This window comes from Haemaphysalis longicornis, unplaced genomic scaffold (genome assembly GCF_048455015.1).
Source record: "Haemaphysalis longicornis isolate Haplotype H1 unplaced genomic scaffold, Haemaphysalis longicornis Haplotype H1 scaffold_4, whole genome shotgun sequence".
Taxonomy (NCBI): domain Eukaryota; kingdom Metazoa; phylum Arthropoda; class Arachnida; order Ixodida; family Ixodidae; genus Haemaphysalis; species Haemaphysalis longicornis.
In genome coordinates this window covers 64,703,323-64,847,501 of record NW_027526361.1, presented here as the reverse complement: position 1 = coordinate 64,847,501, position 144,179 = coordinate 64,703,323, and the positions used below count along the sequence as shown (strand labels likewise).

Here is a 144,179-nt window from a genome sequence, read left to right as displayed (position 1 = left end):
AAGGGAAGGAAGTCCGGGGAGCTGATTTCTTGCGTCAGGTACTCTCGCGGCAGAGCCGCACAGCCACAAGAATTGCCTCTGGTGTTCTTTTCGGCGGTAGAAGATACAGCGAATGCTTTGTCATCGTGCCTGTTGTTACGTGCGTGAGTCCATGGAGAATCACCGCTGAGATAAACTTGTGGAAGAAAACGAGAAATACTGTTTTGATAAGGGAAGTCTCTAGGCACCTTTGGAAAGAGAGATGGTGGAATGGGAGGGTGGTTCTTGGAGGAGTGGGACCGTGTTATAGATATACTGCGGGTGTAGAAGAAGTCAGTACGGCTGTATTCGTGAATTTTGTTGGCGCTGTCCGGTTTTGTTTATGTCATGCATGGATGTATCCACATCCATGACATGAATCTGCGCCGGCTTGCCTGGCACTGCTAATGTGTGGACATTCTTTTCAGACTACTGAAGCCCCCGAGCTGATGCAGGCGAAAAGCGAAAATGTCCTTGTGTTGGAGATTTCGGCGTACGTTAAAGATCCTCAAGTGGTTCAAATTAATCCAGAGCCCTGCACTACGGCACACCTCATCGCCTGTGTACCATCGGCGCGTTAAACCCCATAATCGATGCAATCAAAAGCTCCCAAGCTATATTTTGGTCGTCCGAATTTAATAATCACTATTGATTTTTCCCTTGACGCACAAGTAAGAGATGCAACCAATTCACTAAATTCAACCTGCGGGCTCGTCAGGGTTTTAAACACCCGACATCACGAAATTCTGTGCGGATGAGTGTGGAAAGCAATACGGAACTCTAAAAGGCATGTTTCTTAGTAAACATGCGCGTAACCTAGCAGAAAATACTCAACCGATGTTTTACGAATTGTGGAACCGAAACGGGTCAGCCATAGTTCTGCAATGCTCATCACTCACTTCACCATCGCTTTCACCACGCCCATTGTTAGCGAAAAGATTTGCCAAGCGAATGTAACTAGGCTGATAGATGATATTGGGTTGATCCTGCTGTGCAACCCTTTGATTTACCCGTGAGAGTAGACGCATACAGCTACATACACTTTTAACCGAAATAAAACATACTTCATTGCCTAATGCACAAAATAAAATTCTGATGAATGCGGTGAACGCGTCTGGTATGCCAAATGACACCGCGGTGACCATTAACTTCACTATGAAAGACCGACCCATACCTGAGGTTGTAGGTCGCCACGATTTGAGAGAGAGAGAGAGAGAGAGAGAGAGAGAGAGAGAGAGAGAGAGAGAGAGAGAGAGAGAGAGAGAGAGAGAGAGAGAGAGAGAGAGAGAGAGAGAGAGAGAGAGAGAGGGCTTTTTAATGTGAACTGGTGAGGTAAGCCTTGCTAGGGCGAACGCTTACTACAAGTGGGAGCTAACTGCAATGATGAGCGGTGAAAGTTAGACATTAGGGCTACAGTAGGAAGAAGACAAAACAAGCAACGTTAAAAACGATAAATAAGGGAATGCTGCTAGTAAAGTCCGCATATCAAAATACAATTAGCAAGAAAATCATTAACGCAAACGCTGAAGCAAAATGCAACGTAAACGGCGAAAAAAAATATAGCAACACCAACCAAAGACAAATAAATAGATGAACACCACCGCGCGGAAGAGAAAGAGTACATATCATGAAACAGTTGCGCTGTGTATGATGTTGAGAGATTTGTCCAGCCATGATTTGAATGTTAACACATTCTCTATGGGAAGCGAGTGCATCCACGTGGTGGTCGCATTCGCCGCGTGCGTGACCTGATGCGGCTACGGCTGGCAAGGTGTATAAAGGAGGAAACATAGGGTTGCTTGCGAGGGGCACGTGACGCGTTCCCCGCTGCGGTAACTGTATCTGAAAATGCTACAGGATAGGCTTTAGCGACAGCCACTGGAAGAAAGCCCGGAGGCGCGCCGCGCTCGCAACCCGGTGCACAACTGAATAATAAATTGCGCTCGTTTATGTCTCTCCGTGCCTGCCCAGGTGGCTGCCCACGTGCCTGTGGGCGTGTATTCTCGCGCACGTATGTGTGTGTGCGTGTGTGCGTGCGTTCGTGCTGGAGCGCCTGGTATGGTACTCGGGTCACCATCCTGGGAAGAGGAAGAAAAAGTGGGGGGGGGTCGCAATACCCTCACGAAGCTTATTTCTCCCCGACCAGTCACGCAAAAAGGTGGAAAGGGATTAGAAATGAAGAGTTTTCCTCATTTCAGTCACCATTTCCAATGAAAGAAAAAAAAACTGTGGTTGATTCCCCTCTCATAGGAATCGGTAAAACACGAAAGGGAAATGTGCAGCGAAATCTGCAGCTGAGGATGATTTGCGGGTAGGCGGCTATCTTGTGGCTGTGCTTCGTGAGCGACGTCCTGATGCGGGTTGCTTCGGCAAAGGTCTACTGGCGTCATTTACGTGACGGATATCACGTCAGTACATATCTTGGTGTATCCCGGCATAAAACACTCTCGTGTTAAAATATAAAACCCGAAAACGGACAAAAATAAGCATGATGTACTCTTTAGTGCTGAAGGTTGCTTCCCCGCAAGAAGGCCCTGTGTGCAGGGGTGCACCCTTTGCAGGCCGCTTGTTTCGTTGTGCTGGCTTGTTTCGTTGTGCCAAAAAAAAAAATAATAATAAACTCGCGAAATTCCTCTACTACCTTCCCCAGACTTATACCTCAGAGAAATGCAAAGCCTTGACAATGTTACCAATGCCTTTAAATCGTGGAGGAAGTGCATTCGCAAAGGCAAATGCCATGGGACGAGAGGCAAATCTCGTAACGACCTAAAGGGCAAAGCACAGCACGGACTCTAAAGTACTGATGTGCTCTACACGCAAATAACTTCATTACTTCCATTCCTCATATTGATATTTAACTTTAAGTTATCGCTCCTTCTTTCCGTTACCCCTGCCTCACACTAACCATCAAGGATCTCAGAGACACTCAATTCCTCTTATGAGGTGTTATTCTGAAAGCAGAGATGTCCGATTGCGGTAAAGATTATGCGAGTACTGTAAGCGCCAACGTGCGTCACGCTGAGCGACATATTCCGTTTCCAAGTCAATGCAGGACGGACACTTCCGGTGCGATGCAAACGTTACCCGCTGTTTTTATAAATAATAACGCGTAGAGCTGGTCTAAGATATCATTTTCCCAATAAAAAAGGCTTGAAATAAATGAAGGCAGAATGTCTCAGGCGAGAACCCAGGATGCATATAATAGAATCCGCGATGCTATCCGCTATAGACGGCGCTAGGTGTTCCATCGCATAGACGGCGCTACCCGCTATAGACGCCGCTATAGACGGCTATAGACGGGCACATCCTATTGGATGTGCCCGTCCTGCTTTGACGTGGAAATGGAGTGTCGCTCGCGGCAAGCCCCATGGGTTGCAGCTGACTGCTGTGCCACTGGGTGAGGCAGCGACGTTATTTTGAGGCAGGAATACACTTCTGCGAGTATGGGCGGTCACGTCGCAGGTAATGGTAGGTTTGGGAGCCATTCGCTGCTCCAGACACCGAATTCCGAACGCCGGACACAGTATTTCTCACTTAATTGGCAATATTTGCTGCCCCATTAAAAAAAGAAGAGCATTGAAAGCTTCGCCGCCTCTCAATTTTAGAACACCCGTTAATCGACTGGCGCCAGACCTTTCATCTTCGCTATAATTTTAGCTATTTTGCGCATGGAAAGCTATATTTCCGGAAGTACCCTCGTCGGCCCAAACGTTTGATTGCTACGTTTCTGTTGGCGCGAAGTTAAGTATTGCACGGAAGAACTCCTACAGGCTGCATTTAAAAACCCGTCCGTTTGAATACCCGTAAATAGTCCCGCCGTCAATATTTAAGAGAAGTTGGAGCAGCGCATTCGGCGAGAGGCTTTCACCCGCACTTGAGCAAGTAATATCGTGCAAAGCGACAACCCGGTTTACCCTCGTCTTCGTTGATTGAACTGCAACTGCACGAGAGCAAAGCCAGAACCAGTATGTCAACCTTAGTTGAAATTGAAGTGGGTGTCCCAAAAGCAAATAAAATGAAAGGCGAGAGCCCACTTGAAGATTACACTACAGGGAAAGTGCGGGCAACCGGAAGTTATCTGTCAAAGCAAATGTGATGGGCTTTGAGTGGGTGCCGGCCATCTCGGAAGTTGGAAGCATCTACTTCCTATCCCCGTTTCCGGGCAGCGTCGATCGAGCTCCGCGACAAGCGAAATCTGCTTTCCCAGTTGTCCACGCGGCACCAGGAGCACTGAGCCGGAAGTATGTAGTTCGGACAGTGGCGCGCGCACGACTAATTGATTGCATCGGCCGCGTCCCTTCAACATCCCGCTGATGAAAGCCAAAGGGCCCGCTTTCTGGCGACGAGTGGAAGCACCGGTGGGAGAGGAGGGGGGGGAGGGAACAGCAAGCAATCAACGTTGTCTCCGCCACTACCAGCGTACAGGGAGCTCAAAGACCTGGATTTTGATGACTTATGAGTTGTGTTTTTTTTAGTTTAGAAGGAAGAGATATGAATTTCCCGAGAAGCGCACTAAGCCGAGTCAAGTGTGTTAGCAGAACCCCAGGAGACGCAGTCATGCGCAGTCGTCGCTGAAGAAAGCGAACCGCTCGTGCCAAACGGACCCGCTGTCTCAGCTCCCGGCGACGGGTTTTCTTCGCTCGCAAATTGGGTTTGACGCGATGGCGGTGAACGGCGTGCGCTTCGATTCAAGTTGCCGGAACACCGCTCGACAAAGTGCGAATAGTTCCATCTAAAAACGTACCGATGACAAAATGGAGGGGGAAAATTTTGAGAGCGTATCTTCCCAACTTTATCGACACAGCGACACAGCTTACCCCAACAAAACAAAGTAATCTAGAGACAAGCAAAGTGAAACACGAAATAAAGACTAAAAAACTTTCAGGCTGCCTTACTCGACGAAGTAACTGAGGGGTCCGGATTCACGCATCGAAATATATAGGCAAGATAGTTCAGGAACATGACCAGGAGAACAAAAAATTATCCGGGTATCTACGCAATGAACACTAGTAGAACAAAGTAACTTCACTCCTATTGTCCCTCTGCTTGTCGTTCCCCAACCTAAGCTGACGTAAACTAACATAGTCAAGCGACGAACCTATAACGTATACGTTATTTCGACCTCGCCGTTTGGTTTCTGCCCAGTGAGTTGTGATGTGCCTTCGATGATCAAGACGTGCCTTCGCGTGCTCACACCCTGCAACAACTGGCCGACTAACCAGGCGATGCAATTCGGCCGCATTGTTAGCCAATCAGTGATCCAAAATTTTATCAGAGGACAACACGGGTTCTCGTCATTGTCAGCATGATGGTGCATGTAATGGCAATTGATGGTGCCATAAAGTGTTGTGCAAGTGTTTTCTTTCACACGTGATTAGAAGTATTTTGGGTCCCTAACTTAAGCTCTGGAGAATATTAATTTAACTGATAGTCATTTTTATAGGCTCGTTTTACCCCCCAAAAACAGGTCTGAGGAGAAGTGCAATATCAGCAGTTAGTAAATGCCTTTTTTGTACTTACTGTGAAACTTTAATTTCTTATGTTGAAAGCCTTTCAGTTTGAGTTCGAGTGAAATGCAGCTATATTACTACTCCTAAAACATTGTTGTATGAGGAAGAACAGCTCGAAATATTCATTTCAGACCTTCGTAAATACATCAACTCATTGATGTTATTGTTGCTAAGACATCAGACTAATCCTGTTTCTGCAGAAACAAAAAAAGCCTCAATAGTCTTCATTTGAAAGCAGATTTCTCAGCTACCACGCTGTTCATTTGAACGCGTGAAAATTCCTATGATAAGGCTAAAGGAGCATGCCTCATATTAAGAGAGGCAAGTGGTAGTGCGTGTGTCAAACGTACCCTTGCAAGCAGCTTGGCTGTGTAAAATCAGGTGCATGACCGGCTGAATGTACAGTGTAGTTGTGTTGAGTGAGGTTTACCGAGGTGACAAACTCGTGCAAGGCACCCTCTTTTGAATTTAAAATATGTAAGGTGCCTCCAGAAAATTATTATATATCACCTGCCATTCAAAATATTCCACTACATATATGCTAGAATTTTCATCGATCAGAAGATTTGCAAGTTCATTAGGTTGATCACGAAATTAGTAGAAGTCATGGTTTGGCTACCAGTACCAAAATGACCCAATCAATAGCTTTATTGCGGTCTTTAGTGCGTATTACTACCCATACGCTCTCAGAATATATTTGAAATCTCTGCCACGAAAAGCATGCAGCCCTTATTTGGGGCAATGAGCAGACCGACTCCATGTTGAAAAGGAAGGAGATCGAAATATGATGCCCGTCGTACTATGGATGCTAAAAAAAATCAGCTGAACTTAAATGCTCCTTTAGCAACGGCTGTGTCATGAGCAGCACCTTTTACTCATTTGTTAATAAATTTCCAAACATTTTCTCGGATACCTTAGCACATCCCATGGGTTGGACAATCCGAAAGCATGAATGTCCAGTTTAATCGCTAAAACGTTTCTCTTTCACCTGGTGTTGTCGAAGCGCTTTGTAATTGTTCTATTGTCTATAACGCCACTATTGATAAAAATCTGTTGACTTCAATAGCATCAAGAGTCATGAAGAATACAAAATCTTTGCCTATGCCCTTGATATACTTGCAATGAAAACGGTTTTCGCAAGGACCTCACGATCTCAGAAATTCTTGCCGGACGGCGGAAAATATCTTCCGAGAGAGAGAGAGAGAGAGAGAGAGAGAGAGAGAGAGAGAGAGAGAGAGAGAGAGAGAGAGAGAGAGAGAGAAATCATTTATTTTCCAAGCAAGTGAGTTGGCTAGGAACGCGTGGTGGCTGTCAGCCGAAGGCTGGCGGCGACGGTGGCGTCTAGGTCAACCAGAAGTAGCTGCATCCCCGGTTTCGAGCTGCCCCGGCGCGTTCTCCCACTGCTCGACGCTGGAGATGGGGGGGGGGGGGGGATGGGTTAAGAAGACAAGCCCACATGGCGTGGGTTAGTGTGTCCACGGAGTCACAGAGGCGACAGTTGGGGGAAGAGAACTCAGAGGGATGGATCTTGTGGAGGAGAGACCGAGTGGCGAGGGAGTTGGTTCTGAAGGAGTCGCCATAGGCGCTCCTGATCGTTGGTGAGGAGGGATGTGTGGGCAGGGAGATAGCGGCGTCGGGAGAGGCGGTAATGCTCCGTGACTTCTTGGTACGAGAGCATTCGATCGCGGGCAGACCTAGCCCAGTGGTAGAGCGCAGGGTCCGAGTTTTCCTTGCGCTCCCATGGCGAAGTACTCCTGCGTGCGTGCAAGTTCACAGTTCACGCGCCCAGGAAAACGCGTTCCCCATCGATCGGTATAGTAAAAAAGTTACTTTACTCCAAGTTGTCAGGTGAAAGGGTTGGGTAGTCATTCTACGAAGGTCATTAACTCCGCTGCTAAAGATGGGGATGTGATCAGCTGATGCAGTGTATCAATATCTCAAACTACAACATAAGAGCGAAGAACCATCACGATTTTTTATCGTTACTGGTTAAAGTTTTGTCGTGACCCCCCCCCCCGGTTGTTTTAATGCTCTCGCCGTAAATCAGCCTAGACGACCACCTTAGCAGCACACATCGTATCCGCTTCCAGGAAGTACTGATTCTGCGCAATGTGTTCGCGCTAACCTGTATGCACAATCGTTTTGCTCCCTTTATGCTGTTGCCTTCGGCAACCTCTTTTATCCAGCGGAAGACATGAGGAAGGCCGCTACGGGGATGATAAAGTGGGGCAGGGCCATTAAGCACACGTGTTATATTCCCTCCCCTCCTTTTCTGTAGTGCTCTTGCTTTTCTTCAATATCTTTTAAATTTGGGTGGGCGCTCTGTGTTCGGCGGCCGCGTTTACCTGTTCTGGTGTTATTGATTTTTGTTAAACCTTAAAATAGCTCTGCCGCCACTAGCCGGGTACACAAAATGTATTATAGCGCGACACTGGAAGGAGTCGTATTTGTGCCTCGATGGACAAAGCGCTAGGACGCCGCGTTGTTCAACTGAAACACGAAAGTCGTGGAAGGAAGATTAAAACTTCCCGCGTAGTATTGCTGTTTGTCATAAGGATTAACAATTACGCGTGAAACTAATACAGTAACGGAAGCTAATGGTCGTTGTAAATGCGTCCTCATTCAAGAAAAGATACAGCGTTCTATAGCTTTATTTTGTTGGTGTGATAGGTAGTGAAGAGATGTTATTTTAGTTGGTCAGGAAATAAATGCAGTGATATACTTAGTCTATTTATTCGGGGAAAAAAGAACCCCACGCATCGCAAAATTCACAATTATTGATTCTCAATAAAATATTTGCTATGTCTTTATACTGAGCACCTCGTGGAAACCCATAATCTTATGAATTTATAATTACTGTTATCTTTTTGTGCAAGAACATACAGCAAGTTTTTTTTTATGTAGCGACACTTTGCTATCTGCCAATCTTAGAGTGTGAAATCGGCTTACGCTTAGAACTACTTTGTTTTGCTTTAAGAAACAAAAGCCTTCCGTCTAGAAGGTTGAGGGTCAAATTTTCCAGGTCATTGTTTGTCCCTCATTGAAGGCGGGTACTGGCCCGCCGGAAGCCGAGCAAGAGGTATTAACCGACACGGCCGGAAATCAGCTTAGGCTTCCCTTCGCCTAATATGCACGGGTGCACTTCTTACTGCCGCATACTCTTTATCCGGAATCTATTAGGGATTAGGAAACTTTTGCGAACCCCGTTGAAAGGTACACCCAACTTTTAAGCCAACACACATTCACATAAAAATTCATAACTTCGTGGAGGAACAAAATGGGTGGCGATTATGACAGTCACTAATACGATATTTGGGTGCAACAGCAGTGCGCTGAGGTAGCGCTCACTCGTGGGTTCTCGCGACGGCAGCGATGATAAGGCTCTGCGTCGGCGGCGCAAAGTACGTCTCAGGAAGGGACCGCGACCCGTGTGTTAGGCAGGAAACTCACGCCATCGTCACGTGCACGACCCCCCTCACGCTTTCGCCAGCGTCGCGCAGACGAGCACAGCATATTGCACCCTCCCCTACCCTACCCTCCCGTCCCTTCCCCTCTCCCACCACACACTTTCGGAGAGCGCTCGCGCTGTCACGGCGAACCGCCCTCCCAACACAATTTCGCCACACTCTCCTCCCTTGCTTTCTTTCACTATTCCGTTTTGCCATCGTTCACTCAGTTACGACGGCGACGCGGCTCGGCCCAGAGCTGGCCGCCAAAAGGCTGCGCCCTAAAACTCTAGTAAAACTCGCTCATCACTAAAGGTGCTATTTCCTCCCTTTAGCATGTATTGTCGCCATAAAGGGCAAAAAAAAAAAAAACGAGTGCCACGTCAATGCTTTACATGGTGAAAAAAATCATTGCTTCGGTGCTTCGAAAGCCACTGCCGCACTTTTATAGTTTTTCAAATAAAAAAACTCTTCTCTTTTTTTTTTTCGGAAATCTGGCTTGAGACACCTGTAAGGTATTTTTGCAGAGTAACTTACTTTACACGACCGAAATGTTACTCCGCCGGCTCAGCATCGTAACAAAACCTATTGAGGCGCCTAAGAAATTCTTGCGGTGCTTTAATGCGTAGCAATATTTGTGGCATTGTGGGTCGCTGAGGTAACCGTTGCGGGGAAATTCTGCTATGTTTAGCGCGCGCTTCTCGCTCTCGTAGCGACTGCTTGTCCTACTGTTTTGGTCACTGCATCGCTGCGTTCTGGCTTTAAGCCTGCCTATGTTTATGGCTTTAAAGAGACACTGAAGTGAATTTGTCAAGCTCCCGGTTTTGCTTGCACTGCGTAGACTTGCTCAAATTACCAAGCTTTTCACCTTATATCCGATTGATATGTCGGTAATTATTTTATAAAGCGGGAAAGACGAACAACTACCATGCGCGGTCTGCGGCGGCCGCAACAACTAAAGGCTGTGACGACCGGAGGAGATGCACCTTGATTGGAAAATGTCCAAGGTTAGCATTCAAACAAGTTTTGGTTTCGGTTCTGTAAGAGAGAGAGAGAGAAACAACCTTTATTAGAGCCTGCTGTGAAGACGCGGCTAGTACGTCGCAATAGCTGAGCCCCTGCCAGGCCTGATCACACAACCTCCGTGGAGGCGGCGCTTGCAGGCCGTTGGCGTTCGAGGCCAGCCATTGCCAGCTGGACAGCCTGGAGTTGGTCTTCGTAGTTTCCATTCTTCATGGCGTCCATGAAGCAACATGCCACCTGGCGATATGCTGCATTACGTTAAACGTGCTTGCGCTGTCGTTTTTAGTTTTCCTCCGTATTATTGTCTCCAACGTGTAATATGTATGTGGGCATATAGTCTCCGGCGGCAAAGGTGTGTATTTCTGGTTCTCCAACGTCGAGCTGCGTCGAAGTCTACAAGACAGTACCAAATTTTTCTGCCTCCCAGCCCTTAAAACATGCCACAAAACTACAAAAAAAAAACCTGATACGCAACTATCTTTTATCGATGTTGTCTCGTGGTCAAGAGTTTATGATCCGCTCTTAGTTTCAGCCTCACCTTGGTTTTGCCAAGAAACAAAAACCCAGAAATAGGATGGGTTTCAGCCCCAAACTTGAGAAATGGAACAAACAACCTTTTCCCGATCTGTGACTCGCAATGCATGGGCAGCGATTCGGGTGCTGAACCCACACGGGACACACGGCGACATACACGTGATAACTATGGGTGCCTGTCACTATTCAACATTTTTAAGGTTATAGTCAATATTTCCGATGTTGTATTCCCTTTCGCCCATAACTTCTGACTACTTTGTTCTGACAATTATTCTCAAAAGTTTTGGAGTTTTGACCCACCGAAGCTACAGCCTGACTGTGGGGCACGCCGTAGTGAAGGAATTCGGAATCATTTTGACCACCTAAACATTTTTAACGCCCGATAAGGTTTTGACACCCGGGAATTATTGCTTTTCGCCTCCATCATACAAACGTCCGCCGGGTAGGTGTTAACGAGCCTCCTACAGTAAATATTTGTTTTATAAACTGTGTCCCTTACTTCCTTCCAGTGTCAACTAATGTTACTCATGCAAGTATAAACTCAACGCCGACAAGTCTGACAAGAAAACCCCACACCTAGTGTTGGCCTCTGCTCCACTATAGTAATGCCAAAATAAAAATATACCTGGACGACTTTTTTGAACCCCACACAATTTAGATGAGCAACGCGATGTGTACCCAGATTCTGCTGACAACATAGGGCTAAGCGCATTTGCGTGTACGCAAAGAGGGCTCCCTACCCTTTCGTTCAAAGTGAAACAACACAAAGAAAACTCCAACAAATGATAATCGCCAGACACGCTTATGCAGTACGAGACCACGTCGTCTGGGGGAAGCGAAGCATTATTTGCGTCTAATTTACGAGATTGGTGCACCCGAGCCCTGTATGAAGAGAACATCGAACGTGGAATACGTGCGCGCTGTTACGGAACGTGCAGCGAGACCCGACCGGGCTGAGAAATTACCCAGGCAACGCAGTTTTTATAATTTTTCGATCCCCTATCGTGTTTCTTTCGAGAAGTACTTTTTATACAAACATAACGGCGATGCCGTGCACTGGGTATCCTGTTTTAACGCTGTGCAAGCATGACTGTCTCTGGTTGCATATGCCGCCAGCATGCTCTGTAGCATTTCGTTTGTCGCACGAGAGACTCTCAGACGGCCTTGAAGACTTTGTTTTATTTAAAAAGGGAACAGTAACATATATATATATAAATATATATATATATATATATATATATATATATATATATATATATATATATACATATATATATATATATATATATATATATATATGGAACGAGAGGGCTTTGAAGATGGTCACCAGATAGAAATAATATTTTGGAGAAGGTAGCGCCCTCAGACCTCTGCCAACGTTTCGACAAGGAAGTATCCTTGTCGAAACGTTGGCAGAGGTCTGAGGCCGCTACCTTCTCCAAAGTAATATTTGTATATATATATATATATTTATATATATATATATATATATATATATATATATATATATATAAATATATATATATATATATAAATATATATATATATATATATATATATATATATATATATATATATATATATATATATATATATATATATATATATATATATATATATATATAAAAGACAGAAATACGGGTTGACAGTCAAGAAAACTTCGGAAGGCAAAGGGGAGGATGTGGTAGGTAACTGAAACAGATAAGGAATTTGGAAAGAAACAAAGAAAGTGGAGAAAAAATGCCCGCAAGGTGGGATCCGTATCCACGACCTCCAGAATACCGGTCTTTCTTTCTTTCTTTCGAAATTCCTTATCTGTTTTAAGTTACCTACGACATCCTCCCCTTTGCTTTCCGAGGTTTTCTTGACTGCCAACCCTTATTTCTGTCTTATTTTCAACGAGCCCCTCATTTCCTATTCTGATTCGCTACATGCATAGCGAGGGCCTCTGTTCTGGCAGTCTTGGTGCCATAGGGAGCTTAAGAGGGTTCAACGCTCGTCGACCACTCTCGACATGCCGTAGACGCTCAAGTCACGTCCCGTGGGTTAAAAAGAAGGTCCCCTTCCCCCCGAGTAGCCCGAGTGGCGCTGGAAACCACCCCCAAGCGCAGGAAACAAAAATACCTAACATAAATACCCAGAAAGTGGAGGGGAAATATAGCCCCGCCGGTAGCGTACTGGATATCGCACCAAACCGGTATTCTGGAGGTCGTGGGTTCGGATCCCACCTGATGGGCATTTTTTCTCCCCTTTCTTTCTTTCTTTCCAAATTGCTTATCTGTTTCAGTTACCTACTACATCCTCCCCTTTGCTTTCCGAGGTTTTCTGGACTGCTAACCCTTATTTCTTTCTTATTTTCAACGAGCCCCTCATTTCCTATTCTGATTCGCTATATATATATATATATATATATATATATATATATATATATATATATATATATATATATAGGGAGGCCACCAGCTAATGGTTACTATTACATCACGTGGCGGCCTTTCAAGAAGAAATGTCCCTAAAGCTTTTCAGCCAAATGTAACACAGCTTGGAGAAACTAGGTCCGCCAGGCTACTCCATTTCACTGCCACCCAGTAACTTTACTGGGTGACAGTGACATCTTAACAGACCCACAAAAGGGTTAGGACTACAGTAGCAGAATAGCTAGTATCGTGTGCTTCTCTCTTCTGCCGACCCAGCTAGCCCTAGAGGCCAGGGGCCAGGACTTGTTGGTGACATATGGGTCCCGTGATTAGGGAACCACCCCCGTCTGGTGCCTGTGGGCACTACCAAATCTTTTGGGCTCAATAAATGTTGTTTCATCATCATCATCTCTTCTTAATGGGCCACTTGCGCTGTGGTTAAGACGCAAAAAAACTGTTGCCGATTTGCATGGCATATTCAATCGTAGAATACGTTGTAAGGCTGGGCTGGCTTGAAGCAAACGCTTGTCCGTGCGTGCGTCCTGGTGCATCCACGCCGTCGTTATTATTGTGAATTTCTCTTCATTCCACGAGTGGCGACACTCGTTGGGGACAAACATCATGTGTGTTCCTGCTCCTCGTAACAGGCAGTTGTTGGGAATACCGTCAAGCGCCGAGCGAGGAGTCAGGTTCCATGCCCCACCAAAGGCAGCAAACCTTTATGTTTATGGAGTAAAATAGACGCACCTGCCCTTCTTGAGTGGCGGGAGCGCAACCATTTTTTGCATTATTTGAAATTCTGCGTCATGAGTAGTGACCACATGACCGCATATCCTATGGTGACCAATTTCCTAAAAACAGTAATCACCCTGGTTTAACCAGTTTATTGATTGGAGAGGTCGCAAGCGAATGTCCGCCCGGCTACTCCATTTCACTAATAAAGGGTCATCACTCGGGTATACAAATCATCTGTTCACGACAATTTTCGTGAGTTCTAAGAGTTGTCTATAAAATGTCCTCCTGCGTTGGAGTTCATGGATTCACGTGAAAAAGCTAATACACCACCTAATACTTTGAAGCTAGTTCAGTCAAAGTATAAAACACATTCAACGCACGAACAGACTTATTTTAAAGACCCACATCAGGCCATGGTCCTAGTCAAATTGCTAAAAACAGACACGATGGTTATCTAATGGTAGTTTGTGGCGAGGTTGATGTCTTTGCGGGAAAATAATGGGCAGTCTAACATCACGTGGGAAACATCTTCCTCAGGCGCTCCGCATTCGCAGGATGGTGAGTTTGCACGGCTAATTTTGAGCAGAAAGGAATTTTTATAGGCAATGCCCAATTTCATACGATGGAACAGAGCTTCGACATTTCGGGGCAGCCACAAATTCAGTCTGAACTGTAGGGCGAACACCATTGCATGCGAACAGCAATGGTTTCATTGGGAACAGCGCTCATTGCGAACAGCAATGACCGCTTTGTGTATTCATCAAACCAAGCCTCTGCGGACCGTTCCTGACCCACTTTCCGTGTGATGAACTTAATGTCATCTGGCAGGAGAGGTACGGTCAGCTCCGCAATATTAAGTGCGAATGCACTTCTTAAGCGACCCTGAACCTGCGTCCACCGGCGATGTCCGCGCTCGTGCGAGCTGACATGGCACATACCCACGTGGGGGATTGGCCAGGAATCTCCTCGTCTTCCTTGGCAACGGGGCGAGATGGGCCCGCGCTGCCCGGCCGCTGACATGGCACATACCCACGTGGGGGATTGGCCAAGAATCGGGCGTGAGAAGGGCTAATGCACCCGCTTAAAGGAGTACTAACACGAAATTTCAAAGCTGAGATCCGCTCTAGCAATCAAGTACAACGACAACACAAATAGGTGTCTGTGAATAAGTGCATCTTTTTTTCTTTGTAGTTGTGTGTGTGTGTGTGATCTCTCTTTTGCGAACATTACCGAACCGCGCAAATTCAACTCCTGCATTCGCACTTTCACATTCTCCCCCTCGGGGAAATGCGGGGAATTTTTTTTTCTTGGTTTTGTTCCGCGACGTTTATGAGGGAGTAGGCATAACAGTCGCATTCGCGATCAACGGATAATTCCCGATACACAGATGTTTTGTCGGGCTGCGCTGGCCGTAAGGAAGCATGCATTGTAGAAAAGAGAAGCCCTCACTCTGAGAAAACTAAAAGACTAAACCGTCTGCCATTATAAAAAAAAATTGAAATTTAAAGAGACGGTGCCAGTAATGAAAAAACAGAGCCCCTCCACTGCGTTATGTAGCGCGAGGTAGTGGGTTTATCCTCGGCCGCATGGCGACGTTTTCCTCATTTCGGAAAAAAAAAAAAACACGTCGTTTTTTTGCACGACACTCCAGAGCAGGTTACAAAGTTTTAAGTGGGTTAGATTACTCTGTAGCCCTCCCCACCGGCATTTCTCATAGCCCTTAGCACTTCCCGTGGGCGCTTCCCCTCCTCCGCCAAATAAAAGAGGCATTCGCGGCCACACTTTTGACACCAGGCGCCTTTTTATGCAAGCATTAATATTTGCTTACTCCAAAATTTATTCCACCTTATTTTATTTTACCCCGGGAGGCTGACATATTGAGCCGGACTTAATTTTACCCCCTCCTTTTCCGCCCTACCATTGTTATAGGCCTCTGAGCCAGCCCTTTCCCTAATAAAGTTACATCTATCTATCTATTGTACCCCAATCTTTGCTCTCACTTGCCACGTGGTTCAAACCAGTTGTATTTTATGCAGACCCAATAGACTACTTATGCTTCGCGGAGTTCTACAGCAGATTAACCGTTTCTGCTTGGGAACACTGCGCCCGGCGCCGACCATGATAATGCATATATACGCCACAAATCGTATGTCACCAGTACACATGCAAGCAGATCATCCTATTGATGACAGCATTACAGGTTGTAGTCCGAGGGCAGCACTCCACAGGCCTAAGGTCACGAGAACCTGCCGGTGAAGGATAAGCCGACCGTCAAGCCCTCCTCACACGCCCTCTACACTCTAAGAAATGTGGGGAGTAGTTGAAGAATCAAACAGCATTCCTATTCCTGCCAGGGTCGTTTGACACCGTCCGCGCCACGCGTGGCGTTAGATGGCGTGTTCACTCTACTAGGAAACCAGAATAAAACTGCTGGCGAACTCTCCCCGCTCTTGATGGAGCTAAGCGGCGGTTGTACCCCTTTCGCGGGAGAGAATAGAACAGCGTACCGACTCTGTCTCGCATCGATGGAGTTCGTATATCCTCCGCGAGAGAGAATAGAACAGTATATCGACTCTATCAACTTCAGCTGCACGCTTTCAGGTGTGCAAAAAGGCAGACACCTCTATGGCGGACGCGAACTCTTTGAAATCGTATGAAAAGTAGTTACCTAAACAGCCACAGCACCGGGCCATGAAACAAAGCGTACTTAAAATAAAGTGCAGCGTATTCAAAAAAGCGTGCGAGGTAGTGTTACACGTGCTCTAGGAATGGGTCATTTGTGTGTTCTAACGCAACGGTGTCCGTCGGACTACTTGAGCGTTGTACCTTTGCGCGGTCTTTTCATCGCGGCAGGGCTGGCAGGCGGACGCGTCTCTCCGACGTCTCCGTCTCTTTTGTGGCATTGAAACCGCCGTAGTACTCCTGTACGTGTCTGTGAGGTGCGTTTTGGTGTCGGTGGCTGTGTTTGAAGTATACCTGACTGGTGGAATAACATCGTTTGGCTGCTGCGGCCGCCGCTGAAAACGTAAGTCACCATTTCAGTTTTTCTTGCGCAGTACGGGAGAGCTCGCGCTCGTTCCCGCCAGAACTTCAGCTTTATTTATAACAACTGGCGCTCGTGAGTGCTGCTTAGCCTTGTTGGTTCTTGCGAAGAATTAAGTGGTCACATACATGTGCTTTCATTTGTGTGACACCAGTTCTAGCTATCCTTTTTCCGGCTTTGTGTTTTTCGAACAAGCGGCCGTGCTCCCATCGCAGGTTCACGACGTTCAGCATGCGTTGAAACAAGACTCGTGTGCAGTATAAGAGTTGCGGATTTATTAAGCTGGCTTCTTTAGGCACTGGACACATGTACGATTGGTACACGCGATTCGCATGCGACTGATCGTTACGACTGTCGCCACGAGTAGCCGTACGCGTGAATTTGAGACACATGGCCCGATGCGCGCATGCGATGTGTCGTCGGCGTCGCTCCGCCCACTGTTTTTGCTTTATGGTCAACTACGACGATCGCTGAGCTGAATTTGTAGATTCCGCGCGTTTTTTCGCAAGAAATTGATAAAGCAAGCAATCTTGAAGCGTTTTCTGCCTTCGGGAACAGTCCGCGCTCACGCCGGCCGCGCCTGCCAGCTCGACACACTCAGCGGCTCGAACCGGCGCAGACCACGGTAGCAACCGCTTGTCGCTGCTCTCCCGAATCAATCTGTTCGCTAAGAAGAAGTTCCACATGCGAAAAAGTAGGTATTAATGTGGTGAAAAACTGTGCTAGGGATTGTTGTCAGGGCTTATTTTAAAAGCGGCGATCAGATATCTTCCGCTATGCAAGCCTGCGCTGACCGGGCGTGGATGCCGCGGCGCGCGGTGCGCCGAGCGGTCGAGAGATGGCGATACCTGCGCGGAAGCATCTAAACAGGCTACGCAGATGTCTTGGTCACTGATCGCTCAAACGGCAGTTATAGCCCAAATAAAGTTTCACATGCAAGAAAAAGGATGATAGTGTGGTGAAAAGTTGTGTTACGGATTGTCATCCGCAGTTGCACAGATAGCGGCGATCAAATGTCTGTTGCGGGCGGTTGGGGCTCAGCGGACTCTCGATCGCAAGTATGGCACGACTGCATCTGGCTTGCCAGTCGCACGTCGTGAGCCTCCTCGGACCAGCGAACGACCCAAAACGCCTAGGCCCTAACGATCAATCGTAACGATCAGTCGCATGCGAATCGCGTGTCCAGCGCTAGCTATAAATTAGGCTTTCGTTTCATTATCTTCTTGAGCAACGTAAATATATTGTCGAGCGACAAGGTAATTACACTGCCGCCGGGCTTATCCGTCGGTTCCGTTCCCATCTGGCGCGTCTGACGAGGCAGAAGTGAGCGACGGCGACAGCAACACCGTAACCAGCTGATTACCCAATCAGTTAGGTTGGTAGCGTCGCTTTATTTGGTTACCCCTTAAAATATAACGCAGTCAAAGGTCACAAGGTTTCAATTCAACCTCCAAGTTGGCATAGATGTCTTGCAAAAAAAAAAGAACGTGAACGTTTGTGCGTTCCGAACCCATTGTGTAGTACGTTGCCTTGTAGCCTCTGGTCCCGTGTTGTTAGAAAACAATACTTAACGCTAATAAAACGTTGACGGCAGGACATTTCATCGCGAATTATTGTTTATGTGGCTACAGTAGCCACAACAAAATTTCACGGAACCGCTGGCGTGTTGCTTTGTCTATTGGACTTTTTTCTTATTACCTTGCGCGACTGCAATAAGAGTGAAGCCCATTTTCGGTGAAATTCCGTACTGTTTTCTCAAGAAAGAGCCAAGTAACGGCTACCGTAAAACGTAGTATTGAAAAATGAATACTGCATTACGTTTTGTTTCATAGCGAGTGTTGACAAGCTAGAACTTTAGGCTGAATATTTTCACGCGGACATGTGGTAAAATTGGTGCTAGGTGCTGTATTTAGTAAGCAGCGTGCATTTAGCATTATAGTGAACTTTTTTTTTACTTATTACAGGCGCTACGACGTAAAGGTGTTTCCCGTGGATGTTTCCAGGGCTATTCTACAATAGTGCTGTTCAACAACATATTGTGATCGCCTGGCGTTCGGAAGCAGAAAGAGAGCAAAGATGCCTGATGCGGCCGACAGCTGTAAGTAATAAACACTTCATCTTTGGTCACTTTGCCATAGTCATCTGGCAAATAAAAATGTGTCTTTTAGCCTTCATGGTGTCATTTGCATACACTTTTGCTTTCTAGCATCGACTGACCTTAGTTGTGTTTTATTATTTAACCAACTTTCTGCTTGATTAAAAATGTGTCGCTTCCACTGCAGTGCATTAATGCTGTAGCTTTTTCAAACTGCCAAACACTGCAGTATTTTTTAACAAACTTATTTGGTCACGAGTAAGATTCGATGTGCAGCTTCAAGATTGATGGGGATTAGGAATGCGGTTGTGCGGCATTTATTTTCTGCTTGCCTCTTGTTACTCTCCATGATTCGGCCGTGTTACTGTTCACTGATCCCATGATTAATTCCAATAATGAGAGGCTGACAGTTTTGCTGTAATGTTGCTTGTCTTCAAGCCATCCTTTTTGATAACACCAAGTACTTGCAGGTTGGCCTGAGGTTGCAGGTTCTCTTGTTGGTCTGGCTGCTTTTTCTGAAAGTGGTTGGTTGGAAAAAAAGAGGAGGAGGACCTTGTTGGTTTAAAATTTGAATAGGGGATCAGGACCCCGATGCTTTAAATTAATCCGTGCTCTCGTTCTTCTCAGATGGCTTTTCAGTTGCACTGCTGGTGAAAGAAAAGCCAGCGGCCTTGCTCTCAAAGCTGGTATGCATATTTTTCTTCTGTATGTTGAGTAAGTGAAATCCATTGTAGTACTTGTGAATCAGGCTCAGCAATCACCATCACAGCAATTCAAATTTGCTAAAGGGAGCATTTTGCCTCATCAGTAGACAATTGTGAATGTCACATTGATGAATCGTTAGCGTAGTCACTAAATTGTTAGCTTTAAGTGTATAGACTACTAACTAGCGATTCGTTTTCCTGAGAATCGCTTTGTACAGTGGTTTGTCCACTGAGGAAGGAAGAGCAAAATACTGTTACTTGTGTTTCTTCTGGTACTTGCATTTGTGTGCTTTTTATGCAGGAGCCAGGAGAGACTTCCCTTTACCCCAGGATCTTGTTCTCGGGCCAAACTGCGGAGAAATCTGGAGCCGTGACCGCGCACTTCGAAGAGCTCCAGCTGACGGCTATGGACATAGTGGACGGGTTCGCTTTGCTTTTGGCGGTCTACTGGACCTTCAACATCCAGTATGCCCCAAAGACAAAGCGGACCTGTCTGCTTTTTGAGATGATGCTCGGCCTACCACCGACAGAGCAGATGGTTTCGGTCATAAAAGCAGCAACTGCAATGCAGGTGGAGCGACGTGTGTGAGGATGTCAAAATAAAGCATGAAATGCAGTGTGAAAACGATTTGTCTTTTTTTTTTTTTTGCTAAGCACAAACGACAGCTTTTTTTGTAAAGACGCCTTACTATGTTTACTTGTGAAGTAATTTTACTGTATTTCAGTTTGTAAGCATGAAGTAAAGAGGGCTGACACTAATGCTGTTGTGGATGCTAAAGTGTAGTCTTGTTAAAGGTAACATCGTGCTGCCTCTGAATAGTAGAGTTCGGCAACTCGAAGGTAGTGCATAGATCCTGCTTCAAAGGAATACATTAGTTCTGACAAAGAGTAAGCTAGCCCTCCTTGAGGAGGCATTATGGGACTCTGGTTGAAAGAATACAATGATTCTGAAAAGAGTACGCTAACCCTTCCTGGTGAAGTATTGCAAAATGCTGTTTGGTGGAATAAGGTAATTCTGAGGGGTGGCAGAGGTATAGCAAGATTCTGGTAAAGAATTGTATAACTCCCTGACTGGAGGAATTATTCGATCCGTGGTGAGGGAATTACCGGACGCGGTTCCCGCAACTCCTGTGAGAATACCTCGACTCCCTCTCCGCGAGAGGCCTGCGACTCCCTTGTGAAGGGTAAGGCTATTCTGCCAAAAAGGGAGTTGCCTGATGCTGGAAAAGGGAATCGTATATGGGACAAGGGTTTCTATTCCCTTTGGGAATTGGTGGGACTCCTTTAGTTCTTAGAGTGTAGCCTGCCTGCTGAATGGTCCTTGTTTATTAAAGATACCCTGCAACACTTTCGATGAGCGCTTTCGCACTTTCCTTCGCGCCTGGAACCACTGTGAAAACTATAGTTACCGCCAGCACGGAGCGGCACTGCGTGATTTTCTCGTCGCACCAGATGCACCTTCCCTGAAGCTTTTTTTTAAGTTGCTATCGAAAAGCGTTCATTGCTGTAACTGAAAGAAAACCGGCCAACAGCCGCTACATGGCCTTAGAGACGTTATTTGAGCCGTCGAAGAACGTCAAAACCGGGAAATAGAGAAAAATCTTTTGAGTGAGTTTCCAAGTTATCTGAAGAGCATAGAGCAGTAATTTCTTGGCTGAGGTACATTGTGACCCCCTAAGCTAAGTACTGGTTGTGTCGTGTGACTATGTTCTGCAAGTCTTAAAGATTTCATCAAAAGTTGAAAAAAGTGTAGCAGGGTCCCTTTAATATTTTTGGAACAGCTTCAACTTCATGGCGAGAAAAGGCACAGCCGCACTCACACGAGAACGCTGAGTTTTAGATTGAGGACGGAAACCTTTGTACCCATCGTAAACAGGCTATGACGATTTTACCTGCAGTCACCACACTTGTAGAACGTCAGTGCCTCAATGAAATGCCCCTTCTTGAGAGAAAGATGTTTTAAAGCGACTATTAAACAGTGTGGCACTGAATTCAAGCCAGCCGTCTGACTACAGACGCTGGCTCTTTGGTCATAACAGCGCAGCGTTTTAGGCTTGCTCACTGAGAAGTACCTGATTCAGTACTTATAGCCTCTTTCGTCTCCCCCGTTTTGTGCTGGAAGAATAAATCTGTAATTAAAAAAAGGGGGTTTGCGACCTTGTAATTCCTTGTCAGGGTGAATCTATGGCTAATGAGCGTGCTCTTCTCAAAGCGTATGGGAGCTGCGCGCTAGAAACCAAAAATGACAGCTACTCGACAAGTGACCGCACCGTACAAGGGGAACTGCGTAGGCGTTCCAGTTCTCTGCTCTTCACGACAAGATTTATGCGCATCGCGTGCTCCTGCAACTCTCAGTTGCCCGAGCTATGAATAAAAATGTTTCAGGACGGGGAACATAAGTGATGTTTGCTTTCCTTTTATTTTTCCTCTCACGAGTGTGCCTTTATAGCCACATCAGCCTGCCTGGCATGACGGTTTTACTGTGCCTATTCGTCAATACTGAAGTAAGCGTGACCCGCATTTTTTTTCTGCCTGTCTAGAACAGTCCTTTCTCCTTTGGAAATGACCTAGAAGCCCGCTTGGCTTCAAGTCATATTCTGATCCCGATACGAAAGTTTTTAGTGTGAACACTGCATTAGGGGCCGCCACATGAATACGCCGATTTATTTATTTATTGATTGTGGGGTTAAACACACCGAGGCAACGCAGGCGATTAGGCGCGCCGTATTGGAGGGCTCCAGATTAATTTTGATCACCTGGGGATCTCTAACGTGCGCCGAAATCTCGTACACACGGGCACTTTTGCTTTTCGCCTCCATCAGAAAAGCGGCCGCCGCGGCCGGGAATCGAACCCGCGACCTCGTGCTTAATACGCCAATTCATTGACCAGTTATTGGCTGCGGCTGAACACAAATACACAAGGGAATGCGGCGATCGTTCTGTTCATTCCAAATTCTTTTTTTTTCACTACGCAGACCGTAGTACAATGTCAAACTTTGCCCTCTATTGCGGTTTGCTGTCGCTGCCAGCTGTAAGGGTGGTGGGACTTCGTCAAGCGATTTCTTTTTTTTTCGCTTTTACTCCCACCTCCTATATCACTTGTATTATGGAATAATATGGAATAATGGGCCTACTTAAAGGAAAACTCTGACAATAAAATTCGCTTTCATTGTTTAGAAAAACAGTCAGGCTCCAGCTGCGAATTTCATTGCCAGCGGAAGTGCTGATAAACGCACAGGGTTTATCAGCACGGCTTTCGGAAGGTCGTATGTACAACCACGAGCTTGTTTAGACGGCACACAAAATTTGAAGTGTACTTGACCGGACCGGCTAAAATGACATTTTGTTTTTAGATTTATCTAGTCTTCGATAGAGTGCCTCATGGACAGCTACGTTTTAAAATCAAGGTGTACGGGGTTAACTTTGGGAATTATTTAGTGGATTGCTAAGTATTTAGCCGATGTAAAACATTTTGTGGAAACAGATCATTGTTCGTCCACTGCAATGTCTCTTCAGCGGTTACTTCAGGGGTTCCACAGGGGAGTGTTTTAGGTCCGCTGCTGTTAGTTCTTCGCGTTAATGATTTGGTGGATGCAGTGCTTGATGTATCCATAAGAATATTTGCGGATGATTGTTCAGGTTTTTTGAAACTTTATCCAAAAATGATGATTTGTTGTTTCACAAACGTCTTTTGTAATTCATGATAGGTGTATGCGTAGGGGTATGGCGCTGAATTCGTAGAAAACTGTAGTTTTACGTGTAACAAAGAAACAAATGTCCTAGTTATTTTTCTTATCTGCTCCATCTCCAGCCGGTCTTAGAAGTGTCCCAATACAAGTATAGTAGGTGTGACTCTATCTAATAAGCTTACGTGACCAGAGCATATATTCTATATTTCTTCATCAGCCGTGCAAAAGATGTGGTTCCTTAAAAGAAAACTTAAACATGCCCCGGTCAGTGCCAAAATGTTAGTTTACACTACATGTTTTAGGACAGATCTAGGGTGTGCTGCTGAAGTTTGGGATCCTCATTATAAGAAGGATATCATGCCATTTGAAAGAGTTCAAAGAAAGGCAGTAAGATTTATTTTTCGTAAATATAGAATGCACGATCCGGCGTCTTTATTGACGCATGAATACAATGTACCGGCAGTCGAGACTCACCTGAAAATTATTTGCCCTGGGTTTCTTCATTATTGTTTCGTAGGGAAAATGATAATAATACTCACTAGTTGCATAAAACGTACAACTGCAGGGACAACTAGACATAGCCTAGGCAGTAAGATTTATTTTTGATAAATATAGAATGCACGATCTGGCGTCTTTATTGACGCATGAATACAATGTACCTGCAGTCGAGACTCACCTGAAAATTATTTGCCCTGGGTTTCTTCATTTTGTTTTGTAGGGAAAACGAAAATAATACTCACTAGTTGCATAAAACGTACAACTGCAGGGACAACTAGACATAGCCTAGAATACTTTTTTGTCGCCAATTTTCGCAAGAACCAACGCACACAAGTACACTTCTTTCCCCCGAACAGTGTCCGAATGAAAATATTTGCTCCTAATACTTTTGAATCCGCCGATTGTAGAAAGAACTTGAGTATCACGTTGGCGACTTCGATGGCAGGACATAGCTATGCTCTTCCTGTTCTCTGTATTTCTATTGTTGATTTTCTTTATTTGTATCTCTCCTTGGTAGCCCCTCCTGCTATGGTCAAATTGTTGGGCTGTAGTATTGTAAATAAATAAATAAATATTGGAAGCATTCATTGATTGCACTCAAATTATTTTGTGTTTCTTTATTTTGAATACCCTCAAGGCAATTGCATTGAAGAGGGGAGTGGATAAAGACATCACAACAACATCACAGCGCGACTTCACCAAACGATTCGCTGGAAACCCGCTCGGTTTTGTTCGCATGGTTTGCGAGCGCCTGTGGTTTCATTCGGGTTTACGCAGTGCTCCGGCGCGTGCAATCCAGTGTCTAATGTTGATGCGTCTGACGGTGTCATATCGACGAAATAAAAATAGAGATGTGCAAGTACATATCGATGCAGAATAAACATTCAACTGATCCTGTGAAGGCACATTTCACTTTCGCATTTTACATATTCCTATAAAAGAGGTATCAACCACATTTTTCCCCTATTTTTTCATTCCCACTTTCAGGATAGAAAACAATGCTCTAGCCATGTTAAAATTCCTGCTTTCCTTTTACCTGTTTTCTTCCGGGTGTTTTTTTTTCTCCTTCATTGTCTAAAGTTAAGTTTGCACACCAAGTGATCTCTAGGGCTCCAACGTGCAAATTCGGGACAACCCCAGCGTAACATACAGCAACGACCCTGCTGTGAGTCCTAACCGAGCCCACAAAAATACAACTGCTGGATAGCTGCGGCTAGGCTTCCAAAGCATTCCCCGATGGTTGACAGTCGTAATAAAGACGCACAACGACAGAAGTAGCTTTTTAATTAAACTTGCTCTGGATAGGTGCGACGTACCTGGAATGTTCTTTCTGGGGCTCCCTGTTGGCCTTGGGCGCACCGTAACTCTAGCGTGATTGACCGTGTTTCAGGCGGCGTGGGAGGTGAGGCTAACTTGATTGCGGTGCCAGCCCAAGCTCCGTGAGGCCCATTGGCAGGGGTCGTTTCAAGTTCGCTGCTCATATCGCGCGCTGATTGTATCAGGCTATTCCACGAAGCTGCTATGCTCAATTTTTACACCTCTGAGAGTGTTTTCTCCTCGTTGGTTGCTTTTTTACACCCTTTTGGAAAGCATTAGCTAGATATGAGGAAGATGGGAAATGAAGCTAGAAAAATTAAACTAGAGTAAAACAAATCGAGCGACAAAGAGTTGTGTGGCACACCCAGGAACATTATGCTTTTATTGTGAAATTATCTCGGGGAAAAGAACTGACGAGACTTTCTATGTTGTGTTTCTTACACCGTTCTTTTCACCCGTTGGCGTGCTTTGTTCATCGACCATTCCAGGACCACTGTAACTTGTGCCGACACTGGTTCACTAAAAACGTTCGGTTCACCCACCGGTTCAGCCTCTCCGGTACTCCTGTTTGACACTCATTTCCACTGACACCTATCGCTAACTTTCTTTTTAGGTTGGTTGCGCAAAACCACCAACATTTCTCGTCACCACGTCTACATGGTCACCAGTGCAGGTGATACCACCAAACATACGGTCCCGCAAAGAGTCCCCAACGGCAGTGTCTTCAGTCCTATGTTTTTTAGTTTATGCTGCATACGCCTTCTAACAATCTTTCCGATAGCTGTCAACATTTCACAGTACGCCGATGACATTTGTATCTTGGCCTCAGGCGTAAACCACCGAAAGATTCGCGCAACACCCAGAAGTAGTTCTGGAATGCGGAAATATCTCAAAAGATGTGGTATGATTGTTTTTTCAAAGTAGTTTGTAGCGATTACGGTCACTCCCTGTGACGTCCAACGTTATGCACACACCATGGAAGGCACACGGATACCCCTTGTCAAAGCACACTAATTTGTTGGTACCACGTTGGAGCGCTCGATGTATATTTGCTATGGTTCCTGACGTGTCCCGTGCACGATACAGCAGAGTACCCGCTGCGCATCTTCCCTCTGTTCTTGTGCGAGCAGCAGCAGCTACTACGACATGAGTACAAGCTTCAACTCTGCCTCTTTCTTGGACCCTGGGCCAACAGTGACGAATTTGTTTGCGTTGCCTGTATACACCTTCATACCATTTCAGGCTGAAGAAACACACTCTACCCTCTTACCGCAACTGCACTTCAAAGATCAAATGAATTTGAACCTCGCTGCGCGGTCTTTGTGAGCAAGACACCTGCCTCCTCATTCGAACCATTGTTGTCAGGCCCGTACGCACGGCCCCCAACACGCCCAGCTCACGCTCCAAGAACCCTCAAATATGGAAGCGCTCATCTGTAGGGCATAAAAAATGACCCTCGATGTTCTTGCTTTCACCCACACCCCAACACAGCTACTTCAACTACGTGTGCAGAATACCTTTTACTGAACTCCTGGATGCCCAGCAAGTCAACCAACCCTCGTGCCTGACCTTGAAACCCACTGGCGGCTCAACAGCCCTCCGCGCTATGAGTACCCCAGCATCCTCCCCAGTCGCGACAAACCACCCCTTCCCGCCACCTCTACTGCACATCTTCTTAAAAGTAACCTAAATAATGCCATGCCACATACGCATCGCTTATAGCATAAGCCGCCGCGAAACTTTGGTCTCCTACCTCAAACGACTTTACTCGAGCCAGGCAGACGCCATACAGGAATAATCTCACAGCACTTCCACCTCCCGTTCCAACGTAGCAGTCACGGACTCATCGGAAACCATACCCCCTCTGGGCCACTTTACCTAATGCCACAACCGCGACAGCAGAAGCGACCCCCATAGCCTCGGCGGCTTCCACACCTCCGGCACTATGGGGCACCTCAATATCCCATGCGGCTCTCAGAAGGTGCCTCGGCTGTAACCTGCTCGGCCACATTTCACATCAGGCTCTCACATTTTCCTACCCAGCTCGACATATTTCCACAATACAGATAATGTTTTACAACTGGGCACGACTTCCTCCAGTGATTGAGGTGGCCATTGTCGCTGCTTGCGAATTCAAATTTCGGATTTCCCTCCCTAGTAGAGGCCACTCAACCTCCACACCACCCCTACACTGTATCCCCCTTAAATATACTGACCTCCTTTCCCACTATCGCCGCAGTAGCTTCCGCTACGACCCTCCCACCCCTCGCTCACTAGTGCCAAAACCCGAAAGTGGTGCAGATTACAGACCGGCACCTATATTTACTCCACTGTACTCTCACGCATCTCTCCAACAACCTTCTCCTACCTCTGTCATTCCTGCGATCTCGCTACCTAGACAACCCATCTTGTATGGTTCTAACCACTGATACCGGGTCTCAACCCATCACTATCCAGTGAGCGGCGGGAATGTGTACTGCACTTGGAGGAGCAGCGGCGTCTCAACCTGACCACCCGGGCTGCGGAAGCGCGGGGCTTGCTGTACTGAGGACGCCACCCACCTTTTAGTGCCCCTGAGTGGGCTGTTGTTGACGATGATGATGAAAAGAGCAATTTCCGCCGCCGCCTCTCACTGCTGTTCTCCATTCGCCTACCTTCGCCTCACATCAATATAGTCTTTCCCATTTTGCCTAGAAAGCCCCGCGCGCAGGCAAGACTGACGGTTGCAGCCCACAAATAGCACCATTTTCCCACCCTCTCCCTCTCTCTCTCTCTCGCCAAATAGTATTCGCACAAGAAATCCAGCTCCCTGATCTTGCATTCCACCTGATGTTCGTTTCGCGAACGTCGAACGTAGCGTGGGGGATCGCAACCAGTCCGTCGCGTTTGTACCGAGTCACCAAGCAAAGCGGCATGAAAAGGCTCCCTGGGGCTCAAACACCGCAATTGAGTTGTCCTGTGTGGTACGTGTTGGTGACGGAAGTAGCGTAGCGCCTTCTGTAAGCGGCGAACAGATGACAAGAAAATACTGTGAACTAAGCGTTTTCAATAGTCCCGATACGACGCCTCAAATTTCTTATTCTATTTTGTGCGCCACCACGCTGCCTCAGGAGGGAAAAAACGGAGCCAGTTATACGAGTGCATTGAAATGCTGTCTGTGCTTCACATAAAAAGTGGATAGAAGAGGAGACAGGAAAAGAAAAGAGGGTGAAATGGGCAACTCACGCCTGTGGACGAGTATGTTCTACAGAAAAGGGGAAAATGTGGTATACGAGATAACAGGTTGTGAACAGGAAATGGAATAACAGACTTGGTATTTCTGGGCCACCGACTTGGCGCATGTGCGGTGCCTATTTTTGTACAGGATGCTTCTACGTCTTCAGCTGTTTCTTTTATGCTAAGATCCCGCTCAACGATTTCTCGTCTAGCCCGCATCAAACGTCCTCTCGTTCTCAATCTGTCTCTCGATCTCTATTCATCCTTTGAAAACCTTCCTTTCACAAAGTGGAAAATGAAACTTTACTAAAGTAAAAACATTCGTCGTATATCGGCTTGTTTCACTGTAAATAACGTATAATGTAATTGTATCACTGCTCACTTGTGGTCATCCATGTGCTACCCACAGGTGAGTCACTAGTACGCCGCTAGTTCGTGATCGTAGTCTCTGGGTTACGGATAGCCTGTGGGGGCACGACGAGTGGATAATCAGTGCCTCTCAAATTTTGTGTTAGCCAGTGTCTCACTTGAGAGTTGCCGCACAAGTAACTTGTCTGGCTGATTAGGGTTACAGGCAAAGCAACATTTCTGTGCTCACGTACTACAACAAAGACAATCGTCTTCAAAATATGCCAGCCGCAAGGGAACGAATAAAACAAGGACGACCTGATAACCTGGGCGTCCAGAGAGAGAGAAAGAGAGAGAATGAATGTTTAATTGAACAAACGGTAGAGGTTGAGCTCGATGGGATAGCTTGGGCCTCATTCTAGGTACTTTGCAGTCTTAGCTGAGATCTCTGGTCGACGTGGTCAGAGCTGTTCTGTCGCCCTACCACTTCTCAGGAGAAGGTTAGCAGAACTGCAGAGAAATTGCCACAGGCTTTTGCAAGTTAATGGCAGACAGATAAGCAGGCCGACCGACTTAATGACGGATTGTCCGTCTGACTGACCGACTGATTGACCAGAGTATTTCCCCAGCAGTTCCCCACAAACGCTTACCGCTTCTAAAAGCTCTTCTCTGTGAATAATGATTGGGGATCTGAAGGTTTTTGTTGGAGACAGCCTTGTTGGAGACACAAATTTACTTTTGTCTGCGGATTCTGTCGTTTCTCCTGATCTTATGCGGAGATGTCACCTCTCGATTGCTGTTTGCCTTTCCCGTAGAATCGCTAATGCTAATGCATCCTGATGATTCCTAATGCATCCGCGTATGATGAAGTCGTCGTTTATATTCCACATTCTGTAATCTAAGCTTGTATGTACATACGCAATCTTCTGACTTCTTTGGTTCTGCAGTGTAACCTTTACTGTTTTTGTGAAACGCTGCACAATTTGAAAGAAGCAGGACCTCGGGTAACAAGGCTCTTCAGCAAGCTTCGGTTTGTGGTGGACGGAGGCTGACAGATGCAAAGTGCGACATTAGCCAAACCAGCTAAAACATTACAATGCCACTGCAATAATTGTTCGTTTAGGTCTATTTATTATAATATGGCCTGGTTTCTCTACCTGACTTCGCGCACTCTACTATGAATGCCGCAGGCCCTGCATTTCTATTCCAACGAATTTCTTCTCTACTACCTCTAAACTCCTCTTTTATTCCCGCGACACGCTTCCCACGTTGTCTGGACAACACCATGCCAGAGAATCCTTTTTTCCCGAAAAATAACGAAGTAAGGACCGAGACTACAAACATTCTTAAGGAGACAAAATGAAGACATACTGTAAAGGATAGGTTGGTCAACCGCTGGAGGTAATTTCGTGCAGCATGTGCCAAGTTGTGACGTCTTTTTTTGTCAAGTTGCCGCTTGGCGTGGATACCAGCATATAGTTGAGGAGGTGGCCCTGGTGTGTTGGCACGGTCGCCACAAGGCTTAGGCCTAATATATGGACACGTAGTGCCGAGGCAAGATGTCGAAAATCCCCAAGGGCCTTTTTATTGTTAATGTTCCCTGTACTGTGTTTCTTATCCCGTAGTAAGACATTTATCTGCTCCTGTTTAGTCTGATGCATTCCAATTCTTAGCACTGTTGGATGGTCTATAGGCTTGTGACATGAGTCGCTGCCCTGAAGTTCACTGGTTTTTGCGAAATGTCGTTGCGACACCCAAGCTTTTGTCTCGGCTGTGGTGACGTCAATTGGAAAAAGCAGGTGCAGGTGTCTGCTGATGTTTCTTTTTTAAGAGAATGGCATGCCCGGCCGCTATCCCGGGTGCTCTCAGAATCAATACAAGGCCCGGGGCTTCTATTACTGGCGACACTATTGGCGGATTCTACACACATCCCAATGGCAAGGCGCACAAAGTTAGGCGTCGTGGGTTTCACAAGGTTGCTTTCTATGGACCAGCCATGTAAGTTTTGTTAAATCTTGGGTTTCCGCGTAACCTGTATCAAAGCGGCATTTAAGCGAGGGATCTCATCATCATACAACAAAAATTAACAATTCCTGCAATCATAATTTCTAATCTTTAATAATTACTTCGTTATAGTCGACTTATAGGCGTCAAGTCAACTGCGCAGTACTAACATTGGCGCAGGTAATGCTTCAGAGCCGTTTCAGTTCTGAAAAATAGTCCAACGTGAGTGTACTGGAATGTAGAATCCTATTTCGCCGTGAAATTTGCCCCATGCAGCACAAACAAATGGACGACAAACTTTGGAAAAGCTACGTAATTTCTTTGCAATGCTGCTTATACAAAAGCACTTGCTTTATAGTTTACCAGGACGGCATGACGGTTTTCATTCTCTTCAATTCTGACCTAATAAACCAACCAGCCACCCACCCATCTAGCTGGCCACGACAGCACCGAATCGATTACAAAGGCATACCACGTATGTGGCTGATTCGACTTCAAAAACATATTCCAATGGAATAGGTATTTCAGGGTGTGCGAACGAATACCTAAGTGGCTGACAGTACGAGCACGTTCTGCATTGCTTGCACGGATAGCCGCCAATAAAGCGACACAGAATAAACTGTGGACGTCACAATTTTTGACAGAACGCTACGCATTTAACTTGACCTTGGCGTCAAGTGCCTGTGTACATGTCTTTTGTCAGAATACAGAACCGACTAAAGCAATAAAAAGAAAAGAAGAAATAAAAACTCCCACCTCCCCTCGCGGGAACCCCTGTGTTGATGCGACGCATAGGCGGAGCGGCGAAGGGACCGCGTTTTATAGCGCGCATAACGTTGAGGGGACTGCGTAAGCCGGTCCCAGTCGATGACGACGTTGGCGTACTTGTAAAGCGGCGTGGACTCTAGGTGTTTGAGCCAAGCGTGGATGTTGCTTCGCCGGAGAACGGCACACCGGTTATATGCGCAGCGCGCCCGAAGGAGAGGAAACCGCGGAAGAGAGGGTACTGCACACGCGCCGGCCCCAGCGCGTCTGCCGCGGCTATGACGCAACACAATCCAACACAATCCACTTTAATTCAATCCAATCCAAATCCAAGCCACGCCAAGCCAAGCCAAGCCAAGCCAATCGAAACCAATCCAATGCCCCTCGCGAGAGAGTGTTCGTTATCGGAGAGGAGAGGGGGTGAGCGGCGGAGAGCGCAGCTGGCGTGGCGAAGAGAATGGGGGAGGTGTGGACAACTTCGACGACGACGACGACGACGACGCCGGAGGAACAGGGCGAGTGAATCAGATGCTCTGCATCTAAAAAGAGGCAAACGCAGACTCGTATTTGTTGATGGATCGGAAACACAATATCAAGACATGAAGTACGCAGGCAACTTAAACACAGACACGTCAGCTACATTTACCCCGTCGTTACGTTGTAGCCTCCTTTGTTGCAATTAACCACTTTTGTCCTCCCTTAGGTCCCATTTTATGCTCTGAGCTTGTCCTCCAAAGAAAGCCATTCCTTCGCACCTCTGCTTACATTTACATTTTTCTTCCCGTCTGTTTCTCCATGGTTTTGCCAGTTTTTTTTAAAGCCACTGCGCGTGCAGGGGACTCTGGGATGTCGTCGCCTGGCACGCGCTCACGAGCGCATGGCATTTTCTGGCATATTTAAATCGTTACGCTTTATTCCTCAGACATTATGGCCAGCTACAACAGGTCCGCTGTTAATATAATAAATGAATCGCTTTCGAACACGCCCTCTTGCTTGAGCTTCAGTTTCTGTAACAACCGCATACTTCGTCTATGGGTCGTGGATTCCGGTGAAGGTACAAGGGAAGTTGTGGTTGGTATTATTTTCAAGTACGCTCTAGAAATGGTAAAACAAGAAAGAAAGGTATGCCGTACCCAGCACGGTGCCGTACCCAATGCACAGGCACACCACATATACATGATCTGGGTGTATGTGAGGTGACGGGACTTGAATAGACCCGTCGCATCGGTTGATGCGAATGACCTCAAGAAATAAATTGAGCAAAATGTTTTCCAATTTTTTGTTTAATGTCATCGCGCACACACAAACGGAAGGACATTTTTCCGGTGTTAAGGAACGATGTTGCAAAACTCAAGTGCATGCAAAAATACAACACCTGACATGACTGGTTCTAGGGGCTCAAGTTGGCGTATGCTTGTATCGTAGCAGAAAGTACTGGTGATAACCACGAAATGTTGAACCTCGTAAGCAAGGAGCATGAACATGTAGGAGGAAAAACGGCCCACTGCAGCAAGCGTGGGCAAGTGATAGATAACGTAACAATGAAAACCAGGGCACAACGCAAAGATGCGTAGCTGCGACCGCGAAGGAGAGGGCAGCGGCACCTGATGGAAAAAAAAGGATAGCGGGCGCAATTCATTCCTTGGATGCGCAGTGACATGCCGGCCGCACCGGCCGCGCAGTTTCTTCACCCGCGGCAGTTGCCGCTAGGTTCACCTAGCCAAGCGCTTGTGACATTATTACCTTATCCGGCCGCGCTAGGAAATCTCGTTTCCCCAATTCCCCTCTTGTCTTGATCTTGCTGCGTGCATGTATGCGTATTTTAAGACGCTTTTGCATTAAAACATCGTGCCTACCTTTTATACATTCCCAACAAACGCAGCTTCCAAAGAACGAAACTATGAATATATGATGACCAACAACACGCACCACAGTGGTCGGGAAGGCAGCCACAACATAACGACTTTATTACCGCAGCTATTCCCGAGGGAGTGCACTTATAAGCGGACTGCGAAGGGCGTTCTCTGTAATGGGTGCAGCAACAAAAAACCGGCGATGGAGGATCCTCCACATCAATGTTCTGCTATTACTACACTTATTCAGTAGTTTGCGTAAACCTTTGCAGTATTGACGTTTTCAGGTTGTGGCAGATGACTCCTGGTACAAATTTTTGTAAAGCAAGGGATCTGCTGGAACAACAAACCGCAGAATGATGACACTTTTGATGTTCTTACTCTCTCTACACTCTTAACTCTACATTCTTAGAACTCTACACTCTTAGAACTCTACACTCTTAACAAAAAAGCTAGTAAAGAGGTAGTAACGGGTTGTATTTACTAAATCCTTACGAACTTTACTACGCCGCAGAATGGTACGTAGGTTCTGCCACTTAGTATGGAATCTAAATGCTATCGTTACTGGTCTAGACCGTGCATTCAGTAACTGCTGCCTTTTATATACTAGCATTCACTGATAGCAACAAAAATATGGGAAATATTAAACACAATAACTACAGTACTTTTCACACTCTAAATCACGATTAAAAAGTTTTTGCAAATCTACGTGCAGACTTGTACATGCTCACATAAAAATGCATAATTCCAAAATTATTCCCAAAATAAGTGATTTTTGCGACGAGTCCAACGACTCTATGAGAGAAATCTCTGCTGCTGGATATAAAAGCAAGAGCTGACACATTTCTAAGATAACGCAGCTATGCTCGCTGTCCTCGTGCATCCCGTTGGTTTTATTGCTAAATTTATTTGTTTAAGTGTGATACATGCGTGTTAAATGTGTCTATGTCGTGCTGCGCGCTGAGCCGATCCACACTGTCGCGCGTAGTTTTCTACTAGATCATGCAAGGCCAGTCGGTAAAAGCACTCAGTACCTAGTGGATACTGTGACAAGTAACTGGTCAGTATTCTGCTAGCAAGGGCCACGACTTTTTGAAGAGTGCAGCACTGATAAATGTGTACAAGTATAGACAGCACCAGAAGATTCTGTGCAGCAAAAAAACGCGCTAAAAAAGAATTACACCCATCTCCGCGAAGGGAACCATGAGTAGGATACGGAGCGTCATGGGGGTTCCGTTTGCGTTTCCATTATGTTTGTTAGCCAAATTTGGTGGAACTGTAGTGAACCCCGTAATGCTCATATATCCTACTCATGGTTCCCTTCGGGGAGATGGGTGTAATTTTCCTTATTGTATGCGTATATACGCGAGTGAGACGAGATTGAAGTGGTATCTAAAGGTCTTTATTTTGGTTTGCACGTCTTCTTACTTTGAGTATGACGGCCTTATGGTTTCTGAAGTGCACAGTCAGTGGATCTCGTAGCAGCGGTTGTATGTAGTCGTCGCCGTTGGAGTTGGTAAAGACTAGATCGATACACGTTCCGTGGATTGTAGTTGGGTGTAATTGCTGTTAGTGTTTGCGCTGATGCTCTCACTTAATTGCGTCAGCACACTCACTGACGGGGCTGTTGCTTCCATCCTACTTCATCTGAAGAATCACGGAGTCAAGCGCAAGCACAACCGGAGTTGTTGTTGTTGTTGTTGTTCCTCTTCTATAGCACGTACCCACGTGGGGGATTGGCCAAGAAACGGTGGTGTGCGGACGCCGGACCACCGCCGACGCTGCGGGACATACCCCCGAGCATAAGACGTGGGGGATTGGCCAAGAAACGGTGGTGTGCGGACGCCGGACCACTGCCGACGCCGCGGGACATACTCCCGAGCATAAGACGCTCCGTATCTAAAAGAATTCCATCTCTTTTTTCTTGGCTCCAGGCTGCGTCGAAATCTAGTGGTACGCATTGACTAGTCCTTCCTATCGCCGCATACTTAGACGCCTAAAAATATTTGCCAAACGCTACAACCCTGCGTCAGGGCGTAATGCACATGACGTAATTTTAACGCTTGAGCACCCTTTGTTCCTTCAACTCTGGCCAATCTCGCCTACATTCGAACGATATAGCAAGGCACGTTCAGGCGTCTAACGCCAATTCGCGTTCCTTTTCTATGCTTAGAGCAATGATGCCAGATTACTGTTGACCAACGCGACTCTCTATTCCTCAAAGAGAAGGTAAAATGATTTACTCACATTGAAGACTTTAAAAGAAGGGAGCACACTCATGAAAGGGTGGCTAGGTATTCGTAAAAATTAGAAGCCATCCTAATATGTGAAGTAGGATTGCCTGTAAAGCGTTTTAGCTTTTGGCAAGGCGGGGACAGATTATCTACGCGAAAGGTATGGTAGAATTTTATTCTGGTGGCACGCGCCTTGAACCTTCCCCCCCCCCCCCCCATCCGCCCCTGCGCACCTTTCTCCTTGGAACGAACTAGAAGCTCACGAGGCACTCGCTTGACCATGGCAAGCAGAAAGGTCAAATTGATGGAGCGAGGGGTTTTCTGAGCTTGTCTCGGAGTAAAAAGTATCGCCTAAATGTAAAACGTGAATATGAAACTTTGACATATGTAAGAGAATAGCAATCACAATACAGCAGCTTGCACACGTATACGCAATTGTAAGCAGTGAAACCGCAATGGCAGCGCCACCCCTCCTTAGCCCTTTCAAGTCAATTTCAACAGCCATTACACAGCAGCCCACAGGTGTAAAAAGGACCAATAGAAACATCAGTGATAAGAGTAGCTCGGACAGCACTCCTAGCGTCGACAAGGACCAGCTAGCCTTTGTGCGCGCTGCCTTGAACTTTCCGAACGCTTTATATGACATCAGCTGGCGAGCGGAGCTCGCCAAATGATGTCATATAAAGCGCCAAATGATGTCATATAAAGATGATGTCATATATGCTTCGCACCATGTCGCCGATGGTACGACGCATAATAAAGCCGGCGCATTGACTTCGCTGCTCCGGCGGTCGATGAAAGGTGAAGGGTAACAGCTGACGACGACGCTGTCCAGAGTGTACCGCTGCCAGCACCAATCAAAGTTTAAATCTCCGGAAGTAATTTGTTTCAGATGGACCAATTATCGGGCGACGAGGGGGGAGGATCAAAGAATGCCTCGCGGCGGCTCGATGTCCTTCCTTTAATTAAGGGCGGCACGCAGGAGGCGGTGAGTGGCCTGACGTTCCAGGCTCGGCCACGTCGAAACAATAAACTGGCCAGTGGGGCTTTGAGTAGGTGCCTTAAATTTGCGGGATAGCTCGTATATGCTCGGCATATAAGAAGGAACCGCATCAACCATGCAGTGAACAGGGAAATCGTGGCCGGGATCTTGGGGTCCAAAAGGCACTACGAAACCCTCTAGTTAAAACGTATAGCTCATTTTTTGCAGTAGCATTCAGAAAACCAGTTTCAGAGCCGCTGAAAACTCGCGGTTGGGGAACAATAGGCAGAATTAGGATGTGTGCCTAAGCCAGGGATGCTTTAATACTGCTCCACTTCAGAATCGTGAAGTGGTAGCAATTATTCTCGAAGACATTCTCGAAGTGGCAGAATCATTCTCAGGGCGCTTTGCAGTGGTTCTACACCCGTATCACGCCGTTTTCGGCCCTTTTCCCAGCCGCAGACAGTTGTTTAAACTGGGTTTGCGCATCTAAAAACGGCGGTGTTGACATCGGGCCGCTAATATGAAACACAACGCTTACTTCCCGCTCTGTACAGCCTCAAGCATACGTCTTCAAGAAAGGTTCCCGATAACTCGCATGAAAGGTCACAGACGGTGGTTTCATGAGGACGGACAGCGAAGCAAGAGAAAACCTACAAAAGCATACATGGCACAGTAAGCCTGCAAAGCAAGCAAAGAATACATTGCCGCTCAGGGGAAAGAATTTGAAATCAAAAAGAATTTGAAATCAAGCAAAGCGTACATCTGAAAGGAGAGCCACAGAACGTGACCCACATCGACAACGAGGCAAGCTCGCTCCCTCTAAACTCACGCTCGATCCACCCGCCGAACTTGCGGAAGAGAAACAAAGTACACCACAACGGCGATATTTCGAAGGTGCCCCGAAATGGCTTCAAAGAACCGTGGATTGTTTCCTTACCCATTTATTGGCTTGAAAAGCACGTCGTTCCCTGTCGCCCCGGGCGGTCTTTTCGCCGAGGTTGCGGGCAACTAAAAAAGAAAGAAGGAATGCACACGTAACCTTACAGAGGAAAGCTTATACGTCGTTGAGTGAAACGTCATTTCAGTGGCTTTGACGGCTGCCCCGATGAAAGGGGAAAAAATACTCCCAGCGCCTACGGTGCTTTCGGCTTTCTTGAAAGGTCGCTTTAATGTAAACAACTAAAGCGCCCCGTGGGATTTAGGGCAGAATGAATTATTGCGGTATTTATTCTCCTTCAAACGACTTTTTCTACCAGTATGCCAAAGCACAAGGCAAATAAAACGTCGTAACAATGATGGGCCTAATGACGCTGTATGGCATTTTTCGTGGAGGTAAAGGATTATAATTTGTTGTGGAAAGAGCTAAACGCAGGCACGTGGTGTTTTGCCCGTACCCTCGGCCACCCGTACCCGCAGCCAAAAAAAATGTTCCGAAAATTCCGCAGACGTTGGGAGTTACGCGTGTTATAAGCTATGCCTATTGAGGGTGACTGATCATCTCAACAATAAATAAATCAGTCGATTGATAGATCTATCACTCCGGCGATAATTTGCGCAATAAGTTTTGAAGACCATTTTCTATATACAAAATCTCTAGTGTGTCTCTGGCGGTCGCTTTACTGCTCCAGCGAACAGTATAAAGAACCGGAATTTCCGCCTCAAACATGTGACCTACTGGGCAGTAGACGACGCGATAGTGCCAATAATGTTGTCCCCGCCCAACGCCTCCCAGTCTTAGTTTGCGACGTCGGGAAGAGTTATAAACCCGCACCCAGTAGGCGGCTGTGAGGGACGGCACGTTTTTTACTTCCGCGCTGTTAGCCGGCTGCTGAGGGCGACGGACGTGGTTGAGTGCCCGAGGGAGCGCTTAGTGCCACGGCTGCATTCTTCTGTGCGCGTCCATCTCACCTGGACCGGCCGAGCTGCCTATCCACACATAGAGAAAGTGACCGGTAATTGAACGGAGAAACAGAAAAGTGGGCGGAGACTTTTGGGGGTAACAAAACGAGTCGGACCGACGAACAACGGCAAGAAAAGTCTAAAAAGGCGTTAACTAAGAAGGCACTGCTGGAACAGTGTTGGGGCTAAACAGCAATAAAAGAACGCTATCAAAAATACGAGTCTGTAAGTTCGCACATAATTTAACAAGCACATGCGTGCACTGATATTGCACTAGAACAACAATGTAGCAAGCCGTCGGAAGTCAGACAAAACGATGCGCTCAGCAATTGAGGATCACAAATATACTTGACTCGAAAAGGAAAGCGGGTGCCTGACGCCATTCAACGCCTATTTTTACATAATCCAAGTAGTTAGAGCTGCTCCGAGCTGTTTTGAGCGTTGCGCAGCATAGCAGCCATCGGTGGTCCCAGTCGCAGCACCACTGCTTGGCCGAATAGTGGGCTGTTTCGATAGCTACTTTGCTTACACAACAAAGGCTTGAGAAGTATGACGTTTCATTTCCAGTGTAGGAGCACAATCCACTAAAACTGGGTGTATATTCTTCGTATCATGTGCCAGTGGAACACCTGTAAAGGCAAGTTTCCCATGTGGAAACGAAACGATTGCATGTAGAGGAAATGAACAGCGGCTGATCAGCAACGACAGCTGTGCTACTATACATATATGCCGCAAAAATATGTAACTTTGATGTGGCGAATTCTTGTTATCAAAATTATTTAAGTGCAAAGAAGGAAGTTTTTAGAGAGAAGCGCCTTAGGGGTTGGGGCTGTTGGCGTCTCCTGTTGACGTCATCGTAATCGTCGTCTCATGTAGTCACAGCATTAAAACACAGGCAAACTTGTTTACGCCTCACGCTAGAACGTAACGCGTACTAAAAAAACACCGGTACACTCGTTTACGCCCCGTGCTAGACAGCTTCGTGCTTCAAAGACAAGACACTTTTACAGCGAAGCTGTGTACCTCTACCCCCCAACGGTTTCATCTCCGTTGGCAAAAACGTCAAGGGGCCAAGAATACAATCATACACTGCATACTTCGCCCCTCCCCAGGTTTTGCGTTAGAGGAGATGGCCCCGGATTTTTTTGGTATTAACAGAAACGTGTTTTCTTTGGAAAACAGAGATTACATGCAAATCAAAATGAAAAAAATTGGTAAGTATTAAGATCACGACCTGAATGCCTAGAAAAATACCCTTATTGTTTTTGTGGTTGCCAGGATTGAGTGACAATTTCTTTACGACCATAAATGTCTCTTTACTAATCAGATGTGAAGAAACTTTGCTTAATAAAAGTCCATTTCACCGGAAACAGTAACAAAAGTTGGTTTCGCCGTGTAATAACTTGGGTTTGGTCAAGCAAAGTTGAACATTTCAATTCAAAATCTCGTGAGCGAGTGTCCAGCTTTTTTTGTTTTTCTTACTGAAAAACGCCAGTAAGGGGCCTGAATACATTGTGGTAACCTGATCTAAGTACGAGACAAGTTTGTAACTGTGTTCTAAAAGCTTTTAAGATTTTAAGTAGCATTTAAAAGGGTGTTGCAGAGATGTAGGTAGGGCTTTGCAACCGTTTGAGAACGCTCATTCTGAAACGAATATTACTGGTTCGGTGCGTGTGATTCGACGGTTGACCGTCATTCACGTGATCATCACTATTAATATGTCGAGGTATCACCTGGCTGTATTGTATGCGTACGAGGATGAACCTTCCGTCTATAACCAATGATCAAATGGGCTGATCTTGATCTTCAATGTCTTCTTCCTGCCCAGAGCAGTCGGGAGAATAAATGAGCGTCACTAATTGAAAATAAATCAAACTTTATATTTTAACTATGCAAAATTAAAGCTGGCCAGAACAAATGAAAATGAAAAACCAAATTTACTTACGTGCACGTCTGCTGCGTTAATAAAAGTACGTACGAACTAAACAAAACAATCAGCACCAAACAGCACTTCGTACCCTAATGAATTTAAAGTAGAAGTATTCCCAACTAACCAGAAATGAACAACACGCCTCAATCTTAGCAATGTTTCCGTAGATAAAGATTGTTAACGTATGTCGTGCTAAACCGCTCTAGATAAACAACGGCTGTCTGCAAGTTTGGGTTGTATCTTCCGAAGTGTATTACCTGCAGTGTCGTACACGTTCCTCTAAAACAGGAGCGAAAGCGCGTTACTCGTTCCTTCCCAATTTTGAAACGAGTTTCTGTTACAAGTTCCTTTATTGCGAATGGAACGCGTTCCAGTACCACTTCGAACTTTGAAACGTGCCCTTCCATTAACGTTACATTCCATTTTCTAAATTAGCATGTGGTGTAAGATTCCTCAGGCGAAAAAAGTAGGCAATTTAAAACTCACATCGAGCTATTTATACCATAGGAACACGAACATCGCCGGCAGCAGTTTATCTGGAGATGAAAAGAATCCAAAGAAACGCTACTAGACAATTTTTTTTTTCAGAGAGCACCGGACAAACTCCAAGCATGTCTAACTCAGATTGGTGCTCGTCTATTATAGGTGCAACGCACATGGCACTTTTTACTTCGGTCTTACAAATGCGTAGTAAGGTTACTGCGCTTCAGATATGCGAATAGAAAGTTCCTCACATGCAGGAACGTGATTAGAGGTCTAAGCATTAGAAACCACGTCGAAAGGAACAATACAGAGGCTTTTAATGAATGCTGATTTATTATTAGTTTATTTAAAATCCCTTACAGGCCCTTTGCAGGGAATTTAGTAAGGGGGTTGCTAAAATGAAGCTTTCGAATCATACAGCACAAATTTGCGAGTAAAGAAACACAGCAGAACAAGTAATGACTACGATGTTCGCAATCCAAGTTTACGTCATAAGACGATAACAAATAAAAAATAAATAAAAGGCAACAGCGTAGTCACAGGCGAAATCTACGTACAAGAATTACAAAGTATGCCGAATACCATCAGGGTAGTAGATAAAGGAAACAACCAAAAATAGCCAAGTACGGATGTGGACGTGGCGCACGAATCAGTCGCGGTGGTTAGAAATAACACAAAAGGGAAAAGCACAGGAAATAACACGGAGCCTAATCACGTGTGTAAGAAACATTTACACCATAAACAATATAGTCCTACACAAAGTGCGATACTCTAAAGTAAAATAAACAACCACAAATAAATAAAAAGTAATGAGAAAACAAAAAAACACGTGCCGTGGTACAGAAACGACATATTCTTTGGTTCGTCAAGTAGAAAAAGTTAAGTACATAAAAAAGTTACAGGACATGACAGAAGAGCAAAAAAATGTAGAATGAATGAAGAAACGTGCAAACAATTAGTGGGAAGAAAAATGCCCGAATGCATAGTCGCAACTAAGTAGAGTCCCTTGTTTGAACTCAGCAAGAGTTGCATCTCGATGTTGGAGTCAGACAGACGAACCCGTTTTTTCGTCAGAACTTCGTTGGCAATGTTGAAGAGCCGTTCCACGGAAGCGTTTGAGTGTACTGACGTGTCGTACTTGAAGAAAAGTTCATTTCACCCCTCGAAGTTCTTCATCTCCAAAAGCTGGCAGTCAACTGGTACCAGCAGGTACCGTGACAGCTCATCCTGTGCCTCGGCTGGAAGGGTTTGCTGCCCAAAGTAAAAAAAATCCTCGGGCGGGGACGAAGAGGCATAATCTGCGCTGAATGGCTCGGTCACCGCAGCCAGCTCTGTCTTTATGTCTTTGGTCGCCTTGTCTCGCATAGAACTGCCTGGAATCCACGATAGCTTATTTCATGGTTTAAGCAACTGGCGACAAGCTCGCGCTTTTCTTTGGGGGGTCCAAACCTGCAATCCCCAACAATTCCCGGTGACCCGGTGACCCTACAATCCCGGTGACCTTTTAAATGACCCCACAGCGAGAGCAACTTCCTCGACAACAACGCACCCGCGGCTCGCGCGCACTAATGCGGTAATTACCCCTGACAATATACGGTGGTTTCACAAGATAACTTTCAGCACCACTCGGACTCTGAAACCTTTCTCCGGCAGGGAACAATTCTATAGGCCAAGCGCGCATCCTGGCCTCCCCAGACAAACGATGAAAGATGAAAAGAATTCTAGCGGCTGCGCAATTCATCCGTCGAACGCCGCGTAAGCGCAACCGGCATGAAAGCAAGCACATGCTGCGGCCCAGTGCGTGGTTATTCTTCTGCCTTTGACATTTGCGGAAGCACGTTCCACTGAAGTGCGGGCAAAATGGCCATCTTATAGGAAGAGAAACACAGTAGCGGCTTGTGGAATTTTTGAACTCGAGCTTTGGAATCAAAAACAGCCAATTCCTAGCGATGTAACGTTTGCAGAAGGAATGCCCTTCCTGCCATTCCTTAAAAAACCTGACTAGTTACCGTTAAAGTTCCACCGACCTTTAATGGAACGGTGGCGTTCCTCCGTTCCTCGAAAAAGAAACTAGTTCCAGGAACGCCGTTCCGTACAACACTGGTTACCTGAAAAGAGAAGCGTTTGCTAACTGTTGGGGCGTTGGTCTCGGTGATTAGCTCGTGAGCCGGTATCGTTGTCTCGGTGCAGACGGTACTGCGGGCTCCTTAGACGGGTGCCTGACTGACTCCGCCCATCCAAGAACAATGACAACCAGGCTAACTGCGAGGCGCCCTGGTCGTTCCTGAACACAATTTTCATACAGGGGCTCGAATACTGTGCACTACTAAGGCAAACAACCGGGCTGGGCGGTGGTGTGGAACCTCTTCTCTCCGGAGATCTGGAAGCGCCGATTGGCTATGCAGAGGTCCCCCAGGGAGAGGCGTGTCGTTGCACAGGATTTTCTTGTGATTGGTGTTGTTTTTTGTAAGCCTCGTGACACTTGCGCTTTCGTGAAAGCCCGCGCCTCTTCTGGTTCCGTTGCGTACCCCCGCTGCCACAAGGCTTTTTCAGCGCAGCCTGTTCAACCGCGTTTGTTCCACCACTTTCCTTATATTTCATCCACTTCGCTCTTCTGGAAACGTTGCTGTATACATGTTTCCCTTGTGATTTGGGTCATGTCAACGGATACTCCCAAGCGTTCTTTAATGAAACACCCTCGCACAGTTGTTCTTTTCACTATCATCGGACTATTCATCATCATTGTAGGCCATGGAGCCGAGTAACTTATTTTGATCTCCGGTGGCTGCTCCAATATCTCGATGTGTCGGTGCCGGGAAAATAGTCAGAATTTGTAAAGAAACAGTGAAGAACGGGCATACAGTTTTATAGCTCGTTTTTGCCCTAGCAGCACACTTCACGAGGCGTCTTCTAACTTGGGGCGTCTTCTGTAGTGTCCTCCGGCTGCGCTGATCGGCCCTATTACCAAGGCGGGGCTGCTCTACATCGCAACTCTGGGCGAACGCCCCAACATGCCCATCAATCAAACAGCTTGGGCTGAAGTTGGCGGTAGCTTCGGTGCCTGAAAAAAGTTTGGGCAAGTTTGGAGTATATACTGCGCCCTCGGGAACAGCTTGGCAATAACGTGAGTGATGCGTTCTGGGGTAAAAAACTGTAGATTACTTAGGTTTAATCAACATGCTCTGCGCAACACCTTTCATGTATGCAGTTACTGTTCTCTCTGTATGAGTTAACAAGCGTATGTTGCTTTAAAGGAGCCATGAAGACACGATAAAGGTTGGGTTTATTAGAAAGACTGCTTAGTCCCGATAACAGACATCAATATCATCCAAATCTTCGAACAAATAACGGAGATATTAAAGAAAACGTGTGAAGCAGTCGCGACCCTCTAGCCAATTTCCCGCAACTTTTCTATGACGGCACGGAACCTTGTTTGTGCGATTGGCGGCCGCCTAACTGACCTGTCGCGACGACACATGACTGGACGTCGATAATGGGGCCTCTAGTTCCATTTGACCGCGTCACTTGATTGCTAACGTGCAGCTAACGCGCTGAAAATTGTTTTATTGTTGGCCCGTATGACGTCATTCTTGCTCCTAAAACGTCACTGTGGCGCAAAATTTGAAAATTTTTAAATACTTCTTGCTTTTTTTTCGTTAAAAAACATCTTTTGGGAGCTGAGCGAGATACTGAATCCCAGTTCTTTCAAATTACACAAAGTTGTATTTCCTCTTCATGGCTCCTTTAATTAAATCGTACAAACTACGTTCTTGGCTCTGCTCTAAATTTTAGGAAACTTTTGTACTCGCTCTCGTTATTCCAGTAGCAGATCAACCTTTCAAATACTTCGAAGCTTAGTACTCACCGACGTTATAAAGTTCTGGCTGGTAATCTATGTGTTCTATCTTTTTAGCGAAACAAACAACATTTGACCGTCACCTTACCACCCATACCCTAAAAACCTGTACCCAAAACATGGTTTTCTGGATTGATTTTCGATAAAAAAATGGAATTTTAGGTTGACTCATTACTTTCAATGGAAGCTTTTCAGCATCACATTTATGTTTATACACGTAACCTCGTCTCAGCTCACATGCAGTAGTTTCTACTGTATACTGCAAGCGCCTCTCTTTCGTATGATTATCTGAGAATGACATGTATTATACAAACCTTTACATGCGCCTCTAAACATTAAACTCAGTAATCTCAACTGATAACGGCTAGTTATTTACATTATCGCGGCAGGTTTTTTAACACCGTAACTATGCTTCCTTTTTATAGCCAATTAAGTGGAAGTCTGTTTTGCTGAATCTTATCGTATTCAGTCTGATCCCATCAATCAGGGTAAAAAAACTGTCGAAATGAGAGGAGGTCATTTCATTGCTACGACGTCTCTCTGTGTCGGGGAACGGCAGAGTTTATTATTACGGGCTGGTGGCACCAGAAGTAGCATACAAAGTTAAATCTTATGATCGGGCTTCGTTAAAAAAAATTACGCACCGAACTGTAGATACAGTTGCGGATTTACAAGAGAAGCTTTTTTTAAGACCGAGGTCTTCTAAGAACTTCTTAGGGGCTGTGAATGCGAAAACATGAATTCCCAGTTGAACGCCGGGGTCGCCTTGCGCCCTCCTCGCGTTGTCGAAGGACTTGCTTTGGGATCCACTTCAATGGTTTAGATTGGCTTCGATTTCTCAGCTACGCGTTACGGCAGGGCTGGTTCCTGCCACTGTGTAACGGAACGGTTAACGGAGAAGGCGAATTTCTCTGCTTGTCTAAAAAGACGACGAAGACGACGAGCTGATCGAAGGTACTTCGCAACGGCTCTGGTTGAAGGATAAAACTCTGGCAAAAATCAACTTGAGTGTTCTGAAACAACGCTACTACCGTGTTCCATAAGTCCCCAGGGGCACATCAATACCAAACCGCATGCCGTAAGTGCTTTATTTTGCACCATGTGGCCATTAAAACTACTGAAGCGGCGGCCGCCTTGCTAAGCAGGACGCGGTAGCGATGCGGCTTATCTCGAACCTGGACAGTCACGTCGCACCAGATGGCGAGTGCGCCACCGTGCTCCGTCTCTGCAGACGCCCACCTGTCATCGCATGGTGAATTGGAGGACGGAGAGATGGAAACTCGCGACACCCAAGACGCCTCCCCACCTTCGGCGGAAGACGAAACAGCTACTGCGCCCTGGAGTCTTGTGGCCAGCCGCGCCATGCGCCGCCGAGACTAGCGACTTCTTACTGCTCAGCAGCGGTTTGCCCAAACGCCGGAGGAGCCCACCATTCACAAAATCCGGAGCGCAGCGCGTAAGCCCCGACAGTCTCCATGCCCTCTTAAAGATCTGAAGCTGGAAGTTCAGCCACGAAACGGTCTATGCCTCGCCAGGGTGAGCCCTGAAAAATTACTAATGGCTATAGCCCCTTTACTGTCTCTCTCACACTCACACTCTCTTATTCCCTTTTATATATATCTCTCTCTCTTTCTCTCTCTCTGTCTCTCTCTCTCTCTCTCTCTCTGTCTCTCTCTCTCTCTCTCTCATCCCCGCTCTCTCTCTGTTTGTAGCTCCGTTCTTATTTTAACTGTAAGGATCCGTCATTGCTTCAATGTACTCTGAACTTGGTATAAGCTTCTTCTTTTGCCCCGGTGCCTTTCTTACGCAATATAAATTTCTCAATTTGGTTCAGCGGGACCCAAACAGCCAAAGGACGGGGATACCTGGATTAAGGAGGCCACCACGCTGCTCCTCATCTTGATTATTATTCCACCGGTTCCTGCTCCTTGAGTTAGGACTACTTATTAAAAAGTTTGCGCAACAGATCAAGAAAAGAAAAGTCTTGAGCCTTGACATGTTGTTAACAGTAAAGACACATAAAGTGAAATGGCCCCTCAGAGTCTAACCAGTGAAAATGATAGTCGAATACTTCAATCTGATCCCTCTGCTATTAATAAATGGTGTAATATGTGGCTAATGGAACTGAATACAAATAAATCTAAAGTCATGCATGCTTCTAGGATTAACGTAACTCGATGTCCCTACTACCTCAAGAACGTATGCTTGCAATCCGTTGACTCTTACAAGTACTTAGATGACCATATTACGTTCAACCTAGCGTGGGATGCTCACGTGGAATATGTTGCTAAAAACGCTAACAGAACGCTGTGGTACTAGCGTCGGAACTTCCATAACGCACCATCTCCATTGAAACTACTACTGTATAAAACATTAGTTCGCTCTAAATTAGAATATGTCTCATCAGTATAGGACCCAAGTAATGATAAACTAATATACCGTCTTGAAATGGTCCAGAATAACTCTGCACGCTTCGATCTTTCCAATTATAACCATACAGCCACCATAACTACAATGAAGTCCAGTCTTGACCTGCTGTTACTACAGACTCGTCGTAAAAATTCTCGCCTCAGCTTATTTCACAAACTGTGCCTTCATAATGAGCTACGCCATAAATTAATTCCCTCTCCGTCATATCTTTCCCATCGCATTAATCACGCTCACAAAGTAGTGCTCAATTCATCTCTTACCAGAACGTTCGCGCAATCATTTATACCCCGTACATCACGAGACTGGAACCACCTTCCTGCAGAAGTTGTATCGATTACTGATAACCATTTTTTTCACGATGCCCTTCCTAACATTGTATAATAAGGTGAATTTATCTTTATATAACAAATTGACTGCTTTACTTGCGTTTGTGTTACACGTGACTGCTTTTGTTATTTACCTGAATTGTTTATTTACATGAATTTATCTAACTGAATATATCTTTATATAACAAACTGAGTGCTTCATTTGCGTTTGTATTGCAACTGACTGCTTTTTATTGTGTTTGTATTGTAGACTGTAACCACTCCCCTCTGTAATGCCTTCCGGCCCTGAGGGTAAATAAATAAATAAATAAAATGAACCCGCAAGTCGTACGCATGAAACACAGCCTCTACGCCAAAAAGTGTGACAACGAGAAGACCAGATCTCACTCAAGTCGCTTTGTTTTTAATTCCCATGCCACAGTGCGACATAAGACCGGACCACATATCGATCTGTAATTTCTGAGTGGAGCTTGCCCGCCCGAACTCGTTATTAGCGCGCTGCTTAGAACCCACGCCGTACGATGTATTCGGGGTAACGAACCCTGAGACTGAGAGTGCGTAGGCGTTTGTAAAGCAAGTATTTTGCGACTGTTTCTCATGACACTGCGATTGCGTTATTGTATAAAAAAACGGACTATTTTCTGGCGTGTGAGAAGTAGCGGTGTCTGCGTTTTTTGATACGGCTGCGTCAGGGAAACACTTGCTGCTAAGTATACTTTAGCCAACGAATGCTGGACCTGTGTTTTAAATTATAACCCAATTTCTGTGTTTAGAACACTTTCTTTTGTACTTCTGAAATTACCGCTAATGTAAAGGAAGTTCGCTTGCCCACTTTAATATAAGAACGATAGGCGTTCCTTAGATGAGGCTTCACTGGCGCTTGGTGTAAAAAGACGTGCAATGTGCGTCTTCGTCTCTCTGTCTGTACTTTAACTCATCAGGAACTATTCTAGTTTTGTTCTCCTTGGCCGTCGCGCAAGTCCTCGTAAGAAAGAAACACGTATTGGCTAGTCTATGGATCTGCGAACGACCACTCGCAGCGCTGGGTATTGAAGTTATGCCATCGCAGAGAAACGAGCCTGGCTGTTTCACAATTTCCCGCATAACAACCCGATATATTTGGGCATTCCTGCACGCGCAAAGCCTCTCAAGTTTCCCACAGGCTTCAGTACTCCTTTCATCTCCTTCCCCCTCGTCTCCTCGTTTATCTCCTCCCGTCGGTTTTTCTATTCTTTTGTTCGTTTTTTTCGCCACCCTTCGACCGAAGTCGCTCATCTACAAGGGGACAATTTGCTCGCCCACCGCTGAAAGAAAGAAGCGGCTGGCGGACAGAGTAGGTTAATATTATCTCGGCCTATGGTCTCGTATACTGGTTACGTGCGGAGGCGAGTACGCTGAAAGCGGCTGGGCGTTCCTTTACCGGGAGCCGTCGGTGTGCGCCACGCGTTCCCAGCGCCACCATTGCCGCCGACCGGGTTAGTTTGTCCTTCAATTAAGAAAGGAGCGCGTTCTCGAAGGTCCCGTTTTGTGGACGCAAGATAATGAGCGCGCCTCGCAAGCTTCACCTTACTCTAGTCTCTGCGAGCTGTTCGCGACGTCACCGTTATACCATCGAGAAGTGTTCTGTGAGGTGGGGCCTGTGCTTTTTCGTCCGCATGCCATTACGAGGCATACTTCGGAGTCTTATAGCTGCTAGGCTGTACGGGCAGTGATTATTGCGGGCGGATTCACTCGTTTAGGGGCATTTTATGCATGTTGTTTAGGTATCACTAAGGCGTATTTCTACTGCAGACACAAACATTCAGCAGAAATTCTGAGAATTATCCACAATGCGTAGTATTCTTATGCCACCACTCTTGAGTGTGAGTTTTTTCCAGCCAAATATCTGGTTTTTTCCGAATCCTGTCTGACCAATTATCTCCAATTATGCTATTATAACGGTTACAGGTGAAACTTTCACAAAATCTTCAATATTGTGGAAATGCCATGCGCTATACGTATTTCCATTTTTCGTATTTTTTGAATATTTTGTTATCTTTTAGTGTTTCTAAATTCCGTGCAACCAATTATCTCCATTTACGTGTTTATGACGATTACATTTGGAAATTTTCCGAAATTTGCATTATTGTTGAAATGCAGGACGTTACACGGTTTGCCATTTTTAGTAATTATTTTATATTTCTTTTTTTTTTAGTTTTTGAAGGTTTCGTTCGACCAATTATGTCCATTAAGCTATTATAACAATCACAGGTGGAACTTTAGCGAAATATGCATTATTGTGGAAATAAAAGCCAAGCAGTATACTTTATGGCATTTTTCATAATTATTGTGTCGCGGGCGGTGACCGTAAAGGGCCCGGCGGCGTATTCCCAAACCATATCCCGTAGGGGCCCAGGCCGACCACACCCACTAAGCAGGGGCGCAGCCAATGAGGTTTTTTTTAACCTCCTTGGACGCAGCACCGTGACGTCTCTACCTAAATGTGCGCGACTTCATGCGAGGTGGCTTTTTTCTTTTTTCCACCTCCCCTCGTTTCGGATGCTTTGCGGGCGGCCGATGGTTTCGCTCCGCGGGACTTGTGTTGTACTATTTATATTTTTATTCCTGCTATTTTTTGTTTATACATTTGTATACTTTTTTGCGTGTGTCTGGCTTACAGTTGAGGCACGAGCTGTGAAACAATGCTGGCGAATTAAAAGACCAGACACAACAGAAATATATATATGTGGTAGCTAAAAATGCGTCGTAGGAAACACACAAACTGCTCATCTATACCCATCAGTGGATCTCTAAAAGTGACAATTTTTTGCCGCGATTTGGACTCCGAGATCAGTATCGCAAAAACAGTGCGCCAAGGAGATAACTTTTTTACTTAGTTTTATCTCTGCTGCGACTACCGTGACTTCAAGCTCACGGGCAACTACTCATTAGTCCCAGCGAAAAGAATATACGTATCTGAGTGAGTGTAACACTGCAATAAATGAGAGGCCATGGGGCCCTGGGGGAGCAAGGATGAGGTGAAAAGGGGAAAGTCACAACTCGCACAATGAACACAGTTGCAGTCTTGGGGTCCTACTCGCAAAATGAACACATTTAAGTCTGTCAGTGGCAGCAAAACGCACTGTTCACACTTAAATGTGCAGTTCACACTATAGACAATGCGGTTCACACTGATAACAGTGCACGCTGCAGACGGTTCACATTGTATACCGAGCGGGGAAGTCGGTCAGGCTGCCACACCAATTTGTAGAGTCTGTTTTCAAGGGCGTACTCGGTAATTGCTTCTAGTGCGGTGGGATCGTCACGGACCCGACTAACATGTTCCTGTTCAGTCGCAGGGGCGGGACCTAGAGTTAAAGGCTGGTTGCGATTACGGTCGAATAATGGACAGAGCCAAATTAAGTGGTAACGATTTGGTGTGCCTTCCCGATTACAAGGGGGGCATCAGCGCCATTCGGATCCTGCTGCAGCTGTCTATTTATAAATATCGTATCTTATGCAGCAAAATCTCTGTGTGCATGAAGCACAAAATGTTAAAAACAACTAATCGACATTGGCAACAGCGTGAGTGGTAGCACGCATGATTACGGATCTCAAACTCGGCCTGGTGGCTTCAGTGAAGAGACTGTGGTCAATAGCCCTGTACAGAAGACATATATCAAACTCCTCGAGTACTTCAGTTGCTGTACAATCCAACTATTACTTAGCCCTTGGTTGGTATATATTTTCGATATTGTTTCCATAAATTGTTATGACCAGCAGTGAAAATTATGCAGAATTCATGACCGAGTGTAAAACGTGTACGTTTGAGCTGGCGTCTTTCTTATCAATGAATCACACTTGCAAGAACGATTCACCTTCCATTGCTGTTAACAAAATGTCAATGTTTTCCTTAGTGGCACTGTTCCTGATAAAGAATAATGCAATGAAGTTAATGTTAACAAATTCAGTGTAATAGTGCTTATGAAAGTGCCAAAATGTAGCAGCTAATGAAGCTGTAATATTTCGCAAGACTAGAACAGTTTGTAAATGTAGTCATGGGTAATTGGCTGCCTTTCTTGTAATCCTTACCTGCAGCACCTAATCGTGTTTTGAGGTGTGTATATAGTGAAAGAGCACCCAACTCAATTGTATACCCGTCTGTGGGCTGTAGAATGAGCTTTCAATGAGGGTGTTTGCTTTTCGAACCGTGTATAATTGCCACATGCGCGTGAAAGCGTCCATCCGCGCGCGCGCACTTCGAGCACCGAGTCGAGTGCTTATCTAGGAACACGATCGGAGGTCAGCGTCAACTTGCAGGTGCGCAAGAAGAGCGCGGAGAGATCAGGGGCTTAGGTACAAAGCTTCTACCACAGGGGCTTAGGTACAAGCTTCTACCACATGTGCGTCAGCTTCCTTAGCGCCGCAGGCCAGCCCCGCCCACGGAGCGAAACCATCGGCCGCCTGCCAAGCAGTCGAAACGAGAGGAGGGGGAAAAAAGAAAAAAAAATTCCCGCGCCTTCCCGCGAGGGGAACACGAGTAAATGCAGAGCATTGGGGCCTCAGTACTGGTTGAAGGCAGTGTTGCTTCCATCGCTTCTTCCGTGATGCTGGAGTAGCAGACACGAGTAAACGTGGGAGCGAGCGTCAACCAAGGAAGGAAGGAGCAACGCAGTGACTGAAGCACGAGCGACCGCTAGCGGCTTTATATTTGCAGCGCGCTCAGTAGAGGGAGAGCGGTACGGGGGGAGAGCGCGCATGCGCAAGCAGCGCGCGCTCTTCTACGCCCCACCGCGCTGCTATCACGCACCTGTTACGCCGAGACACGGCCGGACTGGAGGAGCGGCGAGCACGCACTTTCATATGAAAGTGCGTGCCTGCCGCTCCTCCAGTTCGGCCGTGGCCGAGACCGCGATGGAGCGTTCCGGGGGTGACGAGTGAACGGGCTGACTACGACGCATGCGCGCACCTGCTGCGGACGCGGAGCTGTGGACGCCGTCCGACGCAGGAAGAGGCGAGGCTAAGAAATGCTCTGCATTTAAAATCCACCTCGCATAAAGTCGCGCACATATAGGTAGAGACGTCACGGTGCTGCGTCCAAGGAGGTTAAAAAATTGCAATTTTTTTAACCTCTCTGGCTGCGCCCCTGCTTAGGGGGTGTGGTCGGCCGGGCCCCTATGGGATATGGTATGGGAATACGCGGCCCGGCGCTGGAGCGGGCGCGACGTCCGCCCGCGCACCAGAGCGCGGCACGAGCATCATGGCGACGAGGATGGGATAATAGCGTGACGAGAACACGTGGCGGATGATTTTTGAAGATTATCGTCTTTCTTGGGCTACTTAAACCCAGAAATTTTGGTCTGTCTGTATGTGTGCCTGTCTGTCAGTGACTCGGTTCAGCCACCCGGTCAAAGTAAAATAGATATTGCGCAATAGTCTTATATACTCACAGCCAAAGGTAAACGTCTAAGCTCCGTTTATATGTTCAATCTTGTCAACTTTGTTGAAGAAGAACAAGACATTACGCAAATATAAGACAGGAAATTAGTACACAAGGGATATTTACAGCGTTCCTTTATTACAAAATTCATGGATGCTTGGTTTTTTGATAGCAAATGATATTCTACATCTACTGAAGAAAACCGCCGCCTGCTGTTGCCCGCGCCACCTCCTGGCGGCATATGAAAAATCACGCGGCAACCGCAACGAAACGTTCCACTCGCTAGGTTCCACGTTCTGCTTGGAATGCACGTGGAGCACGGCAACGCGGTTTTTGAAGTCGGCCGCTTCGATTCACGCGCGTCTCCGCCGTATTGCAGCGCTGGAATCGAGGAACCCAGCCTGTATCAGTGGAACGCGGTAAATTCAAATCGCCTTGAGCAAACCTTTAGTGTGTTTACCTTGGGATGAGCCCGATAGAAGAGGAACATCATGAGAGGTGAGCGGGAAATCAAAGGGGGGCATTTCCTTGGCAAATGTCTACAAAGACTCGTCTTTTGACGACATCTGCAACGAAAGCAGCAGATACGCCGCCATTTTTTCCTTTAGGTAATCCTGGAATTGTTTGGAGACAAACTGCGGACCATTGTTCGTAACCAAAGCGTCTGGAGTCCCTTCGCGGCTGAAAGACAAGTCCAACAACTTAATGGCATCCTCTGCACAATGCCAAGAACCTCAGATCCCTTTGAATAGTAGTCGAATAATGTAACGAGATACTTAGGGTACGACACATTTAATGGACCGACAGTGTCCTTTCCCCACTTTTGCCTAGGCCCTTCACGCCACTTTACTGGCTGCAAGGGAGCTACGTGGGGTTTAGCAGACTTGTCTGCCAGCTGAAAGATGTGGGAATGATTTAGATGTTCTTCAACAGAACGATCCACTTGAGACCACCAATAGCGTTGACGGAGAAGTTGCTTAGTACGGACTATGCCCTGGTGGTTTTCATGGGCTAATTCGAGGAATGTCGGGACAAGAACACTAGGAATGACTACACGGCCACCGCGCATAAGTAAGCCGTCCACAAGAGAAAGTTCATTCCTAACATGAAAATAAGCTGTTAAGTCAGTGTTTACGCTTTTTTAATGGAGCCAACCCTTGGACACATAAGCAACAACTTTCCGAAGTGTCACATCTGCATTTGTTGCAAGCTGAACGGTCTCTTTATCGACCACTGCAGTCACCAGAATGACCATTTCTTCATCCTTAATGAGTTCCTGACCGTTCTGAAGTGGAAATCTGGACAAAATATCAGCGACCAGATTTTCTGACCACTTGCAATGTCAAAGTTGTAGTACAGAAGTCGAGCTAACCACCGTGAAATTCTCAAAGGCCTCCGAACTGAGTCTCCTGCGGCTAACAAAGCAACCACATATTGATGGTCAGTTCTAAGGGTGAAATGTCTACCCCACAGGAAAATGTGTCATTTTTCAACCGCAAAGAAACAAGCAAGCGGTTTGCGTTCCCCCACAGAGTATTTGCTCTCAGTTTCTGACAAAGTTCTATACGCGAAGACTACAGTTTCAAGCTTACAACCATACCGCTGCTGTAATGCAGCTCCAATGCCAACGTCAGATGCATCGGTTGAAACTACGACAGGCAGTTCAGAATTAAAGACATTGATGATTCGAGAGCAAGTGAGGCGAGCTTTCAACAGGTTGAAACTGCGCTCGGTATCGTCAGGCTAAAAAAACTTATCTTGCCTGAGCATGCGGCGAAGCGGTTCGACCAGGTCTCCATAGGGGTCTATGAACTTGGTATAGCATTTTGCGAGACATAAAAAGGATTGTAAAGACTTGATGTCCGTAGGAGCCGGAGCATTGACGATAGCTTTGACCTTGGTTTCCAGAGGAGGTGAAGTGCCCTCAGCTGAACTTTTTTGCCCACAGAAAAAAGACATTCGTCACTTAACTTCATGCCATAGTTGGCTATGGAAGTTAAGACCTCAACAAGGAAAGCGTCATGCTCAGACTGAGTCTTCCCCCGCACAAGAATGTCGTCAAGATAGCAAACCACACTTCTGCAATTCTTATGGATTTGAGACATCATCTTTCGAAAAAGTGCAGTCGTGGACGCCAGACCAAAACACATAGGCTTGACGTTATGAATGTAGAAAGGTCTCTACTGCCCTGTTCCAACAACAGCTGGTGATAAGCAGACCCTAAGTCTAACTTAGAAAAGAAAACAACTCCATGAAACTTTTGCAACAACTCTTCAACATGTGGCAAAGGATACCCATCAATGACAGTTGCCTTGTTCGGCTCCCGGAGGTCCACACACAGCCGTATGTCACCACTCTTCTTTCGGACGACGACGAGTGGCGAGACCCACTCCGAAGCGTCGACACGTTCGATGACATCACAGTCCTCGAGGCGTCGCAGCTCGTTGGACACCTGATCACGGAGGAGCTAAAGGCAGTAGTCGCAACTTGTATGCGAACGGAGTCACACCTGGAAGCCGTTGGATGCGATGTATGAAGCCTTTTACGAGACCCAACTCGTCGTTGAAAAGACGCTCGAAGCCCAGAGCCACGTTCACGGAGCACTGCACTCAACAGACGGATGCTAGTAGACAAGTGAGAGACGCTCCATCGATCTGGATGCCTAGGTTCTGAATGGCGTCAAGTCCCAACAGTTATGCGCCTTTGTTGGTGACGTAGAAGATGACGGAGCAAGACCGTTGCAAGACTTGGACAGGAGCTTGGAAAGAGCCGATGACGCCGATCAGTTGTTTGGAAAAATTCCGCAAGTCGACGACAGCTTTGGACAAGACGTGCTGTTTGCTGAAGTGATGCTTGAAGTCTTCGGGAGTCATCAAGGACGCTGATGCTCCGGTTTCAACCAAGGGTTGCATGGTAACACCGCTGATTTCAACTTGGACGACTACTCCCTCCATTAAGAAGTGCTAGCTGTTAGCATGGACTTTGCAGGATGATCATCCGGGGGTGCTGACGCTGAAGCTCTCTCAGCTGAATTGATATCTGCAGAAGCCTGATGCTGTACAGGTACGCGTGCAGAGGCGAAGTCAAGGTCTTCCCTCGAAGAAACTCGCTTAACTGGCGCAGACTTGCGGCACACTGACGCGAAATTTCTCCATGTCTTGCATGCGTTGCAACGCCGATTTCGGGCTGGACAGTTTAGAAAAGTCGAATCGTTCCGCCTGCTACCACAGCAGCCTCACCATTGAGGCTGGAAGTGGCTTGGAGACTTCTCTTGCTGGACTGTACCGCGGGTCTCTGAAGACGATTACGGTTGGCGGCGGCCATCTTGCCTTCCTAGAAATCGAGTAACGTCCTGGCTTGCAGGAAGCGATGTGACGTCACGGCCTCCCCGACTGCCCAGGCAATTTTTTTCAGTGCGCCGCCATGTTGCGTACCCTGGCGTACAGCCTGAACGTGGTGACGTTGCCCGGGAGCGAACGCTTGTTTTGCAAGCGACCACGCCTCGAATTGTCGGCCAATTTCTTCCGCCTTTTCCAATGATAAAGCTTTGCGATATGCGGGGAAATTCTCTCTTGCTTGAGGGTTGGGCGTCCCATGGATGATTTGGTCGCGGCGCGTCCCGCGTACATCAGGCTCAGGCCAAACGTGCACCGCACGGCTTCCCCCTTGAGAACGGTCACGTAGTCGAAAAAGCTTTCCCCTGGGAGCTGTAGACGACTTGGGAACTCGTGACGTTCTACCAGCGTTTACGTGGACGCGGCGAAAAGCAGGTCAAGCTGTTTGACGAGTTTGGCGTACTTCGAAAGGGTCGGGGACGAAGAAGCGGGCTCAGACACGGGCGCGGTCGCCGCGTTGCTTGAATCGGATCGGGCTTCTTGTTCTGCGCCGGTGAAGTACTTCCGCTGTCCTTCGTTGATCTGCGCTGAGCTCAGCCTGCAAGTCTATCTAGAAATGTCGCAGCAGGTATGTAAGACACCTAATCGGATAGGGAGATAGCACTGTGTATTCACGCGCCTGCAGCTTCATTTGGTAGCAATCAATACAAACTGACACGCTGGACACTGAGAGCGCAAATCGTTCACTCGGGGTGATCCAGGGAAATGCTGCGCCTACTTCGGTGTTGTCCCTAGGAGCTCAAAAACAAGCCAAGTGACGTCACGTTTTGATCACGTGACCCTTTCTTTCGTCGTTCAATCCGCTCCGCGGGCCGGTAGGCACGCAGGAGAGCGCGCCAAATATCTGGCCATGCCAGATCTTCGAAAACGCGACGTGCTTTGCCTCGCGCCCGGTACCCAACCCTCCCACTACCTGGCTGGAGGTGACCGGGAGCTCCTCGCCCGAGCTACACCTCCTGACCGCCACTAGGGCTCAGGATTACCTGGCGCGCCTCCCTCACCTGAGGGACACTCGCTAGGACTGAGCCTCGTCAGAAATAAAGCTATTCTCTCTCTCTTTCTCTCTCTCTCGCGCCCGGTCTCAGGCCGTCGCGATGTGGCCCACGGGCTCGTAAACACGTGGAATCGAGCGCGCAAGCACGTGCGTGTAATTACAGCTTTAATGACTTTGTACCCTAGTACGACTTTGTACCCTAGTTCGCGGACGTAAAAGTTCTTATCACATCGCGGGAAATGTTTTGTGTGTGTGTTTTCTTACTCGGTTTTTTATAAGGATGTCTTATGCTGTTCCGTGTTCTTGTCATTGTTAAAATATAATGCCAACATCTACAAGATTAGTTTTACCCTCCTCCTTCCTCTACTCGAGCGCGAGTGAACCTTCTTTTGTGTGTATCATGAGAGTATGCGCGAGTGAGCCAGTATCTGTTTGTGGACTATGAGACTGTGGTTGTGCTGACTTTCATGTTGACGGGCTGGGGGATAATGTGGTGTATGGTCAGTGGCGCCCTCCTTCGGATCATATGTGCACAAGGTGCGCCGCTGTGTCGGACCGTGTGTCGGACTGTGTCGGACAACAATATTTTGATATTGTCCTTATTTTATAGTTTTTCAAAATTTTGTCCGACTAATCATCTTCATTTACGTTACTACAGCGATTACATTTGTACTTTCAGCGTAATTTGCAATAGTCAGGGCATTACGCCGTTCGCCATTTTATATATTTATTTTACATACTTCTTCTTTTTCAGTTTTTCAAAGTCTCGTTCAAACAATTATCTCCATTTTCGTTATTCTAACGGTGACATTTGAAACTTTCGCGAAATCTGCATTATTGTGGAAATGCAGGGCGTTACACCGTTCGCCAATTTCCATATTTTTATTTTACGTTTTTCTTATTTGTTTAGATTTTCTAAATTTCATTCGACCAATTATCTCCATTTACGCTATTAGTACGATATCATGTGGAACTTTCGAGAAATTTGCATTATTGTGCAAATGCCATGCGGTAAAATTTTGACATTTTCGGGGATTTCTTTCTATTTTTGTTATTTTATAGCTTTTCGAAATTTCCTTGGACCAATTATATTCGTTTAGTTATTCTAACGATTACATTTGCACCTTTCGGGAAATCTGCATTATTGTAGAAATGCACGGTGTTACACGGTTAGCAATTTCTCGTAATTATTTTATATTTTTCTTATTTTTTGTTTTTGAGAATTTCGTTCGACCAACTGTGTCCATTAACGCTATTACAACGTTTACAGGTGCAACTTTCGCGATATCTGCATTATTGTGGAAATGCCATGCGGCATACATTTCGTGATTTTCCATAATTTTGTTCAAATTTTTCCAATTTTTAATTTTTCAAAATTTCGTCCAGCTATATATCTCCCTTTACGTTACTTCATTTGAAACTTTCCCGAAATCGGCATTATTGTGGAAATACAAAGCGTTATACGGTTCCCCAGTTTCCCGATTTAGTGATATTTTTATTCTGTAACTTTTCTCCGATTAATCATCTTCATTTGCGTTATTACAACGACTACAGCTGGAACTTCCGCAAAATCTGTATTATTTTGGAAACGGACGATATTACGGAGGTCGCCATTTTTCGGGATTTTTTATACGTTTCCTATTTTTTCAGTTTTACACAATTTGGTTGAGCCAGTTATCTCAATTTGTGCTATTATAACGATTACAGGTGGAACTTCTGCAAAATCAGCATTATTGTGGAAATGCAGGGCGTTAGATGGTTCCCCATTTTTTCATTTTTATAGACTTTTTTCTTATTTTTTAGTTTTTCAAAACTTGGTTCGCCCAATTATCTCTATTTACGCAATTATAAGGAGTACAGGTGGAATTTCCGCGACACCTGCTTTTTATAGAAAAGCCGGGCGCCCCACGGTCATGGCTGCGGGAGGTACTCCGCAAACAATGCTGCACATTAAAATGCGGCATGCCCAGAGTATCGACATTAGGACGCACTCCTAATAGGGGATCAGATGTGTCTTCCCCCGTATGTTCAAATTTCTTTTGTTATATGTACTTATATGTACAGTGCTCACGGATTGAAACGCGACACTGCGAGCGCGTGGCCTGCGGTACATGCAGCGCCGCCCGTGGACGCCCGTGGAAGCTAGGTGTTGCATTGTGGTATACCACGAGGTTAAGAGCGTTTTGACCGTAGCTTGCTGCTTCCAGTTGACAATAAGCGGGGCTGTGGTTCCCCGCAGCGACAGTGGTGCGCTGCCAGCCTGGAGCGCAGAAGCGCGTTTGTGCTGCGCCGGTGGTAGCCGCCCGGCGGTCCGCGCAGCCAATTTCGCGACATCGTCTGCTCGCGCGCTCTTGTTACGCATGCTCTTCCGATGCGACACAGACAATGTGCCTGCAAGCCACGGGCACGCTTATCTGAATAAAACGAGCGTCTGCACGAAGGAACAGTCAACTTTATTCCATGATATCAACTAAAAAAAGAGAAGAGCCGACGGAGTACTAATGCACCGCACCACACGCGAACGTGCCTGAAAAGGCGTCTTTCCTGTTTTAGTTTACATCCTGGAATAAAGTTTCCTGCTCCTTCCTGCAGACGCTCGTTTTATTCAGATAAGCGTGACCGTGCATTACATGAACATTACTGTGTCGCATCGGAAGGGCACGCGTAACAAGAGCGCACGCACAATGTCGCGAAATCGGCTACGTGCACAGCCGGGTACCGTAGGCGCACAAACGCGTTTCAGCACTCCAGGCTCGCAGCACCCCGCTGTCGCTGCGGGGAACCACAGTCCCACTCATTGGCAATTGGAAGCAGTAAGCCGACGGTCAACACGATCTCATCGTCGCGGTATACCACAATGCAACACCTAGCTTCCACGGGCGTCCACGGGTGGTGCTGCATGTACCGGCGGCCACGCGCTCGCAGTGTCGCGTTTCAATCCGTGAGCACTGTACATCACCATCACGGCCATCATTATCAGTGTATCTATATTGGACGACCAATACCTCTGTCATTGACCTCCAACAGCTACTGTCCCAGTGTGGTCAGAGGCCACCCTTCGCCCGAGAACTTGCTTATTTCATACCTCCATCGAAGTAGTAGTGTTCCCCTACTCTTGGTGTCGCCTCTTGGCATGCCTGCGTCACAGCGTGCTTTCACGGGAGTGTCCGCACGAGTCTGTCACGTTGACAGCGTTCCTACTTGAAACCATGCCAGCGGGCATTCATTGTGGGGTTTCACACTCCGAAGCTCTTTTTGTGGTGCTTGGATAAGTCCAGGCTGTCTTGATTCATATGGAGATGTCATCGGTGTACATGAGATGATGTACGTCTGCCACCTGTTTTAGCGCCCTGTGAATCTTGAAATCTCCAAAGTTCAGCAGGGTGGGAGATAGTACTGCACCTTGAGGCATACCTCGTTGCGGATGGGGGCTGTGAGCCGCACCATTGTGGAGGGCTTCGAATTAATTTCGACCATCTGGGAATCTTTACCGTGCGCCCAAATTTCGACACACGTGCGTTCTCGCTTTTCGCCTTTATCAAAAAAGAAGCCACTGGCGCGGGTTCTACTCAACTTCTGCAAACACTCTAAAGTATTTGTCGTTTTCCTGGTACATATATCTTAAAGAGCCATGCAGGCTGGCCGGTTTCTTGGCAGGAAGCCTGTCCTCCTGCTCCCCCTCCCCGTTGTGCTTCCGGTAGCGCCGTCGACAAACTCATTACGCGAACACGTGCTCAAGCGTATAAGGGCTACGATGAAGCAGTCTGACAAACAGGAAGTGTGAAGTGTACGTCGAATGCAGACGCTTAATCAGCGAATAACCTCCGGCGGGCCAAGGTCGATGTCCCCGATGGCGTCACAGGCAAACCGCTAACGAAACATTTTCGTGACAAAACAATGGCGAATTGTATGTACAAGGCAGGCGATAAATCAGCTTATCCCCTGCAGCCGCTAAAGCAGAAAGTCTTTGTTCCGGCACAAGGGCACAAGCCTGGTAGCATATATCCATGCATCAGGGCGTAATTATGTCCTTGAAATTGGAGTTCAGCCACCGTCTCATGCTTCCTAACGTCCACGCACAGACAACACAACTTCGTGCCCTTGACACTTGCTACATGAGCGCGCTTTGCCGGAAACCGTTCAGAGCTACTGTTTTTCCTTTTTTTATGTGGCTGTAGATTCAGCCCAAATGGTTGTCGATCACGCCTTCGCCGCCTCCCCCTATCATCAAGACCGGTTTGCGCGGCGTGAGCTCCGACCTTTTAGAGGCCGACGCGCCAGCACCGAGAAAAGAATACCGGAAAACTCGTGTATACGACGGCTGTTCAAATGCGCTCTGTATTGCGGACGAGCAAGCGGCCGCCGTGTAGTAGTATGCTTAGAACGAAGGGTGCCGCGAACACACTTACTGCTTCACTGCTTCTCCTGTCAGCTGCCTGCGCCGTCGGACATACGCTCCCCTCATCGGGAAAAGGTGAGATACCTGCTGCGTAGGCGACTAACAAATTTTTGCATAACTAATACGAACCAGCGTCCATGTCCGAGAAAATACGGTGTATGCTGTCATCTACGATTACTTGACGTGATGTTGCCCGATTGACGCGTAGTGCCCTGAGCGTGAGGACGCGGGTCTAACTTTTTATCTGGAGGGGGAACAAAATAAAAAAAAAGCACTCGTGAGATAATGTAAAAGGAAACAAAGGGGGAATCAATTAACCTGTTGCCATTCACTACCACAAGCCTCGAGTCAGGTGTCAGTTCGGATCTTATAATACATACAAGTTTCCAGAAAATATGCAGAACTAGATGCTTTCTTGGGCTAAAAGCTTCGCATCGAGAATGACAGGGCCCAGGAACCTCTCTGAAGGCAAGTAGGTACAAAAACGAAGAAATGTGCAAAACACGCTACACACAAAAAAACAATTACCTGTACAGTTCTTATGAAATATACACACAGGTACAGAAAGACATTGCACCACGATTTAGAGAAATATTGTGGTATAGAGATACAACCAAAAATAAATGCGCATTACTGGGTTTTGCGTTTCCAACGAAAACATGTATAAAACAATAACAACTCCCAAATACAGTCTCAAACGTGCGAATAAGCACAAGTTTCAAGGTTCAGAAAGGAAACAAGCAATCACTTCAATTTTGTGCAAAAAACGAACGTAATTCTTCCCGGCTTTGGCAACAAGCTCTTTGAGAGAATTCATTGAGTACAACAGGTAGGTTATATTTCAGTGTCTGGTACTTGTAAAATGCACAGAAGTGTTCGACGGCTCAAGTGTCTTCATTTCGTGTATTTATATTAGTAGTCCGTCGTTTTAGTTTGGCCGTAGATGATAAGTAGTTTGCAGTGTAGGTGGTGGAGCAGCAGAATATTTGAAGTAGACGAAATCGGTACGTACTATTTATAGGAACAATATCAAAATGTTCAAATAAGCCTTTCGTAGTGGTGAAGGGCTCAATATTTACTATAAGACGAATCATTTTTTTGTGCAGAATCAAAAGTCTACCTAAGTAGGTTTTAGTTGTGGTGCCCATATCAGTCTACACTAATTTCCGTTAGAGTGCAGTAAGGCATAATAACTTTGAAGCCTTACTTTAGTTGGGAGCAAACTGCAGCAAAGCGAGATTATTCGAGTTGTAGCAGAAACCTTTTTGCGCAGGCAGTTTACATGAGTGTCCCACGTGAGGCCGCAGGAGGAGTGCACAAACGGGAATTTTATGGCTGTCAGCAAAGTATATTTTTTATCGTCTATGTAAAAGGCACGTTCAACCAACCAAGGTTTGTTTTTTCCGCGAAATATAATTGGTTTTGTTTTCGCGAAACCAATACCAACGCGGTTCATTTTTACCAGTAAGATAGGTTTTTTAGAATAATCTTGCACTCTTGAATCAAATACTTAATGTTGGGACCATGTAACAGAAGTGTGGTATCATCAGCGTATATAAAAAGTATAGCTTCCTTTACGTAAGTGTTAAACAAAACTAATAATCTTGCACTCTTGAATCAAATACTTAATGTTGGGACCATATAACAGAAGTGTGGTATCATCAGCGTATATAAAAAGTATAGCATCCTTTACGTAAGTGTTAAAGAAAACTGGTCCAACTACACTGCCTTGAGGAACACCTCGGCGTATCACCAAGTGGGACGACATGTGTTGAAATATTTGTACACACTGAGTTCTGACCGTCATATGGGATTTAGGTGCATCTAAGAATTTGCTTCGTATCCCGTAATTTACTAGTTTTTTGGTGAACATGGCATGGTCGAAGCCGTCGAATGCCTTACTGAAATTCGCAAAGTTGGCAATGCAGTGGTTATTGTCCTCGAAATTTTGCAAGATATCTTCTTTTAATGCTGTAAGTGCTGTTCCCATTGATTTGCCTTTCCTAAAGCCCAATTGTGCATCAGTAAGTCTGCTACGTTTCTAAAAAAGTTCGATATTCGAGTAAAAATTACTTTTTCGAGCCAATTGTAGAATACTGGAAGAACTGAGATACGGCAGTAATTATTTGGTCAGTTCCTATCGCCACCGCTATAAAGTAGGGAAACCCCTTTCTTTTTTCATTTTTCGGGAAAAATGCCCGACACCAATACCTGGTTAAAGATATGTGCCAGTATTTGAATAATTATTGACAAAACGTATTTAATTTGTGTAACTTGCACGTTATCAAAGTCTAGATCGTTACTATGTCGTTGACAGATAAACGCGCTGCATATTTCCTTTTCATCTGTGGGTTGTAGAAATATGCGCTGAGAATTTGGGCGGTCTAATATTACCGCTTGTGGATTATCATGGCACGGCACAAAATCTGTGCGCCAAACAAATACAAGTAGAGCCGACGGACACGCCCGACGAAGAAACGCTGATTTTATTTCAGCGAATGAGCAGTAGAACGAAGAGTAAGGATGGGGGGGAATCTTCGGCGTCTCTGCTCACTACCTGATTAGCGCAAAATGTTAAAACCTGATTGCTCACAAGGAAATGAAGCAAAGTTTGGTTGCAAACAGAGCATGTTCACGAAACACAGAATTGTATCTTGAGTGCCAATCCTCTCCCTTAGCAATATGTCAGATAATTTGCGGGTTTTGGTCCTTCGATATACACATACTCATCCTAGGTTGCAAGCAATTCATCGAATGCCGAACAATTAATCGAAAAGGCTTGGTGTGTCCGATTAAGGAGGCGAGGCCAGGCCAGTCTCTGGCCATGATGGCGATCGATACCCAGCAGCCCCAGCAAAATCCTTCATCTAATCCTGCATCTCATTCGTCCAAACTTTGAATGCGAACATCTTCGAAAGAACTCTGTCTCGTTGGGTCAAACTTATGGAAGAGGCAAATATACCAACCTGTCGTAGCGGAGTAGCCTCCGAAACGTTGAGACCGCTTTTAATAAATGTCCTTGATTAGGGTATTTGCCTCTTCCTCAACTTTGAGTGTGCATTGAAAGCAGGTCAGTTTTCCAAGCAGTACATAAGATAGCCTAGCGGTACGGCTTGCGACGCGGCGGGATCTCGGTTGCCTGTAGACCTTTCTTCTAGATGCTTTCTCACCCACTGATTCGGTGACCAATCGAACTCGCTGCTGCTTACCTTCAGCGGCGCAAAGCGGGCACGCATAGCGGTTGCTCCGCCCAGTTCCCACGCGAAGCGTGAGATACCGGCGATCGACCTTATATGTGGCCTTGAACGCGTTGCTATTTGCCTTCAGCAATGCAATGGGTGCACGAATAGCGGTGGCCTTTTTCCAAGTTTCCACGCGAGGCGTGGGCTACAGGCGATCAACCTCACATTTGGCCTAACATGTGGACGCCGCAGCAAAATTGAAATAGCCAGCGTATGCAACATTGACTCGGTGCATACAGTCTGTGCAAGCGTACTGAAACATTAAGTCGATGAAGAGAAATTAACCACCGTTGTACAGTAAGGAGTCTACTGTTAACGCCCAAAGAAACATACTATTAGGTTGGTAGCTTTAAGTATCCTTGAAGTGCTGTTTGCACAGAATAAATGAATTATGATGAACACGCATAGCACTACCAATTGCTTCTTTATTGTCAAAAGCGTGTCCTTATCTTAAATTCCATCTCCCTTTTTGCTTTTCAGAGGAATATGTGGTCTGCAGTTCACCCGTGTGCCTGCAAAGAGGTAGCGCGTGTTTTTCTATTTTCAAGATATTTTCTGGTGTGCAATTTCTCCACTTCTCTGCAGAAAGCGGCTGCACGATAAAAATATATATAATTCATATTGCACGTGACTTATCACCCCAACCAATGCGAAATTGTTGGCAATCGCCTAGGCACGAACCTTGTATTTTAAGAAGTTGTGGTGAGAAATGCCGCCACCAAAAGTCATGGTTAGTCAAAATTCGTAATATGCGCCTCCGCAAAAGCGGCACTTGCCTCCCAGAGGGATCGTGAGTACGTATGGTCGTACACAACAATGAAGAATTCTCTTGTGAGATAAATCATCGCAACAACGCTTCAGTGTCAAAATGACTACCACCATAACGAAAAAAAAGTAATATATAACAATTAGTGTTCAGTTGTGTTTGTTAAAGGGGCCATAAAGAAAAATACGTTTGGTTCGCCAAAAGCACCGCCTTTTTCTGATTGGCGAAATTCAGAGAAATAATCAAAGTGTTAAAGAAAAATGAACCAGCGGTGACTTCCGAGCCACTTTCTGGCAACTTCTCCATGACGTCACGGAATCTAATTACAGTGCTTTTCGCGCCTGCCGACGTAAGTTACCGCCGAAAACATGACTGGGCTATTGTAGGGGGCCTTCTAGATAGGTTTTTCCGTATAATTTATACACAAACGTGCAGTTAACACACCGATAAAAATGTCTTAGTGCTTGTGCATTTTAGGTCCCTCCTTCGCGTATTGCGTCACTGTAGCGCGAATTTTGAAAGATTTTTCATACAGTCGAGCCCGCTTATAACGAACCCATCGGGAAACTGAAATCGGTTCGTCATATCCGCTTTTCGCTATATCTGGACACAAAATCTATGTATACAAATGGCAACGGGAAACCAAGATCTGTTAGTTATAGTCACTATTTCGTTAAAACCGGGTTCGATATAAGTTGGTATACTGTACCCCACTTTTTCGTTTCAGGGCTGCAACGGGATTGAGTAGTTTAACGAAGGCTAGTGTTTCCAAATGAAACAGAGATGTTTATTTATAGCCCCTTTAGAAAAATCCGCTAGAAATGACAATTTTTCTGCGTGCGTGCGTGCGTGCGCGCGCGTGTGTGCGTGTGCGTGTGCGTGTGCGTGTGCGTGTGTGCGTGTGCGTGTGCGTGTGCGTGTGCGTGTGCGTGTGCGTGTGCGCGTGCGTGCGCGCGTGCGCGCGTGCGCGCGTGTGCGTGTGCGTGTGCGTGTGCGTGTGTGTGTGCGTGTGTGTGTGTGTGTGTGTGTGTGTGTGTGTGTGTGTGTGTGTGTGTGTGTGTGTGTGTGTGTGTGTGTGTGTGTGTGTGTGTGTGTGTGTGTGTGTGTGTGTGTGTGTGTGTGGTTTTAGCGATTATAGAGAGGGGACGGACAAGTGAAATAAGGCAGTCTTACCCAGTTGAATGGCATAGCACCATTTCACTGCGTCATTAGTTTTTGCAATACGAATGACCTCACATAACGAGATGAGACAGCTGCCTTGGGATAGGTGGGACAGGTGGGCAGAACGCCATTTACACTTCAGCCGCTTGACTAATGAAGGCAGCATTCGCTGGCGAGGACAGCGATCCTGGCTGTGGCTGAGAGCCGACCGAGCGGCTGTGACAGACCGTGTTCGCTACGGCAACAGACAGCCGCAATGCCGGTCCTCCAACATGGTGCTCAGTGGTTTACCACAATAAAACGTGCTAAGCCATTGCGCGCATAAAATTAAACGTTGGGCGTACGAAAATATACAAACACTATTCCAGCGTTGCTACACTATATTTCATACTTTATTTTGCGTATTTTTGGCTGATTTACTTCTGAATATGCCGAAAATAAGGAGATCTTTTTTTGTTTTCAGCACAGGAGATTAAGGAGTCGCTCAACAAGAGTGCCGACCCATGCGAAGATTTTTACGCCTACGCTTGTGGAGGATGGATAGAAAACCACAACCTCCCGGAGAGCGAATCGTCATACGATTCTTTCGACGTAGTAGATGACGCGTTGCAAGCATCGTTGAGAGGTAAAGTATATACATTTCTGTCCGAAGAAAATAAATTAGCCAGTAACCTGCTATGCTCAAAATAACCTCGCCATCGATCAGCAAGGTTAAATCATTCAAAAAATGTTAGACCATATGCCCCTAAGAAGAACACATTTAGGTTTTTTTTTGTACGAACCATGGATGAGTGGAACTCACAGCACTCCTACGGAGGGCATGCTACAAGATCTGAAGGGTTTGAAACCTGTGTTAGAAACATAATGCAGCCCTCTTTGCTAAGACGGTGAAAAACCGCCTGCAGTACCTCTTAAAGAAAGAAATAAAAAAGTAAGAGGTGGCGTGATCCGCAAACGCATGGAATGACCTGCAGAGAACAGGGTTCATAAAGGAGAGGAATCGGCTGCTGTTGCTTGGGGACCTGCAGTCCCGAACACCAACGAACCAAAACCCTAATAATTGAATAACCTGTCACTATATCAGTCCGTAGTGCTTACTATTTGTGGATTCAGCGTGTGTGAAGTAAACGCCTTCAGTGTGCTCGACGGTGTGCGCTAACCAATACCTTTTTGTAGGCTAAAGCGCTACCTGTCGAGGTCGGCGAAAGAACGCATAAAGCCGGTAGTGTTCGCAACACAAAACCGGCAAAACATTATTCTGAAACGCCCCTCACGGTGACTGCACAGGGGGCAGCAAAAATTAAGCGTTGGGCGTACGCAAATATACAAACCATATTCCAACGTTGCCACATAATAAATCATACATAATTTTATTAAAGAACAACTTGAGTTACGTCAGCTTTTCGTTTGTAAAACGATTAAGGTAGTAAGTTTTACCACAATCTCATATTTCTAGAACATTGCAATTTGAATTCGTCTATCCTAAGTTTCAGTGATCATAGATGTTGTGTCCTTACATTACATCTGATTTTTTCTACTTACACTGTATACTTGTGAAGGTTTTCAAGTTTAGGCTTTCGTTGATGTATACGCATCCACGTGCGACCAATATTGCTTTTCGAGCCAAAAATATTTAAAATTGTTTTGCTTTTAGACATATTGGGGAACGTGACGATTGGTTACGAAGGAAACCAGAACGCAACGGACAAAGTGGCGCTGGCTTACAACGCTTGTATGGGTAAGTGACGAGCTTATTTTAGAAATGGTTAAAAATTTACAACGAAGTCAAAATTAAAACATAGGTTGATTAAAATAAATATTTTTCTCTACCCCCGTGAGCTTTGTTGCAGCCCCAAAAAACTCTTTTTTAACCGAAAGGCGCATGCGAAACATTGAAAATTTGGCAAATTTTGCGCAAAGCCACGATTGACATAGTGAGAACAATTCTAAAAACAAATTTATCGGGTTGTAACGGGTTGTAAGCTTTCGAATGGTATAACACAAGGACGCTGGAGGCATCAGTGCAATCGTACAGTTACGTTGCATAGCGGATGCTTCGGTAGACACATGCCAGTCTCACGTACCTTTGACGTCAAAAAGACCCGGCGACAAGGTCGGTGTGGGGATGTCACTACTGCTCCCTCTGTTTTCCTCATTAATGTTTACCGTAGCTGTAGAGATGCCTTGTTAAAACAAACAACGCAATCGTAGTAGTTTCGTTGCAATTAGCGTAATTGTTTTTTTACAACAAAGAAATTTTTTGACTAAGCCAAACGTGCATTTTCTCTTCATGACCTCCTGATTGGTCATGTTGTCACGGCTAAATAATGGTGTTTAAGCGTAAGACTGATCTAACCACAAAGTAAACACCCCGACAATAAATATTGAGATTTACCAGTGCTGAAAAAAAAGGAATTCCGAAAGAACATTTCAGGAAAGAGTGCAGTCAACACTCGTGTTAGGAGCTATCATCGGGAGGTAACTGAAATATAACGCCGAGATCCTTACGGTCGCAACGCCAAGTTCGCGCACTCCTCTGGTAAAATGCACGATTGTATTGAGTTGTCTTACCTTTCCAACCCATTTTCAATGTCATCTTCATGAGAAAGCAAATAGGCGTCTGCTTTGTTTTGAAATGTCTACAAGTGTTTGGAGGCGCATGCACTTAAATATATATGACATGATGGCTGACAGCTAGCGTAGAACCATCGCATGTGACCTTGCGTACACACTTGTTATTTTAGCTGTTCCAGAAGCGGGTGATCAGCATAATGTGATGTGGAAGATAATGAACGATTATGGGCTGGCTGAGTGGCCAATCTTAACCAAGGAAGAACAAGGGCCTGTCAAGGAGATAAATTTGACGAAGGTGCTTCTGGACGTTGGACTTGACCCCATCCTGAAGCTGACCGTTGAGAGAGACAGCACGTATATAACTTCTTACGTGATCAAGGTAGGTAAACCATCCGAAACATCTACTCTTCCATTACAGACGGAACGACCCCAAAGATGTGTGTACTATATGTTCAGGCCTGTTGAAGAACAGGCGGCAAGGGGTAGGTGTGGGTGTCAGTATGAACTGACAAAGGCAAAGCAACCATCACTCTTATACTTAATGGGGACTATTTACATTCACCTGTGCCAGTAAGTATTCATTAGATTGTGGCTTTTGTGAATTTGCGGGGATGCGCATAAATTATACATCCTGGAGTTACTCTAGTCCAATGGTTTTTTGTATTGCCAAGATATTGGGTTGTGGAGTTAAAGTGCTGATATGCTGATAGAGAGTCACTGCTTTGCCCTTGAATCCACGGCAGTTCCACCGGAGTAGTGCTGTGGGGTTGGGGTTCAGCTGTGTCGCGGCCATCAAGAGACGAGTGAGAGTTGCTGCTTTCTGGTCTGTGTTGCCAGACCAGTCGCGAGTTAAGGCGAGCACTGATGGTAATGAATGAGTAGATAGGGCCACACATTGAGTTGATAGGCATGGACGAAAGGACATTTTTGCATGAGAAGGGGATTGTCTTGGCGGGAACGTTGAATCTTGTATTACGTGCGCTTGAATGGGTTTTCAGATTGGAAAGGGTGATTGAAACCGCGATGGGGGGCTCACTTCGACGGTCTGTCTGAATTGGCTTGGGGGAAGATCGGCCGCGGAATGAGAGTATGTTGCTGCTTCAAACAGAAACGAATGCGTGGTTTAAAGTATTCCTAGCATCAATAAAACACGGAAAATATTCACTTGAATCCGTGAAATACAAAGCAACAAGGCCATTCTTTATTAAGCAGGGACAAATGATGCACGTCGTACCTTCGTGTATTTGATGCAGGCGGCAGCTTCGTGCATACAGCAGGGAAACCGCGTCCCGTGGTAATAAAGTTGGCTGATTACCGCGAGGAAACTGAAGTCCTAAAAAATCTCTTTCAACTTAAAGACGCGGGTATTTCGATTTCCGCGGATTACTCGGCAGCCACTCACCAAAAGACAAAGAAACTGTGAGCCCACAACAAGGACCTCACAAAGAAAGGCAGCAAAGTTAAGCTGATTTATGAGAACATAAAAAAATCGACAAAGATTTGTTTGTGTGGGATACCAGCCGTAACTAAATGGTTGTTGTAGGTCGACAGTGTGACAAAGAAACCTGTCCGGACTAAACTGGCAACAATGAGAAAAACCGTTCCTGCGCTTCAATGTGAATGCCCGCTATCTCCAATAGATTTCTGACCACTTCGAAAGCATCACTGTAGCTTTTAAATCTGATATTGTGATGATAACAAAAACATGGCCAATCAGTAGTATTAGCTATGACGAAATAATACTGCCGGGGTATCCTGTATGCCACGATAACCGAGACTTTCCCGGTGGGGGCGTTGCAATCCTGTTTCGTAAACACCTGCATGACAGAGTACGCGTGCAATGTGTCATTTTTAAGGCAAGCTTAGACGGATTCAGCTACATCATGGGAGGGTTCAACCGGCACCCGCATATAGATAACATTTTTTTTGAAAAACTTAATGATTTTTGTGCATTTCTAAGGTCTTATCTCAAAACGTACTAAGAGGTGGTGACTTCACCACCACAGCCATCAACTCGGCCACCGAAGTTCCTCAACCCCTCATAATGCTGCACAGCATTTCGTAGACATGGTATTTTCGCACACTCTCACGCAGATAGTTAAAATACCTAGCGCATTCAAAAAGGTATGGAGTCGATTCTGCACCTTTTCCTTCTTAGCGACAGCTTTGTGCATTGTGATTATGAAGGACAAATCATGGACGGTATATCTGCCCGCAAAATAGTGTGCTTGACAATGCAGTGAAATTATTCCTTAAAAGGGCAGTGGAAAGAGAACAGTGGGGCCTCTTGTTTGTCGCACCAACGACGTGAAATACTTGACACGATCGATGCGTCCTTTTACGATTTCATATCGTTGTCAAACTCGAACGCATGCTCCGTTGATGACCTATAGCACTTCTCTAAAAACCTTATATTGACATGCGCAAGAACCCAATCTAGCCATGACTAGGATCTCCCAGAACCTTCAACGAGAGACTAGTGTGAGGTTTACTATTTATGCGGACGATATCACAATATGGACCGAGTCAAGGGACTACCCGAATGAACGAACTATGATTACGGCCCTTCAAAGTGCAGTAGCAAGCATTGAATGTACCCTACCGGATCTCGGGCTTTCCTTAGCCCCTAATAAAACAGAGCTTCTGTTAGTTTTTGGGCGCAATCCAGCTCCTGACTTTCGTCCGCCTTGCATCATGGTTGGCACCACACCTATCGCCGCCAAGCTCCACCACATTCGCCTACTATGCATCCCCGTCGGTTACAAAAGTAGTCCGACTATATGGCTGAACCAACTAAAACAGAAATGGAATTCGACTCAACATGCCAATCGAAGACTATCTGACAAGCATGGAGGAGCAAAGCAAAAAGCAGTGCAGACACTTGCCCACGCCGTCGCAGTCGGTATTATTACGTTTGGAGCCCAATCTTACACTTCGAATTGTACCCAACGATGCGCTCTCAATGTTCTTAACAATGCGACTCTACGTACCATCAATGGCTTACGACGCCATACAAAAACCTCTAGCCTCCAATCTGCGGCTGCGCTTCCGCCAATTGAAAAAATTCATTCAAGAGCAAACCAACCGATACAACTTCAAGCAAAAACTTTCCAATCAAGGTGCCATACTCACGGCCTGAGATAAGCAAGATCGCATCCCTCTACCTGATTTCCCGATACCCATTCCTCCGTGGCAACGACCTCTCCTGACCGAACCAAGAACAACCCACCCGTTCACCGGCACAACAGCCGTTTCTAGACAAAAAACTTTGTCAGAGGCTATTCACCACAAGACAACCCGACGAAATCGACATTTATACTTATGCCAGCCTGACACCTGCAAATGCTGGAACTACCTGGGTCTCCCCAGATGACCGAACCATTATGCGAACCCAGCACTCCAACATTGCTGTCCCGCCCACGGAAGCGGAACTACTCGCCATTGACCATGCTCTTGACAACTTAATGTACGACCACCACCAATCCATACCAAAAAAGATCAGAATATTAACCATTTGCTACAAAGCATTTCAAGAACCTCGACAACCATTTTCAACGCACCCTTCTGTGAATCCAATTATGAGGCAAACGATGGCCCTACAACTGTATGGCATTCAAGTGCGCATAGACTGGACTCCTGGCCATCATTTGGCTGCACCAGGGAATCAGGAAGCCCACGAAGCTGTGCAGGAGGCGGGATTTTTTCTCTCCTCCGCTGACCCCGCCGTCGCTCAGCCTTAAAACCTTCCTGAATGCTTGGACAAAACCGAAAGTGCCAGCGTACCCCCGCCATCTGCATACACCTATACAAACACGAAATGAAACTCCGACTCAGGCAACTTACGCCAAGGGATTACGTTTCGAACAGACCTTCCCTTAGAAGCACCCAAGAAATATTTATTGACAAATTCTATACAGATGCATCATTTCCACCGGAAACAATTCGCAAATGGTACTCCCCCCCCCCCCCCCCTCCATCAACCCGAAATGTCCATACTGTCAGCAAGCCGTCAAGGCTGCTTTGCATGAACTGATCTGGATATGCCCCAAATTCTCTCGGTACTGGAATTTCACTTCCCCAAACCAAGATCCCTCAGCCATATCGAACCCCTCACATTATATGAGCACACCATTAACCTTATCGTACGGTTCGCATCTAAGAGCGGTCTAGCGCGAGTTATATAGCGATGGCCTACACCAATGACTGGACCATTCGATTCTTACAATTGTCCTGTGAAAAAATTAGCAGTGAATTAGGTCGGCTATGCCAGGATATTCGTAGCGTGAGCTAAGGTTCAGCTGCTTATTCTTCAGCTTCCTGGTTGTCCAGGATTAGCTGATTATCATGCTTACTGGTGCTAAAACGATTTTCAATCCAATCTAATCCAATCTAATCCAGTCTAGTCGAGTCACCGCTCCTAGCGCATGAGCAGCACGGCTCTCCAGGAACCACGAGAAATGGCTATCAAGCAGCTCCAGCGCAGGGTCAGACTCGGCTACTGCGCAACGAAGGCACGCGCCGATGCCAGCGCGTCTGCCGCGGCTATGACGTCACTCCTCTGGAATGCGCAGACCAGCGAATGTGCATACCCAATTCTCTATACATCTGTACTCCAGTTGGATTGGATTTCTAATCCACTACAATCCAACTTCTTCCAACCCAATCCAATACAAATCCAATCCAATCCAATCCAATCCAATCCAATCCAATACAAGCCAATTGAAGCCAATCCAATCCAATCCGATCCAATTCTCCTCGCGCTTGCGCAGCACGGCCCTTCAAGGTCTACGAGAAACTGCTCAACCTCGGCCAGTGTCGCCTACGCTACAAAACTGTGGCCTCCTCCCGAAAACCACGAACTCAAGCGCTCTTCAACCAAGAATCCTCCCCTCCCAACTCCCCCACAAGGCCTCCTACCTTCCCTTTTTGAAAAATTACAACATCTTCGCGTGGGGAACCATGAGGAGGATGCGAAGCATAATGAGGGTTGCGTGTAAGTTCCATTGTGCTGCCGTTATGTTGTTTCATTTATCGGAGCACGAATGGGAACGTAGTGTGAACCCCCATGTAGAGACAGAGAAATGTAGAGAAATGTAGAGACAGCGAAGAGACCGACACCTGCGTTACCTGATCGAAATCCTCCTGGTTCTCGTCTTTTAAGTGCGAATGCACTTCTTAAGCGACCCTGAATCACGCGTCCACCGCCGTCCGTCCGTCCGCACCACATACCCACTTAGGGCGATTGGCCAAGAAGAGTTCCTAATTTCTTTAGCACATACCCACTTAGGGCGATTGGCCAAGTAATCTGAATCACGCGTCACCGCCGTCCGTCCGTCCGCACCACATACCCACTTAGGGCGATTGGCCAAGAAGAGTTCCTAATTTCTTTAGCACATACCCACTTAGGGCGATTGGCCAAGTAATCTGAATCACGCGTCCACCGCCGTCCGTCCGTCCGCACCACATACCCACTTAGGGCGATTGGCCAAGAAGAGTTCCTAATTTCTTTAGCACATACCCACTTAGGGCGATTGGCCAAGAATCGGGCGTGAGAAGGGCTAATGCACCCGCTTAAAGGAGTACTGACACGAAATTTCAAAGCTGAGATCCGCTCTAGCAATCAAGTACAACGACAACACAAATAGGTGTCTGTGCATGGCACATGCCCACGTGGGGGATTGGCCAGGAATCGGGCGTGAGAAGGGCTAATGCACCCGCTTAAAGGAGTACTGACACGAAATTTCAAAGCTGAGATCCGCTCTAGCAATCAAGTACAACGACAACACAAATAGGTGTCTGTGAATAAATGCATCTTTCTTTCTTTGTAGTTGTGTGTGTGTGTGTGTGATCTCTCTTTCGCGAACATTACCGAACCGCGCAAATTCAACTCCTGCATTCGCACTTTCACATTCTTCCCCTCGGGGAAATGCGGGGAAATTTTTCTTTATTGCGTGCTCATGCTCCTACCCCGCCGCCCGCCCTCTTCGTCCTGTTCTCTGGTTGAGCTGCAAGGCGCGTGGCGCTTTCCGCCACAGCTTTGCCACGGTAAATTCAACATCCTCCTCTAAAGTTTTCAGTTTGTCGTTTCCGTTGACGTTCAGCTTCGCGTGCCTTCGTTGTATCAGTTGCTTCTTGACGTATTTTGAATGAGTGAAGGACATAAGGCGCGTTCGTAGCACATGCTCCCGTCTCGATTTGTAGCGCAGTGGGAAGAGCGCCACGTACCTCCCGTTGCGGCCAGAGAGTCGTGGGATCGAAACCGGCCGCCGCCTAACTATTTATTTATAGTGGACTGCGCTGACGTCAGGCCAAACGCTGACGGGGCTGAAGAGACGCGTATGCGCAGTAGAGTGCGGACGGCGGACAACAACGACAACAAGGGAGGGAGGGACACAGCCCCGAGCATGAGATGCTTCGCATCTAATAAAAGATTTAACAACGACAATATGCCGACCACGGGAAAAAAGATGCAAACCAGGACCCCTTTGAGAGAAGTAGTGCGACTTAGACATCATCATTATCATCATCATCATCGTTGTTGTTGTCTTCGTCGTCATCAGACTACTCAGGTCCACTGCAGGGCGAAGTCCTCCCCCATTGACCGCCAACTGCTCCGGTTCTGCGCTTGTCGAGTCCACAGCTTACCCTTGAATTTTCTTATTGCATTCCTGCAACGGATTACTGATTGATTGTAGGGTTTAACGCGCCGATCAACGTAGGCGATGAGGCGCGCCGTAGTGGAGGGCTCCGGATTAATTTTGACCACCTGGGGATCTTTAACGTGCGCCGAAATCTCGTACACATGGGCATTTTTGCTTTTCGCCTCCATCAGAAAAGCGACCGCCGCGGCCGGGAATCGAGCCCGCGACCTCGTGCTCAGCAGCGCAACGCCTTAGCCACTGAACCACCGCGGCGGGTTGCAACGGATTACTGGCCTTCCCCTTCTTCTAGCCGCATCTCTTGGTATCGACTCTGTTACAATAACTGTCCACTGGCTGTCGGTGCGTCTCACCACAAGGCCAGCCCAAGTCCACTTCTTTATTTCAACTAGGATATCTTCTACTCTAGTTAGTTCTCTGATCCAGGTAGCCCGTTTTTTGTACTCAGTGTTACTCGTAACATTATTTGTTCCGTGGCCAATTCAGCCGCCCTAAGTTTGCTTTCTAGTTGTTTGGTAAAGCACCAAGTTTCAGCTTCGTATGACATAACCGGGGCTAAACGCTGGATATAGATTTTTCTTTTGAGTGACAGGGGTAGCTTGCTTTTCATTATTTGGGAGTCCTCGACGAGTGCCCCTCTACTCATACCTGTTTGCACCGGATTTCTCTCTCGTAGTTGGGGCCAGCGCTAACAATCAGTCCGAGGAAGTTATATCTTTTACTTCTTCTAACGTTTCATTTCCTAAGAAGAAGATAATGTTTTTGGCATGCTTATTACTCCTTACTTTAGATACATTCATATTTAGTTTGAGCCCCACGACCGTACTTACTTATTGTAGTTCCTGAAGCATTGTTTGTAGGTGTTCTGCAGTGTAACTCAGCAAGACTATGTCGCCCGCAAACCTCAAATGGTTCAAGTATTTCCCGTTTATCCATAATCCTATCTTTTCCCGCTCAAGCTTTTTAAATACCCCTTACATACATGCTGCGAAAAGTTTTGGCGAGATGGTATCTCCCTGTCTTACTCCCTTTCGGATCGGAAATTTATTTCTTTGCTTGTGGAGGGTTATCCTGCCGGTGAATTCCTTATATATGTCTTCTAGAAGTCTGATGTATCTCTCCTCTATTCCACGGTATTTTAGTGCTTCTAGCCCGGAAGCAGTGAGTACGGAATTAAACGCTTTCTCATAGTCTATAAATGCCATGTAAATGGGTTTAGTGTATTCTGCAGATTTTTCTATCACTTGATTGACAACATGGATGGGATTCATGGTTCAGTACCCGTTTATAAACCCAGCCTGCTCTCTGATTGTTTGAAATGGAGGCTTTCACGTATGCGGCTAATTATAACTTCGATAACAACTGGTAAACATGTAGAGTAAGCTGATGGGTCAGTAATTCTTTAGGTCGTCGGGATCTCCCGTCTTATGCATCAGAATAATGTTGGCATTTTTTCAGGCTATCGGCACATTTTGAGCCTTCAAGCATTTAAAAAATTGTACAGCCAGCTTTTCCAGCACAATATCTCCTCCCTCCTTCAAAAATTCTATGGTTATGCGGTCGTCACCGGCAGCTTTTCCTCTTTTCATGACTGTGAGAGCCTTTTCTACCTCCTATTTAGTCACTAGTGGGACATCGCAATTTGATCTTATACTCTCTGTAGCTCCCTCTGGTCTAAGTCGCTGGCATACAGCCCAGGGTAGAATCGTTCTGCTACCTTTATTACTTCCTCCAAGATCTGCGTAATGTTACCCTGCTTGTCTCTGATTGCGCACATCGTGTCTTTGTGAATATCTAGCTTTCTCTTAGTTGCTCTCAAGCTCCCCCTAGTTGCTGCGTTTTCTCGACCACTACCATGTTATATGGACGAATTTCGTTTGTTTTACTTCTGCTTACCAGTTTCGACAGCTCGGCTAATTCCAAACTGATCCGCCGTGCTTGCTTCCATGTTCTTACGTTTGGCAGTTAGTTCCTTCGTTTTCTTAGCTAGGTTTTCAGTTTGTTCCCTAAATCTTGCTTCTTCTACAACTGCTGCTAGTTCACTGATTGCCGATGTTAAGTTGACGTGCAGCCGGTCTACACCAACTCGTTATGCTCGTCTGAAGCGCGAATTCGCTTTGCAGAGTTATTTTAAACTTCTGTGATATGGTTCTGACTGACTCCATGCGGGAGTTCTTAGTTTTCACTAGTTTCCTCCTTTTTATTTCTAGACTCAGCCTTAGTTTGAATCTAACCATCCTATCATCGCTGCTCCAAATCTTACCTAGCACCTCTAAGTCGTGCACAATATCTGGGTTCTTACTTGAAATGAAGTCAGTTTCGTTTTTTGTTGTACCGTCGGGACTTTTGTATGTTCATGTCCTGTTCTATCGTTTAGAAACGAAGGTTTTCGTCAGCGCCAGGTTATTTCTCTCTGCAAATTCCACCAGTGTATCTGCTCGACTTTCGCAGTTGTCTATACCAAAGTTTCCTACTGAACTTTTTCCCATTTGCTTCTTACCGGCTTTTGCGTAAAAGTCTACCATCACAATCGTGAACTGTGTTGTTGCCTTCTTCATTGCTGATAAGACATCCTCGTAGAAGCTGCCTACGGCTTCATCATGATAGCTGGTTGTTGGCGCATAGGCCTATACTATCTTGTATCACTTGTTTAGATTGATGACAACAGTCGCGACTCTCGCTAATGCTGAAAAACTCCTCCATGATTCCTGTCTTTTCTCTGTAGATTAAAAATCTCACTCCGTGTTCTCTCTTCTCCTGGGGTCCACTTTAGAACAGAATATGGCCATCAGTGACCTCCTTGAAGCCTTCTCCTGACCTTATAACTTCGCTTAACGATATAATAGTCCGTTTGATGTCCGAGAGCTCCTCTAGTAAAGCTTAGCTTCCCTCGCTAGATGGGGTGCGGGCGTTGAACGTTGGCAAGGTAAAGTTGAAATGGTGTAGCTATACACCCGAGTATACCTATACACTTATCGTAGCTATACATTTTAGAGTAGTAGTGATTAACTTTTCAAACGGCCAGACGTCAGTGAACCTGTCGTCAGTATACCAGCGTCTCAGCTAATTTCTTCAGAACTGGGAATATTAAAATCAAAACCGACGAACGCACGCTCAGTGTCCCTGCAGGCATGTACGGCAGCGTCGACCGCGGTAAACTTCTCTCGCTCCCTCTCTCTGTTTCTCGTGTGGCTCTCATAGCCAAACATTGGCATGCGTGCGGAAGTAACCGTCATCCCGGATACCTAAGAGGCTACACTAGGAAGGCTCTTGGGGACATAAACAGCATTCCCTCACCAGAGAACGATCTGGCCACCCTGGTGTAGTAGTTGGTCGCCACTTCCCATGTCGAACCAATTCAACTCTCGGCCCTCAGCCACCAGCAGCTGCAGAGCACCTATTCACGGCGGCGGTCAGGGCAGCGACGCAGCAGACGGAGCTAAAAATCTCTGGGTCTGGAGAGGCCGCCAGTGGAACTTGTAAGTGCCCTTGCTGGCTGTAAAAAAATTCTGCACCCGTTGGAACAAGTACATTGCGGAACAATGTTTTAAAATAATTCATCCTCAACATACTACTTATGTTCACTGCAGGATGGATGCTTCTCCCATTGAACTCGAAATGCTCCTGTCCTGCGCTGCTCGAGTCCATTCTTTGCTTCCGAACTTCGTTTTTTCGTCCGTCAGTGCAGTTATTGGCCTTCCCCTTCTAGACCCGTCTATGGCTATCACCTTTGTTACCATGGTGGTCCATCGGTTGTCATTTCGCCTCGTTACACGGCCAGCCCAAGTCCATTTCTTTTCTTTATTTGAATTATGACATGCTCTATTCAAATTTGTTCGCTCATCCAGTGAAAAGTCACGCGAAGAGACGTAAATGTTGTTTCATTCAATGCTCAGTGCGATGCGGCTGGTCATACTTTTTTTTACTCGCAGACCAGAGTTTTTTCTTTCGAAGCACATTAAAGTAGCAAAAGGGCTGGCACCTGAATAAAATTAATGAAGGGTGAACACCCTGATTTCCCCTCCCTCTACTGTTTCATTGTCCTGCCGCCACACAATAACACTAATTTCCCCAGCACCCTCTTCCCCGTGCCTGCCATCTGACTTGCCTGGCGGGAGTTCCTTCACTGAAGGACCAGCTTACCCTGATACGTGAAGCCACCTGCATAGTTGACGCTTAATTTGTGTCCGAATAAAGGTTGCTGGTACTCCATGAACATTTGCTTCAGCCACCAGTTCCGGGGTTTATTAACGTAGAAGTCGGGAATAAGGCTCTCCCTTTTTAAGGGTATCGTTTCCTTGTTTCAAAAATTAGATAAATGTGAGAATGTCTGTGGTTAACGTGTTTTCTTTCTTCTTCTTCAGTTGGACCAAATCAGCTTCGGGAAAGTAGGCCGAAATCAGCTTATACACCCGAACAAAGAAGGCAACAAGGCCATCATTGCTGCCTATAAAAAGCTCATTGCAGTAGCTGCCACGTTTATGAACCCTAACATGACCGAACAGCAGGCGAGGACACTTGCCGATGATACTGTCGCCTTCGAAGGAACGCTGGCCAATGTAAGTACACGCTCTTGGTTTTCGGTCACTGTAAGTGTATTTCGTGTGATCTCCTTGGCATTATCATGAAAGTATGTTTGCTTAATTCTTTAGTATCATATGCACAAACTTTCTTGCTTGTATTTCATTTTACACGGGTCCGCAAGGTCCCGTTCAGAGAGAAGAATTGGAGACGGCCACTTTGCTGCCCTACATGGGTGGTGCCACTGTTATATTGTTAGTTGATGAACATGTGGCGACGTTGATCAGCCTAAGCATTAGCTGGTAAAGGTGAATTGCTAACTCAGAGCCCCCGCTGTCCTTTAATTAGTTTTTATGGTGACGGTTCGATGTTAATGGCGCAACGCAACCTGTGGCAAAGACCGCTACGAGATCGCTTACAATAAAAGCCATTAAAAGTTAAGTACTACAATCTATGAGCGAGAACAAAAGTATATTAAATCAAAGACAATGAGGTTGTGGTGTGGAAGGCCAGGTTGTGAATATGCGTTAATTCTTTTAACTGGTCACACCAATAAGCAGCCTTGCGTGAGACTACGAATCACTTTCTGTGCATCTTCCCTCAATTCGCTACTGCGCGAAAAACTGCAACTAGCTCTTTACCTAGTGCACCGCGTGGCGCGAGGCTAGAACACTGTCATTTTCTTGGGCCCTAGGCCAATAGTGACGGGAGGCCCTAGGGAACTAAATCTTTGATCCACCTCTTACGGTGCTTCGAACTAAAGAAATCCCTGTAGACGGTGAAAGTACCTGCAGTAGATGGTGCAAACGCGTGCTCGTGCTGTAATGTTCATATTTTACTTTCTTTTTGGTTGGGTTTTGTCCCTTTCTTGGTGGTTTTTCTTTTTATTTTGATTCAGCGTTCATATTTGCAATTTTCTTTCCACGTTTGTTTGTCTCTGAGCACGGCTTGCAGCATTTCCTTGTACCGCAATTTCAACGTTCGTTGTTTGGCCTTTTGGTGCGGTCCTCATGATGTGCAATATTCACCCAACATCACTGTAGTACTCATCTGGGGTAGCAACTCCTGTTGTCAGGAAGGCTGACCTTACCATTTCACATGAAAGAGAACCTCCCTCTCCCCCTCCTCTCTCTCTTTCTCTCGAAAAGAAACTTTTCTGAACGAAACTTCATCGTCACCATAGGTCTTTTAGTCGTAAATGAAGTGTACCATAAAAGTTAAGCTATAAATTTATTATAGAAATTTTCCTATAATTTAAAAATTACGACTGATTTATATAGTTCTAAATAATACATTTATATTAAACGGTGTTTTTTGACGCCGAGCAGTGTTTTTTTACGAAAAATTATGAAATGGAGGGCGTTCACAGAGGAAGTTACCCCTCAATAGTGGAGACAAAAACATGTGCCAATGGTACAGAACACTAGCTGTATCATGAGCGCAGTAGTGGAGGGCAAAGAATGAGGCGCGATGACATTCTGCCGAGAGAGTAGCCATATGTCACATTCTGCTGTAGAATATGTTGCAAAAACCTGAGGGATTCTAAAGAACATGAGCCATTTTAATGCTGCCAGCGGCATCTTAGCAGTCGACGCTTAAAAGGAAACACCCGTTTTTGATTGATTGTGGGGGTTTAACGCGCCGACGCAACGCAGGCGATGAGGCGCGCCGTAGTGGAGGGCTCCAGATTAATTTTGACCACCTGGGGATCTTTATCGTGCGCCGAAATCTTGTACACACGGGCGTTTTTGCTTTTCGCCTCCATCAGAAAAGCGGCCGCCGCGGCCGGGAATCGAACCCGCGACCTCGTGCTCATTAGCGCAACGCCTTAGCCACTGAGCCACCGCGGCGGGTGAAACACCCGTTTTTATTACAGGGAAAGTGTTTTGTTAACAGGTTACCAGTTGGATCTCTTTTCAGGCGTCCTTATATAACCGCTAGTTTTTGTCGCAGTTCAAATTATTTGTTTCGGGATATTCCAACTTCCAGTTTACTTCGCCACCCGAAGAAAGGCGTGATGTCCTGGCAATTCATCACAGAACAACGATAGGTGTCCTGCAGGAAAATTTTTCCCATGTGAGTATATAAATTTGTACTTAATAAAATAGTTGCCGCTATAAAAACAGCACAGTCTGCTCTTTTTAAAAAAAAACTGTGTCACTTGACAATGTAAATAACAATGACACTGATATTAACCAACACCGCTTGAACGGCACAAGAAAGCGCGACAGCACTGGGTGCTGACAAGTAACAACGGCTTTATTTAGCCGGTGCGTACTATATACCGTCGAAAAAAAAACACGCAAAGAAAAGGCGAAGAAAAAGCTGTAGAGATTCAGAACGCCCTAATACCTACACAAAGGCAACATGCGCGAAGATTGCATTCATCTTTCGAGATATTCGTGCTCCTATGGTAGCATGCAATTGTTGCCGTACTGGCAGACGAATCCTTTTGCGTATGCACTACGAGGTCGTCAAAGATATCTCTAGCGCAATGTTCCTTGTGTCCACAACCAAACGCACTGCAGTAAGGCCAACCCTTTTTGACGATGGTGATGATCGCGGGCAAAGTAAAAAAGTAAAACCCGGTTGAAACGGGCTTTCGCTGGTCCAAAGGCAATATCTTCAAAGTCCAAAGTCAAAGCCCAAAAACCACATTGTTTCGCCCAAAACGCACTCCAAAACACACGGGGTGTTACTCAATTTACACAATGAGTTTACAAAAACGCACATCAAGCGCCTCAAGAAAAAACGGCGCCCATCACAGGAATCTAACCTGGGTACGTCGCGCTATGAAGCCGACGTCTATCCGATTGCACCCTTCTAACAAGGTCGGTTTGGATTATGAACTTTGATTTTCACTCAGATTGCACAGAAGAGAGCTTCTCAGTTTAACCATCTGGCTTTTAAGAAAGGTGTTTTGATTTTTAACATCAAAGCTGTTTAAGCTTTTATTTCCACCACATAGCCTTACCAAAAAACAGCCCAAAAAACTGAACGCCCGAGAGCATGCGCCTCATGAAGAGTACCGGCGTCACCCAGGCTTGTACATGGTGTTGCGCCACGCGGGGAGCTCGCGAAAAAAACAAGAATTATACCGACCACACGAGTGCGTGCATGTTCAGTAAAGCCAGTGTTTTCGAAACCCAAGAATAATGTCCCCTGCCTCTTCGAACTTTTTTTTTCTCGTGAGGAGCGTACGGCATCGGCCATCCCGGCCTTCGAGAACACTCCGACCAGCGTTTGTGGTGTGATCTTTCACCGGACCTTCCACTCCCCAGTTAACGGGTGTGTACGCCTGAAGGGGGAAGCACAGACGACGAGTTCGCGCTACAGACGGCGAGTTGGCGAAGCCGGTTACCGTGGGTTCTAGCGCGTGCTGACGGGGTCCACTTTGGGAGAGGTGTGAAAGACTGCGGCCAAAACTATCCGCGCCTGCCAGTCATGGAGAACGTTCAGTGGCAAGTTCGGAAATCTATGTGAGGTGCAACAGCCGGGTCTCCAATAAAGGGAGAGAAGAAGCAAGCTCTGCTGTTTCTCCAACCTTGCACCAGTAGTGCAAGCTGCGCCAATTTTGTTCTGATGAAAAATGACAAGGAAGATTATGTCGACTGTTTTATTGCTATGTATTGAATCAAAATCGCAGAGATCACGCATTGTAAGAGGAAGACACTCAATGAAGACGAACAAATAGGTAAGGGAATTTTTCAGGCGACACACCAGAAAGAAGTCGTACGTTCTGCACAAGAAATATGAAGTTGTCATGGTGGGTCATTGAACAATCGACATGCGTTCTGTGTTTGTCAGCTGTTGTTATCACAGACGTGAAATTATTTAATACAAATATGCCACCTCGAGTCACGAAAGAATACATTTTCTGTAAGCAAAGATCTCCCATTCATTTCCTCCTATTTTGTGATTTGTCGTCCAGTTTCCGCTTCTAGGTTTATTGAACAAGGAGTTCAAAAAGGTTAACCTCACCCTGACCGAAACTGAGCCGTTGGAAATACACGCTTTGGATTACTACAAAAGAATGACGTCATACTTAAGCGAGGCCGAACCGTAAGTATATTAGATTGTATTTCGCTCCCTCAAACGTATCACGCACACAAAAAATCAAGTTCCTGGGTTTCCCGCGCCGGAGCTACGCCGTGGCTATGGGGCGGGCCGTAGTATAGAGGGCCACGGATTAATTCCGAGCCCTGTTCCAAAATCTCGACACATAAGCTCTTTCGCTTTTATGCGACTCCATCGTGAAATAGACCTCCGCGGTCTATACCTAAACTACTCGGGCTTCAGCCACTGCCACTGGGCCACAATGGTCGGTACAATTCACTGAGGCATTGAAGTGGTTCATAAACAGAAAATGTGAGATATTGTCTCGAGATGGGGCCGAAGTAGCCACTAACTCATGAAGCTTTGCTAACACCCCCTACGCAGAAAATAGGCGCATGGCACCTGCTATGATTCGAGATCGCTCATGGCCGACATCTTGTAAATACACTTTTCGCATTTAATTGTGGTTCGTGTAAGTTTCCGTGGTGCCACGTAACAAAATGGCGCTCGGATTTATAAGGATATATGGGACTTCATGGAGGCCTTGGATCAAAGGCACGTGGAACACAGTATTATTCTGGAGGAATCTTACACACACACACACACACACACACACACACACACACACACACACACATACATATATATATATATATATATATATATATATATATATATATATATATATATATATATATATAACAGAAATAAGAGTTCGCAGTCAAGAAAACCATGGAAAGCGAAGGTGAGGATGGGGTAGGTCATCGAAACAGATAAAGAATTTGGAAAGAAAGAAAGAAAGTGGAGGTCATGGGTTCGTATCCCACCTTGCGGGCATTTTTCTCCACTTTCTTTCTTTCTTTCCAAATTCTTCCTGTTTCGATGACCTACCACATCCTCCCCTTTGCTTTCCGTGGTTTTCTTGCTTGACTGCCAACTCTTATTTCTGCGTTATTTTCAACGAGCCCCTCATTTTCCCATTCTGATTCGCTATATATATATATATATATATATTATTTCTTATTTTTTATATGGCCTCAGGAAAATGTCTTCTCAGTAACCATCTGTGAGTAGTAGGGAAACGAACCATTAAGGAGCTGGTTATGTAGCGCTTTATAGCAATACATGATGTAGGTACAGTCAAACCCGTCTATAACGAATACGGATAGAGCGAATTATGCTATATATCGAACAAAAATAATTCAGTTACGGAAATACATGGGAAACATATTCCTTATAACGAAGTTCACATCTGATATATCGAACTCTGGGCGCTCAGAATGGCCGCCGAAATGCATGATCTCGGAGAGGTGATTGAGATTTGGATTGGCCGCGACCACGAAGCAAGAGCCGCGACTGAGACATTGCGCCTCGTACGGAATGATGTGACCCCCAATACTTCCCGTAATTGTTTCCGACGTGCGAGACTCGCGACGGAACCCGCCCTGTCAGCGATTTCGGACCAAGACAGCAGCATCGGTGAACTGTGGGAAGAGCTCGCCAGCGTTCCCGATGATGTCGCGAGTGAAATCCGTCCGACGCTTATAATGAAGCGCTTTCGGCAGTCGATGTGCTCCGCCAATGCTTCTTACATTTTTGAAGACGCGGACTCGAAATGGTGCAAACAATGTTTCGTGTAGAGAATGCGATGCTAGTTGAAGGCACCAAAACGAAAGTGAAAGCAAAAATCACCGCTTTTTTTTTCAACCTGGGCAGTTAAGGAGGAAAGTAGCTTTATTACTTGCAATATATGGATTATTTTTGCATGGTAATGGCTACTGTACTGTGTTCGTTTCTGCATACGCGGATGGCGGAGTTGGTGGAGGGGGGGGGGGGGGGGGGAGGGCGCTCTCGCGGATTGCGAACTCTTAACAATAAGCTCGTTAGAGGCGGGTTCGGCTATATCGAACTATTGAATATATCGAACTAATCGCGGGTGCATATTGCAGTTCGCTATAAACGGGTTTGACTGTATTCATTGCAATGGTTTAGGTTTTACTACCTTTGGAAGCATGTGCAAAAAATACAGTAAATGAAACTCTATTACGGCACAGAAATTGGTGATCAAAACAAATGCTTATGTTTTGCTTTGTGACAGTGTACGAATTAAAAAAATTCGTGTTCAGCGCACAAAAATGCGACAAAATACGGCTTTCGCAAAAACACCCACTATTTTCAAAACAAAGACCTGCATCATACCGAATGCCGCATGCGTCCTTCTTTCACTGAAGTAAAAAAAATTGGTAGAATGAATTTGTGCAGTTTGCCCCACGAAGGAAACTGGATTTCCCGATAGTAAATAACCATGAATATTATTCTGCGCTGGTGAAGGAATAATTCTTTCTGACTTGTCTATTCAATCCTGCGATCCCCGTAAAATGTACAGAGGCAAACGCACCCACACTCAAATCTATACTTACAAAAGAAGTGCCCGACTGACTGATTGAGTGACTAATTCATCAACTCCCACCCGAAAAGTCTGAACCTAGAAACGTTAAACATTCAGAGTATATTTCTTTCATGCCACTCCATAAGGTGGGATTTCCGGAAATGATACCACTAACAAAGGAAAAGGTGCGAATTACGTTTTCTAAAAATTGAGAATATCTTGCTCACCCGTTCAGACATTGAAGTGTTTTTTGCTGATATATGTAGCCCGTACAATTCTCCAAAAACTAGTTTTAAGGTTTGCCGTAGCCACAACTATAGACGCGAATCTGCACATGGGAGCTAAATTTTGTTTTTACCGATTCCTCGATATATGTTTCACTGCTTAGTACACAAAATTAGGGTTTTCTGATGTTATTCCCACAAATGCACAAAGTCGATTTTGATCATTTTGCCCTGCCATGGCGCTAAAAGACAACAAATGTTCTTTTTTTTTTTAAATTGCACCCATGAAGGGCCAAAGGTGCCTAACTTTTCATGTGAACTCCAAACTGCTGGTTCTAGAAACTTTAAATTTCAAGAGAACATTTCTATGATGGTGTAGGCCCACAATATGGCTTCATTTTAAAAATTACACAGCTGAGAGAGTGAGAAGCGCGAAAAATTTCTTCCAAATGTTTTTGTTTTTATCGCTGACCCGCTGAGATATCGAACAAGCTTTTGTTGATGTTGGTAACCAAAACAAATGCTTAAATTCTGTCCTAAAAGATTCTTTTCATATCAGTCATGTTACATGAAAAATTAGGATTCGTGTGAAATTACTGTTTTTGTGGATTTCTCAAGACCTGTTCAGCCCGTTGATATAACCAATTCATTTTTGCTTATAAATGCTGCCCATAAAATCGCCCAGAAACCAGCTTCAGAGTTTTCTCACAACAAGCTTAAAAAATTTCGAGAGGATTTTGTAAATTAAACCCCTCGAGAAGTAAAATTCCGTGTGTAAAATCTCATCCACAATATTTTTGCATAACTACGTTGTAGTATGGAAAATCAAGATGTTTGGCAATTGACTTCCTTTTACGGATTTATCAATACTTATTCAGCCTGTTGATATATCCAATTCGCTTTTGCCTAATAAATGCTACCTTGAAAATTGTTCAAAAACAAATTTCAAGATTTTGTCCCTACAAGTGCGAGCAGGATTTTTTAAATTACACTCCGCAAGATGTGGAATTCAGCACAGTTTTCTCGTGCACCATAGCGCTCGCCGTCTGTTGGGAACTTCTGCAACCACACGCCTCCTGTACGAGCCCTTGCTTTTATCGTAAAGCTCGATTGATGGGTATCCTTCCAACTTGCAAGTTAATACTTCCCATGGGTAAGAAGTCCCATCTTTTTAAAATTTGTTGCGGGTTCCTTCGAATAAAGCCCGAGTTTCAGCCATTTCACAAAACCACACGCCTGTGGTAGTAGCCCATGTATTAGCAGCAGGCAAGAGTTCCTAATTTCCTAATTTATGTACCACTCCAAATTAAGAGAAAAAGGAGATAACCAAACAAATTTTATTCCCATCCGAGTGGTTAGTACATTGGCCCACCCGGGCATCGCCAAGTAACTACGGTTAGATGGCAATAAAAATTACCTGGCGATTACGATACTCCCTAATGCGATATTTGGGCGCAGCAGCAGTGCGCCGAGGCAGCACTCACTCGTGGGTTCTCTCGACGGCAGCGATGATGAGCTTCTGCGTCGGGGGCGCGGAGTGCGTCTCAGGAAGGGACCGCGAAGCGCGTCTTAAGCGAAGGCACATCATAGTCACGTGCACAGGCCTCCTCGCTTTTTCGCCAAGCGTCGCGCCCTCGAGCGCCTCGTGTGGACACAGCATACTGCCCCTTCCCCATCCCCACCGCCCACTTCGGAGACCGCCGGCTTTCGCCGCGTCGGCAAACCGCCCTCACCTTCCAATTTCGCGACCCTCTCCTGGTTTATTTTCCTTCATCGTTCGCTTTTTCTTTCACTCGTCGGTTTTGCCATCGTTCACTCGGTTACGGCGACAACCGGCTCAGCCCAGAGACGGCTACCAAAGGGCTGCGCCCTAAAAAGCCGTAACATTGTTTTTCAGCGTGGCGGTATTCAACTACCTCGGCCTGAGAACGATTCTCCGTTGGGCAGCTCACGCATCAAAGGATTTCAGAAAGGCTCTTTTCGAGCTGGACGAAGTAGTATCGGGAGTCAAGAAGGATTCACCTAGATGGAAAAAGTGCGTCCGTTTGGTGAACGACGAAATGAAGGAAGTTACTGGCTACCTGTACGTAACAAAGTACTTTCGCGAGGAAGCTAAAATGGAGGTAAGACTATTCGCAGTTCAGAACACTGCTTTCATGGTTCTTACAGAATTAATATTTAACCAGCCGTTTCTTTCCACTTCAAAGAACATCTCCGGCGTTCTCTTAGGTTTCTAAACAATTGCCTTTATTAACGATAACGACAAGTTAGAGTGAACAACAAGTATTGAGCACAAGCTCAATAAAACCACGTGTACCGCAGCAATTCATACTAAGCCCATTGTTGGCTCTTGTGTTTCATGGAAAACATTACAGACATACACAAACCCCCAGTCCATTCAGGAGGGACAAATATTTTTTTGCTAGAAATAATATACCCTTGAACCCATCGAAAATGGCATATTAACGAATATTTGGGTCTGGCTAACGAAAAATAGGCTGCGGTTAGGCACTTTAAAAACGATATGTGTAATCTTTCACCCAAGAAAAGTAATTTGGGCTGACACCAATTAGAAGCACATAGTATCGACAGAGTTAGACTGGGGAAATTCCTGCGAGTACAGTTCCAGAACGCTTTAAGCTGGACAACACAAGTGAATAATCTAGCATGGAGCGGGAACCACGGGATATTTATTTAATTATTTATTTATTTACATACCTATTCACCCCTTGGCCATTACTGTAGGGGGGACAAATAATTGATATATAATACAAGATTGCACACTCTTTAAAGTGTTTGAAGGGGAAAAAATCAATGGTAAGAAAACATACAAGGTTTAATTACTAAGCCACACACTTCAGACCGTGAGTACAATACTAATAATACATGTGGTACAGTCTTTGTCAAAATTTTGTGGGCCACGGCGACCGTGGCCGCAGCAGGCACGTGGCCGAGTAGGGGCGCTGCGCTTGCCGCTGTCGGCTGGTTGCGCGGCTAAAGAGAGCGAGGGGAACTTTTGCTCTTGCTTTTGTAGTGCACCCGGCGCGACAAGAGCTGCGCAAAGTGCCTGCGCTGAAGCGAAGTGTGCCTGCTCTGGGAAACCGGCCTCGCATGCACTTATCGCGCTACGAAAGGAAGCGAGAAAGTTCCCCTCACTCTCTTTAGCCGCGTAACCAGCCGGCAGTGGCAAGCGCAGCGCGCCTGCTCGGCTGCGCGTCTGCTCCAGCTACGGTCTCCGTGGCCCACAAAATTGTGACAAAGACTGTACATTCTTAGGGAGCGCATGAGAGCACTACAAAGACGTTTCGCCAGGTAATAAGATACATTCATTAAAACAGCACGCTGGCTAACATTGCAAAGCATAAACAGCAAAGAAAGTTGCAAATGGCGAGTACATTTTTATCTCCAAACGTATTCTTGGAGAGCAGCGGGGAACCTTACATCAGAAGCAACTTCAATTAGTGCAGGAGGCAACAGGTTCCATTGGCGTATTGATAGAGAAAAAAGGAGTTTGCGTATGTGGTTGTGCGCGCGCATATTTCTTCTATCTTAAATAAGCGGTCGCGTAAGTTGGTGATTGTAAGTTGGCGGTGTAATATGTAAGTTGGTGATTGTATATAGTCTCTTTGTTTTTTTGCGAATTAAAATTTTGACGCCACGTCAGGAAATTACTATAGTGATTTTCTCACGTTGTCGTTGGTCAAGATAACATACCCTAAGTAACTTTGAAGAGAAAAGAGTATATGTGCTACATATTTTTGATGGCGACTTAGGGACGACGTTTATTTTCTTGTGTTTGTTGCAATTCTTCATTCTGTTCTACAGTGTACCAAGCTTTTAAGCTTGGAATTCCGTAGCAAAATGAAGAATTTGTCAGTAGGTATCAATAACTCCGAAGAGTTCCTCTCGTGATTACACATACCGTTTTAACGGAAGACCAGCTATGCTATTTGAGATAACTGCAAATGATATATGAGAATTAGTTTCGCCACAATAATCAGGGAAAAAACGGCGACAACAGCTTCAGACAATGTAAGCGTAAAACACACCAAATAAGAACTAACTACGGGAGGTAGCCAATCACCTATCAAATATTTCATATACCCGCCGCGGCGTCTCAGTGGCTAAGGCATTGCGCTGCTGAGCACGAGGTCGCGGGTTCGATTCCCGGCCGTGGCGGCCGCTTTTCTAATGGAGGCGAAAAGCAAAAACGCCCGTGTGTCTGAGCTTTCGTTGCACGTTAGAGATCCCCAGGTGGTCAAAATTAATCCAGAACCCTCCACTAAGGCGCACCTCATCGCCTGCGTTGCGTCGGCGCGTTAAACCCCTCAATAAATAAATAAATAAATAAATAAATAAATAAATAAATAAATAAATAAATAAATAAATAAATAAATAAATAAATAAATAAATAAATAAACCAATCAATCAATCAATTAAATACTTCATATTCTTGACAAATTGCCGTCAAATTAAGCTGTCACTGTAGGTCGAAAAAAGAAATTAGGAACATGGTGCTTAATACCCGTACAAAGATGAAGAGGCAGACTGAAATTTTAGTGGCTACGCTTATGTCTTTTTTGTTTGTTCAGCTGTTTAGTCGTTTAAAGTCACAGCTTGCGGACTTCCTAATAGAATTGTTACATTTACAAACGTTTTTTGCTCTTGATGTTACAGAAGCCCATTTTTGTGCGCCCTTAGTTTCAACCAAAAATGATTATGTACACGCGCGAAATGCTTATTGTTTACAAGCTTTTCTAAGTGCTCATCTTGAGTGCGTCAAATGCCGTTCCTGGTATTACGGTTTCTATTTGTCACTACGGAGAACAGCCGAGGGACGTGACCTTGACTGTTGCTTTAACCCATGCACCTGCAGCACACTTTGAGACGTCTGCTGGATATAGCTCTTATTTCAATTTTCATTCTCTTAGCCAGATTTTCTATCCGTTTCCCGCATCATTCCCTCTCATTCCCGCATCACGGCTAGTGAGCAAGCAGTGCATTGGTTGGAAAACTCTAAACTGCTTTTCAGGTCGAAGGTATCATTGATGCACTTAAAAACGCTTTCAACGACACTCTCCAAAAGAGTACCTGGATGGACGCCGACACAAGATATGAAGCAAACTTAAAGGTACGAAAGAAAACCCAGTATGACGCCTACGTGCATTTCTGTTTTCTACAGCCGTGCTGTCTAGGCTACATGAAAGGTCACCGGAGGGCACTGCAGTCTCCCCTCTTCAAAGGGGCCATGCAGACAAAATACAAATTCGTTTTATTCTAAAGATTTAGTTTTATATGGCCCTCAGCGCTTGTCCGGCAGCAAAGGATGCTTTATTCACTGCGAAATTCAAAACTTTAATCCAATGTTTCGATTCTCCAGCTAAATCGTGTTTTCTTGACGTCGATAACGACGTATCCAGAGCAGGACCTTAAAACTAAAGATCGTCTGCTGACCATGGCTGCTACCATTTCACAGACAGCTATTTGGTTCTCATTTCTGGCCCCCTTTCACAGATGGCGCTGCAATACGTGTGAATTGCCAGTGTTCGCACTTGACGTCTTGCCGGACTTCTATACCTGCTGTATTTTTATTGTAGTTAATACTAATCGTTTCCTAAAATTTCAGCTATGAGTATGAAAACTTGTTCTCGTAAGTGACCATGCCACTTATGTCAGTTGGTCAGTGTTGTGTCATACAAGCCCCACGCGTCCAACGGCTCTGTCAGCCGGTAAAGTGGCGAACTAAATGCTTCGATGTTTACGTGTTCGTTCGTAACTTTAATTGTTCACCCGACCATCTTTACTGCTATAAACTGAATATGCATTAAACTTAAGCTAAAATAGCTCGTTCTGGAAGCTAATAAGGCCAGTTTAAGAACTTGCGCAGGAACACAACCGGTGTTCAACGTCAGCATCTGGCGCGGGAAGCACACAGAAGGGGAGGTGTCCGCAAACGGCCCGTGATAGCGAGCTGGTCAAGCGTGTGTAACTGCTGGGATAACGCTACCCCAAATAGAAGATTCTACAGCAGGACCTCTTCAAAACGAAAGATCCTACTCTGGAGGTCAGTTCCACACCGTGGAAATAGAGCGCGCGTGTGGCGCGGGGAAGGTTCTCCTTTTCCACCAGCAGTTTTTCAATGGTGGATACTGGAAGAAGTGGTAATTGCCGTGGGAGATCTCTATGCAGGCAGGACCTATCATAGAATTATCGCTTATTACACGATAAGGCAACTACGTTTTGTCAGAGCAGTGTCTACAGGGTCATTAAAAACAGAGAAATAGCCGAAAACAGGCGTAGAACGTCGGCGTAGTACCCAGTCCTGAAAAGCAATTTCGTTGTTCCCGCCGCAGCGTCACTCTAACCTATACTCGTACTCTAAGCGGGTCAATCAATGTGACCAAGGTTGAGAACAAAAACTCCATAAAGATAACCACACTTTAAATGAGGCCGTGTCAGCACACGGGTTTAATATAATGCACGTTTCAGTGCGTCTTTCATATGAGGCAGCTGATTGTTTCAAGAGTCATTAATAATGTAGTAACATGATTCAATCACGTTTATTGCATTGTGAAGAGGTGCGCCACGTTAGGTTTCCTTTACAGTATTACAGACAGGGAGTCGGGCATGAGTCCACGCAGGCGAGTTTATGGTAACACCACGAAGACAGGCATGGACGTATCAGGCCACGAACAAAATCCAACGTCCTATAAGGGACTTGCGGTGCGGCCGGGGACAGTCGGCGAAGAGTTCCTTCGCTGTCCTTTTCGCGGTCTCGTCGCCGCTCTCGACAGCGGGAATGACGCGTGTAAACAAAGGGACGAGCCACCGAGACCCCTCCTGATGATTCCTTTTCTCCTGTGAACTCATGATGATGGTTATGGGACACGAGAGAGGCAGAGCTACTTCTTTTACAACATCCTCCCCCGCGCAACAATGAACGAGCATGGTCCACGTTTGAATAGTTTAGTCCGTGGAAAGATCCTTTCAAGTCCATGCGAGCCAAATGAGTTCGACATCGTGTGGCTTCCATCTCCATCGATGATAACTATGCCTTGGGGTTGGTGGGTTCATGAACCGAACTTCTGCGGTCCCTAGAAGCAGTGTTGGGGGGAGACCAGTTGAGCTTGTTTTCCCGGTCTTGGTTGCATGCATTACTTGCTGTTTCCGCCCTACGTCATTTTTCTTTGTGGCAGCCGGATGAACGTGGAACGCAGTGGACGTATGCTTTATTTCACAGAAAATGAGGCGCGTCCTGGTGGCTAACTCATCTCTGTGTCTTCGCTCGCGGGGGACTCTAAGCCCTTTCGCTGAAAGCTGCCGGTGCCCACGGGTATTCTCCCCATCCGCAACATTTAGCTTGCGACGCCCATACTTTTGCATTGGGGTGGAATTGAGATTTAAAACAGCTTCCTGCTCCTCCATCTTCGCATGTTTCCTCTTGGCAGTTTTTGCTTTGCTAGTCTTGCGCACCTTTTTCTTCGGAACCATACGTATTAACTCTGGAGGACAAAGAAGGTCGCGCCATAACAAACATTTCTCTCCGTCTTCGAGCGGCGAATTGTTCGAAATCACCCTGGGGTCTCTACTCTTGCACATTTCTTCGGTGGTCACTTGAGGTGCTGGAAGACGATAAGGCTCCTTGGGTGTTGCATGTGACGGCAGGTTGTCTATGGTAGAGTCATTGCTTGTGTAATTCGCTTGCGCTTGTCCATCCGTAGAAGAAATAAGCACCCATTGATCTGATACCTTATTCCCAGCGGTAATGTCGTTGGATTTAGTCTCTCCTCCATTATGCAAGAAATTTGCGGTTGTCAGTGTTGCTGCACCTTGACAATTCACGTTTGCTTTTGTCGTAACTTGGGCCTTGCAATTCACTGCTCCAGTACTCTAATTCGTGTCTGAAGTATCGCTCTTTCTAAAGTATTCTTCCGTATTTTGTCGGTGGTCCTTCAGTAATTCGTAGGTTCGACCTCTGTAGGAAGCAATTAGGTTTTGTCGGGCTCTCTGTGCGTCGAACATTTTTAACTCCGCACTTGCCTTTGCCATACAAACTAATTCTTCCGACTTTAGCGCATCTTCAACCTCGGCCTCTAATTCCTCGATGTCCATGGTGTCTTGAGCGTCTCGGTTAATCACTTTCAGTTTGTCACGATATTCAACCAAATTAAGAAGAAGTTCCTCCAACTCACTCATTGATGGTGTTTCGATTGGGAGGAGGTCTTTAATCTTGCCGATGATGGACGTGATACCTTGACGGACGATGCGCCGCCTTTCAAGTGGGGCCTTCATAGTCCTGTCCAGCGTCGCAAATTCCGTAAGGGCTGGCGACCGGGCTCAGAGGGCACTAGTCGGCATCGTCTCCGCGTCAGTATCGGCTCCGCATAGGATAATCATGTCTTGCATCGTGCAGATATCTCCTAAGGCTCGGCTTGTTCCATCTTCTTCTTCTTAGGCTGCTCCGATGTTCCTCGAATCCGCGTTTTCTATCTACGGCTTCATTCTGGCTCCCGAGAGGTGAGATGGCGGCCAAAGAGAAGCGAAATCCGCTCAGTGTGGCTCGCCTCTCGAGGTCCCTTCTCCCGGGTTTCACGCACCAAAAATATGTAGAGAAAGGGAAGTGACGCCGAGACCCCTCCTGATGATTCCTTTAATCCTGTGAACTCATGATGATGATTCTGGGGCACGAGAGAGGCAGAGCTACTTCTTTTAGAACAATGCGGACCCTAGCTGCTGGCCTCGGAGCTGAGAGGGCAACAGGGTGCAGGGGAACTCGAACCGCGGGTCACGCCCTCATCGGAACGCCGAGCGAGATGTTCAGCTTGTCGTGCCGTGTCCCCAAATGGTCGTCCTAGCTGGCACTGGGGTCTTGACTGACAGGCCAGCTTGCGGCCCCAGCCGTCCCACTACTAGTCTACCGGCAGCTTCACACCCCTGTCTTCTTTCTCTCTCGTGCGGCTATCCTCCAGCGCATATCCAGTTGGGGAAGTCCCATGGGTCTTGCTGTTTGTCTTTTTAGATGCGACTGCATCTCATTCACTCGCCTTGTCCCTCCATACGGCGTTGTTGTTGTCCGTCCACACCCCTCCCCCATTCTCCTCGCCGCGCGAGCTGCGCTCTCCGCCGCTCACCCCCTCTCCTCTCCGATAGCGAACACTCTCGCGAGGGGCATTGGATTGGATTGGATTTGGATTGGATTGGATTAAAGTGGATTGTGTTGGGTTGTGTTGCGTCATAGTCGGGGTCGTTCCAGCACCGGCCAAAGAAATAAAGAATACATCATATGCGTTCCTCACACGTTTCATGCAATTAGAGAATCAACCCAACGGAAACATCAAGGGAACCCTCAAGATGCGTCGCATCTCCACAGGGTTCCCCTCGCGGGAAGGTGGGGTAATTTTTCCAAATCTTCGTCTTTTGGCAACATGATCCGAGGCATATTTCTTTCAAGTCTCAATGTTTCTGCAGCCCATAAAACCCGGATGCCCGAAGTGTGAACACTTCAAGGAAGTAGCAAATAAGAGGAAACAATCAGTGCCTTAGCACTCTTTGAAGAAGGATGGCCTGCGAAGCTCAAGGCAGTCCACGGAGCGCACAAAAGAAAACAACCTTGTAACGTGGGATTGAGCATGCTCCCTAGCCAATTCGCTGAACGGAGAGGACCCGAGCTTTATTCTAGCTGGCAAACATGGAGCTGTCTACTTCTCATTGCGGAATAGCCATTTTACTATCAGTGTACCACCCCAAGCCAATCCGCTCGACCACTGAGGACACATGACGGATCACATTGTGCCGTTCCCCGTCCGCGTTTACATTTCCTGCCAGTCCAACTGACATGTCATCAATGGAGACATGAACCCTATAGATGCGCATGCTCACCAGCCCTCTTTTTACCCCGCCCTCCCCCCCGCCCAACGCTGCACGCATAAACAAGGAACAGGTGATGGGCACGTAATTAGTCGTGAAAGGCACCAACTACAATTTCCGCCTCAAAGGCCTTGAAGCTGAAGAAGAAATATTGGGTCCGCTCGAGTCGACCTGAACCTCTTGAACCAGTTCCGAGCAATGTCAAACCTGTTCCGCCAGCCTGTATACTCGGCGGAATCAAGCCTGAACTTTTTTCATATGCTTCTGTACCTGCCTCATTCGCTTCATGCTCTTCTATTCTCACTAGCAAGACTTGATAAAGCGAAAGCTTTCTTAGTGGGACCTATGGCGCCCTGTCAGAAAATTAAATCATTTCTCCATGGAGAGGTTGGTAGACCTAAAAACTCTGATAAAATCCCTGGAGAAACGGCCAGTTCGTGGAATCGGGATTCCATTTTTTCACCCCGCTGAAATAAAAATGGTGTAAAAAGAAGGGTTCCTCATACGACATAGTTCGACAGTATACCTCTACCTTATCAACCACGTATCGGTATACATTTAAATCTTTCGCCGATGCGTTTACTTAGTGAGCAAAAAATCGTGGCACGAGTTAGTTCTTCGTTTGCTATTTGGGTTTTTTACAGTTTGATGATCGATTTGACACACTTTCAGCGAATGTTCGACGCACTTCTGGCTTCTAAATTTATCTCAACTTTTTTTTGATGGAGGGATGGTAAATTTTTAAGACGCTCAAAACAAAGTTATCGAAACTTGTTTTAGTGGGAATTAAAGTCAAATTGCTGAACTGAATTAGCTAGAAACATCCTCGATCAACTTAAGATCTTGAAGGATATTTCTTTCTTTAGTTGCAGGAAATGCACACAAAAATCGGGTATCCAGAGTGTATACTGAACTCAACGTGTCTTGACGAGTTCGTCAAATATGTAAGTACACCTCATTCGGCCCCACTTTGTGTTTTTGTTTGATTTTTCTGCGCCCTCTCCTGCAGTGTCCCAGTTATGGGACAGCAGTATTTGTAAATAATTAAATAAGGTAAGTAAAATTTGCATAAAGTATTTGAGCTGAAGCTTGGCGCCTCACTAAACAATTGGAAAGATAAATTAGGTCGGCTCAACGGGCCATTGCAACGAATAATGATGAGTAACACTTAGGGACGGCAAACCAGCTTCCTGGATGAGGGAACAAAAGCGAATACCCGATATTATAGTTCAGATAAAGAAAAAGAAATGGACTTGGACTAGCTCTTCAATGAGAAGAACTGACAAATGGAGGACTACCAGGGTGACACAGGGATACCGAGAGACGGGTCTTAAAGAAGGGGAAAACCAATAACACGCTGGGGGGATGTAATAAGGAAGTTCTGGAGCAAAAAATCGACTGGAGAAACATTTAACGAATGAAATTCGCAAATGTTTCGGGAGAGGACTGAACCAGGAAGTGTCTGAAACATTAGTAAAATTCATTTGTTAAATGGCCTTTACTTACCCTATATAAATATAAATGTAAACATATACACACCCATACCGACACCCACACACACTCACACGAACACACAAACAATATATATATTATATATATATATACATAGACGAAGGAAAGCTTCTTTGCCGAAAGTTTGGCAACACGTTGAGGCCGCTGCGCTTGTAATTTTTGTATTTTGTGTCTATAGATATGTGATATTGCAACTTCATTTGAATTTACTCTGTTTCTGTGGTGTGACCTTCGTTTCTGTGACGTAAGAATCGCTGCCGGAGCGCCTTTTTAAATCTACGTAGTGATGTGTTGTGACTGCTCCAGTGACGTGTATGGAGCTTTAAAATTAGTATCCATCAAGTTATACGGAACAATCAGTCTGACACATGTACTTAATTCATTCATTCTGAATTGCTTGCACCCAGATGGCATCTTCATGGTAAAAAAAATTAAAAGTGCAGCTAATTTTGCAGATCCCCAGATTAAACAGCAGTACTCCGTTCCTGTCAATTTGGCGAAGCATAAAGGATAATAACCGGAAAACGAAGCTAGGGAAGCTCAGGGAGACTTTCGACGCGGAAAAAATGTAAGTGGCAAACAATTTATTCAGAAACTTACTTAGTGGGCTAGAAACATTAGGTTGACAACTATGCACAAAAATTTAGTGCCCTCCCACTCTGTGAAGAAGAATGACCAGCGAATCTGGCAAGTAGCGTTAGATGCATTTTAGCCGCTAATTGTAATGTAATTTTTTTCCGGGTAGTTTTGGTAAAACAATATTTATAGCCGTTCTCTGCACCCATACCCCTTTCGTCGACGACCATGTATTACCAGCATACCGTAATTCTGTAACCTTTACTATTGCACGGTTAACGTATTACGTTAAGTAAATGAAACTCAGCTTAACTGTCGATTCAATTTAGGGAGTAGTTGTTATTTAATTTTTTCCCGGGTACTTTCGCAAATAGAAGTGTTAGAGCCGGTTTCTTTATTCATGCTCCATCCGTAAATGACCACATTTCAATGTGCAACACACAATCTGGAAAGGAAAGCTTACCAAGACCAAAGTAACACCCACTTTTTAAGGTCGGCTTCACCTGTAAACACAGGTTCACTGCTGGGAAGATATATTTTAATGGCATTATAAGCCGTCTTATGACAAAATACAAAGGCCCTAGGGTATATTTTTATTCCGTTATGAATATTTTCATACGCTGAAGCTGTGGCGCTCAGTTTTGGCGCTACGAAAGGTGGCGCTACGCTCACGGGATACTCTCGCGTACATCGCTCTGTTGGAGATAATCTGCTGCATCATACAAATAGACAGCGTCGCTGTAAAATAAAGTGAACAGGAAGAGACATCGACGTAGCCAATAATAGGTACTCTACATCAGCTTATTCTATATACTGAGCCACGGAACTATTCAACTATCCATAGCTTTTTGTCCCCAAGAAGAGCCGGATATTAAAGACGATAGTCTTTCTTGGGCTACTTAAACCCAGAAATTTTGGTCTGTCTGTATGTCTGTGTGTCTGTATGTCTGTCTGTCCGTCTGTCTGTCTGTGACTCGATTCAGCCACCCGGCCAAAGCAAAACAATGCCTGCGCAATAGTCTTATATAGTCACAGCTAAATCTACCCGTCTATGCCCGGTGTAAGGTTCATACTTGTCAACATTGTTGAAGAAGAACAAGTGATTACGCAAATATGAGACAACAAATCAATACAGAAGGGATATTTTCAGTGTTCCTTTATAAAAATTCAAACATGCTTGACTTTTGCGAAATTAAATACTTCATCAACTGCAGAAAAAGAATTCACTCCGCCGTCGCCTGCTGACGCCAGCGCCACTATAGCTTCTGGCGCCATTTTAAGAAATCAACCGGCAACAGTTACGCAAGGTTCCACTAGATAGTTTCCACGTTCTGCTTGCAACGCACGTGGAGTAGGGAAACGCGGTTCTATAAACGTTGAAGTAGGGTGCCTCGATTAACGCGCGTCTTCGCCGTACGGCAGCGTTCGCATCGAGACACCCGGTTTGGAGCAGTGGAACGCGGGAAATTTAAAATGATTTAAGCAAACCTTTGGTGTCTTTACCTTAGGAGGAGCGCGACGCAAGAGAAACAACATGAGAGGTGAGCGGTAAAGCGAAGGGAGGCATTTACTTGGCAAAAGTCGATAAAGACTATCGTCTTTTGACGACATTTGCAACGAAAGGAGCAGATACGCGGCCAATTTTTAGGCTTGAATCATGTCGCAAAGAATTTCAATTTAATTATAAATTAGGAGTAAGAAATTATTTTTGGACTTACGTTAATTCAAGGAAAGTGTTCACACCTATTCGTATCGGGTATATTTACTTATTTATTTGTTCTCTTTATTTCCTTCTTTGTTTGATTCATTGACTGCTTGTTTTTGTTTGGTTGATTGATTGATTGATTGATTGATTGATTGATTGATTGATTGATTGATTGATTGATTGATTGATTGATTGATTGATTGATTGATTGATTGATTGATTGATTGATTGATTGATTGATTGATTGATTGATTGATTGATTGATTGATTGTATAGCTACAGCGCCCAAATTTAGGCTTTACTGTAGTTGGTTGCAAAAACGTAGGAAATAATACAGGGGAAGAAAACCTTCATAATAGAAGCGATCAAAGCGGTCAACTCATGATTTGAAATTACGAAGTTCTATAATATCGGGGGTGGACTCTATTAACAAATTACCAAGGTTTCTCCCTTAGTCCCCGCGTGGTTAGCCTGAATTCAGATCGGAAACAAGAAACGCGCACTTCACGCATTTATTTGCAAACGGGAAACACGTTTGCTGCAAACTTCTTAATCTGTAAGAAAGAATTTCTCTGAGAGGTAAGGTCTTAGAATACTATGATCTAGAATGCACTAGAGAGCACCCATGGATGTACTGCCAGAACTGCAGACTGAACGCTCATTATGTACGACGGACTTAGGGTCCTTCTGGAGCACACAAAGTTGACCCAAAATTGCACCCGATTACCCCCAGCAGGAAAAGGAAGTGTTCTTCCAGCATGTTCCCGTAAATTAACTGCTTTCCCTGTCTGTATTTGTGCATATAGTTGGATGCTTGGCCCAGCCGTGGTCAATGCTTTCTACAATCCAAGCGGAAATGAAATGGGTAAGAAACTGCACGTCCTTTAAGGCATTTTTTTTCGCCCAGAATACTCGGTAGGAGTAGCTTACGTCACGTATGCTGGCACGGAGGCAAATTTTGGATAAGTTGAGTTCGAACAGTGAGTTTAAACTGAAACTTGGAAAGTACGACAATTTTAGCGTTTCGTCAATTTGTTACATCATTTTCTGTTATTTGGGCACCTACGCAGCGCTATTTATTTGATACATGCACAGGCGCTTGTACCCTGGTACCTGCCAACACAGATTGTGCGGCATTTTTAGATCCCTATATTTTTCCTGAGAACTTTTGTTATCGTTGCTGCCAAAAATATTATAATTTCAAACTTTTTTTCAGAGTTCCCCGCAGGAATCCTTCAGGGTGTTTTCTACCAGTACGGTCTGCCCCGGTAAGCCTAAAAGAAGGATGTTGGCGTATTTAGAGTATTTTGCATACATTTTTATTGCACAGGCAGAACCTACGGTATTCGATAATTTACAGTTCCAACGCACCTATGTAGCGCAAAAGACATAATGGTCGGTAGTTTTTTGTGTGATTTAAATATTTCGTATTTTGGGTGCAAAAAAATCTATTTTTGTCAAACTGCTCAACAACAGGCATTAATGCTGCGATGACTAATATAACCAATTCTCAAACGCAAGAGTTAAATACGTATAATTTTGCATCAGTCGAGATATGGGCAAGGGTGTTTATCACAAAGCTTTCTCGAAACGCAGCTGCTGGTGGCAAGCACTGAAAGATTACATCCTGTGCCAGATAATTACATTGGACCCGGTGTGTTTATGTCTTGTTTACCCTGATTATAAGACAGCGCCTCTTCAACGCAGCGCACATTTAGTCACCGTTCAACGCTAGTTATCAGCTTCTATAGATCGGCCGGTTAGGGTTGCCTGTCGAATATATTTCAGATCATCAAAAGGCACAGCCCAGTAATGTTTTCGCTCGTAAAGCAGTACAGATAACGATAGGAGTTTGGCAATACAGTGGACTGTCGCTACACGGAGATTTAGGGGACCGGGAGTAAATTCTTTGTTTGTTAGGAGTTTTGTTAACTAATAGAATAGGTTCAACATTGTAGGATGCGAAATCTAGGTAATAAGGGTCACAGCCCACCAATGGCGCCAACTACTGCTAAATGTTGAAAGTGTGTGAAAAGTCCTCTTTCTCATCATTCCTCTGTAAAATACCGGGGGAAATGCGATTTAGCGGCCAGCCAGAAACCACTATCTGTTGGCTTTTGCTAGCTCTCGCACCCGTTTTTTCTTTTAATAGCTCCGCACTTATTCGACAAGATCCGCAGGAACAGTCGGATTTTTTTTTGGTCATTGAAAGAAACACTTCAGCATTTGGGCTGCCGATTGTGCAGGCGTCACCCGAGCATCAAAGACAGTAATTGCCTATATGCTCTAATAAGGGCTCTAAGGCTTCCTCTCAGTCGAACACGACTGCACGCACACCGCATATGCAAGCACGCCATGCCGGTGTGCTGTTTGCCGTCTTCAAAAAAAAAAAAAAAAAGGAAACAGCCGCCGATACACCTTATTCTTCCGCATAGACTTCCGCATGCACCTTATCCTTAAATTCAGAGCGTAAACAAGACAACGACGATAAGGAGAGCGTGGAACGCTGGCGCGGACTTGCAACTAATGTTTATTGATGTGACGTCTGGCATATAAGAGAATTCAAGAATATGGAACACCAAATCGCTCAAACATCAACGTTAACTTTGCTAAAGTAGATTGTGGGCAGCCTACCCCGGTCGACAAGTTCATAAAGTCCCCAGGTAGTGAAATGACGCTTTACACACCGTCAATCATCTTTAACGCCCAGAATTACGCGAAAATACATTTAGAAAGCGCGTATTGAATGAAGTTTGAAAGGTGGATCCTATGAGAGATGTCAAAACGATCGCAGTGTCATTATCTAATCATGGGCGAATATTCGAAACATTCGAATATTCGATAGAATATTTTATTATTCGAATTCGCTTCGAATCGAATTCAAGCATTCGAAAATTTGGAATTATTCGGCGTCACCGAATACGCTAGCCCGCACTTCGAAACGTCGGCACGGACGGCAAGTGGTGTAAACTTAGCGGCACGCAGCCAGCCATTCTCGTGTACATGCTGTCAGCCTATGGCCATCGCCAGGATGTATTGCTCAAAGGTGGGAGACAGAAGCCAATCCAATCCATTCAGCACAACTCTATATTTCCAAAATGGGGTCAACGTCATTTGGCGCGTCGGAAGATGATTCACGCTCGACGTCCGCAAATCCAATATGGAAATACTACTCTAAGCTTCCCTGTGGCGGCACAGCGCGGTGCGCATACTGCCAGTCCGTTTTGAAGACCCCGACCGGAACTACTACAACGCTAATGCCCCACCTGAAGCGGCACCCTTGCAAGTACAAGGCTTACTTATCCGACCACCAGCGTAAAGTAATGGTGGCCTTAAAGCGGAGCGCCGCAAAAGAAAGCTCGTCGCTGGTTTCGGTTGCATCCATTTTCAAGCCAAAGCTCCACCTGACGTCCCTAAGTGCGAAAGAGATGACACGAAAAATCGCCACTTTTATTGCCCACGACCTTCAGCCGTACGTGTGGTTGAAGCAAAAAGCTTCGTAGATATGATCAACTGCGCAATGCCCGACTACATCATTCCTTCTAGAATTACGTTTTCGAGTGCGATTATTCCAGAATTATATGCGACGAATGTGAACGAGTTGAAGGAGGTCTTGCGGGAAATTTTCTCTCCGGGGGGTCGAAGACTATACGCTTACAACGGAAGCGTGGACGTCGCGAGCGGGCGACAGCTACGTGGACGTGGCTGTTCACATGCTGGATCGTAACTTTGTGCAGCATGCGTTGGCCTTGACATGCAAAGCAATGCCATAATGTCACACGGCAGACAATATCCTTTGCCTTCTTCAAGTGGTCGCAAAGGAGTGGGACCTTCCCGAAGACATCCCTACCTTTGTTGTTACGGGCAATGGAAGAAACTGTGTTTCGGCAGTCACCAGGTCATCGTGGAAGGGACTGCAGTGTTTTGGACACACACTGAAACTCTGCATTAGTCATACAAAAAAGGAAGTCTCAACTTTTGCCCTACTCTGGGTGAAATCAAGATCCATCATGGGACACTAAAAGAAATGCGCGTGAACACGAGGCAGGCTCCTGGAAAAAGAGAATGACATGCTCATGCCGGCTCTTGAAATTATCCAGGATGTCGTAACGCACTGGAACAGGGAACATGCAATGTTGGCAAGGCTGCTAAAACTTTGGGCTCCTATTTCTGTAGAGCTGTCGGAGTCCGACTCGGTGGAAAAACTGAGCGCACAAGAGTGCAAGCTGAACGCAGTGGTCAGAGTGCTTCAGCCCTAAGAGCAGGCTACTGCCGAGCTTTCTGCAGACCACTATCCAACTCTTTCATAAGTTATTCCACTCCTGCACTGCACACGTGTGATGCTTGAGGAGCGCGTATCTGGACCAGACAGCAGACAAAGACGCATTTTTTTTGCTTCCAGTCTCTTGAGCAGTCTTTTGACACAATTTCACGACATCAAGATGGCCAAAGTGCCAGCACTTTCCATGCTGATTGATCCACGCTTCAAGAGCATCTGCTGCACCACGGAAGCTGGAAAAAAGTTTGCAAAAACCTTGCGTGTGTCTCCTGTAGAAAAGCTTTCGCCATCACAGCAGGAATAAGATCAAGGACGTGCCTTCATGCCAGGATCAGCAATAGGTGCGACCAGCACGGTGTGGACTATTTTTTTCTGAATTGAGATGCATCCCATGCCAAAAACCTGACAATGGACATGTCGCTGGGCAAGCGGCTGACTGCCTGAGTTCACCGCTGCTGCCTCGAACAAAGAACCCATTGGAATGGTGGAATGGTCATGTGAGCCAATTGTACCACGCCCTGGCTGTAGTAGCCGAAAAGTACCTCTCCATACCAGCCACTCAGACAAGAAGTGAGAGACTGTTCTCAAGTGCAGGCAGTGTAGTCAGCAACTGGCACGAGCTGCTGCTCACAGAGCATGTCGAGCAGCTTGTTTTCCTTCACGAGAATCTGTAACTGTGCAGTCAGCTGTTGACACGAGATGTACAACATTTGCAGTGCTCCTATTATTTTCATAACGTGAACATTTGATGTTACGTTCCCCAAGTGTTCATAAAAATAAATGTGCGTGAAGACAGTTGAGACTCATGAAACTGATTGTACGAGTATCAGTTACTGTAAGTACGTGCATTTTTGCAATAGAGGATTATCGTTTTCCAAGGCATGTTAGAAAAAGTAGTAATTATATTTGAACGATTCGGTCCGAAATTATTCGAGAAAAATCCCTATTCGCGTCGAATTCCATTCGAACCAAAATTTCACTATTCGTCCAAGCCTACCAGCATCCCCTGCAGTAGCCCTCGCGGCCAATATATCAGTATGAATCTCTATGCTGAAATCGAGGCTTGATGCTACCTTGCCAACGCTGTGTTTGTTCACCTATCCGTGGTTTCAAGTTTGTTTTTGGTTCCGTTTACGGGGTGGTGGAAAAATTTGAGTTCCGATTAACGAGAATTTTGTTTACATTGCCTTAATACAAAACCACCCAACTGCAAGGCGCTTGTTCCCTTGAAGCCGTTGTTCCGTTTAACCGACTTCCCTCTACCAAGTTTATGGTGCAGATTAGTGTATTGATAGATCCCCGAAAAACAATAATGCAAGAAACATGTTGCGGTGTCCGTTTGTGCAGGTCTATTAACATGGGAGCCATCGGAACCGTGGCTGGACACGAGCTTACGCACGGCTTTGACGACGAAGGTAGACAATTTATTCATTACTTATCACTCGGGTTGTGCAATTTTCTCTGCAAATATTATTGTCCTCAATGTGCTCCATGTGCATATTAATAGAATTGTATATAATCATTAGGAGATCGCTTTGATTTAAGGATGAGTTGAACGGAGACGCCTAAACTGTGTAACATAATAGGCAGTTTTAGAATAGGGGAAGCCCGCGTTCCGGGCCCCCAAGGAATAAGGGGAACCCAACTGCAAGGCGCTCGCGCGCGGCGAGTTTTAGTAGAGGGGCGCCCCAAACAGCCCGCAACCAGCTTGCGTTGCTTAGGTCAGCTCGGGTGATGGGATCTTTAGGCTTAGCATCGTGGCGGATATATAATCGCCGCTATTTGTGCAACTGCGAATGACAATCCGTAACGCAACTTTTCGATTCAGTACCATCCCCTTTTTCGCATGTGGAACACTATTTCAGCTATAATTTCTTTGTGAGCGATCGGTAAACCAAGACATCTGCCGTAACCGTTTCGATGCTTCCGTGAGGGTAGCGCCAACTTTAGTCCACTCGGCGCATCGCGCGCCGCGGTGCCGGTCGGACCTCCCAACCTCCGCGGCCGGTCAGCGTAGGGTTAGTATCGCTGCCGATATCTGATCGCCGCTTTTAAAATAAGCTTCGATAACAATCCCTAGAACAATTTGTCATCACACTAACACCTACTTTCTCGCATGCGGAACTTCTTTTTAGCGGTCAGATTCACTGGAAGAGTGGCGACGAGGTGTTGCTACCGTGGCCTGCGCCGGCTCGAGCCGCGTAGTGGGCCGAGCAGGCAGGCGGTGCCGGCCTAAGCGCGGACTGTTTCCGCAGACAGAGAACGCTTCAAGATTGCCTGCTTCTTGCGGACGACGCGGAATCTACAAATTCAGTTCAGCGATCGTCGTAGTTGATCGGGTGGCTCGAGAAACGAGCCGCAGGTTTCGCTGCAGCCAATGTCATGCACAGTCTCGCTGGCTGCGAGAGAGGTGCAAGAACGCAAGCTCGAGCTGTGGGGTGTCCGTTACTTCGGAAAAATAGCGTGCGCGCTAAACGCAAACCCAAAGCCCCAAGGACGGTTTGGGTTCTGCGCATGCGCAGTACAGCGCCCCAGGGCGCCTGGGGCCCCCTAGAATTCCTGTATATAGCTCCCCTAGGGGAGCAGAGTTTCGCGTCCATCCGCCATCTTGAGTTCCAGGTCGTGCGGGAAAGCCACCTGTCTCGCATGCACGAGCTGCCGCCGGGGGAGATAAGGAGTGGAGGAGTGGCGAAGAGCGGCGGGGACAATAACTAGCGCACGCTAGTCGGCTGCTTATCAGTTGAGTGGCCGCCGCTGCCGCCGCTTCGCAAACGCCGATGCTCAGTTGAGCAAAACTTACTGAATACGGGGTCTTGTGTGCAGCACTGAAAGCGCGCTTTGCTGTCAAACTGGAACTCGCGGCATGTGGCAATCAGACGTGCAACTCTTGCGCTACGCGATATACAGGAACTCTAGGGCTCCCAGAGCGTTGGGACCCCTATTCTAAAACTCCCTATTCTTCAGTAAAGGGCTCAATCGCTCTATGTTGACCATTATTTTTGTTGTCCTTGAAGGAAGTCAGTATGATGCAAAAGGTCGGCTACGGGAGTGGTGGAGCAACGACAGTCGACAAAAATACCGGGAGAAGTCTCAGTGCTTTGTGGAACAATATGGAAGTATTTATGACAAGGAAGCTGGAATGAAGGTACCGGTCCTTTAACACGTTAACAAGACGAAGAAAAGAAATATGTCGCAGCGATGCTTGCTATATGTCCTTGCTACCAGCTAATGCGCATACTTGACATAGTTTAAAAGCGCGACAAGACGGGGACACGAAAGATGACACTTACACAGTACGGGCGCATGACATCCTCTTGTCTTCTCTTGCATCCCCGTCTTGTCGCGCTACGATATCGAGCTCATTAAGCAGCCTGTTCAACAATGTGATTACCTAGGTTATAGGTGAGGTTTCCTGCATGTCCTTTTAAAGACGATAGTCTTTCTTGGGCTACTTAAACCCAGAAATTTTGGCCTGTCTGTCTGTCTGTCTGTGACTCGATTCAGCCACCCGGCCAAAGTAACATGCATACTGCGCAATAGTATTATATACTCACAGCCAAATGTGAGCGTCTAAGCCCTGTTTATAGGTTCATACTTGTCAACTTTGCTGAACATGAACAAGACATTACGCAAATATGGGACCGAAAATTTATGCACAAGGGATATTTAGTGTTTCTTTATTTAGAAAAAATTCACGGATGCATGGTTTTTCGATAGCAAATGACAATCTACATCTACTGCAAAACACCGCCGCCTGTTGTTGCCCGCGCCACCTCCTGGCGGCATATGAGAAATCACGCGGCAACAGCAACGAAAGGTTCAAATAGCTTGGTTTCACGTTCTGCCTGGAACGCACGTGGAGCACGGCAACGTGGTTCTATAAACCTTAAAGTCGACCGCCTCGATTCACGCGCGTCTCCGCCGTACTGCAGTGCTGGCATCGAGGAACTCGGCCTGTAGCAGTGGAACGCGGTAAATTCAAATCGCCTTGAGCAAGCCTTTAGTGTGTTTACCTTGGGATGAGCGTGACAGCAGAGGAACAGCATGAGAGGTGAGCGGGAAAGCAAAGGGGGCATTTCCTTGGCAAATTTCTACAAAGAGTATCGTCTTTTGACGACATTTGCAACGAAAGGAATACGCGGCCAATTTTTTTCACGTTAATTTTGACATTTTAATATTGGTCTTTGACAGTCCCCAAGCATTCTTAGTAGGTGTTCTCAAGACTCAGCAAACATGGCGATGCCCCCGTAAATTTCAAATGTCTTCCATGTCAGTAAGCGTTACTCGTCTCGTTTACTTATCCCTATCAAGCTTTCTAAATATTGATTTCACACAGGCTATGAACCATTTTGGCGCGATGATGTCTCCTCGTCTGGCGCTTTTACTAATAAGCTTTTCGCTCTTCTTAGGAAAAACAATCGTGCCCTTGCAGGCCATGTAGATATCATCCAAGATCCCCATGTTAGTTTGCATCAGTATTTTCATCACTACTCAATGATTCAGTTATTGCAGCGGTGCACATGTCTACTGAATCAAACGCATTTTCGTACCCTAAACATATCATGTAAATTGGTTTATTATTGGTGACATCAATCGGATTTATTGCAGAGTAACATTCTTTACACCAATCCTGTTCTGAAGTAATCTACGTTACGTGTAGTAAAGCTTCTTTCTGACGGATTTGGTTCTTCGCTTCAGGTAAAGTTACCTGCATTCCCTTCGACTAGAACGAGGATTAATTGAGATCCTTTATGGACAGCATAATCCTGATTATGGGAAAATTAATGTGGAAGCCAACGTGTCCGTGTAATATTGGTGAACCTCTTGGATCCGTCCGTGTAGACTTTATGAAACAGCTTATTGCTCTATTTCGGTACTTTTTTGTTACGTATTGGGGCAGTAATAGTGATGTTTTTTTCTTTTATCACAGCTCAACGGGAATAATACACTTGGAGAAAATATAGCTGACAATGGGGGACTCCGAGCTGCCTTCAAGGTGAGTCTTCCCCTCCCTCAATGTAACCTTTGCTTTTCTTGCTTGGTAACAGCGCAAATAAAACAGGACACAAAAGGAAGAAGGAACGGACACAGCGCTGACTTACAACTCTTCCTTCTTCTTCCTTCCTTCTTCCTTTTGTGTCCTGTTTTATTTGCGCTGTTACCAAGCAAGACAATGTACCAACTCGCCCAGTCGTCTGTTTTGGTAACCTTTGCTGCTACTACTTCATTTACCATTTTGTAAAGAAAGTACCAGCTTGATTCACTCATATACTAATTGGGAACAGCGCAAAATTCTCATTCTTTCCGAGCGGGTGGAGGAATTTCCGATTTGCCAGTCTCGCAACCAATATTCAGTAATGATGGTGGGGCTTGCGTCTTTGAAGACTGTGCCTTTTCAAGGAAAACCACATCATACGGAAGGCGAACGCTTTTCTATATGAAAGTCTGACTACATACATAATCTCAAGCATTTAGATCTTCTGTTACAAGTTAGTTCTAATGTACACGTAACAAAAAGCACAACTCAAATTTATTCGTGTGACCCTTGACAGATCCTTGCGAAGTCGTTAGCATCGCATCTCTCTGCTTCGCTCACTTGAGGATGAGCTCTACGCGCACGCTTTGTTCAGGCTTCGAAAGGCCGCACATCAGCGCCTCTCACATGCCTCAGTCGAGCCGCATCTGTGAACTATGCTAAACGTGCTTTGCATTGCTCCCGTTCATCCAATTTTTCCTTTTCGGATGTCACTGCTCTGGTTTCTCAACAATCCACCCAATTGTTCATATGCCATTATCTTCGCCGTCCTCTCGCTACACACGCCATTTTACAATGGGCACAAGCTGTTGCGGAAGGACTCACTGAGACGACGCGCGACAGGCCCGTCCGCCACCTCTACGACTTGAAGTCCACCTAACGATTATGTTGGCAGTGACGCGAACTAAGCGACACCACATTCAGTGCCGCCACCAGCTCGACTGAGGTTACCCCTTTCCGCAAGCGCTCTGACGTGCTTTGCTCTTCTGTCGCTCTCTGTTCGCCGATCGACAGCGCAAATTTTTCCCGACGTACCCCATTTGTTACTCACGCAACAGAACGAACTGCATGTATAAAATGAAGAATCAGGCGTGGTTAACACTAAACGGCAAACATCAACTGCCACGAAACAAAACTCACAATTACATTGAAACCTGTCTTTCCGCATGCTTTGTCCGACAGGCGTATAAAAACATCATAAAAGAGGAATGCGACGGGGAAGACACCCGATTGAAAGGACTGGAGGAGTTATCCGGGGAACAGCTGTTTTTTATATCCAACGCTATGGTGAGTATCCTCTCTTACGTATCCAATCCAGCAATATCTGAGTGAGTTCGCAGCTCGCATAAGCTTGCTTAACGTGTATTTATAAATCGCGTGACGGAAGTGTCTAATGAAAACTTTGCTGAATAAGAAACAAATAATGATGTCTGCACAGTACAAACCCGCTTCCTTGCGCTCAGTCTGTGCGCGCGTGATTAGAATGAGCTGATAAAATTTTAACATGTGTCACGAAGTTAGGGTTGGTGAAACTTGCTAATAAGCCATGTTTGCTTGTAGGTATGGTGCAATGTATTGCGTCCAGAGGAGAAGAAGTACGCAATCCAGTACGACGCCCACAGCCCCAACGAGTACAGGTAAGATGAGGGCTACATTACTTTTCAAAGTGAAATGGAAGTCTGGAAATGTACGCGGTGTTTTTGTATCTAACCAAACCCGTCAAAATAATATTAGCCATACAGCTTTTCTTATTACGCTAAAACATGTTGTCACGTGAAGGTAGCTCATGAAGTATCATCTTCTTAAAGTATATTAAAGCTTCGTCCCCCGCAACCGCTGTCATCAAGTCCTCTTTTTCATTCAGCGAAAAAATGAAGCTCAAGCTGCGTACAAAGTATGAAGCGACTACGAGCGTACGGCATGAGAACAAAAATTGTCACGAAATAACAGAAGTGTCTTAATGACTGGAACGAACACTCCGGATCACTTCTTTAACCCCCGTTATATGTTCTGCTCTACACTTTGACCCAATATATCAGGTCTCAGCCAGCACTAAGTTTGGGCAGTTGTTGCGGGCATGTTTTCAGAAAAATTGTTTTGGGGACTAAGATAAAATGCGAGCACCAAAATGTGTAATAACAATTTTGTTTGTGTGTTACATCTGGTGGCGCACTCATTTATTGTATTTATGCAACAGTCGGCAATTATTGCATTTTCATGAAAGCTCCGCCCAATTATAATCCCTTGGACTGAATATTTGGCGGTATTATCAAATGACAGAAACCGAAAACTGACACCTTTCTCGATGTTCGAGCTGCTGTTACCCTTCCTCATTTTTGTTTTCATTTTTCAGGGTCAATATACCGATGCAGAACATGGCTGAGTTCTCAAAACAGTTTAACTGCCCAACCCATTCCCGCATGAACCTGGAACGCAGCAAAACGTGCGCTTTATGGTGACTTCAGTAAAAAAAAAAAAAAAGGATAGCGACGGCTGGCGGCACCCTGGAAGAGATTTTTCACCCTTTGCCATGACTGCGTTCCTTGTGGATAAAGGAAACATGATTAATCACTGCACTTAAATTCAGAACAGAAATATTTTTCCGGAGTCAAGGATTGAAACAAAAAAGTGTTTTTAACCATATAAAGCGTTTTTAACAAGATAACTGCTAAAGTTTCTGATGCCTACAAATACGAGCTCAGTCCGACCTTTGAGACACTATTTTGATGTTACGCCATGACGAGAAGAAAAGACGGGGACCTTTGTTTGGGGGCACGCAGTTGCTTCGCTGCGTGCGGCTTCGCTGGTTCTTATGCCTTATTTAAAATACGATTCCAACTATTCGCTTCGCAATATAACAATTTGTTTCGGTCCCACTTCTACCAATACGGTGTTTTTTCATTACTTAAATCGCTCACAAGAACTCACGCCCATACACGCACACGCACGCCGGTGCACGCCCTCACACAGCTGCACCCACACACGGGCGCACACACACGTAGTCAAAATTACCACTGCTTATGGCTTTTTCATTATTCAGCAGCGTGAAGTCTCCAGCATGCGTAATTGTACATCATTAAATATTCTTCAATTTGCTAGGGACAATCACTAATAAACTGCGATTACGAAATGAAACTTTCTCGCATTCAAAGGTCGGCAAAAGATATTCCCTCTCGGTGTCTGGAATGCAACCTATTTTAAAGGGACTCTGAAACACTTTCTTCAACATTTTTTTGAAATATCAAATTCTTCCAGAACGTAGGCACCCAATACACCCACTACTTAGATTAGGGGTTTGAAACGTTCTTCAGCCAGAAATTACTGCTCTATGCCCATAACGTAACTTGGAAGCTCGCTCAAAAATTTTTAAATGCAGAGCATTTCTTTAACTAACGATGTCACCCGTTCTTGGCGTCCGTAGTTGTCCGCATCGCTCGCCTCGACATGCCCGGCTCAGACGTTTCGCTATCGGCGCGATCAACATTCGACAGCGCGCCCAGGCACGTTTCAAGGACACTATCTCCCCTCTCTCGGACTTAACGTGCGCCGAGGCTGCCAATTTTACTGCTAACGAGCGCTCTCTCGTCAGCAGTTGCCACAAGTGCAACAACATTAACGTAACGCAAACTACTTAACGTCGTGCGCCCCCGGAAATGCTCTGCATTTGATCGTGCCCCTCGCGAGGGGGATTTTTCACTGCGTCGCCATGCGAACAGTTTGCCACGCTTTAGTTTCAGTTCTGTATCTCCCCGCCGCTGCCGTGGAGAGAAGGCGGCCGGCCGCGACTCTCGCCACCGCGGTGCTGCGGTTGCGAGTTGCGCTAGGAAAGCGAGCGTCGTCTGCTAGTGGGGAGCGGAACGCGTTCCGCTCGGCATCTCCGGTCTTCGCCACTTCTGGCTGCGTACTGCAAAAGAAATAATTTCCGGCGACGCGACTAGGATCCGCAGTCGCTGATCCTAAGTCGCTCGCCGAGGCAACCACATAACAGCGACGGCTCGAGCGACTGAGTTTTTTTTTTTTTTTTCTTTTTCCCGGTCTTGACTTTTTTCGACGGCTCGAATTACGTCACTAGGGCCATGTAGCGGCGGTTGGCCGGTTTTCCTTCAGTTGCAGCAATGAACGCTTTTCGACAGCAACTTCAAAAATAAAGCCACATGAATTCACAAAGCAGAAAACGAAGGCGTATCTGGTGCGACGGGAACATCACGCAGCGCCGCGCCGTGCTGGCGATAAGTGTAGCTTTCGCGGTGTGCTAAGAGTGAAAGCGTTTATCGAAAGTGTTGCAGGGTCCCTTTAAGGTACACAACACTCTAACAGTATTTAGTGTTGGATTAAAAACACTATTAAAACATTAAACTTCCTTTTCTGAAGTTTTATTATTGAAAAGTCGAACAGTTCATGTAGCAGTACTCAACTGAAAGACGTCACTGTAACGCGCAGGAATTCACGAAGCATGGACTTGCGAGGATGTACAATATGTGGTAATACTTAGGTGGTCCAAACCTAGCCAGGACACATACGTGCAGTCAAAATATCTTCCGTTCCTTTGTTCCCAGTTCGGGCGAACACCAAAGCGGTACCTGCGGTGACATCCACTAACCTTCGGCGCAAGAATTATATTGGCTAATATTGGTTAAAACTCATACTAGCTAATTTCATCGCGATAACGTATTACAACATGCTGACGGTGTTTTGAATTGCAGCAACACAGCAAACATCTACATAGCGAAGTTTAGTGATTGCGCTCTAAGCGTTGTGCGCAGTAGTGTAGCAGGTAAGACTGGCGTTGCCCTGTTTCGACGCGAAACATGTGATGACGTCATAAACCCTCACTTGTGCCGCCGGTTAGCACTCCGCTAGTCTCCTGCGTTTGAACCTCTCCAGAAAATTTAAACGATACAGTAAAACACTATCATATTTGTGCGCTGCCAATGATGACTTCTAGCTTGTGGAATTCCTCAAAAAAGACTACCGCTAACACTTTTAACTGAGCATAGTTGATAAGAACAGTAGCCGGAGGGTTTAGGCCCAAAAAAGTGGATAAACTAAAACCAAAGGACTCTCACAAAGTACGCATAACTAACGTGAGGATACGCGCAGCACAACGGACCCATCAATAAGCATTTCGAGTTTTCTCGAGCAACGCTCTAAGGACGTTCCCGATGCTAACCCTCAACCCTCCATTTCTTTTAAATTAATCTTCCACTTCCCAGAAAGCTGCATGTCGTGTCCGTTGGAGTGGGTTATATTACAATATATTGCATGAATGCTTGGTACTTAAGCATCGTTTTTCCGCGGCTTTTATTTACCTAGATACTTTCTCGATACTCGCTTAGGCAGGTCTTTGCAATATCCGGTCGTGGAGCGGAGCAGAAATATTCCTCTAGTGGGTGCGATTTGTCATTGTGTCGCATCCCGGTGGCCCGGACACTATTCGCGTGGGAGAAGCCTGCGTTTGTGTAAGCGGAAGAAATTTAATATGAGCGCCCCACCACATTCTTTTCACACAAAAAAGCAACTAACAAAAGTGGTTGGGAGGCAGCTTGAACGTAGAAGCCATGGCCCGTAGGAATTCTTTGATAAAGGCTCCTCTTTCGAGGCGCGAAAAAGAGACACTGCGCGCTTTCATATGCATTTCTAGTGTTGTAAATTTTCCACTTAATCTCTATCTGTAGTAGTGCTCAGAATTATAATGTAAGTAGCAGGCATACGTCGAATGCATAATGCAATACAAAATACTCTTCAAGTAACGCAGGTGACTGAGACGCACGTCGTAATAATGTTCTGGTTACTGGATACTTAGAACGAACAAAAACGAAACCTGCACAACAGAGGGACTCGTTATGCTTATATTGCTATTCAAGCGAAGCTTCAGCACCCTCGCTGATGCCTTTCTAGGCCAGTACGCCCTGCAGGAAGGCCAACTTTCTCTGATGATCATGACAAATGATCGCGGTTGAAGTAAAAGAATAAAAGAACTGCAGAATTGAGAGAATTGTCTACTAACCCGCAGCTTTCTTATAACGCTTGTTTCGAGTGTGAGTTCGTTGCAGCCTTTTTTTTTTTCTAAATCCTGTCCGACCAAATATCTCCATTTGCGCTATTATAACGAGTACAGATGTTTCTTGCGCCTAATCTGCACTATTGCAGAAATGCAGAGCGCTACACGGTTCGCCATTTTCAGTTTTTATTTCTGTCTTATTTTTTAGTATTTCAAAAATATTTGTAATCAATTACTTCCATTTACGCTATTCTATGATTACAGGTGGAACTGCCGCGAAATCTGTATTACTGGGGAATTACGGCCCACCATTTTCCGTATTTTTTATATTTGTCTTATTTATCAGTTTTTCGGTATTTAGCAGGGCCAATTAAATTCATTTACGCTATTAGAAGGACTACAGGTGGAACTTCCGCGAAATCTATTTATTGCGGAATTGTGGAACGCAGGGCGTTACAAGGTTCGCCATTGCCCGTAGTTTCTATACTCTTCTCATTTTTTATATGGCCGCGAACCATGTACGGGTTTGAGGCGCTGCGCTGCTGAGCACGAGGTCGCGGGTTCGATTCCCGGCCGCGGCGGCCGCTTTTCTGATGGAGGCGAAAAGCAAAAACGCCCGTGTGTACGAGATTTCGGCGCACGTTAAAGATCCCCAGGTGGTCAAAATTAATCCGGAGCCCTCCACTACGGCGCGCCTCATCGCCTGAGTTGCGTCGGCGCGTTAAACCCCCACAATCAATCAATGTACGGGTTTGTTTTTTTATTGTTTGTTTTTAATGCCCGGCCGCGCCCGGCTGTGTTATCTGTGTCCCATGCGAAGCGCGTGTTCCATTCTTTATTTTTAGGCCGCACGGGCTATCTCATTCAGATAAGCAGAGTGTTTCGCCCTAACGCCGCTATCCCAGAATAATCTTCTGTGATCTACAACGTTCTGGATGTGAATCGATGGTTCCAGAAACTCTCACGCCGAAAGATAAAAGCCTGCACAGCAGGCGCCGCGGCATTCGATTCTGCGACGCTCGCCGACGCAAGTCACTTTGTTGACCGCTGCTTCGCCGCCTTCGTATTCTTTTGAGTTGTTAGGGGAGCACAATTAAGTTCGCTCCAATAAACTTGTTTCTCCTTCAAGACAACTGCGTCGTCCTTGTCTTCGTGACAATATTTTCAGAATTTAGTTTGACCAATTACATCCGTTTATGCGATTATAACTACTACAGGTAGAACTATTGAGAAATTTGCATTATTGTGGGAATGCAGGGCATTACACGGTCCTGTTGGGGGGGGGGGGGGTACTCGACAAAGAATGCTCTGCATTCAACGTGCTTCAGGTGGCAGGAATCGAACCTAACTCCCTCGCGTGATGAAGCCGGCGTGTATACGATTCCTTCATTTGGACATGGTCGAAGCGAACGCCAAGGAGCAAGAACCGATTCGCGCGGTTCACCCCAAACTCAAGAATTAGGCCTAGGGAATGCACACCCAAGAGTTGCTGTGGGTATTCTATAAAAGTGGTTCGTCACCCTGACCCAAGCACAAGAAATCTTCTTGAACCAGTTCCTGACCAACACCTATACGGCACCAGAGACCATTCGACAATGGTATTATCCCCAGCACGCCCCCAGATGTCCCTACTGCCACCACTCCATCACAGCGGATCTCCCCCGCCTCATCTGGCACTGCCCCAAGTTTTCTCCCTTTCGCACATTCACTCCCCTTACCACGACACCTGTATTTACATCGACCCAACATCCCTCTCACGCGGCACACTCTTCTAAATCATCATTTATTCCACAACAAGCCGCCTAGTACGGGTAATTTAGCAGTGGTGTGCACGACTTCTGAAGAGATCCCTTAAAGAAGGCGTCATAAGGACTGTGGTCCGCCCTCCCCGCTCCCTTCCTCCCTCCCCCCTCCCCCCCCTGGCATTTGGCCTTCCTTTCTAATAAAGTTTGCAACAACAAGCTTCAGAGCAGCACACACTCGCCGTATTGGATTGTCCGACCAAAGAATCCATCCCGAGAAAGTTTCGCGTACAATTATTGTCGTCGATAGACGGAGGGGTGCACGAATTTGGAATACGAAACACTTTTGGCCGTACCACACTTGTCTTCAATTTGATGGGCTTGGGTGCGGGGACCATTTAGCGCAGGTCTTAGAAAAAAAAATCCATTTGCCGCTTTTTAAATTGACACCAGCCCCCATGCTTCCTGTAAGGGGAGCGGGCCCATTTGGCCCCGATTATGTGCTTATACCGCACAGTACTATGGTGTTGTACGGCCGGCTGCTGCACAGCTGCATTCGCGCGCTTGGAGAAGGGAGAAGAAACGCTTAGGTGGAATAAAATGTGTTCTCTGTAGCTGGAGAGGAAAGTCTGTTCACACCTGCGTGCACCAGTCAAAGCCGTGTTAAACATGGTGTCAGAAGTTGTGCGCCATCATCCGTAAGCTAAATTGCTTGGGGGAATCCACCTGGGACGGCATCCAACCTGGACAACGAAGAAAACAGTACGGCCGACGCTCCGACGGCCATGCCACCCATTTCAGCAGCGCCGATGGCTTCGTTAGTGATACAACCACCGGCAGGCTTCTGCGTCTTGTCGCCCAACAAGTGGCCGAAGTGGAAGAAGCGCCTCGAACGTTTTCGTAGCTCTTCTGGACTCAGTACACAGCCCGAAGGGCACCAAGTCGGCGCCCTGCTGTACATCATGGGTGACCAAGCTGAGGACATCTTTGGCACCTTCAACCTTATTCAGCGTCTAAAGGTCCAACGAGACGAAAGATCCAACGAGATGGAAGGTCAAACAGTGAATCTTACGTCTCAGCGGATCTTTCATCTCGTTGCTCGACTGGACCTTCCGTCTCGGTGGATCTTTCGTCTCGGTGAATATTCAGGCTCGATTTATTGACCCAACGTCTCGGTGTGTCTTTCGTCTTGTTGGACATTCAGTCCAAAAGCGCTTCAACCTGACCGATGAGGAATCAGCAACATTCCCCTTTGTGATTGAACGATTTGACAAATACTTATTCTCTGTCGCAACGTCATATTTGAAAGAGCGCTTTTCAACAATCGGTTACGACTGTATACAGAGTCCGCAAAGAAGGAATTCGCACCAGCCCTTCACGATCTCTCCAAACACTGGCAGTAGGGTAGTATGCAAGAAGAGTTTATCTGTGCTTAATTAGTAGTTCTGTTTTTGTTTTTGTTTGTTCTTGCTTTTGGTTTTGGTTTCGATTTTTTTTCTTGTTTTTTTGTTTTTATATTGTTTTGTTTTGTATGTTAATATTCGTCCGATAACCGTTGCTCATCTTTGGTATAAGTTTTCCCCTCTCGTCGTCAGCTGCTTTAAGCGATAACAATTCCTGTTGCGTGCGTACGATTCTTGTCGACCAGGTCGCACGTATACCCAAGCTTTCTAACAAGGCTGCAAGCATCGTTATCAATTGATTGATTGATTGTAGGGTTTAACGCGCCGACGCAACGCAGGCGATGAGGCGCGCCGTAGTGGAGGGCTCCGGATTAATTTTGACCACCTGGGGATCTTTAACGTGCGCCGAAATCTCGTACACACGGGCCATCGTTATCAATGTTCTCATCCCCAGGGTTGCTTTCCTCTGGGGACGACGCCCTACCCGATACTCCCGCCTGGATTCCAAGACCGCCAAAACTTTTTTACTGTTTTGTTCTCCCATACACCGTTATTGCGAAAATACCACCTGCCGGAAATACCATCTGCCGAAATCTCGTACCTCCTGCACCCGCCGCGGTGGCTCAGTGGCTAAGGCGTTGCGCTGCTGAGCTCGAGGTCGCGGGTTCGATTCCCGGCCGCTGCGGCCGCTTTTCTGATGGAGGCGAAAAGCAAAAACGCCCGTGTGTACGAGATTTCGGCGCGCGATAAAGACCCCCCTGTGGTCAAAATTAATCCGGAGCCCTCCACTACGGCGCGCCTCATCGCCTGCGTTGCGTCGGCGCGTTAAACCCCACAATCAATCAACTACCTCCTGCGGGGACCGTTGTTGCCTTCGTTCTAAAATTATGGTGTTGCTTGTTGGAAACCATCCAGTCGTAGCATTGCGGTGCACCCTACGGAGTGCGCAGCGAGGCAGTGGCCTTCACCCGGAGGGCGACAAGAGCTTTCAACGCCACTCGGACTTGACTGTTACCACCCATAAATCCCCACAGTTTCCGCTCTTTCGACTGCAATTCATAACCTTTTTCTTGGTCGGAAATATACTACTTTATTTTCATTCTGCCTCTGAGTGGTCACAAGACTTTGCTTTTCTTTTGTTTCTTGTCTTAAGCAGATGGCGCCTGACAAAAGAATGTTGCGATTCTGTCACTTTCCCATCAAACGTTTTATCTTGTTTTTCATAGTGACCGTGCGAGCGCCGAGCAAAGCCCGAACTGCCGCGGGTGTCAGGGCCTTGTTTTTTTTTCTTCGCCCATCTTCTTTTTTCTTCGTCCGCCCGAGCACTCGTCAAAACTACTGAAATAACATTTCACTCAAGGACGTGTGGACACTCCGCTTTCTACGCTCGCTTGGACATCGCTCTTTTCGCTTAGTGTTTTATCCCTGCGGCTGCTTTTGAGGCGGGATAAATGAGTAAAAGGACAAACCCGGGCACCTTCGACACATTCTCAGTCTCTTTTCAAGATCCTGTTGTCGGCGTTGTGAAGACTACTTTGTTTCGCTTCCAAAGATAGGGAGGGCGCGTCGCCCATAAGTGTCGCGGGAGCAAGCTTAGTTCGTTCTTTAAGTCGGTCACGTCCTGTGGCCATTCTCTATGACATCTGTTTTATTTTTCTTGTGATCTTACCCTGGAGGCTATGTTTCTATGATTTGCCGACTTGGTCGTGTTCGCTTTTCTGCAGTTTCGCTCCCGCCCCTCGCGATCCTCTTGAAGCCACCGCTGGCCACCGGGAGTCTAGGCGGCCGCGGCGGCAGTGGCGGTGCAAGAAATGTTGTTTGACAGGCGCTGATGCCGTGGTCGAGCCATGTAGGATCTTCCTCGATTGTATGCTTAAGTCTGTATGCTGTTGTAACTAAACATTAGAGGTCACATTAGCCGCACGCATGCATGCACGCACGCACGCACACACACGCACGCGCACACGCACACACGTATGTCTCTGTATGCTTAGATCAAAATTAACGTTTTCTTTCAGGCTACACGCGACATGGCTTCAAGAACAGTACAACTATATATTGAGAGCTCGTGAGTCCTCTTCGCACCATTAGCAGCTCTTCTCGAATTATTATTTAGGGTATTTTTCTTGGGAATGCCTGAAGGCGCTCAGAATGTAAGCAAGTTCTTCATTGTTTTGCAATGAATTTCCAAAACTCTTCACAAGAAGGCTGCTCATATCTTCTTTACTCCAATTAAGCGGTTCCTACTATCCGAGGGGAGCGGGAGATTTTCCAGGGCTTGTAAGTGGCGGCTTTTGAGTTAAGTATTCAAATGATAAATAGGGGAGTAAAAAATAAATATAACCGGCGTTATTTTGTGGGGACGGGTGAGACAAAATGAAATCAGCACAGTTTCATTTCGTTCACTTCTGTTCACTTCGTCGTTTACATCTGGGGACACATCTTTCGCCGATCTCATACTTGCCGTCTCCTTTCATAATAATCTAGCTCCTAAAAGCAAAACAAACTTGCGAAAACACTCATGAAACAGTCTGAGCAGCCAAGCAAAAAGCAAACTCCAATTGGTCATATGCATTTGGCTCATTTTGATCCGTGGAACAGCATTACCTGGCTCATTTTGATACGAATTATGATCTCCGTACAAGTCTTCAGGGTATTATTTCGACTATTGCCTTACCACTCCTTTTCTAGGGGGAAGTTGGCAGGTTTTCTTGTCACTGCAGTTGGATCCGACTCAGTTTCGGTTTCCGGATCTCGCTCATTACGAAAAAAAACGCCTCATATGTTCTCGAACGAACATTCACACGGCAGCCAATTAGCACTCAAAGTTACTTCAATTGAACGTAACCCTAAGGAATACCAAGCGTAAAAAGAACCCAAAGAAAAGTCCCCACCAAATGCTGGCCGTCGCGAGGCGGTGTCTGCAGGGCGTCGTATTTTAAGCCGACGATGCAAGGTGCGGTGCGGCGTGGAAATTATGCCGGCGTTGCGCGGGCCGGGGAAGTCGGCGCAGAAGACGCACCATTGTCCCCGTAGACAACGGCCTGCTCGGCACCACCTCACGACCAGGCGCCAGGTTACAGCAGGCAGTGGGCAGCAGGCAACCGTCAACTGCGGGTAGACGACGGGAAGCGGGCAGCTGGTCATCCACGGGACGGGCACGCCAGAGGTGCGCGCCTGCCTCGACTCCGGAGTCGCGCATCGGTCACTAACAGGATGCCAAGGCACCTGGTGTGCCCCTCTCGAGCTCGGGTCCTGAAAAACCAACGAGTTTCGCGTCTTCCACGTGTGACGTCACGCTCCTCAAACCTGCTTCCTCCACTCCTCCACGGGTCCTCCAATTCTAGCCAGGCCCACCCCGTTCCTTCTTTGTGGTCACTTCTCTTTTGGCCATGTCCCTCTCTCGTGTGGCTCGCTGCTTCATTTTCCTCCGCGCAACCATAACTAGGGCAATCCCGCAGCCCGCGTTAGTGCCACGAGCCCACCATGGGCATGTTCCCGCCACGTTGTCGTCCTCAAATCCCGCATAGCCTTGTCTTGCGAATTCCTGCATAGTGCACACTTTCATTCTACAAATTCCTGTATTTGTTGTCCAATTATTTTGATCAACAATTTTTTTTCTCCAAATTTAGTCTCCTAAATGGGGCACATTAGCCCCAATATATCTCCCGATCCTGGCCAATCCCCCAAGTGGGTACGCGCCACAATCAGAAAGGAACAACAACAAAAACAACATTTTCGTCGAAATCAGCGCCTCATCTCAATGTGCTTTCTGGATGTCACAGAAGCCATGTCATTGCCATTTTCCAGCTGCCGCTCCGTTGCAGTAACAAAAGCAACGCAGCAATATTCAAACGGTGCCCGCTGGAGACAGCATCTCACACGCGTTCTGTTCTGTACTTGCTATAAGTTCGGTTCTTGCTACGTGGCACTAAATAGAGAGAGAAAAAATTACACAATCTTCCCGTGGGGAACGCTGATGAGGATGCGAAGCATCGTGGCGGTTCCGTGTGGTTCCATCGTGTTGCCGTTACGTTGAGTGATCTGGTTTTTACTAGCGCCAGAGGGAATTCCGCGTCCGGGTCCACACCGGTGGCAAAGGCACGCAAGTACTGTTGTGTTACGGTGAGTAGGCGGTGGTTCTCAAGGCGCCGAAACTCGTCCATCATGTTATTGTCGATGTTGCCTCTGTGGTAGAATCGGTAGTCTCCGGCAGCGTTGGTGAAGTAACGGTTGTTGACATTGGTGCACCGGCTGAGGGCAATGTACACGCCCTCCTCTTCGCAGCTTTGTCTTCTCCTTCTTCTTCGGCGGTTCCCCTACGGGAAGGTGACGACGGTGGTTGAACGAGAACCTATCTCGTGATGGATTCTTTGGTTCGCCAATCCCTAGGGGCATCCTGCCACCATCAGCATCAGAGGCGCTGCAGACGGGGCTGGTTGAGCTGCAAGGCGCGTGGCGCTTTCCGCCACAGCTTTCCCACGGGAAATTCGTCCTCCTCTAAAGTTTACAGTTCGTCGTTTCCGTTGATGTTCAGCTTCGCGTGCCTTCGTTGTATCAGGAGCTTCTTAACGTAGTTTGAATGAGTCAAGGACATAAGGCGCGTTCGTAGCACTTGCTCCTGTCCCGGATTTGTAGCGTAGTGGGAAGAGCACCGCGTACATTCGTTGCGGCCAGAGAGTCGTGCGATCGAAACCGGGCGCCGTTATTTCTTTTTTTTTTATAGCGTAGTATCGCGCAGCTGTGGGTGTAAGGAGGAGAGTTGCGCATGCGCAGTGTGAGTGCGGACGCCGACGCGGGACATGCCGAGACCATAAGATGCTTTCGCATCTAAAAGAAAAGAAAAGCGCCCGAAAGAAATAGATACAAACCCGGCCATTTTAAAACAAAGCCATCAGCTTTTCTTAGGGGCGAAGCACCTTCTGGCCGAGACTTGTCCGTCCGGCGTTCGGCGTCCGTGTACACGGCACAGCACCGTGTATATCGAAACATCTGTGAACAAAAAGTTCACAGAAGGTTAACAACAGGAAAATAAAGGGTCACTAAAGCTTAGAGAGAGAGAGAGAGAGAGAGAGAGAGAGAGAGAGAGAGAGAGAGAGAGAGAGAGAGAGAGAGAGAAGCGCAGCACCGTGTAAATCGAAACATCTGTGAACAAAAGGCGCACAGAAGGTGAACAAGAACAAAATAAAAGGTTCACAAAAGGGTAGAGAGAGAGAGAGAGAGAGAGAGAGAGAGAGAGAGAGAGAGAGAGAGAGAGAGAGGGGGGAGTGTTCCTAGAGAGCCGTGCTGCGCATGCGCGAGGAGAATTGGCTTGGGTTGGATTGGATTGAAAATTGTTTTAGCAGCAGTAAGCACTCTCAGGGGTGATTTACGGTAGCAACGGTTCCCAGTGCTTCGCCCACTCGCTATGATTCACTTCGTCAAGATGCGTGAATTTTTTTGTTCTTCTATCTGGCACCAATGCGCTGCCCAACGTTTCGGTTTTTGATAGAGATCGGGCGCCAAGTTTACTCACTGAGAGAGTCAGACAGCCAGTGACATATTTTTAATTGAGCCTGGCAAAAAAAAAGCGCTGAAGTAATTTCTCGGAGTTTCACAACAGTGTCATAAGCAAAGGACACTTTCATTTTTATGCACTGCGAACAGAAAGTTACTCGTGATTACCGCATCCATCCCTCCCCTTTTCCTGTCCCCCTTCGCACCATATTTTTCATTACCGTACACAATTTCAGTCCCGTGCGTGTTTCTGCAGGCGTTTGCGTGCTTTGTGTTAATCTAATGGAACGACAAAACCCACGTCTCGAATTTCGCTGTAAAGATAGGCGGAAGGATAAAAAAATATCCCAAAGATAAACGAACGGAGAACGGCAGGAGGGCATGTGATTGAAAAGTTTGCTTCTAACGAACTGAAACCATGGGTTTGTTTGTTTGCGTTCGGTACGAAGACGGTGGAATAAGAAGACGAGAGGACAAGCTAGATTTGCTAAGTGAATACCCCCGGGGTACCGACATTCAGAGACAGCAGAGGTAAAAGTGCTGGCTGGTTTGCCGAGTAAGTGAGGCTGGCGAATCTTCTTCCTCCTTACGGCAACACGCGATATGCATCCCCAAAAATTAAGTGGCGTGTGGGGCTCTTAGAGGTTCTTAAGACGTGTGAGTGGTTTGAAAGGGACGCAGAGGACGTGGTAAGTTTCTGGTTCGTGTGCGTATAACTGGAGGCATTGTTTGGAATCAAGCAAACATAATTACGTGGAACTGGGGGGAGCGGACGTGTTCAAACGGAGAAGCCATTTACTGTATAATTCGAAGCCGGAGTCCCAACGTGCTGGTTAGAAAAATATGCGAAAACATTTTGTATCGCCTCGTAAACTAAGCAGAATTATTGTGCATTCGAGAGCCCAGCGAAGGGCAGGAAGAAACTTGGCAAACAGCAACGAAAAGAATTGACGTGGAAAAAAAGGGGAAGTGCTGGAATGAAATTAACGAAAAGCTATTAGTGCTCCAACCTGCTTCAGGTACCCCAGAAAGTTCACCAGAAGGTTACTAGCCTGTTTTTGCTTGACCATGTAGCTAATATCTTTTTCTGGTTCACGTTTTGGCTATTTGGTTATGGTTTCTGAATGGCTTCACAAGCGCACCGTAAAACAGGGATGATGAAAAGAGGGGTGGTTGGTCAAGTTGAGTCCCAGTTCGATTATAATATACCTTCAGAATGCCTCCTCATTTCTTTTCTCAGCTCAAAAAGTTGTAAACTTGCTTAAAACTTGCAATGCCCCCTCAGAAGAACTAGTAAATACGACCTGTCCAGAGGCGGCGAAGCGAACGCTGTATCTGATTGTTTTCTCTCAATGGACAGTAGACGTATAAGAGCATCATGAGAATGAGTCCGCAGTCCCGCAGTCTTAAATCAACCAATCTTACGAATGGAGTGATTGAGATAGGGGAGAAATCGTCGGTATCAATATTTATTATCTCCCCTTCCAAAACAATTATAAGGTTTATTACTTCTTGTTGAGGGGTTAACACAAAACCATTTATTTTATTGTCGAAATATGAATGGAGTGGTGCCCGCTCTTGACCCTGCGGGTTTTGTCGTCGTTGTTCAGACCCCGGACCTCACACGGTTCGGTGTAGGTGAGAAGTAGATTACTGGAAGCGGGAAGGAGGAATAAGAAGACAAGGCTGGCAGGTAAGAGCAAATTAACATTGAGCTGTTCGATTTCGGGTTGATCAATAACAACTGGAACTCAGAAGCCCTTAGGTTTCTTTTAGGTTTTCTTAAGCTTAGGTTTTCTTAGATTTTCTTAGGTTTAGGAAAGCTTAGGTTTTTAAGCTGAGGTTTACGCTTAGTTTTTAAGCTTACGTTTAAGCTTAGGTTTTCTTATGTTTAGAAAAGCTTAGGTTTTTTTTTAGTTTTTTTTATCCCTTAGGTCTTCTTAAGCCGTCTTGCAAACAGACGCTAAGATTCTGAATTTGTCTTTGCATCACAGAAACTTTTAATCACAATGGGAACAAATCATAATTCACGTTTCAAGCGTTGCGCCGCTACTAGACAGCGGTTTTCAATCTTGATTGAGAACCTGCGGCCCAGTATGCTCCAAAAACGAATTTTAGTGACCTGCGTTGGGCAACGCTACGAAGCCGTAGCCGGTATCTGCCACATGCCAGCTGAATACGCAGTCGCGTCATGGCATGCGTTCTAGTATACACCCTTCTGTCCAGGGCGCTGCCATTTTGCGTGCGAAGCACCATCTCTAGCTGGCCCATTTGTTGGATTGTGCGTTCATTTCATGGTATATGCGAGCAAGTTGCTCCGGGAAAAAGTTTTATGTCTAAGAATGCTGCGCCTAGTACATCAACACGATGCTTGCAACGTCTTCTTCCTGCACGGAAATGAGTAATTGGCGGAGGGAAGTCATGTATAGGACATAGCAGTGTAAACGCGTGTCATCGCAAAAACTAATAAAAAACACAAACTAAAAAGTATAACCAAACAAAACGAAAAGGCGTCAAAGGTGGCTGTTAATAACCAAATGTGGCCATCATCGCCCGTCACAGGAAACTAAAAAAAAAACAAATAAGAAGAAGACAACCGGCTAACTAGTATATTGCAAAAATCTGGTAATATAGCCATTACGCGATAAATAACAAACAAAAAAAAACATCATTACACAAACTGAAAGTACAACAGTGATATCGCGAAGGCGTGTCTATGTATGATTTTACGGACTGATCTAAAAAACTAAAATTGCAAAGGAATAAAAAGAAAGTAGAAAATTTGCCCATGAAATCACAAACGTCTATCTAGAGCCATACCATGTATGCGATTTACCCAAGAAAACAAATAAGTTTAAGAAGGGGCACTTTTAAATGTCAAGTGCTCCTTGAATACTACCAAGGATATATCCTTAGTCAAACGGGGAAGTGGTGTAAGAATTAGGCGAAAATTCTTATCATTTTCTTAGCGTATTGTTACAAGTATATGTCCTTCTTATGTGTGGTACATTCATTGCGTTGTTTCATTGGGTATTTTGAATTGTTTATTCTATGTTTTTGTTCAATGATAACACGTCCCATACGCTCCATACTACATCGTATGTATTGTAGAGAGGGGTCGTCCCGGTACGTCGAGAAGTAAAAATCTCAAATCCTCCCTCTAAAACTCGCTTTGCCACAGTATGCCTCTTTTTGAAGCGGTGAACTCTTTACAGGGTTGTTGGGCTCGCCGCGTGTGGCTATGTATATGTATACATATTTATTGACAAGAGGGTGTTGCTCGAGCTATACCCATTGCAGGTAGCGAATTAATTTCGTCAGCGACTGAGCGCCTACCTTCTCTTGCTGTACCAGGCCCTGCCTGTAACCCAATAAGACCCACAGCCACCTGTCAGACATTGTACAACAGGGTTGATACAGCATGCATTTTTTTTCCGATGTTCTATGCATTGAATATTAAAGGTGTTGCTTCGATTAAACTGGAGGCATAACGCACAAAATAGCTGTTTTTGAGGCCGCGGTGAAGGTGGAATTTGTTCCAGAGTAGCGCGATTTACTGCGCAACCATCAACTGCGCAACCATCAGCGGAAGGGTAGGTGCAAGTCTGCGAAATCGGCGGCACTGGTGCCTAAAGCCGCTCTTGAACGTAGTGCGTGAGTGAGAGCTCCTGAGGTAGGTCAGGACGAGTGCATAGAACACCGGCACGGGAACTCAAATCACGAGCCGAAGCGATGGGCCAAAGGCATGGGCTAGCGTGCCCTGAATTGTATTTGTTCTAAAAAAGAGTTGCTGCTCTGTCCTTCAAGAAGGACAGACAAGCAACTCTACCGGCGGAAGTCCGTGTGGCAGTCAAACGACCGCGAAGTAGTCGCCAAGTGCAGGTGCTGGAGATGAAGAAGACCGTCAAAAGGCTCGGGCTAACCATAAGAAGGACACCCCCGAAGAACATGCTAGGTGGCTTGAGACAAAGCATGTCGGTAAGGCAAGATAGCGTAGCTAGGAGGTCCGGAACAGCGCTACGCCTTTTTGGAAGCGCAATTGAATGCGTTCTGTGGCAAGCGGATATGCATCGACGAAGTCCTTTTTCTTCTTCCGGTATCAACTGATTGCGCGTGAAAAATTACTGTCGACCGCCCTTGCTGGATGCGGTGGCTGCAGCCTATTTGGAAAACGTGCTCGGTGATGCACAGAAACACAATTTAGAAATAAAAAGGCGCATGATAGAATAAATGGAAGCAGGAAAATAAAATTATAAAAAATGAGAGGATTCATTACGAGAATAACGAGAACAAGGATAGTGGGAATACTATACTGGGAATAATGCGTTAACAAATTGCTTGAAGGAATTAAGATTGCCATTTTCCTTTAATTGGCTACTAACTTTTAATTGTACTTCACGCTTCGTATCGTTAAGAATTACGCTTTAATAACAGAAAAATAACCGTAAAAAAGAGCCCTACTTACATCAAGCAATTATAAGACTGTAGACATGTTAGCGGGGAATTCGCGTTTACAAAGGCAACGTTACTATATTGTTTCTGTGTATACCAAAAGTTCATGTAGGTGTGACTTTTCCTCGAGCCGTACTCGTGAGTAATTGGAAACAGTCGCTTCTATAAAGAAACTTCCGATTTAAGACTCGGATACGTGTACGTGTCACCTGCTTGTCGTAACCTCGGCTGCCAGGACCCGCTCGCCGCCGCGACAACAAAGGCCAGCGAGGGAAATTTACCCCGTTTAATATTTCGCCGTACGATTTCGCACGCTACTGTTATCCGATGACAGCAGCGAGCAGTATGAGCTGTAGATTGTGCACACCACCACCCCTGGGAACAGTCGCCCAATGTTAACGCCCGGTGGGATCCACTGGATGCTTTAGCCTATTGATCTCCTCCAGGGACCTTGGTGACCATTTACGAGCCTCGATATTTAAACATTGCCTACGCGTGCTGCTGTGCGGGCTTCCACGTCACTTTTTGCAGCATCACACCTCCGGTGAGGATAATTTCTTGAATGAGGCCACTTTGACTGCCGTGCCGAACAAAGTAAGCGTGCGTGAGCAAAAACGGCGGGTGGGAACATCGCTGACCCGTTTCTGATTTCTGCAGGGCCGGACTCGCCTGGGGCGTTTGAAGTGTTATACCCCTCCTCGCCGTTCGCACCGGGACCCTAATTACAGAAGGTAAGAGGGAGGCAGGAAAGCGTACTTACATCCGTCCTTCTAACATGGTAATTGGAATCATCGCAAATTATTTCGGAACGTGAAACTTTAATAAGGGCTGCAGGGAACACACGCTGGACTGCGGAGTGGCCAGCTGGTGCCCTTCACCTTCCGCTCATTGGCGGCCAATCAATTCGTCGGCTTTATTAAAGGATCGACGGCGGCGCGAGTGGTCTGTGCCCTTTTCAGTGGTCCACTAGCTCGCGCTCCCTGCAGGATGCAGTCAGAAAAAGAAACTGTGGTTGATGCCTCTGTCATAGGACTCAGTAAAACCCGAAAGTGAAATGTGCAGCGAAATCTGCAGCTGAGCATGATTTGCGGGTAAGCGGCTGTCTTGTGGGTGTGCTTGACGAATGACGTCCTTCTGGCGGGTCGCTTCGGTAAAAATGTACTGGCGTCATTCCAGTGACGGATATGACGTAAGTCAAAAATCTTGGTGTATACCGGCATAAAACACTTTCGTGTTAATGTATAAACCTCGAAAACAAACAACCCTAAGTATAACGTACTCTTTAGTACTAAAGGTTGCTTCCCCGCAAGAAGACCCTGTGTGCAGGGGTGCACCCGTTACAGCCGCTTGATACGCTGTACTGGAGTCATTTCCGGGACGGACATACGTCAGTGAAATCTTCGTGTATGCGGGAATAAAACACTTTCGTGCAAAAACACGTCTCGAAAAGTTTCGTTCGAAGATTTTTAAAGCATTTTGTCCGTTGGCGAAGCTTGTAGCATGTTTCGAAAAACCCTCGCCTCTTTTCATTTCCTTTTTCAGACTGTAGTGACTCTTGTAATCAGTATCGACAAATTTAGGCCAGGAAGGAGATGTCATTGCGACATCACTGCAGATAGTATCATATACGAGGGTAAGTCTTAATTCGCGTACAGGGCGTACGTCTACACTTTCCGCTTGTGTAAGTTAAATATAAAAACATAGCCCCCCGTTCATATTTTAATTCCATATGTTCTTTTCCTTGGAAACGTTTGAGGTGGTATAGCACGTTCTTTTTTGTAACTCTTTGCGAATATGCGAGTTCAATCGTCACTGCACGAGTTTTAAATATGGTCCTAATATTCTGTTTATTTACGTGCCTATGTATTTCGAGAGTCGGAATAAAAATAAATCGCAGAAAGTTGGCACCAGGGTCAGGGAAGAGACCTAGTGCAGATTAGTGCAAGCAGCTACTTCTGAGCGTCAGAGCGTTCACACAAAAAATAATGGTCAATGCATATCGCCGTTAGCCGTAGTTACCGGTGAAGTACCAGAAGATGTGGAATTTTTTAATACATCCTCATTATGACTGTATCTAGCGTTCCTTCTGGTGTCAAATTGCACCCGTAGCAATTTTTGGCGTTGCATTGATGTTGAAGACAATTACCCGTGACGTGGCTCCTACCAGTATATTGTCAAGCACCTCACCAGAAAAAAAAAATACAACGGTAGGAAAGACATAGGTTACCCTTTAGGCATTATTTTCAGTATGCTGTATGATGGAACTTTGTATAACACCTGACACCATAAAAAAAATTCACTGAATTGTTTTCGCGGTTGGCTGTGGAGTGCTTGAAATCATCTTCGCCGGTTCCGTGGTTCAGTGCAGATTATAAGGAAAGAGTTGGCCAAAAACATTCGTCCTTAAAAGCGATCTTTCTCCGAAAACTTTACTTCAAAACTCTCTGTATGACGTCTTCTGTTGCTGAGGGCTGTGACCTAGGTACTCCTCCGTTCTTTATTCTCGGTAGGTTCTTTTAAGGCTACGTTTCCGCAATTCCGTTGAACGCGTGAACATAATCAGAACGGGGAGGAGGCGTAAAAGGTCGTACAGGGTCCAATAAAAGGCAAATACGTTGCTCTTTCATGAAGGTTAGGAGGCAGACAATTACTCCCTGTAATCGTGCACTTTGAGCCCGCTTTCGAACGTGTTCCCCTCAGCATTTTCATTTTGAAACGTACTGGATTCTAAAGCTGTCCTAGAACATTAATAATTTGCCTTCCGTTTATGCGTTAGCACACCAATTTTTACTCAACAATTTTTAGGCAAATATATGGCTATATAGGAGTTTCTATGTTTACAGATGATGGGACAATTCATCAACACGCGACCAAACATTACACATATGAAAAATTTGCTTCAATCCACTTCGTGAAGGTGGCTGGAAAGCAAAGCTTTACACGATACCCACAACAATTACCCATGCGACGTCACTTGAATTCACACACGTGCCTCTACAAAGAGCGAAACCATAGATTCTGCCAGCCGTTACCTGGAATTCGCGGGGGCGGTGTCCCGAAAGCAGGAGCGTCGGCCACGGCCTGGCTAGAGCGGCGGACGACGCCGCCTCTGTAGCCCGACCGGGAGTCGGAAGTGAGAGAAAACGGAGAGCAGCGTCTTTCGAAAGGTGAGACAGCGGCACCTAGCCATCCCGATGTGCTAGCTTGGGGCTACAACACCGCGCGACACAAGCGCAGACACCGAAACAAATCGGCATGTGATTTAGAGATTCCCATTTATACCGATTTGAACTACTTAATTTAGCAAGTTTGAGAATTGCGATAAAGCTGAGGGAACTTTTATAATCGCTATTGATCAGAACCAGTTGCTCCTTTCGCATTTTGTAATGCTTCTTAAAACACAACTGAATTGGTATTCACCAGTTTAGAAAACTGAGTCGCATTCTTGGCAAGCAGTGCGCATAAGGTAGCGTTTCTCTAGTGGCGGCATGTGTGTATGTGCTCTCAATATTTTGTTTTGCCGCCCTGAAAACCAATCCTTATTGTATCTTTGCCGTACGACCACTTAATTCTGACGGGTACGGCTTACCCAGAAGGTGCTGTCGAACAAGTTAATCAAGCCATGAGAAGGAAGCGCGCAATGGACACGAAGCACGCCAGAACAGACCAAAAACAACCGTCGCTAAAGTAGACGACAAGGCCGTACCTCCAACACGCTCGCCGGTGAGAGCAGGTAGCTGCGCGCGGGGAAGGCTGTGCTCCGGGAGGGAAAACCGCCCTCTCCCTCCCCATCCGCGTTCGGAGTTTCTTGTCCTGCATGCCCCGAAGGAATCGTTGGCTGGTAGAGGTAGAAAGCTTTGCTTTAAAAGCCTGATAAGGTTCAGAGAAATGAGACGCGGCTCTTTATGCTGGCGGCCTTATAAATTCCGCTGGAGTGTTGCTGGTGCAGTGGCGCTGGCTACCACCCCCAAGCATAGGGAACAAAAATACCTAAAACATAAATACCCCAGAAAGTGGAGGGGAAAATCGCCCGCCGGTGGCGTAGTGGTTATCGCACCAGACCGGTATTCTGGAGGTCGTGGGTTGGGATCCCACCTGGCGGGCATTTTTGCTCCACTTTCTTTCTTTCTTTTCAAATTCTTTATGTGTTTCATTTGCTTTCCGACGTTTTCTTGACAGCCAACTCTTATTTCTGTGTTATTTTCAACGAGCCCCTCATTTCCTTTGCTGATTCGCTATATATATTTGTCTTGTATACAAACAGAGAATAATCGCTGTTAGAATGTCAACCAGTTTCATAGCAGACAGCCAGACAGCGTCTTGTGCAATATCCACTTCTTGCCTGTCTGCTTCTGAACTTGAATTAAAAGTTTTTTTCTGTCTTTTACTGTTTCAGCTTTTCAGTTAATCTGAATGTCGAGCAGTGAGACTGCCCATAAATTTTAAGTGCCCTCAGCGCATCGCAAGGAATATCAGTGGTGCACTAAAGAGCTCGTAGGAAGGTAGTATTGCATGCCTAATAAATCCACCGAAGCTTAAACGCTTGTATTGCCTCAGTATGGACTCAGTGTTGGCTTGTATTGACTCAGTAATGACTTAAAGGCTTGTATTGACTCAGTTCTGTCGTGGAAGCTCGTGATGGTTGTTCCAGAAAACCAAGCGCCTGGAGGACCAGAGGGCCTAACTCTCTTTTATTGTAATCGTGAAATAAAGTTTCACTCTCCCTTTCGTCCTTTCCAAGAAAAACCGCCTGCCGTGGTCGGAATTGCGACTGGGTACCCTACGTTATGAAACCGACGTCTACCCAATTGCCCCATTCCGGTTGCTATTCAAAGGTGTTCCTACCTTCGAAAGGTGTTCAAAGGCGCAGGTATTTCTAAACAAAGCGTTCGAGGTGATCTTTCACTACGTTGGTGCCACAGACGCCACCGTTCCTAGGCCGCACGCCACAGCGGTTAATTTGAAGTGGGTGCGCTGCATATTCATGTCATGTCATGCCGTAGGCAGGCAGGCAGACAGGCAGGCGGTCGGGTGGGCGGGTCGATCGGTCGGTCGGTCGGTCGGTCGGTCGGTAGGTGTATGGATGGGTGGACGGGTGGACGGGCGGACGGTCGGACGGATGGAGGAACGAACGGACGCCTGGATGGATGGATGGATGGATGGATGGATGGATGGATGGATGGATGGATGGATGGATGGATGGATGGATGGATGGATGGATGGAATGTGATGGACGGATGGATGGAATGTGATGGATGGATGGATGGATGGATGGATGGATGGATGGATGGATGGATGGATGGATGGATGGATGGATGGATGGATGGATGGATGGATGGATGGATGGATGGAAGGACGGACGAACGCACGGACGGACGGACGGACGCATGGATGGGGAAAAATTGTTAGGTAAATAGTGCACTGCGAAAGTTATTCGGGGTTCCAGAAACAGCGGCACTCATTAATGTTGCTGTTTTGTTTATAGGTATTCTCGCTATGCTAGATCAATACACCCATCCACGGAGTACACCCGTCTAATACCTCAGCCTGGTGCCCAACGCTGCAGCCAAGTTTTCACATGGTGCAAATGTTTGCCTGCTTTGCAAGAACACCAATAACCGGTCGTGTTTTGTCTCAAAGTCAATCCAGGTGATGGTCCTCCTCAGACACAAAATAATTCAGTCGAAGAAACGTTATTATTACGATGGCACGTGGCTTCACTGGGGTAGCGGCAAATGATTAACAATGTCCCATATGTGAACCTGTAACACGAAGAGCTACAGCAAATTCAGAAGCACGGATGGTAATCCCAGCGCTGTCCGTAAATCACGTCGTAGGAAGCAGCTTATTGCCTCACACAGGTTCCCATTGTATTTGCAATTGTCGTAATCAGTACGGGAACCTCTGAAAGTGAGTCACCAGAAGGGCGAGGGAGACAGGATTTGAATAAGCGAGGCACCGAATTATTTGATTGTATCCTCTTAAAATGGTAGCGGGCACAGTGCGCACAAGAGTAATAGTGCCGCTCTTTCGGGTACCCAGCTCGGAAGGCACTGGAGTATGAGGGGGGGGGCGGCCCAATCAGAGACGACCGTTTTTGTAGCACGCTCTCAAAAGGGGCACTTGGCTCATCGCTGTGCCCAAGCTATACATCAATCACCATGCCTATTTAACTTGTCATTACTGCTCAATTGTTGGGTATTGATAGTGGTGTGGAAGCGATAGTAGCGGAGGGTAAGGTCGCCATCGTTGGCGAGTTGTGCAAGAACGGAAACCGATGGCGAGGTGTTCTGCCACGTTTCCCCTGCGTTCTTTTCAAGCCGTCGCGTTGCTCGTGTATAAGTTATGGTTTCGGCTTCCAATCGCTCGATTGAAGATCGATACCGAGCAGAAGAAAATGGCGCTAAATACGATTCTCGTTGTTCCGGCTGCATCCAAGGCAGTGTAGTGTTAAACACGCGAGGAAGTGCAGTGCAAAAAATAGCACACAGCGGCATTGCCGGACATGTAGTACATACTTTATTGTTCTACCACGTATACTGCCCCCATAAACTAAGTTTTTTCGGGCTACGTTTTGCCATTCGCCTCTTCCCGAAGCCGCACCTGACCAGGGTTGGTCATGAATCGAACAAAAGGTGGGTATATCTTCATTACTTCTATCGCTGTTCCTCCTGGAGGATGGCTACAGGCGCCCGGAATGTAATGGGCATCCACTTTTTTTCAATACCTGTAATCTGAACGCTAGCCTGAAGCTTGTACGCGCAGCATGTCTTATATCAAGATAAAAATGGGGAATGGTAGTGGATAAAACTAAGCACCAGTGCGGCATGTTAATACTTGAGTGAAAACGCGATGTAAATAGGTGAGCAGGTTTGTTGCGCCAGACTGATTCAGTGGAGAAGGGCATTTGTACTTTACCTTTACGAGCCTTGCGAGCTAACAAAGTCATTTAGGCAAGGACCCATTGTCTTACCATGCAAACGAGTTGGCTGCAGCCACAATATAGTAGTACTCGTTATTTTTTTTTTTGGTATTTGCTCCAGGAACACACTGGCCTTGGTCTCGCACCCATACTCGCATTACCCTGTTCAAAGCATATGCTCGTGGCAGTTGCTTCCTTGCAGTTTTCAGTAGTGGACGCGAAAATGGAGTTCACTGAAGGAACAACAGTGTAACGCAAAGTAACTGATTTCTTTATTGCACACAGGCCTATATATGTGTAGTTTGTAAGTGAAAAAGCTACAAAAATTTATAGTCAGAAATTCTAAGTTAAAGACAGGGCGATAGAAAGTATTATTAGTGCTCAAGACAGATATTCAGTTGTAAAACTATTGAACGTGTAGACATGAAAAACGTCGTTTATTTTCTTCTCAATAGTCCATTACCAATGTTAAAAACCTCACATCCTATTTGCCGACCATTTACGTTAGCTCCAGGACGCAAAAATAAATGAGGTCACCCACGTTAGGTCTGTACATGCGCAGATTCATTATTCACACTGATGTAAAGAAATCATTCGTTCATTAGATGTAAAAATAAATGTTGCGATCATCACATTTAGATGTCCAGCATGTTTCCAACCCATACGTTGGGAGGGCTTGTCGTTTGCTTAGCTGTTACCCCCTTTATGGTGAGGCGAGTCGTCAAGCTCTGTCAAGCATTGGTACCCAGGTCTTAGTAATTGCCGCGGGAGCACTAAGTCGAGTCTCGGATGGCGAAAATTTCAGAACTTCTCGTGAAATCAGTGGGCGTTGAACAATAAGGCCAAATGTGGCTCTGCGAGGCTGAAAAATACCTTCGAACAGCGGAAGTGCATACAGCACTGATTCATGATCAAGTTTTTCGTCATGGACATTTATCAAAAGTTCGTCTCTTAACAGGGAATTCCTGGAAAGCCAATCTTACCAGCAGAGAAATAGTGGGAGAAAGAGAAATCGGCCGACTTAGGGAAACGGTCCGAACCTATTTTTTACTGCGAAGCAGTATACATGCAGTAAGCAGTGTACCATCCAAAAGTGTCCGCGTACCACATGTATACGTGTCCGCGTGAGAAGAAAACGCCAAGGTAAATGAAAGAAATTACTCGAACAGCCAGGAATCGAGCCTTGACCCGAATAAAAAACGGAGCGACGGCCCGTTGTCTTACCAACTAAGCTACGCCAACATGACGAGACGGGGAGACAGACGGCATACTCAACGAGCACAGCGATGGGTCTACCACTTGATTGATTGATTGTGGGGTTTAACGCGCCGACGCAACGCAGGCGATGAGGCGCGCCGTAGTGGAGGGTTCCGGATTTATTTTGACCACCTGGGGATCTTTATCGTGCGCCGAAATCTCGTACACACGGGCGTTTTTGCTTTTCGCCTCCATCAGAAAAGCGGCCACCGCGGCCGGGAATCGAACCCGCGACCTCGTGCTCAGCAGCGCAACGCCTTAGCCACTGAGCCACCGCGGCGGGTGTCTACCCCTTCCGCTCATTCAAAGCCCTACAAGTGTGAAGTGAAAAGTGCATAAGGTATGATAACGGCGTGGGCTTGGTTTGGATTAGCGGCAAACGGGACAGCGCCTGGAAGAAGTGTCACGGCCTTGGCAGCGACATATGAAATAAGGGTGACGGGAGGCAGTAAGAGAGATTACGCCATACCCGCGCGTGCCGCTCTCAATCCTCACCCTTCTCCAGACTCTCCTCTCTGTTTTCTTTATGCCGTCGCTCCTGCGTTCGCTCACGTGGCTGCCAGAGTATCTGGCTTTAGTCTTAGCAGAGTCAGGCGTGTGAATTCAAGTGATGTAGCATGGATAATCGTTGTGGGTGTCGTTTATACCTTCGCAGTCCAACCACCTTCACAGCGTGGATTGGAACCAAATTAAAAAAAAAACTCTCGGCTTTGAAGGAAATATGGCGGTACAATATGCACACAAAAATGAAGAAAACTCTGATGTCGTACAGATCTTCAATAGAAGCAGCTACTGTGTTTGTTTAACTCGTCATGCCATCATCCATTGCGTGTTTCTGAACATTCTAAAAGGATTCAAGGAGTCGTCGAGCCCTTCATTGAGAAGGAAATACCTTTACAACCACCAATCAGGTACTGTATTCACTCTATTGTAACGCGACCACAATTGTAACGCGAAAGGTGACTTTTCATTGCATCCAGAAAGAACAAATAAAACCTCAAAAGTAACGGGATGGCTGGCTTTGTCGCGTCAAGCAAAAAAAGAGACAAAAACCACTGAAGTACTCGCACGAGGCCCGGGGAAGCATAAAAAAACACATTAAATTTTTCAAACACTGTGACTACACAAACGCTCACCTGCGACGTTTTGAACTTCATTCGCGAAATGCCCATCTGCCTAGAGACGTCGCTTGCTTTGAGCTGTACCAGTTCAACACTCACCGCAATGAGGCGGTTGCGCTGTTCTGTGACAAAATAAGCAACACGCTTCTCTAATTCAGTGTGGTGGCTGTGGCGAGGCTTACGGAAACAATCTTGGCCGGGTTCACTTGTAAAAAGGCGTTCCTGCTAGAGCCGTCTTCCAAAGGTGGTCGATTCGTTCATGTCAAGCCTTCGGGCGGCTGCTGAATTGCCGATTTCTTCAGCCATCGATATTGCGCCTCTCTTTAAATGGGCATCGCACTGAGTGTGGCATGTTGCCGCCGCAAGGGGAGCCGAACAGAAATCGAAACAGTCGAGGGCAATGAAAACCCCGAGCCCTCCACATACTATGATGCAAGAACAAAGGTAAAGCGCTGCGCACGCCCTACACGCCATCACTACCACTGAAAAAAAAAATACAAAAAACAGGCGATAGAAACCGTTTCTGTCCAGCTCACCGTGTTGTCATTGACCTCGCCTTGAGATCCTGCCGTGGACGACGTGGCTGCGTTGGCTCCGTTGGCTGCGGGACCGTCCAAACCTAGGGGAAACAAAAAAATTTGCCCTTCCGCTCTGTGAAGGCTAAAATGCGAAGCTGGACGCAGTCCACGGAGTGCACGAACGAAAATTCGTGTGTTCGTAATTTGCGATTGAGCATACTTCTTAGCCAATAAATGAATTAAACCTAGAAGGACCCGAGCTTCAGACTCGCGGCCAAAGATGGCGCTGTCTGTTTTACTCCCGCGTCGTGAGAATCTTACTGCGTGTGTAACACGCCAACCCAACCCACTCGACCACTCAGAGGACACCGGACAAGTTCCATTGGGCCGTTTGACGTCCACGCTTAAACCTCCCGCCAGCACAACGGATATGCCATCAGCAAGCGCATGAAACCTATAGGTACGAGTGCACACCCTCCGCCCTTCTCCCAACCTGTGCACGCCGCAAACTGGTTATGTGGTTGGGCTCACAAGGGAAAGAAACTGCCAAAAATATCGCTCTAAAAGCATTTTAAGCTGAGAAAGTAATATTCCCCCCCCCCCCCCCGTCGGCATTCAAAGCGAGCAAGTTGCCATTAATCTGGAAGGAATTTGCAGCTACTCGACAAGTTGGAACTAGAAGCCGCAATGGCGGTGGCAGCGGCTTTCAATTATTTTCGCACCTTGGCGGTTCTGTTCGGGCCGACGCTACTTCAATTGCCGGTCTTCCTCCAAGCGAACGACACTCATCTGTTCCACCACTATCATCATCATCGCCGTCATCATCATCATCAACACCAGCAGCAGCAGCAGCCTGTCCACGTCCACTGCAGGGGAACGCCTCTCCCATATATCTCCGATTATCCCGGTCTTGGGCTAACAGAGAACCAGTTATCCCTGCAAACTTGCTGATCTCACATGCCCACCTAACTTTCTGTCCAGCCCCTGCCACGCTTTCCTTCTATAGGGATCCACCCTGTTTCCCTTAATGAACAACGCTTACCTTGTCTTGCCTTCGCATTACAAGCCTTGCCCCCATCTCTTCTTCTTAATTTCTGCCAATATTTCCTTTACACACGTTAGTTCCTTGACCCACTCCGCTCTCTTTTTTCCCTTAACGTTAGACCTATCACCTTCCGTTCCATTGCTGGCTGAGTCGTCCTCAATTTAAGTTGGACCTTTTTAGTGAGCCTCCAAGCTTATGCCGCTTAGGTGAAACCGAGATGCCGCTGTTATACAATTTGCCGTTCAGTTACAATGGTAGGCTGTCATTCATTATCTGAGAATGCTGGCGAATGGACGCCGCCCCATTCTTATCTTTCTAATTGTCTCTGCCTGATGTTTGGGATACAAGGTCACAGTCTGGCCTAAGTAGATATATTCGCTGTCTATATTCGCTGCGAGTGAATATATCTACTTAGCGAGAGTCCGTCCCATAGCAAGTTCAAGATGTAAGGTCTCGAGCTTTATTCTAGTGGACAAACATGTGACTGCCCTTTTCCCTTCCGCGTCGTAGGCATCTTACTATCTGTGCAAGGCCGAGTTCAGACTGTTGCCACAACTGTCGTAAAAACTTTAAAAATTACGTCATTTCACTTCTCACAAAACGTAGCTGCGTAACACGCCGTTTTTTTTTGCGTCCATAGATCACGGTATGGCTTTTGCGTCTGTAGTCTGAACATAGCATTATGCTACGTTGAGTAAGAAAGCAGGAAGCGAGGTCCGGGTATAACTCATTTCCGCATTCAGGAAGCTACCACAGGCCGCAAGTATCTGTTTATTAGCCCCCATCTATAAAAGAAGACAGCGGAACAGGAATAAAAGCAGAGCTATTCATAAATGTTGTGACTCAGCATGGCTTCAGAAAAAAAGACAACACATCCAGGGTCCCGCCACCAGTGAGCTGGCGTCTATTCTTCCGTGTAGCGTTGATTACCTTGGCCTTCTGTTCTTATGAGCCCCACGAGCAGTGTGAGGCTTTCCTTAATTTGGCACGCCCTGTTCTGCTCGCTTTTCTACTTTTTACATTGCAATCTTTTCGATCGCCACCCTTTCTTTCCCCACCGTCTGGGGATCATGTCGGGATATCCACGCTATTGACGCACTTACGGCGGCCATTAACGGGCTTTGTTGCGGCATGGTTATAAAAGAAAGTGCTCGTATAGCGATCATCACGCTTGCTGGGCTACGTTGCGCAAGGCGCCCCAAAGTCTGCGCAACTATACGGTTCTTGCGTCTGGGCTTGTTTTGTGTGCCTTGGTGCAGCTGCTTGTGCGGGAAGGTATGAGGCAACTCCCTTCACCCGCTGCTTTGCCGGTGTGTCATTTATAGTTCATACTATTCGCTACTTGTGTTCATTCTATTTTTGTTGCGCAACACGCGGGATGACCGCCAGCGCTGACTCCGCCCACACATTTCTTTCATACTAGAGTTAGAGAGACAGAGAAAGAAAGAAAGGGAGGACTGAAAGCTGGGACACAGATTTCGCAATCATAAAAACGTGCGGAGAAGTCTAAAGCTATTATGTGTCCCTTTAAAATTACTTCCAGTGGGAGTGGCCAAAAAATGCTTACGGTTTAAAAGAAACGGTAGATGAATTCCTCCTGAAACGTTCGGGTATAGGCCGTGATTGTAGCACGGAGTTCTACCTATCCTGACACAAGGCCGCGATCAAACGACGGAGATTTTTAGAAACACACGGTAAAAATACAAATGGATGCCTTTTTGAAAGTTTGACACCGTTTTCTCTGCGATAGGACTGCCAGAAACGCTAAATCACCTCCCGTATGAATTCCGAATATACAGAGCATGCGGAAAACATGCAAAGCCTCATTTGATAGAAGCAGGAAAACTGTGCCAAACGTTGTTTTTGTGAGAAATCATCTTCTTTAGGTGTTTTTTTTTTTTTTTGGAAAGAATATGATGTTTAGTTGCGCCTCGGCGCCCTATAATTCGTATGAACTCCGTATTTCCATAGTTCCGTATATACGGATTATTTCACTAGGTATATATGTTAAATACGAATTTCAACTATGGGAATAGTGAACGGAAATGTAGGTCGATATTCTGCATCTGCTACCTGCTATCAATTTTTGTGAAGTCGGAATCATAACTGCAACATGAGTGCAGTGTCTCAGTCATGCGTACTGCAACCGTCATTACTCCCATAACAGCACGGCCATCACGTAACCAGCTGTCACGCCGCACTGAAAGCAAATGACATGGTTCAGCTTCAACTCAATGCGCTTGAGTGTCTGATTCATCTCACCAACCAATGAAATTCAGCGAATTACGGCAACGTTCGTTTTATTTGGCGGTACCTTATTATCCGCGATGGGGCACTGCGCAACGCAAAACTTCATGCTTGCAATGCGTGATGTCGCGGCGCGGACCGACCTGATGAACCCAATCATATACTCGGTTTTATTGGTGGCTGCATGAATTGGCCAACCAAATGTATTGTGGTGACGTTTAACCGCATGATTGGTTTAGAGAGTAGACACAGCTGCAAATGTTGTTCTGCTGCCGATTAGGGCATCATTCCCAGACCTATCAAATATAAATGCAGCAGGCGAACGTGTACGGGACGTCTACAGTCATAGTACATTTATCCGCACGCGGAGCAGTAATACACCTAAATGTAACGCATACAATTTGTACATATCGTCGCTGGAGAAGTGCATTCTCCCTGTTTTTAACCCCGCCCATCGAGCACACTATATTTCCAAAAGCTTTTAGGCCTAGTATCAAGCCCGGTAAAGGTGTGGGGACCAAGTAGCCTGGACAACGGCTCGCAGAGCGCTTCGTGATGAGAAAATGAACGCACCGCCTACCAAGCCTACCAAGTAGGTAGGTGTAGTGTAAAGTTTCCAAGGCGCTGCCATTGTCTTGGCTCGGCAAACCTGGCGCTTCGAGAAAGCGCGCCTTTCTGAGTTGAAAGACAAATCAACGAACCCGGCCGGGGGGCGCAGTCGACGGCGTTGGGAACACATGGAAGTTACAGCAGCGCCGGCTGGGAGGACTCACACCAGCCGTGCCCTCTGCAGAAACACCCACCCGCTTTTGTCGCCTCTCGTCCATAGGGGACCAGTAAAAGACAATGGTACGGGATAATATTGACGCGGTTCCCCAACCAGCCGCTTGTTCCTTAGCGCAGCAGCCGATGAAATTATCCCTTTGAGAAGGCCAGAAGTTGCCCCGAAGGATGGGAGAGACGACAACAAACTGGCGGGGAAGGAAAATGGGAACTGCTGAAAATAATGCCGGGGCGTGAAGGAACCTTGCAATCCTTTGTGCACACTGAGGATGCCTCCCTAGCGCCGGTTTGTTAAGGGGGCCAGTTGGTGGCGCACACGTCCGCCGGTTTCTGCGCGCTTGATAAACAAGGCCACAGCGCCGCGCTTGGTCGTCTACAGATAGAAAGGCCGTTTTAAGTGCGAATGCACTTTATAAGCGACCCCAAACCTTCCACCGCCGGCGGCGGCGGCGGTGGCGTCCGCAGTCCTCCTCTCTATATATAAAAAAAAAACAGCATCCGGCGCCAGGTTTCGATCCCAGGACTTTGCGGCCGCAGCGCGACGCTCTACCGACTAAGCCACGGACGGGACGCTGATATCAGTGTTAGTAACGCGCCTTATATCTTTAACGTAGTCCTCCTCTCTATATAAAAAGAAACAGCATCCGGCGCCACGTTTCGATCCGAGGACTTTGCGGCCGCAGCGCGACGCTCTACCGACTGAGCCACGGACGCGACGCTGATATCAGTGTTAGTAACGCGCCTTATATCTTTAACGCATTCAAACTACGTCGTCAGCGGCGTGCGTTGGCGACTCAGCGGCGTTATAGCGGCTTGATAACTGCGTGGTGTACACGTGATACTACAAACCCGATGGAAGAGATGGAAGAGAAGGCGGCGAGGCGGTGGGCTGCGGGGGCCGAGCGCAAGCGCCGCAAGCGGGCCGACAACCGTGCATTCGCACTTTCACATTCTCCCCCTCGGGGAAATGCGGGGGAATTTTTTCTTTACGAGCCCAACTTCTAGTGCAACGATGAAGAACAAAGCTTGAAGTAAAACAAAATCTCTCGTGCGTTTACAGG

At 46.2% G+C, this 144,179-nt stretch overlaps 2 protein-coding genes and 1 long non-coding RNA gene across 3 annotated transcripts in view; 2 read left to right on the top strand and 1 right to left on the bottom strand.

The window, feature by feature from the left end:
• Positions 1 to 16,552: 16,552 nt before the first annotated feature.
• LOC144179778 (uncharacterized) lies at positions 16,553 to 20,114 on the top strand. Its single transcript, XM_077708216.1, has 4 exons — positions 16,553 to 16,708; positions 18,691 to 18,824; positions 19,449 to 19,507; positions 19,827 to 20,114. Exons 2-4 carry the CDS (start codon positions 18,803 to 18,805, stop codon positions 20,112 to 20,114), a joined length of 369 nt encoding a protein of 122 aa, XP_077564342.1. The 5' UTR covers positions 16,553 to 16,708; positions 18,691 to 18,802.
• A 41,329-nt stretch (positions 20,115 to 61,443) lies between these two features.
• On the top strand, positions 61,444 to 112,796 carry LOC144178852 (neprilysin-1-like). The gene is made up of 20 exons (XM_077706986.1): positions 61,444 to 61,640; positions 65,288 to 65,329; positions 67,198 to 67,359; positions 68,389 to 68,472; positions 69,479 to 69,687; positions 80,332 to 80,526; positions 82,478 to 82,564; positions 84,420 to 84,550; positions 89,055 to 89,280; positions 92,190 to 92,288; positions 97,891 to 97,968; positions 98,992 to 99,104; positions 101,624 to 101,682; positions 102,034 to 102,085; positions 106,444 to 106,511; positions 108,111 to 108,241; positions 110,027 to 110,092; positions 111,314 to 111,418; positions 111,692 to 111,768; positions 112,485 to 112,796. Exons 1-20 carry the CDS (start codon positions 61,496 to 61,498, stop codon positions 112,588 to 112,590), a joined length of 2,235 nt encoding a protein of 744 aa, XP_077563112.1. The 5' UTR covers positions 61,444 to 61,495; the 3' UTR covers positions 112,591 to 112,796.
• An 8,993-nt stretch (positions 112,797 to 121,789) lies between these two features.
• The window catches only part of LOC144180381 (uncharacterized), a 362,631-nt gene continuing 340,241 nt past the window's right edge, over positions 121,790 to 144,179 (bottom strand). The window contains exons 2-3 of the long non-coding RNA XR_013324387.1: positions 139,062 to 139,144; positions 121,790 to 122,388 (exon numbers count right to left, since the gene is read on the bottom strand). This is a non-coding gene — a long non-coding RNA (uncharacterized LOC144180381). The remainder of the gene's footprint in view (positions 122,389 to 139,061; positions 139,145 to 144,179) is intronic.

Bases quoted from the DNA above. Each gene is read 5' to 3' on its own strand.
- LOC144178852 (XM_077706986.1), top strand. From the start codon at position 61,496: ATGCGCTCTGTATTGCGGACGAGCAAGCGGCCGCCGTGTAGTAGTATG. The intron at 68,473-69,478 runs GTAAGTGACGAG...TTGTTATTTTAG, and splicing joins GGCTTACAACGCTTGTATGG to CTGTTCCAGAAGCGGGTGAT. The intron at 110,093-111,313 runs GTGAGTCTTCCC...TTTGTCCGACAG, and splicing joins GACTCCGAGCTGCCTTCAAG to GCGTATAAAAACATCATAAA.
- LOC144179778 (XM_077708216.1), top strand. From the start codon at position 18,803: ATGCCTGATGCGGCCGACAGCT. The intron at 18,825-19,448 runs GTAAGTAATAAA...CGTTCTTCTCAG, and splicing joins GCCTGATGCGGCCGACAGCT to ATGGCTTTTCAGTTGCACTG. The intron at 19,508-19,826 runs GTATGCATATTT...CTTTTTATGCAG, and splicing joins CGGCCTTGCTCTCAAAGCTG to GAGCCAGGAGAGACTTCCCT.